This window comes from Oreochromis aureus, linkage group 3, assembly GCF_013358895.1.
Source record: "Oreochromis aureus strain Israel breed Guangdong linkage group 3, ZZ_aureus, whole genome shotgun sequence".
Classification (NCBI taxonomy): Eukaryota; Metazoa; Chordata; class Actinopteri; order Cichliformes; family Cichlidae; genus Oreochromis; species Oreochromis aureus.
The window spans coordinates 61,904,434-62,020,766 of NC_052944.1; the positions used below are offsets into that span (position 1 = coordinate 61,904,434).

The 116,333-nt window shown below is 40.2% G+C and overlaps 4 protein-coding genes and 1 long non-coding RNA gene across 7 annotated transcripts; 4 read left to right on the forward strand and 1 right to left on the reverse strand.

Annotated features, from left to right (window-relative positions):
* The first annotated feature begins 44,378 nt into the window (after positions 1-44,378).
* LOC116328672 (coxsackievirus and adenovirus receptor homolog) lies at positions 44,379-46,712 on the forward strand. The gene is made up of 3 exons (XM_031750513.2): positions 44,379-44,534; positions 45,483-45,836; positions 46,015-46,712. The coding sequence occupies exons 1-3, from the start codon at positions 44,465-44,467 to the stop codon at positions 46,215-46,217; spliced, it is 627 nt and encodes a 208-aa protein (XP_031606373.1). The 5' UTR covers positions 44,379-44,464; the 3' UTR covers positions 46,218-46,712.
* An 8,305-nt stretch (positions 46,713-55,017) lies between these two features.
* Positions 55,018-55,788, forward strand: LOC120438969. Its single transcript, XR_005612283.1, has 3 exons — positions 55,018-55,101; positions 55,322-55,459; positions 55,738-55,788. It is a non-coding gene; the product is annotated as an uncharacterized LOC120438969 (long non-coding RNA).
* Positions 55,789-59,658: 3,870 nt separating this feature from the next.
* LOC120438968 lies at positions 59,659-61,238 on the forward strand. Its single transcript, XM_039609582.1, has 2 exons — positions 59,659-60,099; positions 60,214-61,238. The coding sequence occupies exons 1-2, from the start codon at positions 59,760-59,762 to the stop codon at positions 60,687-60,689; spliced, it is 816 nt and encodes a 271-aa protein (XP_039465516.1). The 5' UTR covers positions 59,659-59,759; the 3' UTR covers positions 60,690-61,238.
* Positions 61,239-74,573: 13,335 nt separating this feature from the next.
* Positions 74,574-85,116, reverse strand: LOC120436216. 3 transcript variants are annotated; one of them, XM_039606797.1, is made up of 7 exons: positions 84,974-85,116; positions 83,857-84,159; positions 81,157-81,255; positions 80,214-80,312; positions 77,602-77,691; positions 75,179-75,202; positions 74,574-75,019 (listed from the first exon to the last, which is right to left on the reverse strand). In XM_039606797.1, the coding sequence occupies exons 1-6, from the start codon at positions 85,002-85,004 to the stop codon at positions 75,192-75,194; spliced, it is 633 nt and encodes a 210-aa protein (XP_039462731.1). In that variant the 5' UTR covers positions 85,005-85,116; the 3' UTR covers positions 74,574-75,019; positions 75,179-75,191. The 3 variants fall into 3 exon arrangements, with proteins under 3 accessions (XP_039462731.1, XP_039462727.1, XP_039462720.1); XM_039606793.1 differs by lacking the exon at positions 75,179-75,202 and having other exon boundaries at positions 83,857-84,123; XM_039606786.1 differs by lacking the exon at positions 75,179-75,202.
* A 1,775-nt stretch (positions 85,117-86,891) lies between these two features.
* On the forward strand, positions 86,892-91,937 carry LOC120436223 (hepatitis A virus cellular receptor 2 homolog). Its single transcript, XM_039606812.1, has 3 exons — positions 86,892-87,140; positions 88,526-88,882; positions 89,118-91,937. Exons 1-3 carry the CDS (start codon positions 87,074-87,076, stop codon positions 89,306-89,308), a joined length of 615 nt encoding a protein of 204 aa, XP_039462746.1. The 5' UTR covers positions 86,892-87,073; the 3' UTR covers positions 89,309-91,937.
* Positions 91,938-116,333: the final 24,396 nt, after the last annotated feature.

Consider the following 116,333-nt stretch of genomic DNA (forward strand, 5'->3'; position numbering starts at 1 on the left):
TTCTGCTATTTCTGCAAATTCCAGCTATATCTTTTGGTGTTTATTACTATTATACTTTTTAAAATATTACACTTTTTTCCTTTAATTTGTCCCATTGAAATGAATGGAAAACTTCAGAAATTCTGCTAAAACTTGCTTGTTTTTGAAACTTAACTACATCCTCATACTTTCACGTAGAAACTCCATTCAAACTTTAAAATGTTCTCAAAGTATTGGGCTATTCCTGTATGATTCAGCTTTTTCAGACCTTCTACCGTTTTAATCTTATCTCTCTTTAAGTTTTCAGTTGCAAAATTGTGATTTTTCAGAAAATACATGCATTGCTATGGTTGCTATGCAATTAACTCACAGTGAGCGCTGGTCTGTTCTGAATTTTCTCTTCATGTCTAAACAACTTCTTGCTACTCGCTCAATTTCCACTCAACCCCCACAAATTATACATCAAAACGTAGGTATTTTTGCTGGCTTTCAGACAATGTCACTATCTTTATTGTGAGATTTACCATTTTTTCGCAATTTGCCTCGAAGTAACACAAGGTCTGACAACTCCCCATTCAAAGTCTATGGGGAGGTTTTGAAATTCAGAGCTGAAATTCTGTAACGGGAGGCATTTTCAAATCGCCATATCTCTTGAACAAAGTAAAGTTAGGACATGAGGCTTGTGCCAATATATCTTCAGACACTGCTGACACTCACAGTGGAAGCAGTTTTTACAATTATCTTACCGTTGAGCAATGAATTACGTTTGTTTGAGGGGTGGAAATCTGTCCTCCTCTCAGATTTCAAACTCCGAAAATGAAGCCGTTTCTTCTCTCGTCATATCTCCGCGACAGAGGTACAAAGAGCTATGAAAATCGCAGTCAAAATATACCAAAGTCCGCTGATTCACCCAGTACAAGAATTATGCTGCTAGCCCTCCTAGTTTTTGAGTTACATGACATTTTGTAACTCCAAAAAACGGCGTTTTTCGCCTCTCACCGCGATCTATTTTTTGACTGGTCATGCCTGTGTTTTTCAGCCGCCTGCCCCCTTACCAGGTGGCGCAATCAGTAATGACACGGGTCTGCAGCTCAAAGGTCCTGGGTTCAATCCCACCTTGTTCAACTTTTTTTTTTCACTACAAATGTATACACTATCACAGACCTGTAATTTATTTTGCTAATTTATTAGAATTCTGCAAAGTTTTATGATTTTTGCAGCTTTTCTAATATGGACCTCAGATTCCTGTAACATGGCAGAAATACATACAAGTACACAGCCTGATGAAGCAGACAGAGGCAGTACCTCTGATTGGTGAATTTGAGCAGAACCAGGTTGTTCTGCCTCTTTTCAGCAGAAATTCTGCTGATTCATCTCTTTTCAGCGCAACGTTCTGCTTCTTTGCCTCTTTTCTGCAAAGATTCTGCTGATTCACCTCTTTTCTGCAAAATTTTCAGCCTTTTCACCTCTTATCAGCACAATTCTCAGCAGCTTCTGTTAATTTCAGCAGAATTGTCAGTCTGTCCACCTCTTCTTTGTGAGAATGAGTTTGGGTCAGTGAGATGAGTAACTGCCTTGAGACCAGGAGGGCCAGGTTCAAATCCTGCTCACAGCAAAATTACTTTTCAGCAAAAATTTCTCCGTCTTTACCCCTTTTCAGTAGAATTTTTGGCTTTTCACCACTATTCAGCAAAGATTTGTGCTTCTTCACCTGTTTTCAGCAGAATTTTCAGTTCTTCATCTCCATACAATTATTTGCAACGTTTCATTTTTTTCAGCTATTTTCAGCAGACAGCTTCAGCGTTAAGGCATCCACACAGCATTTTCGCAGGAAATGCAAATTTTTTTCTAGTTGTTTGCTGTTTTCGCAATCACGTCGCTCATGAGGATATCACCAGGTAACCTCGCGACATTTTTAAACATTTTGTTGTTCAACGGCATCAAGAGTGACGGAGTGTGTTTGAGATAACCTCACAAGTGTCACAGATGATACATTTGGCGTTTTTTTTTACTAGTTTGTCGGTACCAGCTCCTGAAACGCAAGACTGCCACACATCTGTTCGACCAACGCCAGTTGATCTAAACGCCAGTTGATCTGGAACACCGGACTTCAGCTAGAATGAAAAAAAAGACAAAGCTGGAGTTATTCTGTTGCTACGCTGCACAGCTGCCTCTTCTTCTCTCATTCTGTCCCCCTCCCTCTTCTGTTGCTACTTAAATCATGAAACTGATCAATGATCAGCTGATCGGCTTTTCTCTCTTGTTTATCGCTCACTTTGCGCTAGAAAGAGGAAACCAGCGGTCACGCTAAACAACAGCAGCACCTTTAAGCTTGATCAGCTGTTGTTAGAATTTATTTAATATTAAATTCTAGTATCAGCTGATGTTTGCTGGAGCCACAGTTGTAAAAGCTGCTGGTCATGATGTCGGTTTGGATATGTGGTGAGAGGGAAACATGAAGGTGAAACCAGGAGATGTCCTTACTGAATCATCAGAGCTGAACAGGTGATGGAGAAACAGGTTTACCTTTTAGGTGACATGGATGAGTTGAAGGGAAGTGATTAAATGTTTCTGAGAGACAAATAACACCAGGATCATTTGTAGCTGACAGCTGGTAACTGTGCAGGGGCGGGTCTAGCAAAGTTTTGCCAAGGGGCCAGGTAGGGCATTAACAGGGAAAGGGGGGCACAAAGAAATACTTTTCTTACTTATTCTCATTTAAAATATCTCGCTTTTATTAAATAATTATTTGAATCTTGCGAACAAAGTTTTTATCTGACGTAAAATGTATAGAAATCATACATATACCAAAAAGACAGTGTACATCACTGTCACAACAGTGTTTGTTCTCATTCAAAGGCTTTATGGCTTTAATACCTGGTGGGCCGGTCTCTGGTCAAAATGCCCGATTTTTTGTCCCAGTACAGCCCCGCAGGTTAATACTGGCAGTGTCACCATGCCAGTTGACTGTATTTCATCATCAGCCAGTGTTGTTCTTTATACATCAATATTACCAAAGTTTACCATAAGGCAGCATAGAAAGTATTTACTTGCTTTCAGGTTTTATTCAAATGTTAGTCTTTTCATTTGTTTCCCCATTTTTTCTGTTTCAAAATCAAACACCAGTTTGTGAGAAGATGATCTTTTTTTAATAGGCAGATAAAGTTTTGCATTGGCTTATTTGCCAGTTGTATGTTAAAAATGTTCGTATTTTAATATTCAAAAATGTTTTTGCCCAAAACATATGTGCACTATATGTCAGTAAAAATACTATGCAAATATTGCTGTCCTTGAATGCTGAGTAAACACTGACATAGCACTGATTGTATCTCTTGTACTTCATCAACGCAGTATCTAAAAACTTTGCACCGTAGTGGTTAAAACCTCATTCTAATAAGAGTCAAAAGCTAATTCAGTTATTAGGTTTATAGGGCTATTGAATGATGGTTAACGGTTGGTAGAATTTTTTTTAACATTATCTGCCAATTACATCTGCCACCCTTCTCCAAATCTGTGCCCCTACCTGGCCCCCCCAACAAAAATTTTCTAGACACGCCACTGTCAGAGCGTAAACACCTAAGTCTGATATCAGGTTGTTCTTCTGCATGATTGCCTGTTCATGATTAATATATGACAGCTAAGATCTGTTTCTGTGATCTCTGCTCATATTTTTCTGTTCATGGAGAATATGCGATGCACGTTAGTGTTCAGGATGAGTTCATACTCATCTTGCATGTGTGTGTGCATCAAGATTGATTAATGTTTCCGTGTTTCTCTTTACTCCTCACAATATTCACATATTCCTCATGTGCACTTTTTTCTGCATATGCAACAGAGTAAAACCTGCAGCAAAGCTCATGATATTCCATCTGAGAAATTGCACAATGAGTTATATTTCATTCAAATGTTTTTTGGATTAAAATCAGAGAGTAAATGTTGGAAACTTTCCACGTGACCGACGGCTGCTGCAGGCTGTGGGTGGAGCCCAACCCTCCCCCTCTCTCATTTCTTGTAAAACAAAACTTACTGCATTACTTTCATTTTCTCTGTGAAATCTTATTTTTTTTATTTTCAGATTTATAGTGAATTATAAATAAACTATAAAATCCCATGAACTGCAAAAAGCTTCAGTAGAATTTTCTTTTTTTAATTTGCTCTGAGTTTACCTTGGCAATGAAGTACCACACAACACAAAGAAGAGACTAAATATGACATGAGCACAAAATTTGCATCAAATTTGAAATTCAAATCATTCATGTTTTACTAAGATAGGTGGTACTGATTTACCTGACTTATCCCTGACCTGACTCTTCTGTACTCTCCCATTTTTAGTCTCTGAGTAGTTGTAGTCATAATATTACTTTGACTTAAGTTCCTTTAACGGCAAAAGCAGAATAAACATTTGTGTTTTCTATTCAGTTTTATTTATATGCAGCTGTTTTCTCTTTAGTTTTTGATGCTCTTTAATACTTCCTATTTAAAAGTTGAGGAAATGATGAGCAAAAGAAAATCTCAAATATAACAACACCCAAACTGAGGACAGACTGTGTTACCAAACTACACCCACCATTTTATCTCAGTTCATTGTACTTGTTAAACCACATTTAACTGAGTTGCCCTTTGAGTAACAAACTGCTCACTGTTTAAAACATATCAGGATATTATCAAGATCTGCTGTAAGAGCCATTATGACTGCAGCAATCATTTACATGATGATATGTCAATCATCAGTCATGCTGACTATCTGGTTCGATGGTAAGATGGTTTCTTGTTGCCTCTTCTTTCAAGATGCTCCAGTGTCACCTCAGCTCTAATTACAGAACTTTTTGTAGAAACGTTCCTAAGCAAAACTAAATATTTGATCTCGATTCTGTGTTTAATTTTTTTGAAGGAAAACCCATTGACTGTGACTTATACCATTACCCATGGTGTTGAGCGTCCACCTTTCCAGCTGCTCCCTCTGTGGTCTGAGCCCCTCAGAGTCTGTTTTTAAGGTGACAACTCCAGTTCATCCTTCTGACAGATTAACGCACACTCACATCCCACGAAGTAGCAACATCTACTCCTAATTATACACAGTTCATATTAAAACCATTGTTGAAAAACTCTTCTAATAAGTCATATATATCACCTTAGTTTGTTTTGTGTCTTTTTTTCCATGGTGTCTTCTGTACCTCGTTTTGGTGAGCCAAGCAGGATGAATGATGCTTGAGTGGACACTCACAAAAACACAGAGGTGCCCCTGTGATAGCCCTGCATAACAACAACAGATTGTGAATGCAGTGAATCAGAGGTCTGCAGAAGAGTGCATCTCTGCAGCTTCCGTGTTGGCTGATTTCTCACAAACACAGTCCAACATAGGTCTCACATTAATAATTTGCACTGATGAGGAACAGGAGGTCAGACAGCTTCTTACATAATTCTGCACTTTACTAATTCATGGTCTCTCCTTATTGAACTATTTCTTATCTTCAGAGTTGCTTAAAATAATGCTTAACATGGTTTAAATTCTGCTTATGTACACGACTCAGAGCAAACATCAAGACTTTCATCATGAGCCCATGATAAAAGGGCATGATGAAAGATAAAACAAACATACGCAGACAGTCATCATGGTTGCGTGCTTTCTCAGAGCGAGTTCCACCCTACAGGGAAATGTGATACTGGACTTTCCATGTGAGTCAAATGACAGTTATTAGAAACATTGTGTGCCGCTCAGTCCTTTTTTTTGGTTTGGTATGAGTGAAATAAAACTATTTCCTTTATGGAAGTAAAAAGGGGCTGTTTAAGGCTCTAATCTTTAGGGCCCTACATGATCAAGCTCCCCAATATTTATCTGACCTGCTGAAACCACATCCATCTTCTCGAGCTTTAAGGTCATTAGATCAGCGACTGCTGGTCAATGTTCCCTCTAAGCTGCGCATGTGCGCAATTGCGCACTGCTAACACGGTCTCTGCACGCAGAAAATCTGTGTTGCGCACACACAAAAAAAAATCTAACCTGATTTGAAATTAAAATAAATACGTTAACAATTCTGTTTTGCAGTGTTAGTCAGTAAGTGCCTGGCTGCTCCAGTATGGGATTAGAACGATGCCACCTTATCCCATAGTCCAGCCAATAATGCGTATATACGTAGCCAATCAACGTGGTTGACAGGCTATGACAGCGTCCTTATGTGCCAACACCGGTGTTTTAGCTAGCAAAGCGACGTGGCTGATGTGGAGTGAAGCCACGTTAATGACAATGTGTACAACCAATGGAGATGTGAGCAGGACAGATGGAACAACCGACGGAAAAAGTGTGGACTTTGTGTGTGGACCAGTTTTTAAATTGTATTGATAGGCCACATAAAACCAGAGTTATGATACAAACGTTCGCAATGTTTGTTTTTTTCCTGAACACTATCGTTGTTTATATTTACTTTAAGAAACGGTAAAAACTGTGTTTTATAAGGAAAACCCTCGAAAGCACTCTCCACCTGTGAGCAACCCCCCACCCCCACAGCCTTGGTGGAAAAATGTACAATGTCGACCAATCAAAAATTAATATGGCAACATGGCATTTAGTATTTAGGAAGGGGGGAAGTTTTAGGAGTGACAGTGGTGTTTTGAGATGTAAGAGATTTGCGACGTTTAGCGCAAATCTTGTGTAGTTAGTGTGTAGTGTAGTCAATAGTTTTGTTGTGTGTGTCAGAACAATGAGGCGACTGCTGAATGTTACAGGTGTTACAGGAGTGATACATCTCCTGTTGTCAGGCCTGCAGGTATCAGGCTGTTGTTCTCCTTTATCTCATAGTGGACAGAAATAATTTTTTGGAGTGGCACAAATAATTTGTGTGGCATCAAATTTGATGCAGAACAGCTGATTGTTCTGTAAATATTTTGAAATGTTTATTTAAAAAAACGCCTTGGCTGCATTTTTAGATAAAGAGATGCAAAAAACTTTGTTGTTTGCATAACCCTTTTTTGAAGAAGTAACTATATAATTTATTGCCCAACACTGGTCATTATATACTCACACTCATAATACAAGTCAGAGCCAAAAAAAGAAGAAAGTTGTGTTTTCAAAATTGGAATTCAAGTTATTTTTTACTTCCAATAGTGTTAACATACTGCACAGGTCATGGACAAGATTTTTTTTTTTTTTTTTCATTGTAAGTGGGCTAAAGCAGTTAAATAAAAGTAGTCTGACATTAATGGAAATGCTTTGATTATTATTATAATAAACCATGTATCTTGGATGGATTAGATGCTGGCGTGACCACAGTGTACATGTCTGCTTTTGCTCACAGTGGTCCAAGGGATCGCTCAGGGAGTTTGTGTGTTCGCTCAGACACATGAAAAATTAGAGGGAACATTGCTGCTGGTAGTACTGCGCACTTTCAGGCAGTGTCACCACAGTTGTGGAATTCTCTTCCACTGTATGGACTCCATTGATTCTTTTGAAAAACAGCTCAAGACATTTTTATTTAGAAAAACATTTGATTAATTTCCTCTTATGTTGTTTTTATTGTTTTACATTGCTGTTTTATTTACTCTTTCATTGTTTTAGATTTCCATTTCGTGTGTTGTAAAGCACTTTGTGAGTTTTTATCTGTGAAAAGCGCTATATAAATAAATTGTACTTACTACTTACATGTAGACCATCAGAACCACTTTAAGCAATGATGGCTCAGTGCTTAAAGTGGCTCTGGAAATGTTGTGTGGGCCAGAATTTATGAGGTGGGTCTAAAATGAGTGCCTTGTGGCTTAAATATCACAACACACCTGACTTGCATGAGGCACCCATGCTCACTCTAATGCTGTCAGTGAATGCCAGGTTATCAACAAATTACACATAGACAGCCTACTGAGGAAATACAATAAATTATTAAAACAGCATGTAAATGAAACTTTAACTCACAGCTCTTCCACCACATTCTATGGTTTTAACCATATTATCTTAACCATCATTTGAGACATACTTGACATTTAAAGCACATTTCAGTTGAAGTTATTCATCAGCAGTTTATTTTGGCCACATGATGACTTTAAGAGGAAGAATCTGCTTCTTGTAAAACACAAAGTCAATCTACAGGAAAAGAAACAAGGTTCAAGCTGACAATGCACCACTGATTAAGCTGATCCAATCACATTTTGTGTCTCTGGGACAGGATCAGCAGGTTTCCAAAATCAACACTGTTCAATGACACACCAGTAGAAAGAATCCATGCATTAATTCTTTTAAAATTAAGAAATACAACACAACAAAACAGAAACATGAAAATTAAGTCAACATTGTTGTACTTTAATTGTATTTTTGTGTGTTTTTTATTCATGACTTTATGTAAAATTTGCAAATAAATGCAACATTTCCTGGAAAGATCATCAGCATGTGATTCACAGAAACTGATCACAGGAGAGAGACTCATTCTACTGGGTAAAATGATACCCTCAGATGTAGATTATGTGTTACTAAAGAGGAAGCTCTCTGTTCTCTTTTGAAACTTCAGACTGAAAAAAAGCTTTGATTCTCAGTCCTGGATCCAACTTTTTCAAAAATCTTCCATTTACAACTCCCCCACCCTGTAATAAAAGCTTAATTTTGTAGTCTGTAATTACAGGAACAGGCTCAGACCTGTCTGTAAAAGCCCAAGCATGACCCAGATTAGAGTTCACTGTCAGATATACTTTCTTTCCTTGCTGTTCAAATGTCAACATATACAGACAGGTAATGGCTGTTTTTCCACCTGTTGTTGCCTGAAGCAAAGATCAAGAGGATGTGCTGTGTGTACTTTGGCTCTGGTTCAGCAGGATATCAAAGAGCTCAGACACATAATAACATGATCAGCAAACAGCTTTTATTTTCACTTTTGTCAAACAGAAATTCAGCCATGGCTTTACTGTTTTCCACAGTGAAAAATCATTTTTATCAAGCCAATTCTGAATAGAAATGACCAAAATGCTGCAATCTGGAAACAATAAAAATATAATCTACAAATTTTACATGTAAACTATTTTAATACTATAAAAAGGACAATTTGTTAAATTCAGGTACATATACAGTCATATATTGTACTTAATAAGGTAAATCTGAGGGATTTACAGCAAAAAGAGGGAAACATAAGCACTCGGTAATAGTGCAGGCAGGACTCCTGTATATATGCACAGACCAACAATGTGGAGCAGTTAAAACAGAGGAGCTCCTTGAGCCTAAACAGCAAAAATCAAACCAGAGTTTTTATATTTTCAACATATTGCAAAGGGATTGTGGTCCACAACCTGGTCCACATCTGCTAACATGTGATTATAATTATTATTTTGTTTTTAGATATTATCACAATTTTATTTTATCAATGGTTTAAATTGCTCTTAGTCTGGCTCATCACCTGGGACCTGTTTGTCATGGGAGACCCTACCAGGAGTTGAACGCTCCAGACAACTCAGCTCACAAACCCCTCCACCAGGATAAGGTGGCAATTCAAGGAGGGGGTCACATGTTTTATTGCAAATTGGACCAGACCCAGTTCATGTCGTGAACTCTGTGCAATACCCAGTGTTACGTCCCCACTTAAAAACCAAGTGTTGACCGGGGTGGGGGGTAACACAAAGAGAAAAAGAAAACATGAACTACTGGAAAATTAAAGTCATTAAACACGATTTATTGCCCAAAACTACTAAAAACACAGGGAAGCTCTCCTCGTCGGGGTCTCCAAGGCCAAAACAACAAACAAAACACCCCCTTTAGCTAAAAATCAAACCAAGAATTCTCTAACCAAAACAAAATACAATGACTGAGCTCCCTGTCTAACCAAAACAGGAGAAAACAGTTAAAACAAAAATGGCAGAGAACCCCTACCTGCTTCCACAACGATGAACTAATTAACACAGGGCACACCTATGCTTACAATAAAAGAAAGAAAAACAAAGTTTCACAGAGTTTTAAGTTCTCTCTCTCTCTCTCTCTCTCTCTCTCTCTCTCTCACACACACACACACACACACACACACACACACACACACACACACACACACACACACACACACACACACTAAGGCCTGCTGCCCAAAACACTATGGCTCACAGCTCTGGCAAAATGGGGGAAATGGCAGGGGTGTGGCAGTTTAGGATGGCAGACTATATGCCGTGGCTGACGAGCTGAAACACCCCTCAGCTGTGGCTCATGAGGCACACCTGCAACACAAGAAAAGGAAAAAAAACTCTCTCCCCGAGGGAGAGCCACCAGAGGTCAGCGACCGTAACACCCCCCCACATAAAATATCACATACAGTGAAGCAGACACACTTTTAACAACTGTCACCAAGTCCGTTATTGAGGTTAACACTGGGTCCTGGACAGTGCATCAGCCACCACGTTGTCGATACCTCTCTGGTGTCGGATGTCTATGTTGTACTCCTGAGCAAGCAACGCCCATCTCATCAGTCTTTGGTTGTGATTGTACATGTTTTAGGAATACTGGAGGGTTATGGTCAGTATAAACCATAACAGGAGTGGTGGTTGCCCCCACGTACACATCGAAATGCTGCAGAGCAAGCAACATGGCCAGGGTTTCCTTCTCATTGGTGGAATAGTTGAGTTGATGAGGCTTGAACTTAGCTGAGAAGTAGGAAACCGGGTGACTGATGCCATCAACTCCATCCTGTAGCAGTACTGCCCCAGCACCAGTAGCGCTTGTGTCCACTTCCAGCTTGAAGGCCTTGCTGAAGTCCGGAGCAGCCAGTACAGGGGCACTGCAAAGGAGAGACTTGGCACAGTCAAATGCATGTTGACACTCAGCAGTCCATACGAAGGGTTCCTTTGGACTGCACAGATGAGTCAGGGGAGCCACTACTGTCGAAAAGTTCCGGCAGAAACATCTGTAGTAGCCCACTAGACCCAAGAAGCGCCTGAGCTCCCGTCTTGTGGTGGGCACCGGGTAGCTCAGTACGGCCTCCACTTTTGCATTCACGGGACGCACCTGGCCGTGTCCTACTTGTTTTCCGAGGTATGTCACTACCGCCTTGGCAAATTCACACTTTGCCAGGTTCAGAGTTAGGGAAGCCTGGGTTAAACGAGCAAAAACATCCCTCAGAGTACTCACATGATCAGTCCAGCAAGAAGAATATACCACAATGTCATCCAAATACACATTACAATTGTTAATGTCCGCTAACACAAAGTTCATAAGTCGTTGGAAAGTGGCTGGTGCATTCCGCATGCCAAACACCATCACTGTGTACTGCAAGAAATGGTCTGGAGTAACAAATGCTGAAATATCAGACGCTCTGCTAGTTAGAGGAACATGCCAGTACCCTTTTAACAGATCTAGCTTTGTTATGTAGGTGGCAGCTCCAATACTGTCTATGCAGTCTTCCATGCGAGGCAACGGGTATGAGTCAGGGACTGTGACTGCATTTACCCTCCTAAAATCAGTGCAAAAACGAGGAGAACCATCTGACTTTGGTGTCAGCAGACATGGAGAGCTCCAAGAGCTATGGCTAGGTATCGCCAAACCATTTTCGAGCAGGTACTGTACCTCTTTTTTCATTAATTCCCTCTTGAGTGGGGGGCACCGGTATGCGTGTTGCTTAGTAGGGCACGCATCACCCACGTCAATGTCGTGCTGTAACACCAGGGTTCTAGATGGTACATCCCCAAACAGACTAGGGTGCGCTTGGATCAGATTTTTCACGTCATCTTTCTCGTCATGAGGAAGATAGGAGAGGTACGTGTCCAAGGCACCAAGAACCTCTGAGTTTGCGAGCCTACCGCTCTGCTGACCTTCACTACCCTTCACCAAACCATCATCATGGTTTATGGGCACAGAAATGAGTGAGATGGAGCCCTCGCGATCGTCTTCCTTAGAGTGAAACAGTTTCAGCATATTTATATGGCAGAGCCGTGTTTTGCGCCTTCTATCCGGAGTGCGAACAATGTAGTCTGTGTCATTGACTTTGCTCTCTACCACATATGGTCCTGCAAATTGGGCTGACAGAGATGGACCAGATGTGGGCACCAACATGAGTACCTGATCACCAGGTTTAAAAGAACGCTGCACTGCCTTCCTGTCATACTGCCGCTTCATTTTCCCTTGGGCTGCTGACAGAGACTTTTTAGCCATTGCACAAGCATGGTACAAACGTTCCCGACACTGCGTGACAAACTCAAGCACATTCGATTGCGGCTGCACATCAGATAAAAACTGTTCTTTTAGAGCTTTTAGTGGCCCTCTCACACTATGCCCAAAAACTAGTTCAGCAGGGCTGAAACCAAGGGACTCCTGTTTTGCTTCACGAGCTGCAAACAGTAGAAATGGCAGTCCCTCATCCCAGTTCTTGTCAGTCACCAGACAATATTTTCGCATCATCAACTTTATGGTCTGGTGCCATCTTTCTAGTGCACCTTGTGACTGGGGATGGTAAGGGCTGGAAGGGATGTGTTTGATACCAAGTGATTGTAAAGTCTGCTTGAACAGTTTTGACTGAAAATTGCTGCCTTGGTCGGTTTGAACAACTCTAGGCAGACCAAATGTTGAAAAGAATTTGAGTAGAGCCTTAATTACTGTGGGAGCGGTGATTTTTCGAAGTGGTATGGCTTCAGGAAAACGGGTTGTGGCACACATGATTGTCAAGAGGAACTGATTACCCGCTTTTGTTCTGGGTAGGGGACCCACAGAGTCCACTAAAACACGCTCAAAAGGCTCCCCAACTACCGGGATGGGTTTAAGAGGAGCAGGTGGCACCGTCTGATTAGGTTTACCCACAATTTGGCAAACCTGGCATGTTTTGCAGAACTTGGCAACGTCTGTCTTCAGACCTGGCCAGAAAAAGTGCTGAAGAACGCGGTCATAGGTTTTAGTGATTCCTAAATGACCTGACCATGGGTGTTCATGCGCAAGCTGCAATATGCCACCCCGGTAATTCCTAGGAATGACTATTTGGCGTACCACCCCCCAACCCTCATCACCTCCTTCCTGCTGTAATGCAGGTCTTGAGACCCATTTCCTTAGCAGTAACCCATCCTCAAGATAAAACCTGTGTGCCTTTTTATTGTTTGTTACCTCGCTTACCTCCTTAAAACACTTAGCGAGTGACTCATCCTTTCCCTGAGCATGGCTCAAACACTCACGTGAGATTGGCAAAGGAAGAACCTCAGACAGAGTAGTCAGACCCTGTTCGTCAAGTGCTGGTTTAGAAGGGCTAGCAGCCGGCTCTCTGTCCCCAGTTAGAACAGGTCCAAGAACAGTCTCACTCAGGTTCACTTCCTCCAGCTTACGAGCTTGCGACCTGGTAAGAACACTGACAGAAAACACATCAGGGTGGGATTTCAACAGCTCATCCTCTTCTGGGATACAGCTAGGTTTATCCACCACTTTAGGAACAGGGAGTACCTTGTCCCCAGCAATATCATTTCCCATTATAAACTCAACACCCTGAACAGGAAATGAGTTTCTCACCACAACCTTGAAGAAACCAGAGGCTAACTTCGACTGCACATGAACACAATGTAATGGTGCAGGTATGTAGGCCATCCCAATGCCTTGCACTATTGTACTCGCGTTACAAGATGACCCATCACTGACTGGCAAAACATCGGCCAATAGAAATGATTGTGAGCCACCTGTGTCCCTCAGTATTCTCACGGGCTTCTGATCCCCAGGAAACCCTATTAAGGAGACAAAGCCATCAAAAATGAAGGGTTTAAAACACTTATCAGGTTCACTCGTGGTCACATGAAAGGGGCAGTTTAGCGACTTGACCAGGCCAACCCCTTTCGCTTGTTTTGATTGCTGGGGCACCTGTTTATGTTTAAGAGCCAAACACTCAGAAACTATATGCCCCACTTTGTGACAGTAAAAACATTGTCTATCAGACTTGGAACCCGAGTAACCCCTAGGTTGTTGAGGGTACAGCTTTGTGTCCTTTTTCATCTGTTCATGATAGGGTGATTCAGACTTTCCCACAAACACGCTTTTGTGCGTCAAAGCAAATTCTTCTGCCAGGACAGCTGCCTCTTGCAAAGTGGCAACTTTTTGTTCATTCAGGTACAGCACTGTACGCTCAGGAACACAGTTTTTGAATTCCTCCAGCAATACCAGTTCACGCAATGCGTTAAACTCTGAAACTTTGCTTGCTTGACACCACCTATCAAATAGTATCCCTTTTTCCCTTGCAAACTCAAGGAATGTTTGAGCAGTGGATTTCCTCAGGGTCCTGAAACGCTGCCTGTAAGCTTCAGGTACCAACTCATAGGCTCTGAGTATAGCACTTTTGACGTTGTCGTACACAAGACTGTCCTCAATAGTGAGAGCTGCGCATACTTCCTGTGCTTTACCACTTAATTTGCACTGAAGCAAAAGGGACCAAACCTCCTTGGGCCAATGTAAAGCCACAGCAATGTGCTCAAATGCATTAAAATAGGCCTCCACCTCCGTCTCCCTGAATGGTGGAACCAGGGCAATATTTTTGCCTACATCAAATGTCGGAGGTGCAGGAGCAGGGGGAGAATTATCTGAAGGATTACTAATGTTATCTTCATCCTTCACTGAAGGTGGAGCAGAAGGCTCGGGAGACAATTTGCTAGCTTGCAACTCCAGCTGACGCAACCTAATAGATGTCTCAGCTTCTAGCTGCCGACACTTTAGCTTGAACTCAAGCTCATCCTTACGTTCCCTTTCTTTGGCTTCAAGTTCAAGACGAGCCAAACGTATCTTTAAGCGTGCACTAACACTGGGATTACTGGATTCGACAGAGAAGGGCTCAAACCATGGAAGAGAGGGTGGTGGCTTTCCCCCACCTGGTTTGACCACAGTGGGTGTCCCCGCCCCCTCCTCAGCACAAACCTCAGGCTGATCAGAGGTTTCGAGGACTGACGCGGCATCCCCCGAGTCCACGTCTAAAGGGAACACACCTTTCCCAACCAACCCACTGACAACAAGAGACTTCAACTCGCTCTTCTTCATGGACCTGGCCACAGGGATTTCATAATGTGCAGCAACAGCACATAAATCCTCCTTCCTATATGCATCAAGCTGGTCTAACGCAGGCTTAGCTATAAAATCACCCAGGCTAAACTGTGCCATATCAAAAATTCATCCCGGACGAGCCCCCACTTATGTTACGCCCCCACTTAAAAACCAAGTGTTGACTGGGGTGGGGGGTAACACAAAGAGAAAAAGAAAACATGAACTACTGGAAAATTAAAGTCATTAAACACGATTTATTGCCCAAAACTACTAAAAACACAGGGAAGCTCTCCTCGTCGGGGTCTCCAAGGCCAAAACAACAAACAAAACACCCCCTTTAGCTAAAAATCAAACCAAGAATTCTCTAACCAAAACAAAATACAATGACTGAGCTCCCTGTCTAACCAAAACAGGAGAAAACAGTTAAAACAAAAATGGCAGAGAACCCCTACCTGCTTCCACAACGATGAACTAATTAACACAGGGCACACCTATGCTTACAATAAAAGAAAGAAAAACAAAGTTTCACAGAGTTTTAAGCTCTCTCTCTCTCTCGCTCGCTCACTCACACACACACACACACACACACACACACACACACACACACACACACACACTAAGGCCTGCTGCCCAAAACACTATGGCTCACAGCTCTGGCAAAATGGGGGAAATGGCAGGGGTGTGGCAGTTTAGGATGGCAGACTATATGCCGTTGCTGACGAGCTGAAACACCCCTCAGCTGTGGCTCATGAGGCACACCTGCAACACAAGAAAAGGAAAAGAAACTCTCTCCCCGAGGGAGAGCCACCAGAGGTCAGCGACCGTAACACCCAGTTGAAGAGTTTTTGACATATTTTTTTCTTCCTTTCCAGAATTTCTGAAAAATGTTGTTTTGGCTACAAAACATCTTCATCTTAACAATTGATAATGATGCAGAACATTACGGTTTGTCTGCAACCACAAACATATTACCAAATGCTTTGTTTCAGGCCAGCTGCTGTTCAGCCTCTTTATCAAGAGCAGGAGAGGATCAGGAATTCTTCTTTTTTAGTATTTTGGAGATCCAAACTACAGAACAGATTGCACCAGTGATCACAAACAGACTAACTACCAGTACAGTATATGTATTGACTCCATACCCATTCTCTCCAACCTCTTTATTTACATCATCCTTCCTTCCATCCTCCTTCCCTCCATCCTCTGTGTCTCCTCCTGGTTGACCTGCAGGTGAGAAACAGGTGTGAGGTGTCAGCTGTCAGGTAGGTGATGAGTGAAGAACAGAACAGAATCCATTTCCTCTTCAAACTGCTGTCAGACATTATCTACTGCACTCTGATCACATCACTCAGACCAGCTGCTTTCTACAAAGTCTCATCAACAACATCTTTAGAAACAAACATCAACAACCAGGAAGCAGCTTCACCTCTGATCACACACACACTCAACTCTACTCACTCACCTGGAGGAACATTTTAGCTGATGGTGGTGATGGGCTTAGTCTTCAGATTTGCTCCTCTCACGACAACACGACACTCATATGTTCCAGTGTCATTAATCGTCACATCCTTCAGAATCAGAGACATGTCTCCATCCTTCATCTGTTTGTCCTGCAGATCCACCCGGTTCTTAAAAGATGGATGCTGGTTATCTGGAAAAAAATGCCCACGGCGGTACATAAAGACATATTCTGACTCCAGGTCAATTCTGCTCCACTCTACAACTATGATGTTGTTGTTGTTTGGAGCTCGACATTTCAGAGAGATGTTCTGTCCAGGCTCAGTTGTGACATCCCTGTCTGAAAGAGGAAACAACACAGCAGAAAGGTTAAAGGGGTCAGGGTATAACTGTTCACTGCAACCACAGCCAATTAGAGGAAAGAAAGAACTGTGATGTGTGCTTGTTGAATACCTCTACCAGAAATACTGAAATGATCAGTGTTGTGGTCATTACATATAACTATATTACTTTTGCATAAAATGATCTGAAATCTATTGTTTTATAATTATGAGTTATTATGAATTATGAGTTAACAATATAAACCTCCACACACTAACACAAATCCCTTTTCTAATGGAAAAAAAGAAAAAAAACATGTGTTTTTTTTTCTTTATATCTGTCCATCATGTAATAACTGCAAAAGAGCCTTTGTAATGCAAGTAATGAAAGAACTGTAACTGCAATGTAATTACTCAATTTAGTACAGAAACAGATTACATTATTTCCTTAGCCTTCTGAAAAATATAACTGGAATAATGTTATGTGTTACTTCGGAACACGTGCTTTACATAAGGTTAGCTCCCGTTCCCTAATCTAAAACAATTTCTACTCTCAAAATCTTGAAACCAAGACATAGCCCGGGTGTTTTTTTAGTTAGGTATTTTATCTAAAGGGATGCATATTAAGAAAATCTAAAATTTCTAGTTAAAAACATATATATTTAAAGTTATATTAAATGACTTGAGTATTAAAATGCATACAGAGAATGCTTTATACGAGAAGTTTTGTTTGCTAAAGTAAAATTAAGTTATCTTGATGCATTCTCAATCATCCAGGAAAGTAAATCTCCAAAAGTTGAATCTGTTCATCTGGACGTGGCGTTTTGTGGGAGAAACGTTTCGTCACTTGGATGAGTGACGAAACGTTTCTCCCACAAAACGCTACGTCCAGATGAACAGATTCAACTTTTGGAGATAAAATTAAGTTACATCTCTCAACAAATTATTCCCACAGACAAGAAACAATCACCATGGTTCAAGTGTTCTACATGACTTTGAGGTGACTCTTGTGGAACCTTAAACATCCATTATGTAAAAGCCAGAAGAGAAAAAGAGTGTTTAAGCACAATTTAAGCTATCATGTTTCTATATTATGTTAATAAAATATGTTAACCATGAAGTGAAATTTGTTTTCAATTTGTAAATATCTCTGAATATCTTATTTAACAGTGTGTACACTATCTATTCATAAAATATTCAGACCCTTTTATGCATCGTATGCGACATCGTGCTGGAGTTTATACATTTTAAATGAATCTCCCTTATCCGTTTAGACTTTATAACCTACAATGTTAAAACAAAAACGTAAATTTTTTTAGTTTAAAAAATCAAAACTGCGAATACACACCCAACTCATCTTTAGAGGCAGCTGAACATAGAACCGAGACAGACAGCCAAATCCAACAAAGTGACAACGATATTAAAGTAGCCATTTGCGCTCTGGGTTGAACTTTGCTGATTTCACACAAGGCAGCAACGAAATATTGTGGCGAGCACAGACAAGGAGGAGACAGAGGTATCGTACGGTCTTGCTTCCCGCAGAGTTAGCCAGGGAGCACAGCTGTTTATTAGCATCAACAGGAAAACACCGCTGCTAACCCAGCTGCTCGGCGCAGCTCTAGCATAACAACAACAACAACAACAGCAACAAAAAAAGGCGCTCTCTCTCACCAGAAAAACACACAGTCGCAGGGAAAGTGCGTCACATGGTAACCATGGCAACATATCGCTGCCACCTGAAACAACAGAACACAGCTGTCCAACAAAACCCAAACAGCCCTGACCCGCTACATAGCCCCCACCTAAGGGGTCAATTGTCCCTGACAACCCCATTACCTAACACAAAGTCCTGCAAATGTCCAGGTGTCTTCTTTCGGCGCACCGGCCGATCTTGACCGGTGGGGGAAGAGTCACTCGGATCAGAACATGGGGTGCCACCAGCATCCCCTGCCCCGGTGGCTGCTGGGGCGAGCAATTGGTACGGTGAGTGTCTATCCTGGTGCAACACCATGCGGATCTGGTACACCACTTCTGTTAGCCGCTCCACGACCTCCGCCGGCCCTTGCCAGTGACTGGAGAGCTAGGGGGACACTCCTCTCTTGCGAACCGGGCAGTACACCCAAACCTTGTCGCCAGGCACGAAAGCTCCCCCTCAGTACCTGGTGTCGTAGGCTCTTTTCTGCCGTACTCCGGCACTGGCCTGGGCCTGGCGGGTGTAGTCATGAACCACCTGCAGCCACTCCCTCAGCCTCCTGTAGTAGTCCATCTGTGGCCTACCATCAATCTCTGGCTCGGGGGGGGGGACCCGAACGCCAAATCCACGGGCGTCCGGAGCTTCCATCCAAACATCAAGGCAGCAGGTGTGCTGATGAGGAGTACTTTGGGAATGCTAGTTGTTTTAGGTTCAGCAGCTAACAAGATAGTGTATCGGTCAGAATAAAGGAAGGAGGAGGACAAGAGGCTTCCACTGGATTGTCACCGCCAGCTGTTTTATTGCCACTTAGATGCTCAGTGTTGCCAGCAGTCTGTAGTAACAAACAAGTTGCCATGAGTATATAAATATATACAGCAACAGCTTCACTAAGATAAACATAAAGTATTAAATGAAATAAACCAACACACCCATTTGAATATACACATAACACAACATATATGATTTGAACTATGCCAATCTTACATCTCTTGCTCCAACACAGAAAGGACACAATTAAACACAGTGAGAATGCCATACCCGAAACATCCACTCTAACTGTGAACAAAGGGACTTTGGCGCCAATGTGTGGCCGAATAAAATGAGATGAAAAAAAGTGCGCTGCTACAATGCGGTAGAACGTAACTAAAGCCGCGGCAAACATCAGGATCGGAAAATAAACATATTTAAGGAAACTTACTTCCAGTCATGAACTTAACACTCGGAGCATCACCGTGAAGGATGGCAACCAGGAACACAGCTTACGTGATGAGGTTAAACAGAACTAACACGGAAAACAATCTCCCCTTCTGGATTATCAGCGCGGTACCCTTAACTTCTGCCTACGTCATTTCCTACGACTCCACCCCACACATTATTGCAGAACATAGACATAAAATCCCAGAGCCTTTTATACAGGCGCCCCCAAATGTCGTTACACATTTGCTCCCCAAAAAAGGCTCGCTAATCAGCTCCGGGAAGCAACTTGCTATTCTTCTCAGTATCTCCGTCTTCCGATGGCACGGCAGGTAAAACCACCAACCGAGCAACTGATCTGGTGTAAACACATCCATCAACGTTCACATCAGCAGATCTGACAAGTCCATCATCACTATGATGAATCTTGATCACATGGCCTATTGGCCACAAGGCTAGAGGCAGCTGCAGATCTGCAACCATAACAACTGCCTTTTCCAGACGTTCAGGAGAAGTTGACTGCCACTTCTGCCTCGCCTGTAAGCCAGGTAAGTATTCCTTGATGAATCTTGCCCAGAACTGATCAGCAAGAATCTACTGATCAGCAAGAATCTGTGAGTGCCTCCAATGTCGTCGACTGAGGTTCTCCTTCTCTGGGTAGACCACCTGGGGTAGTGATCCATCAGGCCGCCCCATGAGGAGACTATTAGGTGTCACAGGGTCCACATCGGCCACATCGGTGGAAACGTAGCCTAAGGGCTTTGCGTTAAGGATCAATTCCACTTCCAGCAGAAGTGGAATTGTTCCCAACCTCCATGAAGAGGGTTGAACTGGAATCTGATCTTCTGACGGGCGAGCTTCCTTTGCAATGTCTCCAACATGTTGACAAAGGCTTCTCTGAGTTTTCATTCTCCCCCTTTGAAATTGGTCCCACAGTCAGACCATAACTCTACCCATGTCCCTCTTCTGGCTATGAATCGCCTCAGGGCCATGAGGAACGCATCCGCATCTAAGCTACTTAGGAGATCCAGCTGTACCGCCCTCGTTGTCATACACTTGAAAATGAATCCCCAGCGTTTCTTGTGCCGTCTTCCTACCTTCACAAACATAGGCCCGAAACAGTCAACACCGGTTGAGTAAAAGGCTGGTCTGTACAGTCTAAGCCGAGCAGCTGGAAGGTCAGCCAACTTGGGAACAGAGGGTTGTGCCGTCCAACGCTGGCACTCAGGACAGGTTGGCTGGTGCTTGCGAATTGCCTCTCTTACACGCAGTATTCAATAAGGCCTCCGCAGCTCCGCGAAGACCCGTTCGGGGCCTGGATGATGCAGATCAACGTCGTATTTCTGGATAAGCAGACGTGTGAAAGGGTGTGAAGGATCCAGGACAATCGGATGCAATATAGGTCCGTCAAGGCCTTCTAGACGTCACAAACGACCCCCTACTCTGATGAGGCCCGCTGAGGTATCCAGTTCAGGTGCCAGGGTTAGTAAGCGGCTTCTGGATGAGACAGGGTTCCTTTCTGAAAGCAATCTGCACTCCTCGGGAAATGACTCCTGTTGAGCCTGCTGAAGGATGGCCTGTTCAGCATTCTGATAGTCCTCGGCACTAGGTGGCGCAGTCGAGATTCCCTGACCGCAAAGCTCTTTAACAGTAACATCCAGGAGCTCCTGACAAGTCTTGCACGTCATTCCATCCTGACAGGTAGGTGTGGAGGTGATAGAGGTTCCACAGAAGACTGTCTTCCGGAGCTCAAGTTTGTCATTACTGGGCTCAGAGCTTGGGTTGTCTGGCCATGTATCAGGACTGTTGAGCAGAAAGGGGGGTCCATTAGACCACCGATTAGGCACTTTGAGCTCGGCCAGAGCCTTCCCTCTCATCAGGTCATCTGCTGGATTACTCTCTGAGTCTATGTAGCGCCAGGTACAGTGTTCCATCAACTCCTGTATCTCAGCTACCCTGGCTCCTACAAAAACCTTGTAGCGGCAGGACTGTGAGCTCAACCAGGTGAGAACAGTGGTCGAATCAGACCACAGGACTGTTCTTTCAATCGCTGAGGTGAGTTCCCTATTCAGGGTACTGGCCAGCTGCGCTGCCAGCAAAGCTCCACAGAGCTCTAGGCGGGGAATAGAGAGAGCTTGTTTGGGGGCTACACGAGAGCGAGCTAGGATGAAAGTGAGGTGAACTTGCCCATCCTGTTCTACAGTCCTCATATAAGACACTGCTCCGTAAGCTTTCTCAGAAGCATCCGCAAAAATGTGCACCTCACGGATGCCCCCCCTTTGAGTTAGCACTGGCAGGAACATAGTCACATGGGAATGTAAGGTGAGGCAAAAACTGAAGCTCCGCCTCCCAGTCAGACCGAAGGGGAGATTCGAGTCGTCCCAACAATGCTTCTTATCCCATAGCTGCCTGAGGAGGAGCTTGGCCCGAGTGGTGAAGGGTAAGAGATAGCCCAAAGGGTCGTACTGTGAGGCTAGGACTCTATAGATGTTTCTGAGGGTTGGCATCTCACAGGATACGGGCCTGTGCTTATAACCCAAAGAGTCAGTATTCCAGTCCCAGCTGAGCCCGAGCGTGGTCTCGAGCGGGTTGGATTTGTCCTCGGCTAACCACAGATCCAGACTCTGTGATCTAGCTTCTGGAGGCAAATGGCTCAGGACACTTGGATCATTAGAAGCCCACTGACGTAGTTCAAAACCAGCCGATTTCAGCAACTCTCTTAGCCGATCCACCAGATCTCTAGCTTCTTCTGGTGAGCCAACACTCTGTAGGCAGTTGTCTACGTAGAAACACCTCTCGATGGAGAATCTCATGCTGTCGTCAGGCTGTGTACGCTCTGTCACAAGACGCTGCAGGGCGAATGTGGCGCAGCAGGGGCTTGAAGTTGTCCCAAATGGCGGGACCTGCCACTCGAAGATTTTAGGGGGTTCGTTCACCTTTAAGTCCTGCCAAAGGAACTTCAACAGGGGCCGGTCTTCAGGGAGGAGCAGTACCTGATGGAACATCCCCTTGATGTCTACACTCACAGCTATGGGGTGTTCACGAAACCTGACCAGCACCCCCAGCAGGGAAGCTTCAAATGCGATCCTCCTTTTCCCCAGATTACCCTTTCTGGGTCACCAAATAAACTTTTAAGATATTTTCAGGCGAGAACGTAGCTGTGCAAAGCTCAAATAACTACTTAATTTAACAAAATATCACATATTTGCAAAAGTGCTTTGACGTTTTTGGAGAGCTCTGTTATCCACCAGCGCGATAGCTGACCGGGAGGACAAGGCTCAATAGAGCGGGCGAGCACAGCTAACTCCTGGCATGTCGTTTTCAACCCCCCTGCGGTCTTTTGCTACTTAGGTTAAACATGATATATATATATAGTTAGTTATAGTTATCTCACTTTTTTATTTCAAACAATCAACAGAAAATTTCACAGACATATTTTTATAAGATTTTTAAGGCTGTGGTGTTAATTTTTAAATAACATGAGCCCAGCGGCAGCAGGCTAACACTAACTAGCTAGCAAGATTATAAACCTGGTGCTAAACTAAGAGAAGCCACAAAATCAGTTTGAATAACAGTAAACATTTACTCACCAAGTCAGTGTATCAGGTAAAGATCCACAGCAATGACAATAATCTCTTGAGCTGAAGCTTCTCCAGGTTTGCTCAACATATTCCAGAAAAAATGCTGGCGCCATGAACATGCGGACTGATCCGTGCTAGGGAGGAGGACTGTAGTGACGTGGCATTTTCAAACCACATCGTTTCATCCTTCCACACTGAGAAGCAACATTTCCAGCTTACTTAGCTTTTCTAAGTAAAGAAAACTCAAATAAATTGAGTTGATCAGCATTTTTGCATAAAAAGTACTGGTAAGTTACTTAAATTAAGTTCTAATAACAAATTGATAATTGAGTTCTGCCTACTTAATATTTTTCATTAAACACAATATTACATTTTACAGTGTATATCACTTTGTTCTCTCAATGCCACGGTTTAAGAGACACTTTTAAGCAAAAAGCTTTGTTTTTGTTTGCAAATCAACAGAATACTGACTTTGTTTTTTTTTTTCTTCAAGAATCACACTCTGTTATTAAGGATACTGCTTTTTGGAAAACACAGTGGGGCAAGGACCTATGGTTCTCACATGGATCAGAAAGATCGGCAGGAGTTATTACTCTGAAGAACAAATTTAATGGGAACGTTATGCACTCTGAAATGGACTCAGAAGGACACTATGTGTTAATGATTGTCAACATTGATGGTACACTTCTTCTTTTTGCCAACATGTATGGTTTTAATTCTAAGTCTGATAATGACTTCTTATTGGATGCCCTTGAAACACGCTTTTTGTTCTGGTTATCCAAATACCCTAATCTCCTGTTATTAGTTGGAGGCGATTTTAACATCCAGATCCTTCACTAGACAAATGGCCACCTAGCTCAAATAACTCTCTGTCCTGTTGTTTAAATACATTTATGCAAAACTTTCATTTAATAGACATTTGGAGAATAAAACCCCTAAAGACAGACTATTTACATGGAGTAACAAATCCAACTCTTCTAAATCCCCTGTTGACTTCTTGTTAATCTGTGATTGCTTAAATAGGAATAATGTGATAGTCAATATAATGCCAACTCCACTCACGGACCACAAAGCGATATCACTTCAAGTCTTTTTCAATACTAATGCTGCCCAAACTTGTAGGACCTGCTACTGGAAACTTAATAATTCCCTTCTAAAACATGAAAAAGTGATTGAAAATATTTTGTCATTAATCAAACGTTTCTGGGACAAAGCCCTAAAAAGTCATCTCTACTGTCAAAATTGGGAACTCTTCAAATTTGGAACTGCTAAATATTTAAGAGAGTATGGCTCATCTGCAGCAAAACAAAGAAAAGATGAAGAAATTAATGTAACTACTAGGATATCTGCTCTCACTCAGATCCCACCAGAGAACCTAGCTGAAGAAGATAAAACTGACTTAGCTTTGCAACAGAGTAAGTTAAATGATATCTATAGACTGAAAGCAGAGGGAGCTTTTGTGAGATCAAGGAGAAGATGGTTAGAAGAAGGTGAACAACACTCATCCTATTTTTTTAAATTAGAGAAATCTCGTTCTAAATTTAGTTCTATTTGGAGACTTAATATTGACGTTATCATAACTGATGACCCCCGAAAGGTCTCCACCTATTGCTCCAATTTTTAGAAAGATGTATACAAGTCAGAGTTTGATGAGAGTGCTGCTCTGAACTTTATGGAACAAATCCCTGATGTGCGAACAGTAAAGGAAGATCAGATGAGTTTCTGTGATAGGCCGATATCTATTGGTGAAGTGCTACCTGCTATTCGACGTCTTAAACTTAATAAATCCCCAGGAACTGATGTTTTAACCTCTGAATTTTACATTACTTTTGCAGATCAACTGGCTCCATTTCTTCTTAATGTATACTTTGAAAGTCTTATAAATCAGTCTCTTCCCTCCACTCTATCACAAGGTCTGTTAACCCTAATCCCAAAGCCAAAGAAAGATCCCACTTACATTGACAATTGGAGGCCAATTTGCCTCCTTAATAATGATTATAAGATCCTAGCTCAGATCTTTGCCAAAAGACTGAAAGCTGTTTTGAATGATATTATTGATGAAACTCAGTCTGGCTTTATGGCTAACAGACACATATCCAACAACATTAGACTTGTTTTGACCTAATTGATTATGCAGATTTGTGTAGGTGTACAGTTTTTACTAAGCTAACTACCTTTAATTTAGCAAACTCCCACCGTAAGGGTGTGTTTTAACTGATGAAACTGTGTCGTACTCAGGCTCGGACATCTGATTGCTGCCTTTTATAAGCTTTATTGCACAAGCACAAGCTAACACCAGTACAGTAACCGTGCCTTTACAGAAGCCAGGTAATCAACTGAAAGACACAAAATAAACAACCATACAACATTAACAAAGCAACCCTATTAATGACAGCACAGTTTGGTAACAGTCATATTTATAGCTTTAACATGTTATTTAGTTAACACAGAAACTCACCAGCTCGGCTTCATCAGTCATAACAGCAATATCAATGAAAAGAAGATCCGGCAGGTAGGAACTATGAGCGGCTGTTAACACGTACCATCCCAGCCTTACATAAATCACTCCGTCTTAAATAAACTTGTCATTTAAAGCAAACATGGGTCTGGCTGAAAATAAAACACAACAAAGCAAATTGGCATGTTAGAAATACAGGAAAAAAACCACACAGTAGGGATGATAGCTTTATCTTGTCTGTGAAGGTTCTCAGTCATCCAGGTCATCGTAGTCAAAGGAGCTTGCAAAGAAAAGCATCTGGACTTCTTTAAGTTGCTTGAAGACGTTTCACTTCTCACCCGAGAAGCTTCTTCAAGCAACTTAAAGAACTCCAGACGCTTTTCTTTGCATAGCTTTATCTTATTTGTAGATTTCTGCAAAGCGTTTGATACGATTGAACATGGTTTTATTTTTTAGGCTTTGGAGAAATTTGGCTTTGGTCCTTACTTTCAGGAAGCAATTAAAACAATGTACAAAAATGTAAATTGCTCCATCAAACTACAAACAGGTACATCACCTAGGTTTAACTTGAACCGCAGTATCAGGCAAAGCTGCCCCATCTCCCCATACTTATTTCTCATCTGTGATCAACTCCTCTCTGATTATATTAGACGCATGCCACTCTCTTTTTAAAAAATGCTTCACAGGTGCCGAAAAAACAAAAAAAACAAAAAAAACAAACAGAAAACAAGGAGCAAAAGAGTCCAAACCAGTCCAAAAACACAGGAAAACAGATCAAAACACAAAACCAAACTATAGCCCAACAAGAGTCCATGGAAAGTTCAGGGGGTCGACCCGGAGGCCGACAACACAGGAGCCAAAATAGTTCAGGGGGCCGGGAGGGAGTGGCGGGAGGAAGGCCACGACGGCGACCCAGGCGAAGGAGGTCCGGAGGCCGGCCGTGAGGAAGGCCACGGCGGCGATGTGGAAGCAGTTCAGGGGGCCGACCGTGCGGAAGGCAACGGTGGCGACTCAGGCGAAGGGAGTCCGGGGGCCACCCACGAAGGCGATGGCGCCTGGCCAGTGGCTTGGAAAGTGGCCGGTTAGCTGAAGGTGGAGACACGGAGGCTGGGCCAGGCAGCGTGGGTGATGAGGCTGCAGGCGACAGCGTGGGTGATGAGGCTGCAGGCGACGGCGTGGGTGATGAGGCTGCAGGCGACGGAGTGGAAGGCGGAGACGTAGGCGCTGCAGGCGACGGCGTGGAAGGCGGAGACGGAGGCGCTGCAGGCGACGGCGTGGAAGCCGGAGACGGAGGCGCTGCAGGCTGGACGGGTCCCTTGGATCCTCCAGCGAAGACTGAAGACGAAGGCCGGAGCGGTCTCTTGGACCCTCCAGCAGAGACTAGAGACGAAGGCTGGACGGGCCCCTTGGACCCTCCAGCAGAAGCCATCACAAAGCCAGCAGGCATGGAGTCCTCTGGCAGACACGAAGGCAATGGGTGCTGTGCTGAGCACTGGCTCTGCTCAGACAGTGGTGACATGGAGTTGTTCTCTGAGGGCTGCTTAATCTCCAGGGGTCCAGAAACAGCTGGGAACTGAAACCTAGCTTCTGGGGAGGCCCTGGAGTGCATAACGGTGCCTGAAGCAGCTAAAGTGCGAGAAACTCCCTGACTGGAACTTAGATCTTCTCCCTGCATGGAGTGAATGAGTGAAAATGGTGACCGAACCAATGACGGGGCTAGCGTCAAAGGAGCCAGAGACACAGGAGGCACTGGAGCCTGGGCTGAGAGTGACACTGGAGCCTGGGCTGAGAGTGACACTGGAGCCTGGGCTGAGAGTGACACTGGAGCCTGGGCTGAGAGTGACACTGGAGCCTGGGCTGAGAGTGACACTGGAGCCTGGGCTGAGAGTGACACAGGAGCCTGAGCTGCTAACTGAGCAGAGAGTGACACAGGAGCCTGAGCTGCTAACTGAGCAGAGAGTGACACAGGAGCCTGAGCTGCTAACTGAGCAGAGAGTGACACAGGAGCCTGAGCTGCTAACTGAGCAGGGAGAGGCACTGGAGACTGGGCGGCTAACTGAGCAGAGAGTGGCTGATGGGCAGCTAACTGAGCAGACGGTGGCTTCTGGGCAGCTAGCTAGGCTTGAGGCCGCTGAGCGGGCGAATCGCTGTTCACTTTAGTATCAGACACACAAAACACAGCCCCAGAATAAATAGTCCCATAGTTCGAAAAAGAGTCCTCACTCACCACAGCCGGCGATTTAAAAGTCCGAACGTCCGGCTGTGGGGTGGCGCGCCGGCGGCGCGATCGTCGTTTTTTCCCCGCAGACGGCTCCGACGGACCGGGCAAAACCACATCCGGCGGGTCGGGCAGCGAGGTAGTAGTGGCGGAGAGAAGGTGTAGTGTGAGGTGGAGAAAGGCCTGCATGGTCGGGGGAAGCGACTCCAATAGCCAGGGCAGGCCGGAAAAGAGCCGTTGTAGCCGGCTTTCCACTGCGCGGCGAAGCTCCTCCGGGGGGTGTTCTAACCACAGCCCGAGGAGAATCTCCACATTGTAGACAATGTCGTCCCAGAGCTCCTCGGACGGGTTGACTGCTGCTGGGTCCATGGTGGCTGCTTCGTTCTGTCACGTCCGGTGTGGCAGACGTGTGGAGTAGTAGGGAGGACCCAAGATGCGGCAGCTCTGGTGCAGGTGAGTTTATTTAACAGAAGAAAATACAAACAGCGGTGGCGAGGGAGAACTTGAGACTAAGAAAACCTAAACTGGAAAAACTAACAGAAACTAACCGGAAACAGATATGCAGGGAGGCACAGGAAAATCCATAGGAAGACGGAGAGACGTAGGGAGACTGAGGGGAACAACACAGACGAAGCAGCAACTACAAAGACAGAAGACGCGACTAAAATACACACAGAGAAACACAGGGAGATTACACACAGGTGGTGGACACAGCTGGGAGTAATTAACAAGACGAGACAAGAGGTAAAACCAAACACATACACATGAGACGCAGACCCGACACTGAGAGACACATGGAACTAAACCCACACAAAACATGAGGACATAAAACCTGCGAACAAAACCCCTAAACCAGAATCACAGTAATAATATATCACAAATCATCAAAACCCCAGACAACCCCAACACACTCAAACATGCCAAATAAACCAAAACATAAGGAACTCAAAATACTGCAACGGACCCAGAACCATGACATCATATCAGCAAATTCAAGCTGTGTACCCAGCGACGGTTTTAGAGAAACCTGACCAGTGGTCCCCATTATTGGTGAATCAAGTGAATGCAGAGAGTGAGCAAATCCCTGACACCTCATGGGACCCACCAATTGACCTTACCCACCTGAGTGAATCCGAAAGAGAGGTGGTGCAAAAGATGCTCCGTGAGGAATGCTCTTCCTTTTCCAAATCAGATGATGATATTGGTTGTATCGACAAGTTGAAACTGAAGATATCATTGAAGGATATGGATCCTGTAGCATGCACTTACCTGTCAGTACCAAAGCCGCTATACAAAGAGATGAAAGAGTATCTGCACAACCTTATTGCACAAGGATGGGTCAAGAAATCCAACTCATCTTATGCCTCGCCCGTTGTCTGTGTGAGAAAGAAGGACGGCAGCTTACGTCTTTGAATAGATTACAGAGAACTAAACAAAAAGACTCATCCAGACAGACAACCAATCCCTCGAGTGCAGGACATTCTCGACAGTCTTGGAGGCAACTCATGGTTTTCGTTGTTAGACCAAGGCAAGGCCTACCATCAGGGCTTTATGGATGAAGGCAGCCGACCTTTAACTGCTTTTGTGACACCATGGGGCCTGTACGAATGGATAAGGATTCCATTCGGGCTGATGAATGCACCCACAGCCTTCCAACGCTGCATGGAAGAGTGTCTGGAAGAGGTGCGAGACAACATCTGTGTACCCTACCTTGATGACACCCTAGTGTACAGTCATTCATTTGATGATCATGTCAGTCATGTCAGAAAAGTGCTCCAGCTACTGAGGAAGTATGGGATCAAGCTTAAACCCAGTAAATGTGAATTATTCAAACACGAGGTTCGCTATCTAGGGAGAATTGTTTCAGCTGAAGGTAGCAAAATTGATCCAGCTGACACCAATGCAGTAAGAGCCTTGAAGGACAGGAGACCAAGCAATGTGGGAGAGCTGCGAACTGTCTTGGGCTTGTTAAGTTACTATAGGCAGTATATACGGGACTTCTCCCGTATTGCGGGTCCACTGTATAGCTTGCTAAAAGGCACAACAGAAGATAACAATGTACCCCAAAACCAGACAAACGCAAAACAAGTCACAAGAAACCGTAAAGGGGTTCCATCACACAAGTCAATTGTGTGGACTGAAGAACATCAGTACGGTGGCCCCTAGAGACAAAGCACGCACAAACTCCAAAACACATGCAAACTCCAAAACACATGCAAAATACAAAACACGTACAAAATACAAAACACATGCAAAATACAAAACACGTACAAAATCCAAAACACATGCAAACTCCAAAACACATGCAAACTCCAAAACACATGCAAAATACAAAACACGTACAAAATACAAAACACATGCAAAATACAAAACACGTACAAACTCCAAAACACATGCAAACTCCAAAACACGTACAAAATCCAAAACACATGCAAAATACAAAACACGTACAAACTCCAAAACACATGCAAACTCCAAAACACGTACAAAATCCAAAACACATGCAAAATACAAAACACGTACAAAATACAAAACACATGCAAAATACAAAACACATGCAAACTCCAAAACACATGCAAAATACAAAACACATGCAAAATACAAAACACATGCAAACTCCAAAACACATGCAAAATACAAAACACATGCAAACTCCAAAGCACAACGGAAGTGCTCCAGGACGCTAGGGGCAGTGTTGAGCTTTTGTTACCTAGTAACTACACAAGCCAGGACGTACCAATGACCGGATTTGGGCTGTATCCCAATTCAGGGTCTGCAGCCTTTTTTTCCCTCACTTTATTTATCTCATTTTAGACATACAGTCAAGGGGTCTGCAGCCTTAAAGGCCGCATTTTAAGGCCAAAGGCTGTCCCAATTCAAAGGCTGCTCGAAATGCGGCCCTCAAATGCGTCCTTCATTTCCCTGAATTTTAAGGATGGGTCAGTGTAGCCTTCATGGCCCAACATATCCCAGACTTCATAACGCGGCGGTGGTGTGGATAATTTTGCCGAAAAAAACCGTGGAAGCGAAGCGGCCGAAGAGTACTTTCAAAAGTAAGTACTGAGTATTATGTCATTTATTTATGTGCAAATGTTTAATAATGAGCAACATTAAAACATTACTGTTGGCCACATGTCGGGAAAGTTATGTGCCATTAGCGATGTTTGTACTAACTTGGTTTTAAAGCCTTTACTTCAAAATATACGCCGTTCAATAGTTGACTTTAATCTTACAGAGAATGTGATGATTTTATGGATAATTAAAGTCAGTCATATATCCACAAACACAACAAGCTGAAAGTCAGTGATGCTGCTCGGTTTGCAGTCCTAAATATGACGGCACAAGCAGGATTCACTGCACTGTTAATGTTAGCTATGTTATATTGCTGCCTCTGTTCGGTGGTGTCGAGCCAAACGGACTTTAACGTGTGTTTGAACGAGCTGACGGTTCACTCGTTAAGCTGAAAGAAAGATGCTTTAATCACAGGAGTCACTCGTGTCCACTGTACCATCTGGAACTCTTCTTGTTTAGCACTCGTAATAACACAAACACTAAATCCTCCTTCTCTTGTGCTGTTTTGTAGCAGTGTATACACCTGAGACTGTCACCTGTCTGTCTGTCCTGCACTCTCTCTCTTTTTCTTTCTCTCTGATTGTGTAATAAAAGTATGAACATGTATTTATAAGTTACACTTGTGTTTGAATCCTGCAGCTTATCACACATTTGATTTCCATGTGTGACGACTGCAAGTGTCCAGAGTGAGGACAGACTGAGGGACCCACTGCTGCACATCATCTGTGAGGCTTTGCACCCCTGATGATCCACCAGGACAAACTCAGCAGTGTGTGAGGAAGAGGAGGAGGAAGAGCCAGCAGCAGCTGACAGATGGAGAGAATAGACAGACTGTTCCCTGTTTGTGAAGGACTGCTAGGAAAGTTTAACATAACTAATTGTCTGGCCTGAATCAGTCTTATTAGGTAATGTTCAAATAATGTTATCATTCCAGTGTTTTCAGTGTGGGAGAAAGTACTCAGGGCCTTCAAGTTACACACTATGAAAGGCAGCAACAAGTTTAATATTCAGAAACCTAAAGTATGTATCAGCAGCAGAATGGAGCTAAAAATAAATGTTTGTTTCAGTTCTATGAAGCTTTGAGTATTTTGGATTAGTAGTACTGCTGTGTTTGTTGCATCATATTACTGTAATTGTTTATATGCTTTATATATTCTGAGGTAAGTTGATCTATAGTGTTACATCATATTCTATAAGGATGTTATGTGTTTGTATACTTTCTCCCAGTTTGACCCATTTAGCAGAAGTCAGCCTGTTTAAGGCTCTGATATCTATTCTGTGTGACTTAAAGCAGTTATGACATGGTCTTATTTTCTCACCCAATAAAGGAATATTTAATATATCAGTCTACTCTTCATTTTATCAGAAACAGTTATCACAGCTTGTACATTTTCCTTTTAGAAATATATGTAAGCAATGAGCCAAATTTAGTAATGCCAACATACTGAAGGAACAACATTTGTCTCTTATGTATGATACACCTATATATGGACTGTCAAAGATACTTGTCTTTGAGTGAAGATTTAAGGTGACAGACTAAGGAGCTTGGAAAGAAAAGGTGAAAAGACATAAATAACTGCAACTAGAATCTGTACTGAAGCTCAGTATTTGACACAGAGTTCATGTTCACTGCTGTAATAGCTAATAATGATTAATATAATAACTATAATATTGGCCATATTATATTTACATTACCAAAGTGATATGACTTTAGTCTCATGAAAACATTAATTAATTGTTATTTACTAGCTAATCTTAAAATGACTGTTCAGTGCAGAAATGAAGCCCAAAAGTCATGTTTTACAGTCCTGTGGTCTCAGCCTCAGATACTTATCAAATCACACAAAGCTCTTGTAGAAACAAACAAACAAATTAACAAAATATGTTCTCCTTCATTTCTGTCAAACTAAGTTGTATGACACGTTTCCAGCGGTTAGTATAATGGTTGCTAGGCAACCTGGGCAGCGCGACGGAGACTAGACCGTCCCATACAGCCCAAACTTGCCGTTTACTTTGCAAATCGAGCTCAACACTGCCCCTAGCGTCCTGGAGCACTTCCGTTGTGTTTTGGAGTTTGCATGTGTTTTGGAGTTTGTGTCACGGTCTGGCTGGCAGACCGTGGGGATGTGGGGAAATTGGACCCAAACGCCGGACTCTTCAGTGCAACAGTGTTTATTTACAAGGTGGTGAAGTAAACAACAATAAATCCCCTAGTGTCCCTGACTCCCGTGTTGTGTCTTCTTCCCAAAAGTCCCCGTGCAGTGCTCTCTGCTCCAGTGTCTCTGCACTCCCCGTGCTCACTGCCCTCTCTCGTTCCACACTCCTCCTGAGGGAAAACAATAGAGGCAGCCGTTAACACACTATATCCTAGCAGGCATACACTCACACTTTCCTACAAGCTAGAAGACTGACGTGAAGTCAACCGCAATAATCCAGCGTCGGTGGAAGCTCCATCACTCCTCTAAATAGTTCCACCGACGAGCCCTGATGAGGAGCAGGTGTGTGGCAAGGGCTTCGGGTGTAGCCCGTCCTCGCGCTAGGCCACGCCCCTCAGGCCTGAAGATGCCTGTAACTTGGCCACATAAACAGCAACACACAAACACACACAAACCTGCCTACATACAGATGAGGACAGATCAGAGGCAGTGCAGACAACACACCAAAATAATAATAATAAAGACAATCCTAATAATGATAATGCTAATAATAATAAAGGTCCACACTGTTCACGGACCCCGAGTCCCCGGAACCGGGTCCGTGACAGTTTGCATGTGTTTTGGAGTTTGCATGTGTTTTGTATTTTGCATGTGTTTTGGAGTTTGTACGTGTTTTGTATTTTGCATGTGTTTTGGATTTTGTACGTGTTTTGTATTTTGCATGTGTTTTGTATTTTGTACGTGTTTTGTATTTTGCATGTGTTTTGTATTTTGTACGTGTTTTGGATTTTGTACGTGTTTTGTATTTTGCATGTGTTTTGTATTTTGTACGTGTTTTGTATTTTGCATGTGTTTTGTATTTTGCATGTGTTTTGGAGTTTGCATGTGTTTTGGAGTTTGTACATGTTTTGTATTTTGTACGTGTTTTGTATTTTGTACGTGTTTTGTATTTTGTACGTGTTTTGTATTTTGCATGTGTTTTGGAGTTTGCATGTGTTTTGGAGTTTGTGCGTGCTATTTGGAATTTGTAAGTGTTTTGGAGTTTGTACATGCTTTGTCTCTAGGGGCCACCGTACATCAGCGCATATTGGAACGACTAATAGACTGCCTAGTTGAGCCACCAGTCCTTGGGTTTCCAGATTTTTCTAAACCATTTATCCTCCATACCGACGCTTCAGCCCAAGGCCTCGGAGCAGTTCTATACCAACTACAAGATAATAAACTCCGTGTGATTGCTTATGGCTCCCGGACATTGACTGCAGCTGAACGAAACTATCATCTCCACTCAGGAAAACTGGAGTTTCTCGCACTGAAGTGGGCCGTCACAGAGAAATTCAGAGATTATCTTTATTATGCGCCTACTTTCACTGTGTTCACTGACAATAACCCCCTCACCTACATCCTGTCAAGTGCCAAGCTAAATGCAACTGGATGTAGATGGGTGGCAGAGCTTGCAGACTTCCATTTCACCATCTGATATCGCCCAGGTAGAGAGAATGTGGATGCTGACAGTCTTTCAAGAATGCCTGTTGAGATAGAGGAAATGATGGAACAGTGTACAGAGGAAGTGGGTTCAGATTGTGTGGCAGCAATAACCAGTGTTGGGAAGGTTACTTTTAAAATGTATTCCATTACAGAATACTGAATACATGCCCCAAAATGTATTCTGTAACGTATTCCGTTACGTTACTCAATGAGAGTAACGTATTCTGAATACTTTGGATTACTTAATATATTATCATGCTGTTTACAACTACGTGAATGTACTATTGCTGTGATTTATTACTGTTACTGAAGGTCCGCAGCTCCGAACCGTAGTAAAGGGACCTGGGCTAATACGGTGGGTTCCGTGTCGGGCTAGTAGCCGAAAACTAGCTTTACTTTGTTGTCTGGGTCAACTTTGCTTGCCAGAGACAGAGAGAGGCGTTGAAAGGCTGCTCCAACGGAACTTGTTTTTTCCGGAGGAAAACACGAACACAGTGTACAGTTGAGTCTTAATAGCTTACTTACAAATGGGCTCGTCAGGCACTCTTCTTGGCTGCAGTGGTTATTATTATATTTACATGCTTCCAGCTCCCGTTTTTGCTCCGTGACAGCTCGGACTTTTCCTTTCTCTCCCTCCCTCGCTCACAGACACATAACGTGTATGGTAGTCCATTCTCGTTGCAGCACGGACTACACTGCCCATGAGGCTACATTCTTTAGGGCCATGCCTGTAACATTCTGCCTTTTAGCTTAGCACAACAACAACAACAAAAAAGCGCTCTCTCACCCAGGAAACACGCAGAAAGAGAGCGCGTCACCCTGTAACCATGGCAACCGTAACGCTGCCGCCTGGAACAACAGAACAGCTGTCAAACAAACCCAAACAGTCCTGACCCGCGACAATATGAAACAGGAAAGTACCGCCGTGTAATCCATTTATTTCAACAAAGTAACTGTATTCTGAATACCACCTTTTTAAACGGTAACTGTAACGGAATACAGTTACTCACATTTTGTATTCTAAATACGTAACGGCGGTACATGTATTCCGTTACTCCCCAACACTGGCAATAACCCAAGTTGTGGAGACTCCAGATTTCAACTCACCAATGGTTTGCCCCATACTCACCCGTCTCCAGTGTACATCAGAACCACAGAAACAATTTTCGGTTACAGAGATCAAACAAGCACAGCAAGACGATGAAAATATTGGCCCAATAATGCAGTGCAAAGTGAGGAATGATAAGCCAACAAGGCATGAATTTAATACACTAAGTGCCCAAAGCAAGTGTCTCCTGCGTGAATGGGAAAGACTTCATATTGATGAAGATGGTATTCTTCGCAGAAAAACCACAACCAAGAGACAGCTTGTGTTGCCTGAAAAGTACAAAGAAACTGTACTGAGAGAATTGCATGATGGTCATTGCATGGTCATCAGGGCACTGATCGAACAACGTCATTGATCAGAGATCGATTCTTTTGGCCTTACATGCAACGAGACATTGAACATTATGTGACAAAGACCTGCACTTGCCTGAAACAAAAGATACCATGTAAAGAAGCAAGGGCACCACTCGCCAGTATTGTTACCACACAGCCATTTGAACTGGTGTCAATAGATTTTCTCCACTTGGACAAGTGTAAGGGTGGTTACGAGTATATTTTGGTGATTGTTGACCACTTTACTCGTTTTGCACAGGCTTATGCCACCACCTCCAAGTCTGGCAAAATGGTTGCTGATCGCATCTTTAATGACTACGCCTTGAAGTTTGGACTGCCAGCACGGATACACCATGACCAAGGTGGTGAATTTGAGAACCAGTTCTTTGCCCAGCTGAAAAAGAACTGTGGCATATTGGGATCCCGAACTACCCCATATCACCCACAAGGGAATGGACAAGTTGAACGGTTCAACCGGACGTTACTACAAATGTTGAGGACACTTACTGATAGGCAGAAGACAAGTTGGAAAGAGTCCTTGAACAAGCTTATCTACGCCTATAACTGTACAAGAAGTGAGGTAACTGGGTTTTCTCCTTTCTACCTTCTCTTTGGAAGGTTCCCAAGGTTACCTATTGATCTGCTGTTTGATCTCACCTCTGAGACAGGGAAAACAGACCACCGAACCTACATGGAGAAATGGACACGAGAAATGCAAGAGGCATATGACATAGTACGGGAGAATGCAAAGAAGTCAGCAGACAGGGGTAAAAAACATTATGATGGGAAAGTGAGAAGCTCTGTGTTATATCCTGGCGATCGTGTTCTTGTCCGAAATCTGACCCCTAGAGGAGAAACGGGGAAGCTTCGTAATCACTGGGAACAGGACATCAATGTTGTCATCCGTCAAGTTGCAGAAGGCCTCCCCGTGTATGACGTGAAACCAGAGCAAGGGAGGGGAAGGTCAAGAATCATGCACCGCAACCTGCTGCTGCCATGTGATTACTTACCCCTGGAAAGGCCACCAGAAGTATCACCAAAGCAAAAGAAAAGAAGGGTGAGGGAAAAAGACGCAGAACAGGTGAACCAGGAAGTGGAAGATGATGAGGAGGAATGGGGGTACTATTATGGGCCCGCAACACAGCCTCAAGTGCCCAGTAACAGAGAGGGTCACAGAGAATGGTGATGGCCAGGAGAAACCAGAGGTCGGTGGTAATGGACCACTGGGTGAAGAAAGGCTCATGTCGTACACAGAGGAGCCTGAGACACAGGATGAAAACAGGCCACAGGAAGAAGACCATCGAGAGGAAGATGGACAAGTAGTTGGAGAGGCAATGGATGACACTCTAGCATCTCCACGCCCATGCTTGCCTGAAAGCAACAGAGAAGGGACCTATAGTTTGCCAAGGAGGGAGAGACGAGCCCCTAAGGTTTTCACCTATGATCAGCTGGGTACTCCAACATGCTACAGTACAGTGTGTACAAACGAAATGCCCTACCAGTATCAGCCCATACAACACAGAGACATTCAACCAATAACCATGTGGCCTAATTCCTTCCAAATTTGTCAGCCACTGTTCATGCAAGGATACTGAACATAGAACAGACTTAAGACTCAGTACAAAAGAGGGAACTAAGATTAAAAATGACTGGATTTTGTGACATTTTGTTAACTTTTCGTTCATAAGAGTTGTGATGTCGGGACGACATCTAATTTTGTGGGGGAGTGTGTAATAGATTGATCATTTGGTAAAGTTCATAATGGAGTAAACAGTTGTTAAATTGAGTTGTTAAAAGTTACTCAATTTATTATTCAATTTGTTTCAAATATGTAAATGTATAAACAAGGGTAAAAGAAGTCCCATCAAAGAGATGTAATGTAACACAAAACAGTTAAAAGAGTTCATGACTTTGTTCAACCGGATAACAATCCTTAATGTGACTATAACCTGTGTAAAATTCAATCTGTGATCTACTTGTCGAGCCTGGGGAATAATCCATGTGATTTAGTGATCATGATTGATTTGTTATGTCTGCCGTTGCCGGAAGGGGGAGCTCTGGCCACGATGCCTCATTCGTAGTGAAGCTGCTGAAAGAGAAGCATCGTGTCTGAGCGTCATCATTGACTTATCCCCTTTTCAGGGTGTAACAAGTACGTCACCGCCACGCGACGACGGCTGTCCCAATTCAAAGTGTACTTCAAATGCATACTTTTTTTTTTTTATTGTACAAGTTAACAAATACAGCGCATATCTTACAACTCAAAAAGAAATGTACAAGTATAAGTGGTTAAGAACAAAGCAGCCATCGAACAGAGAACAAAAGAAAGGAACAGTATAGGTCAGAGATAATATAAAGCAGCATACAATTACATTAAATGACCTTCCTTATAAAGTGAGATACAAAATAAAAAAAAAATAAAAAAAGTAATAATAATAAAAAAAAGAAAAGTACGCACATACAATCTAGCTACATTAGTTGAAAAGCAGCATCAAAAATTCAAGTAAGTTGTGAGCTTTATTTAAATTACACTTGTCTAATGAAGCCTTCAATAAAAAGACTTCATTTTTAAAAGCAGCAAAGATCGGAGTAATTTTCAAGAAGCGACATTTATGAATGAAAAATTTTGCAACTATAAATAAGTTGTTAATCCCAAATTCTATTTTCTTATTTTCTGTTTGTAGGCCAAATCTAATTACTTGAAAGGTTAGAGAAGGGCAGTCAATATTTTTAGAGGTTAACCAGTACTGAAAATCATCCCAAAAAGATCTGGAGCTTTCACATGAATAAAAAAGGTGCTCTGTAGTCTCAATATCAGTGTTGCAAAATGTGCATGTGTTCGTATCTATATTGAATTTCTTGTGAAGATAGTCCTTGGACGGGTATATGGCATTTAAAACTTTAAAGTGAATTTCTTTTGCTTTTGGTGGAATTGGAAAAGAAAGATACTTAGTCAAAAACCTAGAATTATAATCTTTAAACAAATATTTTCTTTTTAATTGAGAAGGAAAAAGTTGTTTGGTTAAAACTGTCCTTAAAAATTTATTATTGCACGTCTTTCCTTTAAATTGACGATCATCAATAATTAAGGACGGTTCACGAATTATAGAGGGAGAATAGGTTAAACTGGCTTTAGCCATCTGAATCATTGCAGGGGGAATGGCTTTCACAACTTTAATGAATTTACTTTGAGTACATGATAAGCCATAATTATCAATGAATTTATTATACGATAATACATTGCCGTCATTGTCTAAAAGGTGTAAAACCGTCCAAATTCCATGATTCATCCAATCCTTATAAAAGATGGATTTTCTTTTTATCAATATACATCTGTTGTTCCAAATTGAATTTGTATGTGGAGAAAAATTGTGCTTGTAAATCATTTTCCAGTACTGGAGAACCTGTTTATGAAAATTAGATAATTTAATTGGTAATTTAGAAATTTCAAAGTCACACTTTAAGAGAAATTCAATGCCACCAAGCTTCTCGAAAATTACTTTAGGGAAATAAAACCAAATATTGTTTGAGTTATTTATGAAAGACTGCAACCATTTGAGTTTGATGGAACCATCCATTGCTTCAAAATCAATCACATTCAAACCTCCTTCTTCAAATGACTTCACTACATCATTCTTCCTAATATAATGTTGCTTGTTTCTCCAAATGTAATTAAAGTTAATTTGATTTATATTATTGATTAGTCTATTGGAAACATATAAACATTGTGATGGATAAATCAGTCGAGAGATACCTTCTGTTTTGGTAAGTAAGACGCGTCCAAAGATGGAAAGGTCTCTTTGTAACCAGCTGATTAGGATCTTTTTAGATTTTTGGGTAATATGCTCAAAATTTAGATTTTCTCTATTATTTGTATTCTTTGAGATTATAATACCCAAATATTTAATTGACGTTTTAACAGCTATGTTAAGAGAGATACTGGGTTTACAATCATGAATAGTTAATAATTCACATTTTCTAATATTCAGGTACAAACCAGAGGCCTTTGAAAATAGTGAAATTTCATTTAGTGCGAGAGGAACCTGTGACGTGTTCTTTAAAAATAGTGTAGTATCATCTGCTAATTGACTTATGATCAATGGGGCTCCCATCAAGTTCAGTGGTTGAATATTTGGATTGTGTTTCATGAAAATAGCTAAAAGTTCTGTTACAATAATGAAAAGTAAAGGAGAAGCTGGACACCCCTGACGGATTCCTCGACTAATGTTAAATCGTTTAGACGTTCCAAAAGGTAAAGAAATAGAACTATTGATATCAGAGTATAACAAAGAAATTAAATCTATGAATTTTTTACCAAAACCAAAATACTGTAAAGCTTTTAAAATGAAAGGATGTTCGACCGTATCAAATGCTTTATAAAAGTCTAAAAAAAGAATCACACCATCATCTTCAATTAAGTGATTATAATCCAGTAGATCTAAAACTAATCTAATATTATTGTGGATAGAATGATTCTTAAGGAACCCAGATTGTGTTTCAGTAATAATCTGATCTGAGCCGTCCTTTAATCTGTTTGCAATGACATGAGCAAGAATTTTATAATCTGTATTCAATAGAGTAATTGGTTGTAGATTATCGATTAATCTTTTTATCTCTATCAGGTTTGGGAATAAGGGAGATAAGACCCTGTTTCATTGTCGTTGCTAATGTTTCATTACTAATGATTTCCCTAATAGTTTTGAAGAAAAATTCTTTTATTTCTTTCCAGAAGAATTTATAAAAGATGGCAGTCAAGCCGTCCTGACCAGGAGTTTTGTCCATTTTCAGTTTGTTTAAGGCTTGATCTAAGTCATCCAGTGCTATATCAGAGTCACAAATTTCTCTGAATACAGAATCGATTTTTGGAATATAAAGTTCAATCTGATCAAAAAAGGTAATTGAATCAGTAGTTAAATATTTAGATGAGTATAAATTTGAATAAAACTTATATATTTCTTCTGCTATAGTCTTATGATTTGTGCATTCTTCCCCATTTACAATTAAGGTATTAATAGATTTCTTCTCTTGCCTCCGTTTCTCCAGATTGTAGAAGTATGAAGTACTTTTTTCACCTTCTTCTATCCATTTTGCATGAGCTCTAATGTATGCTCCATGAGCCTTTTTCTTGTAGAGATCATCTAACTGAGCCTGTAAAGACAAAAGAGATTTCTTATCAGCCTCTGACATAAACTGTCTATTACAATAGTTATTTATATTGTAAAGTAATTTACTTTCAAACTCCTTTTGTTGTCTACTTTTCATTTTACTAAACGTAATTGAAAATTCTCTAACTTTAAATTTAAAAAATTCCCATCTGTGTGTGTAAGTACCAATTGTTCCATCATTGTAAATTTTATGGATGAGATCTTTAACCATCTTAACATACCCATCATCAATTAACAGATCTGCATTAAATTTCCAGTAATCTTTTTTAAATTGTGTTTTATTTTCAGGGTTAAGTTTAAGTGTAATAATACTGTGATCTGTCAGCAGGGCTGCTGAGATGGAAACATGTGAAACATATCTATATAGTACAGACGAGCCCAACCACAGATCTAATCTGGACATATTATTACCATTTGGTTTAATCCAAGAGAATTGAGTAACTCCAGGGTTTTTCTCTCTCCACATGTCACTTAAATTGTTTGAATCAATGAACTTTGTTAGAGTTGGATTCCACTGATTAATACCGTATCTGGGAACTTCAAATGCATACTCCAAATGCGCCGTCGATTTCCCCAAATATCAAGCGTGGTCCGGTGCACGCTTCGTGGCCCCATATATCCCACAATCCATAGCGCGGCGGTGGGTGTGGATAATTTTGCCGCAAAATACGGCAGAAGGGAGCGGCTGAAGAGTGAACTGTCAAAAGTAAGTACTGAATATGATGTCACTTATTTATGTGCGAATGTTTAAGAACATTAAAACATTACTGTTGGTCACATGTCGGCAAAGTTAGGTGACATTAGTGATGTTTGTACTTTCAGCGGTAACTTGATTTTAAAGCCTTTACTTTAAAATATATATATAGTTGACCTTAATCTTACAGAGAATGTGATGATTTTATGGATAATTAAAGTCAGTCATATATCCACAAACACAACAAGCTGAAAGTCAGTGATGCTGCTCGGTTTGCAGTCCTGAATATGACGGCACAAGCAGGATTCACTGCACTGTTAATGTTAGCTATGTTATATTGCTGCCTCTGTTCGGTGGTGTCGAGCCAAACGGACTTTAACGTGTGTTTGAATGAGCTGACGGTTCACTCGTTAAGCTGAAAGAAAGATGCTTTAATCACAGGAGTCACACATGTGTCCACTGGACCATCTGGGAACTCTTCTTGTTTAGCACTCGTAATAACACAAACACTAAATCCTCCTTCTCTTGTGCTGTTTTGTAGCAGTGTGTACACCTGAGACTGTCACCTGTCTGTCTGTCCTGCACTCTCTCTCTGTTTCTTTCTCTCTGATTGTGGAATAAAAGTATGAACATGTATTTATAAGTTACACTTGTGTTTGAATCCTGCAGCTTATCACACATTTGATTTCCATGTGTGACAACTGCAAGTGTCCAGAGTGAGGACAGACTGAGGGACCCACTGCTGCACATCATCTGTGAGGCTTTGCACCCTGATGATCCACCAGGACAAACTCAGCAGTGTGTGAGGAAGAGGAGGAGGAAGAGGCAGCAGCAGCTGACAGATGGAGAGAATAGACAGACTGTTCCCTGTTTGTGAAGGACTGCTAGGAAAGTTTAACATAACTAATTGTCTGGCCTGAATCAGTCTTATTAGGTAATGTTCAAATAATGTTATCATTCCAGTGTTTTCAGTGTGGGAGAAAGTACTCAGGGCCTTCAAGTTACACACTATGAAAGGCAGCAACAAGTTTAATATTCAGAAACCTAAAGTATGTATCAGCAGCAGAATGGAGCTAAAAATAAATGTTTGTTTCAGTTCTATGAAGCTTTGAGTATTTTGGATTAGTAACACTGCTGTGTTTGTTGCATCATATTGCTGTAATTGTTTATATGCTTTATATATTCTGAGGTAAGTTGATCTATAGTGTTACATCATATTCTATAAGGATGTTATGTGTTTGTAGACTTTCTGCCCAGTTTGACCCATTTAGCAGAAGTCAGCCTGTTTAAGGCTCTGATATCTATTCTGTATGACTTAAAGCAGTTATGACATGGTCTGATTTTCTCACCCAATAAAGGAATATTTAATATATCAGTCTGATCTTCATTCTATCAGAAACAGTTATCACAGCTCGTACATTTTCTTTTTACACATATATGTAAGCATTGAGCCAAATTTAGTAATGCCAACATATTGAAAGAACAATGTTTGTCTCTTATATATAATACATCTGTATATACACTGTCAGAGATACTTGTCTTTGAGTGAAGATTTAAGGTGATAGGAAATATAAATAACTGCAACTTGCATCTTTGACCCAGAGTTCAAGCTCATATATATATATATATATATATAATCTGACAATGCATATAATATTGTCCATATTATATTAACATTACCAAAGTCAGATGACTTTAGTCTCATGAATAACATTAGCTAATTATTATTTACTAACTAATCTTGAAATGACTGTTCAGTACAGAAATGAAGCCCAACTATCATGTTTTACAGTCCTGTGGTCTCAACTAATCAAAGTGATGTCATGACAAAAATGAATGACCAACAAAACCTTTTTTCTCCTTCATTTCTGTCACACAAAGCTGTATGAAACATTTCTCGCAGTTAGTATCATGGTTGCTAGGCAACCTGAACAGCGCGACGAAGGCTAGACCGTCCCATTTCACAAGCCTCTCACTTCCGCACTTCCCGTACTTGTAGTACGCACCGTACGTAGTACGCGTAGTGTGCGTACTTCAACCGTGCATACCCTGAATTGGGACACAGCCAGGAAGTGAGCTGCTGTGAACAGCCCCCTTCTTTTCTCCATAAAAACTTTATTGAACAAACTGTTTATCTTTGGTCACGTGATATTCTGGAAAACGATCTTCTTATGGATACGCCCCCTTTTACAGGCTTCGGGGCCTTAGTGTCACAGTAACGTCACTAATTCTAATAGTAAGCTGCAAAGTAAGTACGTTTAAACTGTATTAAATATATTATTAAACCGCATGGGTTGCCACATAATTCATTGAAAAAGAAAAAAAAACAGACGAAGTAATCTAGTTTGAAGTTTGATCAATACAAACTATTATCAGTTGTAATGTTCTTTCAAAGTTATTTCAGCTGTTATAAGGGGCCATTTGAAGTTTATTTCTTTATATCTGTCAGATATAAACATCTTCAACGGTATTAAGCAAACGTAAGGAATAACATTGGTTCGGTTTCTGGCACGTGATCCCAGGTGACGTCACAGCTGAGGTATAAAAATGTTGTAGTCGAGTTTGCAAGGGAGCGATCATGTAACATCACAGCCCTGTCCTCGCGGTGTCATGGATTTAAAGCATTTCCTGTGCTTTGCTTTTACCACATGTGCTTTGGGATTTTCTTCTGCTCCCGATGGTAAGCTGAACATCACAAATATACGAAAACAATAATAAAAAAAATATATAGAACAAGATCTTTCACCGAAATCCTATTCTTCTTGTCAAGCTTTACTTTCTGTATTATACCGACTGTAGCTCGCATATATAAAATAAGCTTTTCTCAAATAACCTTTTCTCTAATGTCTTCAAACAATTCATTATAAGCCACTGATCTTAGTAATGAATTATGATCAGTCAGCGCAAATGACGAAGTGCACGGGAAAAGTCTTCGAATAAGCCATTTGTGCTTCTTTTCTCTCTCTCTGTATTTTTTCATTAATGACATTGTTGTGAAACGGTTTCTTTACGGTTTATTTTATTCATTATAATCATTGATAAATTATTATTATTATTATATTTTGTCTGCTTATTTTTGTCATGGTTTTCTGTCTCTACTGTTTTCGACTTCTACTCCTGCTTTGACAGAAATAACAAGTGTTTCCCAGTAGCGTTCCACCTACATTAACAAGAAACTCCTCCTCTTTCTTAGTAGAAGCTAATTAAAACCAAGCAAGCAATTTGATTGGCGCTTCTGAAAAAAGTAGATGTTGCAACTGATATGATAATGTCGTCCTATTAACTGATTTTGAACAAACAGTCATTCCATTTCATTTGTAGATAAACATAAAAATGTTGTATTCATAACAATGTTAACACAGCCTATATTATTATAGATAGTGTAGATTATTATAATATTGGTTCTTGGTAGGATGGATATATAAGCTGAAACAAAAACAAAAACATGCAAATGAATACACAAAGCACATTCTAAAATGGGGAGTATCATGGAAGTTGACACTAAGGAAATGTGATTGAAGTTCAGATTTTTGAAGGTTGAACAGCATAGTTCCACCTTCAAATAATTAAAGAAATATATATAAACTCCTGACAATATGATTTTTTTTTTCTTTTCTCTTTGGCTTAGACCAAAAAGAAGTAGTAGAGGCTGGAAAGACTGCAGTACTGAAGTGTAACGATTCCAGTATTGGCAAAGTGGACAAGGTCACATGGATCAGGAAAGATCTGGGAACAAATCTGTATGTTTTCTTCTACCGAGAAAATCGCCCATATGAAAACATCCAGCATCCATCCTTTCGTGGCCGAGTGGAGCTGAGTGATCCACAAATTAAACATGGAAATGTGTCCCTCACTCTCTACAACACCAACACTAATGACACGGGAACGTATGAGTGTCATGTCGTAGGCCGTCATGCAGGACGCAGTAAAAGAGCAGTTTCTGAAGTCCAGCATGTGGTACAGCTGACTGTCAAACCTTCAAGTAAGTTGATAGAGCTCTCAGTCGCTTTGATTCTCTTTCTCGAAGGCATTTTAAGTGTAAGTTGAAATCTATGAATTAAATCTACACAATGAACACAATTTAACTAGCACCCTGGAGAACACCAACAAGATTGAACTACCTTAGAGCTTCTTATTTACTCATCAACTTTCACCTGCAGGTCAGTCAGGAGGACAAGAGAAGGATGGAGCTGCTGAACCAATTCCCGGTCTGTCAGTTCTTGTTGTTGTGACTGTTGTGCTTGTGCTTGTGTCTGTGGCTGCTGTTGTTGGTTTGTTGATTAAGAAACGGCTCAAAAAAGGGTCATACATGTCTGATTCTGAGGCACTTAACGTAGATGTTTTAAATAAACTAACTAACTAAACTGTGTCTCCTGTTGCAATATCCATGTCTCTGTGCAGCAGTGTCTGCAAAGGTCAAACACAATCTTGCATTTGTTTTTCCCTGTCTTTCTGGAGGTTAATTTGATTTGAAAATCACAATACTTAAATACATGATTTCTGTTTTTAAGTTATCATATTAGTGTCATAAAACAAAGTTGAAGCTAATGTGTACTAATGTTCTTGCAGACCACTGAGAGGAAAAAGCACATCATAATGGTCTCAGTTATCACCAACAGTACTTAGTGATAAAATAATAAGTTTCTCCCTTTAACTGTAATTTTTCCCTTTCCCTTTGACTTTCATTTCTTACATGGGATTATTAATATTGTTATTATTATTATTATTATTTTATTATTGAAATCTATTGATTTTTAACAATGTTTAAGTAAGGTTATCTTGTAACCTTTTCATTTTTATGACTTTCTTATTATCAGTGAAATGGAAAAAGAAAATAAAAACGCCGTACAACAAGCTATTTTATCTGGATGTGTTTTTATTTTTTATAGCTATGAAAGATAATCATACGAATATCAAGCAAAAATCTAATTCTGACCTCTTGTTTTTATACCTGATTTAAAGACATAAATCAGTCCTTGTTAGTTAACTACTGAACAAAGTCCTGCCTTCAAAACAAAGAATGATAACCTGATAATAAACCTATAGTACAAGGTCAGGACCAACAAAAAAACTAAAACTGACTGGCTGACTGTGTCCAAATGCAGTAAAGAACATTTTTCATTTGACAGCCAACAATCAATGTTACTCACGTCTGGTTTTATTACTTAAAAATAGAAACTCAGCTGCAGTATTTCTGTTGTAAATATACAAATAAGTGAGGAAAAAAATGGGCTCAAGCTATGTTGTCTTTGACAAGGAACGATCCAGTACTCAAAGAGGCCAGTAAGTTGTTTAACAAAGACTTGAAAAAAATGAGAGAAGAGACTTGGGGCCAAATAATTAGTTAAATCTCCACAACACACCTCTGTGAACAAAACAGGCTGTGTATCACTGACTGATTGGAATTTCAAATGCATATAAAAACATTTCTGCTCTGATTTCTTTACCATCTCCTTTTATTTACTCAGTGCTTTAGGAGTCTTAATGTGTGCAAATTTAAACTCAGATAAATATTCCAACAAATGTTTATCCTTGGTTATTGTTAACAAGTTAACATGAATTAAAAGAAGAAGAAATCTCCAACTTCAAATGGATGACATTTTTGACATTTACTCTGCTCTTACCTTGTGTTTGATGAGCCAAAATGTTGATTGACAGGAGCAGTGACAGGAAATGTTGGCAAGTGTAAAGAAAAACACACAAGCATTCATTAGTTCTGAAAGATACACATGCACACACCTGACTATGACTGGAACTCAGTTTGTCTCCCAGGTCTCTGGGAATGGTTTCTTTGACGTTAGTCAAAGTAAAGTCTCTTTTTTTGTCTCTATGTACTGCAATGGGGATACAGAGGGAGTCCAGATGAGTGCAGAGCTGCTCAGATTTATCTGGACTGTAAAAAACTTTATAGAAATTACACTGAAAAAGAAAACACTTTACTTTGCTTAACCTGTAAAACATGTGCCAAGTCGCATCAATCCGTCTTTGATGTTTTTATAGAAGAGGTAAAATTGTCAGCACTTCTCATTTATGCCCCTTTGTTTGAATGATTTGTGGTGCTCAGGCTTAAAATGTAATGTGTAGGTGTGAGGTGTGCTCCTATTCTCTGTCACTGGGCCAGTAAATATCAGCTGTTACATATATATATATATATATATATATATTAGCAGTAAATTAACACAGAGATTCATATATTTCATATATTACTATCATGGGGGTCACAGGATCACAGGGAATAAAGCCTATCCCAGCTCTATCCGGTTGTTCAGTCTGACGTCACTGGCCGTGTCTGGGCCTAAACTCCGCTGCAGGTCCATATATCAAACGATCACTGTGGCATTACTGAGAGTTGGAAAACTGTCTAAAGTCTTTCATCTTTAATAAAATGATCAGTGTTCTGCTCTACCAGGTGTAACAATTGAGTTTAACACCCAGGCTTCCATGAAAATGGAATTTATGACATTTAACGGCGTTAGAAGTTAGCAGGAATTTAGCTTGCTAGCTTCTATCTAAATACAGTATAGCATGTCCTGACTGCGGGGTTTTGGAAACAAATTCAAACGTACAGCTCTGCTATCACTTCCAACATAAATGAAGACAGAAAACTAAACAGCAGTGACGTTTGTAGGGTTACTGAAGTTTGGCTAGCTGGTATATAATGATGTGCTACGTGACCGCTAGCGACATAGCTATGTTAGCATAATATAAACAAGCTAACTTTTTTTCCACTCGATAAAAGTTAACGTGAGTGTTCTCGGTGGTCAGGAACAAATGTAATCGCATGGCAGGATGCTGTAAAAGGACTAAACTTCAGCGAGGAGAACAAGTGAGATAATCCATCCACAATACGAGGTTAGTCATTCATATACTGCTGCATGGGCTGTGCTGTAGTTACATCGTCAGTTTTTAAGGTTTTAAAAACTGAGGGAGCCGAGGGAGGTCAACAGTGATCACTGACTGTTTTTAGGAGCTTTTTGAGATTAAATAGAAGAAAATACAAAACATTAAACATGTTAACAACACAAAAGCCATATTAAACGCAGAATACTTTAGGCCCGGAAGTAGGATTCGTCACGTCATCACTGAACAACCGGATAAACTAAACAGGTCCCCCATTCCAAATGTCTCTTTGAATTGTGAAAAGAGTCAAAAGAACACTCAGCCAATCAGGAGATTCAAAACAAGAACCTGTGGAAGTTGGAAGTAGAAGGTAGAAAGTGAGATCTGCAACACAGAACAGGATTGGGGCTTGGGAGAAGGTTATGTTCAAGATAATTACATGTGCATGAGCATTTGGTTTGTAGTACAGTTTATCCACTTAGATTGTGAACTGTTGGAGATATCATCTTCAGTATAATGAAACTAAATGTCATCATATAGTAGCACATGCAGCAGAGGAAAAGTGCATTTGATTTGGAAGTAACTGTCCCTCTAAACTGGTGTCTTTATCCTGTTTTCCTTCTTTCACCCCAACCGGTCGCAGCAGATGGCCCCGCCCCTCCCTGAGCCTGGTTCTGCCGGAGGTTTCTTCCTGTTAAAAGGGAGTTTTTCCTTCCCACTCTCGCCAAAGTGCTTGCTCATAGGGGGTCATATGATTGTTGGGTTTTTCTCTGTACCTATGAAGCGCCTTGAGGCAAGTTTTGTTGTGATTTGGCGCTATATAAATAAAATTTTATTGAATTGAACTGATATAAAGTCTTATAATAATATAATATATTAATAGTAAAGACTTCCGATACCTCCTACTATCCACACACTGGTCTGAGGGATCTTCCAGTAATGGTGATACTATTTGCCACAGACTTGGCAGTAAGAAGTGATGTCACACCTCATTTCATATCTACCTATCTATCTATCTATCTCTAATCTAAAACCCAACCTGCTATAAAAAGGTTAGGTCCTAGATTAACAAAGAACACCAGGAAAAACTGAACCACCTTTACGGTAAAGAGAACCCAGGTTGAGCACTGACCACTGGATAAGACAAAATTCTTCTGCCCCCATTTTTTCATCTTATTCAGAGATTACAAAATGGGGGCACACACACACACACACACACACACACACACACACACACACACACACACACAGTGTTTGTGGTTAAAGCTGTTGAACTGTAGTTTTGAGCTTCGAATTTCGAATTTTGAATCAGGAAGCTGCTTCATGCACCAGACAAAGAAAGAATGCCTCATCATCTTTGCCTCAAAACAAAAAGCCAAGATGAAGAAAAATTGGAATGAAATCACTAGATTAGGAACGTCGCAATACAATGTGTGTCAAATCATCAATCTGAACAATGTCTTCAGTTCATCTCAAACTGAAAGTAGAGAGGAAATGATCCAATGTTGACCGTGAGCCAGTTATTAAATTATGAAATGATTCTCTGTTCTACATTAAGGTCCTATTTGAAAAAAGCAGGTCTCATTATTAGTTGCAGTTAATCGTACTATATATTTTTCTGCCTCTAGATTATTGTTACAGATGGTCATAATAATACAGTATAAACTGTAACAAATAATCATGTTTTGTGTGTGTGTGTGAAAAACATTTGTTTAGAAAAAGATTTGTTTAGAAAAAGATTTGTTTAGAAAAAGATTTTACATGGACCTTTGGCAGATAATAATAGCTTTATTAAGAGCTGCTGTAGCCTCAACATTTCATACGCCTTTTGGAAAGGAATTAAATAGTAGAAATCATCATAGTTTCTGCTTTTTCAAGTTTGGGTTTTTCCCTTTAAAGTAAATGTGAAAAAGTTGGCATTATTCATGTTCACGCAGGCATAATCTCACTGAAAACCACCTGAAAGCTCATGAGGTGAGAATGACAGAGTGAGAAACTGTAGTACAAGAGGTGAATTTCTTTTTTTTCACAAGGCACATTTGAGTCTAAAACATTTCTTTATACCTTTATGCGTAGCTGTAAATATTATATCAGTTATAAATTGAACAAAGTTCTCTCTGTAGAACACACAATAATTATACTCAATAAAAGCTGCTAATAAACTAACAGCATAGACTTTCTGTAACTACACTATGTAGCATAAAAAAAATTAGAACTAAACCCAAATTCAGCCACAGCTCCTAATGAGCCTGTGACTGCAAGAGCTGTATTAAAACTTTGATGTTTTATGACGTTTTAATACATACTCAAAAATATATGAACTATGAAAACAATTGTTCTGCTTCTGTATTGTATTGTGATGCATTTCTCTTTTTAAAAAGGATTTATGCTTGTTTTCCTTTTTGTTGACGTGTATTTGTTCAGTGCTGCGAGCGGTCGTGTTCATGCAGGTCTAGTTTTACTAAAAACTTGCTGATCCAGTTCCAGAGAGACAAACACACCTCTTAAGATCAGCTTCAGGCATTTCAGGTGAAAAACACTCAGAGAGCAGCTGCAGCACTGAATAATTAAACATATTTGTTTGGTATTTCTTTATGCAGGGGTTGATACTAAACCCGATCATTTACCTACTTTAACTACAGTATGCAACAAAGAAACTGAAGTTAAAATGTAACCTGCACAGCTCCTAACGAGCCTGTGACTGTAAACAGAGCTCAAAATGGCCACGTGTGGTTTGCAGTTCAGCCTCACCTCCCCCACTGTGGGGGAGGTGAGGAAGAGGAAGTGTTTTTTACAGAGAACAGAAACCATCTGAGCTTTCACGAAAATATGAAAATTTGTCCAGGATCTTTTTCTTCTTTAATGATTCAAATCTTTCAGAGCATAAGGAATGTCTAACTGCCTGAGTACAAACTCTGGATGTTAAAGATGTGATCAGATCAGTTTAATCAGTGCTGTGTTGTCAGCTTGAACCTGTATTTTTGTTGTTGTTTCTTTCTTTTCCTGTAGGTTTGCTCTTGGTGCTTTAAGCGAAGCAGACAGTCCCTCATAAAATCATCATGTGGTCAAGATAAAACTGCTGATGAAAGACTGAAATGTGCTTTAAAAAAAGATGCCCGAAAAACCCAAAGGAGAGATCAGCAGAGGAAGTTAAAGCTGGAGGTCATGTGACACTGTGATATTTGTGGAACTCAGTAACTTGATAAGATGATTTAAAATGTCAAATATGGACATGAAGCTGCAGGGGAGCATTTTCTTTAAATGCTCTTTTTAATCAATAGGCTAGCTGTGCAAGTTGTGCAAGTCAGACTGTCTCAACCCAGCCACAGCTTCACCTCTTCTAGGTCAGATGTACGGTGTATTCTGACATTTCTGCCACATCTGACCCACAAAGCACTCATTTTAGACCCACCTCGTCACTTTTGTCACTTTTAGCTCACACATTTCCAGAGCTATGTGGGCCAGGTTTGGCCCACATGTGCCTGCTGCCTGGCACATGTGGCCAAACCTGGTTTGTATGGTTAGTCACTCTGTGACTCAGAAGGATAAAACAGAAATGTCGCTGTGGGAAAAATCACTTTTAAAAAAGTTCTAATTGAACGTCAGTAATTTCATTGGAAAATACAAATAGTAAAATCCGTTTTCAATGTGGAGTATTCAAAAGTGACACGTTTGTCTCTATATCTCTCTATATGGGTCTGTCCCTGAGAGACAGCAGAGATGACAAAATGGGGGCAAACACACACACACACACACACACACACACACACACACACACACACACACACACAGTGTTTGTGGTTAAAACTGTTGCCCTGTAGTTTTGAGCTTTGAATTTTCAATCAGGAAGTTGCTTCATGCACCAGACAAAGAGCTAATTTCTCACAGACTTTAGGCTTTAAACAGCTACAAGAGTTAAGCAAAATTTTTTTACATTTTAACTCATAATTCATTAAACTGGGTTAGAGAGACACAGTTTTACTATGTTTCACTGTTATGTAGTATTAGTCACTATACAAGTTTAGCCTTCCCACATGACATGTCAACATTTTTTTGCTTCTCTAAAGGAAATATTTTATTCATCTCAAACAAAGTGAAACCCACATAATGGAGAGAGGGCCACAGATTCAGAGAGCCTTTTGTTTAGGCTGACTTACATAAAAAGTCCAGGGTGTCACATTTCCTCCTTCAAACATGTCACACTCTGTGGCAAATCCCACGCTGTGTGGCCATAGCTCACATGAAGAGTATTTATATACAGTTGTGTAATAGTCTTTACTTTTGTTCTGAGTCACAGGGTGGGGTTTAATGACGCATTGTCATGAGAGAGGAGTGACAGATGACTGTTGATGTTTGAAGTGCACAGAGCAGAGGCTGATTGGCTCACTGAAGGAGTTCATGAAATGATTGGACCAGACTGATGACAACAGAAATGAGTTTTATAGCGCGGGAAAGCAGAAGAGATGCAAACAATAGACCAGTCGCCCAGACATGAATACAGGTGTGCCTTATGAACCTATTCATAGGTTCAACTCAAGACAATATCAGGATCCTGTGGTCAGGGTGATGTTATAAACAGTTTCCTGTTCCTGTTTCCTGCTGTGAGGTTCATGTGATTTCTCCAAATACTCTGCTCTATTGACAAAAACAAATAAAAATATTTGATAGAGAGAGCTGAGGTTGCACTTGTTTCACATCGCTGATGATTATTAATGTGGAACTTGTGTTGGACTGTGTTGTAGGATTGTGAAGTCCTCTAAGACAGTGCACACACATCCTTTCCTTAAATCAAAGTCTGTCTGTTAAAAGAGTCTCGGCTCATACATCGCTACTCTTTCTGTTTGGCCCATTGACACATTAAGATGAGATTTATTATTTAATTTATAACAATGTTTTTAATATTAAATGGTGTATAATTAGGAGCATAAGGTGCGGCTTGGTAGAATGTGAGGGTGTGTTAATACCTCAGAGGGACGAAGTGTAGTTTAACCCTGACTGTGTATGTGTACAAAATACAGACTCTGATACTAATGCTTTTCCTATGACCTTTATTAGCAGACTGAACACTGGAGCATCCTTCATGAAGTGAGGACAGAAAGAAAACCTCACATCATTCCTTCACCTCGTAATGTTTTCCTTCAAATTCAAGTAAACATAATGAGCTGGAGATAGAGGAGGAAGTTTATCATACTGTAAGTTTAAACCATTTGTTCCTGTCATTCAGCAGAACAGGGAAGTAGAAGTTTCTGTAATCAATAAAGGGGAAATCTGCTGTTGCTGTTAAAGGAACTTCAGTCATATCAGCGCTATAACAGCAGCTACTCAGAGACTAAAACCGGACACCAGAGCTGACTCAGCACCACAGATCTCTGATAAAAAAGGTTCTGTACTGTGGCCTGATTTGAATGTCATGCAAATGTGGATGCAAAGTTTCTGCTCTCATGTTGTCTGTGTACTCTCTTCTCTGTGTAATGGCTCTGTGAAGTCTGACCAAAACCACCAAATGAGTTTAACTGAAGGTGTTTGGGAATCAGGGGATTTCACTGGGTATTGTCAGTTACTATGAGTTATTACAAAATAAAATTCCAAGATAGGGAAAAAGAAAGTTACGCTGTAAGTTTTGTTTCACAAGAAACAAAAATGAGAGCAAGAGCAAGAGAAGGCCACGCCCACCAGCCGTTTGTCAGTGGAAAGTTTCCAAAATGTATTCTGGTATTTTACTCATTTGAGACATTTTAATGACATAAAGATCATTGTGCATGACTCAGATAGATCAACAGAAGCTTCACTGCACGTTTTTCTCTGTTTAATTTGCAGATATAAGTGAATCACTTAAAACAAATGACCTCATTACAGATGAGCCAGCTGGAGCTTTGGAGGGCAGATTTATACACTGAGGCTGCTCTTATGAACAGGACACGTATTTATTCGTGGATTTCTGATATTTATGTTAGAAATGCTCTTCAATCATATTTATAAACCCAGAGTTTTGACTGACAGGTGGCGTGTCTGAATGTATGTATTGTTAGGAACTATCAGGAAGCATTCATCATCACTGACACGCACACACCCTATAACCCTGTCTTATCATGACTGGAAAGCAGTTCAGCCCTTCCTCAGAAATTTCTTAGAGCTCATGTTTCAAAACAAAACATGTTGGCATTGGTTGACTTTCAGTCTGAGCGTCCTGTTTAGATCATGTTTCTCTTTTGACTGCCTCCTTCCTCCTCTGTATATAAATGTATAACCTTCATTTGTATGTTTGTCTCTCACAGTCAGAGCAGATATAGAAAAACTTTAAACATGTTCCTGGATTCATTTACAGCTGAAGCTGGCTGATCTGTTACTGTGGGAGCATTTAGGTGAAATTCAAAGAACTGAGAAACTCTTACCTTCACATGTTACTGGTAATCTGGATTATTATTTTTATATAATTTGTGAGACTGTTTAGAACATTTAGTGTCTGATGGATTTTTGTAGAGGGCACAGCAGAAGAAGCTCATTTTCTGTTTAATATTCACTGATTGTTTTACTTCTGTTTATTGATCTACTGTAACGTAGATTTTTTGCTCTCTATCAGCTCATATTTACAATTTTCCTCATTTTCTTTTTTCCCTGTCATTAAAGGTCAGAGGTCACAGTGAACACCTTCATATGTTGTTGGTCTGACTAAATCTCCTGTGCTGCCACCTGCTGGTGAAGAACTGTCAGAACGCTTCCTACACCAGTCACATTAAGCACCTTTTGAATTATTACTTTGATGATGTAAACTACACACACACACACACACACACACAAACAAAACAGAAAAACAAACACACATGAATATGAAGGAGTCTGAAAGATGTCACAGACAGTAATCCCCAAATTTATCTTAATTAATTTCATTTTTAATGGATGGAAAATCATTACTGCTGATGTCATGTGGGCAGAATCTGAAACTCAGTGATGTATTTTGTTCATGTTTGACCTGTTTGTGTATTATAAGTATTTCTGTTTCGCTCGCTATTTCAACTTCATGCATTTTTCTCCTCCTATAATAGAATCAGACAAGTTACTGAAAAGCTGTTGTACTCTAAAAGCCAACAAGGGGACAGGTGTGTCTTTTTTTTTTCCTCAACAATTGGTCTTCTATGACCTTCTATGATGTATTCGTCATGTAATTTCTCTCTGTGATACTGCAGGCTGACAGCATCAGTTTCAGAGGTGACGTGAACTCATACCTCTGATGTCACACATATTTCCTTCAGGTGATGTTGACTCAGTAACTCAGTAGACTCAACATATCCAAGATGAACAAGATAAGTTCATCTTGGATGTGGCCAAAAGGGTCTGATAAATAAGTTTATCAGAACAAGGTTATGAGCAGAGATCTCGCTGAAACAGACCTCAGGTGTCCAGTCCAGCAAGGAGATAGAAATCCACTGATGCTTACAATCTGTATCCAAAAAACAATACAAACCCCCCCCCCCCCCCTACACTCTTTCACACCAGTTCCCTCACCTGTACCCTACTACCCTCCAACACTCTCTTCAGATTAAATTCCCCAATTCCCCGCTCCTTCAATCTATTCTGCAGAACTTTCCTCTCCACACCATAACCCTTGCACCGCAGTATTACATGCTCTGCCGTCTCCTCCTCCTCCTGGCACACTCCACAAAGCCCCGTCTCATGTTCTCCTATCATCTGTAGTGTTTTATTTAATGCACAATGTCCCAGTCTAAGCCTGGTAATGACCACCTCTTCTCTCCTATTACCCCTATACAACCTACACCCTGCCACCACAAACTTTGTCCAAAAACCTCTCATGTTTAACTGTTTTCCACTTTTTCTTTGGTCATTTTAGCCTTTTTGGCTAGGGTGAAGGGAGTATCTGCCATCAAACAAGAAGACAGCCGCATGTAACTACGACGGTGTTTGCTAGTTCACCGTACATGCATTAATGTAATAATGTGGTTAACGTACTCAACGTAAATTACACACAAACAACATTAAGCTACTCACGCAGAGGAGAACGGCTGCTGCTGCCATCATCATCCGTCATCATTTCTGCTACACTGGCAGGGCTAGGGGCCAGGACTCTACTCTTCGGGTTTTTGGGGGATGTTGCTAACTCCGGGTCCGATAACAGGCACCACACCCGCAGTAGATGTGCACGGTGTGAGGTCTCGCAGCAAGCTATCAAACACCGCGCATTTCTCGGCTTTAAAAAAAACCCGCTATGCGTCGCCAGGTGTTTCATCAGATTTGAGGTGTTACCTCCTTTGACAGTATCACAGTATCAGCTTAAAGCACTTGTTGCAGGCTGCTGAGTTTGCATCTTTGCTGTGAAGTACAGCCAGACTTTTGATCGCTTTCGCCTTGGGCATTTTAATCTGTAGCTCTGCTCTAAAAGAACGTACGTACCTGGCCCCGCCTACTATCCTCGGAAACGTAAAATGATTGGCTAGAATTGGCTCAGGAAAAAAAAAGCACCGAAATAAAGCACCGAAATGTGCGCTGCTTTTCGGTCTGGCTACTACCGTTTATGTCAGAACCGGTGCCATCATGGCACCCATCCCTACTTCCGATTGCAGAACATCCAAACGTCTCAACACAGAAGGAGCTGCTGAACCATATGCCACACACCCATAATCGAAGACCAATCTAATTAATGCCTGGTAAAGTTTTTTCAAAGCAGAAGAGCTCGCTCCCCAACCCCTCCCAGCTACACACCTCATAACATTAATAACGTTTTTGCATTTGGTTTCAATCTGGTCAATATGCTCCCTCCATGTCAGTCTTGAATCAAACACAACACCTAAGTACTTAAAAGAGCTCACTTTCCCAATTACCTTGTCATACAGTTTCAATGTCAGTCTCACCCACTTTTCTTTTGGTAAAGAACATCAATTTTGTTTTTCTCACCGAAAACCTGAATCCCCAGTCAAATCCCCACTCAACCACCATATTTACAGCCTCCTGAACCTTGCCCACTTAGACTTAGATTTAGACTTAGATCCTCCCGTGCCGATCGGCGCATCGGGCGACAAGAGAGCGCCATTGAACTCGGTCCATCGCGTCAGTTGTTGCTTCATCCCATGACAGTTCGGTTGAGCGTAAATCTTCAAGGAAAGTCCTCCTCCATGTTATTTTGGGTCTTCCTCGCCGTCTCTTTTCATTCTTTGGGTTCCACAGAACCGCGACATGGCCAGGTCTCGGGTCCGGTAGCCGAAGGATGTGACTGGCAAGTCTGAACCGACGCTTGGTGACTTGGACATGGAGCAGCTCTACTCCCGCACAGCGATATACTTCCTCATTGGTAACGCGATCCCGATATGTGATCTTGAGCAGTCGTCGAAGACAACGTTGTTGGAAGACGTCGAGATGGCGGTTGATCTTTGCAGTCGATTTCCAAGTCTCCGCTGCGTACAGTGCCGTCGGTATAACGATGGTCTTCAGGAGCCGCAACTTGGTTGGTAAAGGCAGTGCGGTGGTCATCCATATAGGTCGTAGTCGTTGAAAGGCTGCCCATGCTTTCCCAATTCTGCACTTAACGTCATGCTCCACGTCCCCGTCACTGCTAAAAGTGCAACCCAGGTACATGAACCTGTCCACCTCTTCTAGCTGCTGCTGCTGATTCACAGTAACCGCTGTGTTTGATGGTGTAGCGTAACCAACTCGCATAATCTTCAACTTCTCACCGCTGATCCTGAGTCCTATCGGTGCTGCTTCGATTTCCAAAGATGAGGTTGTTTTCTGAAGAGCCCGGAGTGTTGGTGCGAGTAAGGCTATATACCTTGCCCACTAGGTGCTCAATATTTCTTCCTTTTTTCCATAACACACAATCATCAGCGAACAAAGACCTCCCAATTCCCTCAGGAACATCAGAAAAAACATCACTGATCATTATAACAAAAAGCAGGGGACTAATTGCACTGCCCTGTGGCATTCCATTCTCAACCGTGCACTGACTAGAAATTGTAGACCCAATTCGCACTTGGATCTTCCTACCAGATAAAAAGTCTTGGATCCAATTGAATGTCCTGCCACCAATACCCATAAAACAGTCTGTTAGTTTCCTGTTGTACTTTGTAGGTCTGTGTCTCGTTATGTCCATTAGTTTCAGCTGTGTCCACCCCTGCATATCATTTCCTCATTACCTGGTGTGTATTTACAGCGTGTGTTTGCCTCTGCTCGTTGTCGGTTCATCTGTGTTACTCCGTGTTAATCAGTGTTTCCCCGCGTCTCTCTGCCCTGCCTTCTTTGTGTCATCTCTGTGTATCTCCCACTGTCCTTATGTTTTCAGGTTTGTTTATTAGTTTTTCCCAGTTTAGGTTTATGTTCAGTTCTGCCCTCACCTTGGTTATTGTTCACTGTAAATAAAACTCACTCGCACCTCCGCCGCTGTCTGCTACTTGGATCCTCATTCACTCCACCACACGACCGCTGCCCCAGCCGTGACAATGTCAGACTTGAGATGCCATCTGTGGAAGTGTGGATGCTTCCTCTCTTTGCTCTTTAAGCAAAGTGTGCTCTTTAAATGCTTCACTTTTTTTCCGTATGAGCTTACCCGCGATAGGTTCTGGTTACTTATAGATCATTTGGACTAAAGTTTTCTTAACAGAAACAGCAACATTTTTATAGTTACTTTATCTTCAACGCTCCGTGTGTCTGTGTCCTACACACAGCTGAAGCCTGATTACAGCGTCTGGGCACCGAACAGCCTCAATAGCCTGGAAAGGTGCTAACCGCTAGGCTAACTAGCAACAAGATGCCTTCCCTCTCCACAGATGACTACCACAGCCTGCTGCAGAAGATTGCAGTACTGGAGACAAAAATTCATTGCTAAGAAGTAAACGTGGAGGTAAATGGTCTGTGTGGAAATGAAACAACCTTGCCTTTGATTCAAAACAATGGCGATGAGCAAGCTAGTACACAGCTAAGGAGCACAGATAACATGACCAAGAAAGTAGACTCTGTGCATTACAATAAATCCCCAAGCCATAATCCCCCCTTGGACTGTCTTGGTGCAAAGCCAAGACATAAATCATGTCTCCCGGAAGGGGGAGGACGTATCACAGGCATGGCACAGCGAGCTGAAATCTCTGAAACCAACTGGCCTTCACGTCCTATGAGACAGAGAAGCTCTTCTACCCCTGTATACGGGAGGAAACAGGACTGGACAACCGTGAATAGGAAGATTAACAACAAACCTCCAAAACAACTGAATGTGAAACTGCAGAACAGATTTGCTCCACTATCAAAGGACCCTGGATCTATATCGGACAACTATCCATCTATAAGTAGCGAAGTAAGGTCTGAAAATCTGTTGAAAAGTAAAAGGCCACAGGGAAAGCTAAAGGCTAGGCCTGAAACTCTGATTGTGGGTGACTCTGCCGTAAAGGATGTACAAAGGATGAGCGGTAAGAACACTAAAGTCCTCTGCTTTCCTAAGGATATGGTCAACAACCTGAAGGAGAGAATTCGTCAAATTGCAGATGAATATCCAACTGTGACAAACATTGTTTTGCATACAGGGTCAAACGATGTGTCCAAACAACAGTCGGAGGTTCTGAAACAGAACTTTACTGGATTATTAAATACTGTAAACTCTCTGAATGCAGCTGTATTCATCAGTGGACCTGTACCGCCCGTCAGAGGAGGAGATGAGAGATTCAGCAGGTTGTTTGCACTGAATAAATGGCTTATATCAGCATGTACTGACCACTCAGTGCATTTTATCAACTATTTTAATATTTTTTGGGAAAGCAGGCATCTGTTTGAAGCAAATGGATTTAATTTTAACAAGTCAGGGGTGAAACTGTTCACCTCCAACTTGTTTTATTCCATACGTCATCCATCTGTGCTTGGTGCCAAGGCTGAGATAAATGAGGAGTTATCTCATAAAGAGGAACAAACAGTACTCCAAGAACAGACAAAGCCCAGCAGAAACCTTGAGGAGGAGCTCCATCTGCCCCCAACCGGAAGAGCTTCAGAAAGGAGAGACATCTGAGGCAAGAACAGGGGTCCCTATTTGCCTCCAACTCTCTCAACAACACTAACAACCAGGACCAGGGAGCACGACCTTCCCCAGTCCCCCAAACCCCTGACAGGCCATACCCTCCTCCCCCTCCCTTTCTCCCTCCTCCTCACACCTGAAATTCACTGAGGAGATGATGGAGCGGGTCAGTGCTGGGCTCAGATCTACCCCCCGGCCCAATCCCTTTTTGTCCCCCATAAACCCCCCACCAGAGCAGCCAAAGGTTTGCCATCGAGTCCCGCCCTCAACAGAGCAATCGAAGTTACATTGCCCAGCCTCGACCCCCTTAGTTCCTCCTTACCACCTTCACACTCTGTCACCGCAGTCTGATGTGTGATGTGTGGAGGGTCCGGGCAGCGAGGATTATGGCAGTGGTGACTTTTCCCAGGAGAAGCTGGGACCCTTTTTACTAGAAGCTTTTAAAATTTCTGTACTTTTAGGTGACAGAAGGAGACATGTGGCCTGGTCAAAACACAGAGAGCTGCACTCTAAAAGATCTTTAAATATAGTAAACATACCGTGTGTGCCACAGACTGCTCCCAAACACGAGGGGGCAAATAATACCTCTAAAATACTTAAGTTGGCTTTATTAAACGTTAGATCTTTAGCTGGGAAAACTTTTTTAATTAATGATTTAATCACCGAGCACAGCCTTGATTTTATGTTTTTAACTGAAACTTGGTTGGACCAAAGTAACAGTGGAGCTGTTCTCATCGAGTCGACCCCTCCTAACTACAGTTTTATCAGTGAGGCCAGGGTGAGCAGGAGAGGAGGAGGGGTTGCTGTCTTATTTAATGAATCATTTCAATGTAAGCAGCTATCTCTTGGAAGTTTTCAGTCTTTTGAATATGTGGCTTTACAGCTGAAGGCCCCATCCAAAGTTATGTTTCTTAATGTTCACAGGCCTCCCAAATACTGCACAGACTTTTTTAATGATCTCAGTGAACTGCTGTCTGTGATCTGTGTTGATTTCGACTGTGTAATTATTGTTGGGGATTTTAATATCCATGTGGACAACCCTCAGGACAAAGGGACTAAAGACCTGAGTAACACTCTGGGCAACTTTGGGCTGACTCAGCATGTAACAGAGGCCACACATAATAGAGGACACACTCTTGACCTACTGATCTCCAAGGGCCTGAGCATTTCAAACGTTACTGTGTCTGATGTGGGCCTGTCTGATCATTACTCTGTTTTCTTTGAAAGTAAAATCTCAGCCCACACAAATATACCAACAGCAGTGATCAAAAAACGGTGTATAACCAAATACAGTAGTGAGATCTTTAACCAGGTCTTCCCATTAACACCTAACCTGTCCAGAGGTTCAGTCAGTGAGCTCGTCAATAGCTTCAATGCTAAAATGTTAAATGTAATGGACACTATTGCTCCCATTAAGGTGAAGGTTATCTCTGGAAGGAAAAAGTCTCCATGGAGAAACTCCACACTGGTGAAAAATCAAAAAAGAGAGTGTAGGAAAGCTGAGCGCAGATGGAGAAAAACAAACCTCAAGGTTCTATGACATCTATGAAGAGAAACTTCACAATTATAATTTACAACTGAGGAGTGCAAGGAGGTCCTACTTCTCTGACATCATCACCAAAAACAGTCATAATGCTCGGGTCTTATTTTCTACAGTTGACAGGCTAACAAACCCTCCTGTGTCAGTGGCAGCTGAACTTCATTCGGCCTGCAATGACTTTGCCAAATTCTTCACAGAAAAAATCGAGAAGATTAGACAAGCAATTAGTACATCAACAGCAGATTCAGGACATGTACTGTGTCCACCGAAAAACTGTTTAAACACCATCAAACAGTTTCAACCTATAAACAGCAAAGACCTGGAGGACATCTTAGGTCAACTGAACTCGTCCTCTTGCTGTTTAGATGTCCTGCCAACATTTTCAAAAAGGTCTCAAAGACTTTGGAGTCAGACCTGTTACAGATCGTCAACTTTTCTTTAATGTCAGGTGTGTTTCCAGAATCACTAAAAACTGCTGTAATTAAACCTATACTGAAAAAGGACAATCTTAACAAGACACAAATGAACAACTACAGGCTGATCTCAAATCTCCCATTTTTAAGTAAGATCATTGAAAAAGCAGTTTCTCAACAGCTCAATTACTTCTTAAAACAGCATAACTGCTATGATGCCTTCCAGTCAGGTTTTAGACAGAACCACAGCACTGAAACCGCTCTGACCAAAGTGTTTAATGACATATGTCTGAATACAGACAGTGGAAAAATGTCAGTCTTAGTTTTACTGGATCTCAGTGCAGCATTTGATACAGTTGACCACAACATATTACTCAAACGACTGGAGAACTGGGCAGGTCTTTCAGGAACTATATTAAACTGGTTCAAAACATACTTAGAAAACAGGAAATACTTTGTATTAATAGGTAACTTCACATCTGAGCAGACAAGTATCACATGTGGAGTTCCCCAAGGTTCCATCTTGGGACCCCTTCTGTTTAACATTTACATGCTCCCACTGGCACAGATTATAAAGAACAACAAAATAAACTATCATAGCTACGCAGATGACACACAAATATATATCACAATGTCACCAGGAGACCGAGGCCTATGGGCAGAAATCTGTGCCATCAGAAACTGAATTTGAATAAGTTAAATTTGAATTTGAATTACTCGGATTGAATCTGAATTGTAACTTGAATGAAAGCTTTTGAAAACTGAATTTGAATTAGTCTAATTTGAAATTGAATTTATGGTTTGAAAATGAATTGATTTGCTTTGAAACTGCATTTTATCCTTTAAAAATTCAGCTCTCGAATAATTTCAGATTCACTTCTCACCATTCAGTTTCAGTTCTACAATTCAATTTCAGTTCCAAAATTCAGTTTTTGGGACTTACATCCGGTTCGGTTCAAGCGCAGATTAATAGAACTACAGACTGATAGCGTTACTTGACGGAATCTACAGCGTCTTGAGCTGAATTAAGACTTCAGAAGTCATCCGTCATGTCGAATGACCAGCGGATAAACTCTCAGGTTGGTAATAAATGTATTACATGTATAAGAACAAGTGTCATGTTAACAATTGATAGCATCTTCCTTGGGGGGCTCAACCCGGGATAACGGTCATGGCCAATTAGGGGCTCTGTTGGCTCTTAGGTGACGGTTTCCTCGTGGCTGCGTGCAGCAGGGCTAGGGGAGGGTCTGTGCTGACGGACGTGGGTTACTGACCTGGTAGCCTGGCTGCCCCTGGGTGGGTCCGGGATGGGCGTGAGGTTCTGGGGCACTCCGTCTCTGGGCTGGGGCCCTGGCCAAGCCTCAGGGGCTTGGGTCCTGGTTGGTGTGTTGCCGGGGGGTGGGCGGGTGGGTGTATGGGGGCCCAGTCCTGGCGCAGGGTGCCGCCTGTGCATCGAACCACCTGGGGGGCTCTTCAACTGGTGGGGGAGGTTGTCAAATCCTGCAGGAGATTTCCTCTCTTCAGGAACTCTCTCTGCAGGAGGGGGAGATACAGGAGAGGTGGAGGAAGATCTCAGCCTGGGCGCCTATTGTCTTGTGTAGTCTGGAAGATGAGTGGATGATGGGGTGGGTGCAGTTTTCTGTGGTGGGGTCGGGTGGACTGTCCCGGGCTCTGTGGGGCTGGGCGGCGTTGCTGCACTGGGCCCCGGTCCGGATGGGCCTGGGCCCCCCTTTCCTGGTGGGTTGCAGAGTATGGGGTGCCTACTGGGGTCAGCTGGGAGCTGGCCCCAGGAGGGGTCACTGCCCTCCCTTCCTTCCCTCCCCATCTCCAGCTGCCTCCCTCTTCCCGCTCCACCACAATCACCCACACATGCAGGGCCTTGGGGTAGGGGTGTGTCACCAGGGTGCAGAGGAGACATCCCCCTCTGTCCCCTTCTGGCTGCCTCTGCCTCAATTTTATCCCACAACTTAGACATTCACATTACTCACACTCTCATTACACATACATATAGGATCTTGGGGTGGGCACGCTACACGGATTCCAAATTACCATCAGGGTGTACACCTCACCCCTGGCGTCGTTGCCCACCTCTCAATTTTAAATACACGTAGACATTGAGGGCTAGCAGGAGGGGCTATACGCTTACCTGCTGCTCTGGCAGGTAGCTCCATGCCCTCCTGGGTTTTAAATGCACCTTAGAACACACATACATCAACACTACATAAGAGCGGGTGGAGGGAGGTTTGAGTCTTCCCACACCCCCGTTCTCTCTGCCTGCTGGAGCGGGGGGGCTAGGAGGAGGAGTTGGCCGTCCGACTGGGGTCTGGAATGTGGGGCCTCCCTGCTGCTGCGGAGTCGGGGCAGTCTGCTTCTCCCCACCGCAGGGAAAAGGGTAACATCACCTGGGTCTGGGCGCAGTTTCCCCCTCCAGGGGCAAGGGTACCTAGACCCGGGCTTAGAGTACGCTTTGGGGAGTGTGATTGTGTGTACAGCGTCTCTTTATGTCCGTCTCCACGTTGGGTGAGTGTTGAGTAATTGTATATGAGAGCATGAGGGTGGGAATAGATGTTTGTATCTGTGTGTGCCTGTTTGTCTGTGTCTTTATGTCAGGTTGGGTATCAGACGCCACCTCTCTGGGGACATCTCAGGCCCTCCAAGGTTTGAGGCCCATCTCCCCCACCACTTCCCCTGCCGGTGGCAGACGCCCTCAGACATCGGTGCGTTGGTGGTTCTTTGTGTCCGGGTGGGCGCCCAGGTACCCACCGCTCACTCCTTGGCGGCTGCTTATCGGGGCCTGGAGCCTGGGGCTCGCTCGGGCCACTGGGATGGGGTGCCCTCGGCCTCTCAGCCCGGGGCTCGGTCACTCAGGCACAGCTGGCTGCCGGCGGAGCTCACGGGCACGTCACTGCAACCCCCGGCTTCTGCTCGCGGCTGCTGAGTGACCCCTCATCTGGGACTCTCCTCAGCTCTTTCTGGGATAGTGGCACGGCTGCCCCTCTGTTGGTCTTCCTTGGTCTCTTGTGTTCTGGGGGCCTCTGGATGTCTGGAGTTTTGATCTCCTCCATACCTGCTTCATGCCCTGGAGGACGGGGCAGTGGCCCCCACACCCTCTAGCAGATCATTACATGAAGGAACCTTTTTAAAACAAGCGCGTTCATGCTCACAGGTGCACACACGGGTGATCACACACACAAACTACACCCTTTTGGCTCCTACCTCAAAGCACACTGTGCGCTGTCGATCCTACGTGCTGCACAATAATGTTTAATATTTAGTATTTACTGTCATATTCCATAGATCATTGTGATGTTGTTTATTACTCTCGTTTTCTTCTGCTTGCTTTCTTTTTTTTCTTTCTCAACAGGTGATCCAGGTGATCGATATATGTATTTTTTTGTCTGCTTATTCTGTTGGTTTTGGTTTTTGCCCTTCTCCCCGTCCCTCTTCTCAGCTGTTTTCTTTCCTCTTTCTTTCTCCCTTTCTTTCCACCAGTCAAGTCTGTCCCGTATTCAGCAAGTCAAAATAAAATAAACAATAAAGGTGAATCAAATGGACCATTACGGCAAGGCTGGGATGGTCCATTTGGTAAAGTAAATCCGTTGGGCATCTTTCTTCGCCTTTAGACAATAATTCTGATGGCAAAAGAACCAAACGGGACAGGTTTAAAAAAAAAAAAAAAAAAAAAAAAAAAAAAAAAAAAAAAAACAATTGATAGCCGTACAGTAACCTTTATGCTTATTGTAGCTGCTAGCTAAAAACGCTAATTTAGCGTAGTTTGCCCTGGATTAAGCTTTGACAAACAAATATGATCGACTGTTTCTAGTAGAATTCCAAAGTTGTCATCTTGTACCCTGTCAGAGCCCTGTATGCTTGCAGAGACCCCTACAGTAAGGAAACATGCAAAACGCTGTCCAAACCTTTGTATTTTAGCTTTATTTATAGCATCCCAACTCGTTAGCGAACTTAATAACTTTAGCTAAAGTGAATAGTTAGTCTAATTCATTAGTGCAGCATTACTGGATCACCTCTGTTTGAAGTAATATAATATGATATACAACTATCACTGTGTTTAACTACCATGATAATTATTAGGGTACTGAGTGCATGCTTAATTAGATTTTTTTTTTTTTAAACATACTGCTCCATTGCTATGTTTGACAGGCTGAAGTTGTCGGGTCACCTCCTAAATCAACCGTCTTTTACAGGTGTTTTGTGCCAGAAATGGAGTGTCCACTGAAGACTGAAGATACTGAATCTCTACGCCGTGCCATTGATCCCTCCTGTGCCTTCATCTAGACAAGAGACATTAACTTAACCACTCTCACATGCTCTGTACCTACATCACCTTCCCTGACAGTCGTAGCTTGGCTCATCTGAGGGTGAAATTATAAGAATGTGTTATTTTGCAAAGTGCTCTCTTGGGTTCCTAAATAAAATATGGCATTGAGGTCATTTCTTTTGAATTAATCCCTTCTTCTGAAATATAAGAACTGGTTTAAATGGCACTTTCTGTTCCTTACTTCCTGTTCCACTCCCAACCCCAAATAGATGCTGACAAGCTGACACAGTAATATGGAAGAGGGAGAGAAGCTGGAAAGGACTACTACAAATAAACCCAATGCCTAACAATGAAAAATGTAAAATAAGAACAATAATAATAATAAAGATAAAAGATGAAGTAACAAGTTTTTTGTTTATTCCAAATGATCATCCAGATGTCTGTGACATGTGATGACAAACACCGTAATGGAAGGCCTTTGTCATCACATGCTTAAACTCATCATATATTTTGCATATGCTGAACAGGCAGTCAGACATGCTGTAACTGGGGTAGAAAACTGCATGAACACCATACAGCAGGGGTCTCAAACTCCAGTCCTCGAGGGCATGGAAAAGTTGCATGACACCGGCCCTCGAGGACTGGAGTTTGAGACCCTGTCATATTCCATATGACAGGTGTGGTTGAACTTCATGGAGACTCTGAAGTTTCTCTTCTCTTCTGGCAGGACAGGAATGTAGCCTTGTCCTGTGAGCCACCGTAAGGATGTACTTAGAGTAGAACTGGACTGTCACCGCCTCAGGCTCTTCACCTTTTCAAAGACAAAGCAGTCATTTAGATAAAATATTAGATATTGTTTACCTGTAAATGCACAAAGAGAATTTAGAAATGTAATTATTGTCAAGAGTGAACAAGCACTGATAGTGTAATTTACAGCTGTGGCCAAACGTTTAGAGAATGAGAAGTGTTGTTTGTTTATTTACAAAGTTTGCTGTTTCAGTGATAGTTGTATATCATATTATATCACTTCAAACAGAGGTGATCCAGTAATGCTGCACTAATGAATTAGACTAACTATTCACTTTAGCTAAAGTTATTAAGTTAGCTAAAGAGTTGGGATGCTGTGTAAGACATAAATAAAGCTCAAATACAAAGGTTTGGACAGCGTTTTGCATGTTTCCCTACTGTAGGGGTCTCTGCAAGCATACAGGGCTCTGACAGGGTACAAGATGACAACTTTGGAATTCTACTAGAAACAGACGATCATATTTGTTTGTCAAAGCTGAATCCAGGGCAAACTACGCTAAATTAGCGTTTTTAGCTAGCAGCTACAATAAGCATAAAGGTTACTGTACGGCTATCATTTGTTAACATGACGCTTGTTCTTATACATGTAATACATTTATTACCAACCTGAGAGTTTATCCGCTGGTCATTCGACATGACGAATGACTTCTGAAGTCTTAATTCAGCTCAAGACGCTGTAGATTCCGTCAGTAACGCTATCAGTCTGTAGTTCTATTAATCTGCGCTTGAACCGGAACCGGATGTAAGTCCCAAAAAACTGAATTTTGGAACTGAAATTGAATTGTAGAACTGAAACTGAATGGTGAGAAGTGAATCTGAAATTATTCGAGAGCTGAATTTTTAAAGGATAAAATGCAGTTTCAAAGCAAATCAATTCATTTTCAAACCATAAATTCAATTTCAAATTAGACTAATTCAAATTCAGTTTTCAAAAGCTTTCATTCAAGTTACAATTCAGATTCAATCCGAGTAATTCAAATTCAAATTTAACTTATTCAAATTCAGTTTCTGATGGCACAGATTTCTGCCCATAGAGGCCCTGTACAGGCTCTTGGTAAATGCACTGAGGAAATTAATGACTGGTTGTGCCACAATTTTCTCCAGCTAAACAAAAATAAAACTGAGGTAATAGTCTTTGGTGCCAAAGAAAAGTGATTACAGGTCACCAGAGAACTTCAATCTATACACCTGAAAACCACAAACCAGGGGAGGAATTTGGGTGTAGTGATGGATGCAGACCTAAACTTAGAAAAACACATTAAGACAATAACAAAATCAGCTTACTATCACCTCAAGAATATTTCAAGGATAAAAGATCTGATGTCTCAACAGGACGTGGAAAAACTAGTGCATGCATTCATCTTTAGTAGGCTTGATTACTGTAACAGCATCTTTACAGGTCTACCTAAAAAATCAGTCAGACAACTACAGCTCATTCAGAACTCTGCTGCTCGAGTCCTCACTAAGACCAAAAAAGTGGACCACATCAGTCCAGCTCTGAGGTCTTTACACTGGCTGCCTGTCCGTCAGAGGATAGACTTTAAAGTTCTGATGCTGGTCTATAAAGCTCTGAATGGTATGAACCTTCCAGATCCCTCAGGTCATCTGGATCCGTTTTTTTATCAGTTCCCAGAGTCAGAACCAAACACGGAGAAGCTGCATTCAGCTTTTATGCTCCATATATCTGGAACAAACTCCCAGAAAGCCTCAGATCAGCTGAAACACTCAGTTTATTTAAATCCAGGTTGAAGACTCACCTATTCTCAACTGCATTTGAATAAAACACCAAATCCACACTTTTAAGCTTAAATTTCAAAACTTACATTTTAACTACTGATTTTATCTACTGTTCTGATTTTATCTACCGTTTATTATTATTATTATTATTATTATTATTATCAATTTTAAATCATGCTTTTTATTTGTTTTTGTTTTTAAGCACTTTGACTCACCTTGTTATTGAATTGTGCTATATAAATGAACTTGCCTTGCCTTACTCTCTGACTCTGCGCTCTGGACTCAGACTAACACAACAAGACTACATCATGTCTAGATGTGTGTTGACTCATCAGGAATAATAATATACCAGAAAACTGAAGAATACCTGAGGGCCTCATTGTAGCTCACCTGGTACCTTTACCAGAATAACATCCCCCAAAAACGGATATAAAATTATAAGATTGTGTGTCCCTCACAATGCTCAAACACAGCACCTTCTTTCATGAACAAGGTTCTTATACTTTGCAAAGAAGCTGCACAGAAGTGACATTTGATTTTTTTCTAAAAATGATCATTGATTGAGTAGGAACTAATGTCACATGAATTATTACTACTGAGATTGAATGTCATAGGCTTCATATTTTCATATATTGTTGTATGTCGATTCATCTTAAAGAGTGTGAAGACGACACTGAGATGAACAGCAAATATAAAGTTTTATAAAAGCACTTAAAACTGAAATAAATATTTACCTTCAATTTTCATTGCGTGCAGTTTTCACTTTCTGTGAGCTGCTTTTTAAGGAAAGAATACTGTGGTGTTGTGTGTTCTTTGTGTGCAGTTTCTTTTCATCATCCTCACTGTGACAAAGTTATCACAACAAAACAGTTCTGATCCTGCAAGATCTCTGAAAGAGATTAAACATTTGTTTCTTTTCAGAGATAAGACCTGCAGGCACAGACAGGTACGCTGATTCTGCATCAGGAAAAAAAAATCACCTCATTTGAATCTGAACGCAGGACTCTGACAGGCTTAAGTTCCATGGGTATGTGCGGTGATTAACTGGATATTTGTTAAATCAGAATTAGAATTAGAATCAGAAACAACCAAAATTGTATGCAAACCCTTTCAGTACATTTGAAAGAGGGTACTTTTAAGAGATAGAAGCATATATGTACAATAAATTTAAAATAAATAAATAAATAAATATAGTATATACAAGACTGTATATAAGAATGAACAAGTGAGGATACAAACAAGTGAGGATACGGTTGGAGCACTGTGATTTAATCCTTAGAATGTTGCACAGTTGAATGTTGTGTTTTTTCGCAGCGATGAATCCCCCGATTGCATTTTTTAATGCAACAGCCCTGGCATATGTGCTGTTTCTCAGTCTGTTTGTTTTGGCTTTAATGGTCCTGTACCACCTTCCTGATGGTAACAGCTGTGACAGGTGATGGGTGGGATGTGTCTTTCAGGATGCTGCAGGCTTTCCTGTGGCAGCAGGACCCCTACAGCACCTCCAGGGACAGAAGAGCATGGCCAAGGATTCTCTGTGCTGAAGATGTTTTTAAGACTACAGACCTGTCTCAGGTTGTCCTTCATATCATATCAAATCTTCATCCATGAACAAAGTCTTCTTATTTTGCCAAGAAACAGCAAAATAAATACCTTTTTCCTAAAAAATGAATGACCAATATCAATATTGATCAATAAGTATTTTAGTCATACTCATGACATCACAAAAATATTGAGCTTGATTGTGATTTTCTCTTCCATCGTTCCCTCCTGGACTGTCTCACACTCCCCTGACAGATCACGCTTGATGACTCAATGAACAACTGAAATTTGTAAACACAGTCTAATTACTTCCCCATGGAGGTTAGCAGTTCTTTCCATTTATGCCAAAGGAAAACAAACTCTGCATAGAAACAGCTGCTGTGTGGAAAGACCTGCATGACTGATGACTTAGTCTCTGAATGATTCACATGAAAAGTTTCTGCATTATATTATAACCAGGATAACATTGAAACTAAGCACAGAGGAATCAACATGTATTTAGACATGCCTCATCATCCTCGCCTCAAAGCAAATAGCAGAGATGAGCAAGGACAAAATTAAACTATCAAACTAAAAGTTCCACAAATGTAATCGTAATTAAAAAAATAATGAATATGAATAAAACTGTTAAATCATCAGTCTGAACCAATTCGTCTCTTGGATCAGGAACTCAAAATGCACTAGAGACAGACTCATCTGCTGTTGACAGTGAGACAGTTTTTAAATTATTATTATCAGTTATCATTATTATCAAGAGACAGGTCAAAGGTCAGATGAAAACCACCATTTGTTGAGCATTCTGAAGCTCCTCTGCTGCCACCTACTGGTTCCTATCATTTTATGACTGATGTCTTTCTACACAGTGCATACACTCATTGGAAACATTTTTAGGTACACTTTGTTTGTCCTGGATTGAACCGTCTTTTGCTTTCAGAGATGACATAATCCCTCATGGCATGGACTCACCAAGGTGCTGGAAATATTACTCAGAGGTCCATATAGAGATGATAGCATCACACAGCTTCTGCACATTTGATGATGTGAATCCCACACATCACTAAAGTGCTGCACTGGATTTTCAAGGTTAGGTACAAATGTTAGACATGTGTTTATGATACAGGACAAATAGTTAAAGCAAAAATAAGGCTTTTCACCCCCACAATGTTCTTTTTGTTGAAAGTAACTGTAATAGCTTTATATTCGAATACTTGTTTACTGTTTACTCTTCTGTCAGAGTCCAACTGAGATCTGCAGACTCATTTAGTTGTCAGCACTTGTCTTCAGTTATCGAAGCACTTCAGTGTCACTACATTGGCAGCACGAGACCATGTTTTGGTGAGTAGTTGGTAATTTTTTTTGTCTGTTGATGTTATAGTGATTTTTACAATAATACAAATGTTGCACAAGAACACAAAGTATTTAATTACAAAGGTTTTGAATAGTTCCTGCCATCGTGATCGCGGAGTTTAAACAATGCTTTTCTCAAACCCTAAAAGACCTTAAAATACACTGAAGTCAGTGTAAACAGTGACTGACACCTTAAATCCAACAGAAGAAACAAGCTTCACAAACACTCAGGTTAAAATTCACTCAGACTGAGTACTGAGGAGTCCACAAAGCATGAGAAGAAGCTGCTACATGTCTAAATACATTGACTTGCTGCCATGTGATTGGCTGATTCAATATTTCTAGTAACATGCATTTGAAAGGGTGTACCCAATAAAGTGGCCAGTAAGTGTGACCTAAATGTACATCACTGCAAATCTGAAACCAATCCTGACCTGGTAGAGCAGAGTCAACTGCTAATCGTGGAGGTTGGTGGCTCGATTCCAGTCTGTATGGCAAATATGCCAAAGCCAAAAGGGGCTTTGAGTGCTCAGTAGGAGCAGAAACGCAATATATATAAGAATCAGTATTTATATTTAGCTCTGATCATCACATGAAACATAGATGAAGAATTTTCTGCAGCATCGACATGCATGCATGTCTATATGTTCCCTAAGATGAGTGGGCTGGTCTTAAAGAAACTTTGCATAAACATTACATAGGACACTGTGAGTGGCAGCATCTATATAACTTATACAAATACTGTATACATCTGTGCATTTCACAGTCTAATTGAGCAAAGAATGAAATGTCAGATTAAAATGATGAGTCACAATATAATGCCCATACCATCATATTATAATGATTGTAGTATAGATGTGTCTGTCTGTGTTCAGTGTGTACTATAGGTTTTTTTTTTTTTATCATAAAAAGAAGTCAAAATTACATGAAGCAGTTAAATTGACTCAGAATGATTTCATTTGAGTGACTCAAATGAAGTGTTGGAGCGCTTCAGTGTCACTAGATGGCAGCACCAGACCGTGCTTTAATCTGTTGTTAGTGCTTTTTACTGTCTGTGGATGCTGCTGCAATCAGCTACATACAGTTAGCTGTGAACTGACCAGTTATTGATTGTATATAATTAAAGTGGCTGGAAAGACCATGGCGACAGTTTAGGCACCAAACTGACTTGATCACATTTACAGACAGATAATTATTTGTGTTTGAACAGATGATATTCATCCTCACACCTATAATGATAAACATGTAGAGCTCAAACCTCTTCCTACCTCTCTGAGAACAAAGTTAAATTCATGTTTTTACTGAGGAGCGTGTAAGCATGGATTGAAGGAAACCAGAGAGACACTGTATAAAAATCACTCTAACACAAACTCGAGGCGCTGCTTTGAAAAATGAAGCAAACAAAAAATCAACAACAACCGATGCAACAAGCTTCCACACAGACTGCTGCTAGATGCAAGTCTCACTTTTCCACCTGAACCAGTGTCTAATCTTAGATTTTCTCTCCTGATTCATTCCAGATTATTCTAAATTATGAATGAATGGTTTACTTCACCTTTTTGATAATAAAAACGTGTCATATGATTGGTCCCAGTGGTATTTGATATTGCAGAAATTCAAAATAAATTAAAATGAAATCAAATAAATGCACTGCAGCACTGATTGTTTTTACAACACATGTCACCTTGATGAACGCTAATTCATTTCTTTCATAATTTTATCAGTAGAAGTTTTTCTCTTTCAGAAACATATGATTCATGTTAGAGTGCATTTGTTATGTCCACATAATCTGACCCCGATTTTGACTGAATTGAAACCGAGATCATCATCATCAGACTGAATGAGGACAGATGTCCTCACTATGTGTCCTGTGCAAGCACAACCACAGATATCAACAACACAGTAACTAAGATGCATCTGAACAATATCTGTTGATACAGACATATTTATTTTATCAGCATCTAAAGTCTCACATATTTCATTTCCTTCAATCTAAACTTACTGTACACAGACACATACGAGCTTCTCAAGCTTCTGTGTGAAGTTTCCAGCCACTGAGTGATGTTAGTGCTGCTCTCAGTCTGAGGTTGTGGTTTTATTGATATTTGTTGTTTTCTATCTGCTCTGTGGAGACATGTGCATGGGTTAGCCACAGCAACTCATGTTTTCCATCAGAGAGCTTCATGAAACCCACAGAACCACACGAGAAGAACAACAAGTCTGACCAAAGTTTATTGATCCTGCACAAAAAAACAGATTTCTGCTGTGGAGACGACAGCAGGGTTCCACAAGTTACTGATTATTTTAAATGCATTGTATTATGTTTATTTATTAGTTATAGATTATATAATATATGGTATATAAATACATGTTTCTGTTTTGGCCTTAGAGACACAGTGAGACATTGGGACAAAAATACATTTTTAACTTTCTTTTTTTTAATTTTGGAGTTTCTTTACAAAAATGTCTCATCTCCTTCCATTTTTTTTTGTCTCGCTGTAGTTTTGTGAGTGTATTTAATGAAAAGATCAAACACAATATACTTTTATACTGACAGCCCTCTGCTCTGAGGGCCTGTGTGGACCTGCAGCTGGTTGTTAGGTTGGACTAGCAGATTTCTTCAGTGAGGAGTAGACAACATTTGAATTTGATGGAAGCTCTGAAAAAACAAACACACACATTTCAAACAATTTGAGAGCAGTCACAGTTAAAATAACTCACTAATTTATTTTAAAAAAAATCCACATCAGTGGTGCCACAATTTTCACATTAATAGTCTTAGAGCCAAACTGTCACAAATAATGTGAAATAGACCAACCAGGAAGTGCGAGTCAGAGCCTCCCTGTTTCAAAAAAAAAACATACTGATGAGCGCCACGAAAATTTAAGCTGGAGGATCCAAATCGGAAACATATTCACATATATAGGTAATCTTTTTATTAGGTGTACAATCCAAACTCAAAGAAAGACAAAATCTGAAAATGCTTCCAGCAGGGCAGTTCAAATACGTGAATCCTGTGGATAACAACAAAAAAGCTGCAAGTGACCAAAGAGTGCAAAACAACCAGGCAGTGGTTTCCTCCCTGACTGCCTGAACTTTCACCTCCCTTAAATTCAAACTCTTCACTAAGTTCAAACCACATCCTGTGCTCACACTGAACGTTAACATGGGACTCATAAATCATTAAATATGAGCATAAATCTAAACTTCAACATTATCCTTTGGCAAAGTAATTTGCCCATGACCCACAGCAAGGGATTTAATCACTTTAATAAACTGTATCATTTGTAGTATTATACACTGATTCCTGGGGCCAAATTCTTTCATCTGTTTGCCCGGGTGTTACAAGAAAGTTCAGCACCCAGACGTCCATGATATAGATCATGTAATGAAGTTTAACTGAGTAAGAAAAAGGACGCACCCATTATATTTGGTCATTTGTGATTAACACTAGAAGAAGAACACACATTTTACCGCGAAACGCCAAACAGACTAAACTTTGTCACAAAATATATACACTGTGGTGTAAAATATCTAATAAGTATCACACATCAGTTCAGTGGAAACAACAAGTAGATTAAGAGGCTGCTGTGGTTTTAAGAGCAGAGTCTTAAACATGTATAACTTTTAATCTTGGTCAGGGAGACTTTCACATGCCGAAAACACACAAGGTCCATTTACCTTAAAGATGGTTTAATTCAGAGGTCTAATGTTAACTATTTAATTGACAAAGAGCTATTAAAGATTTCTATTGTTCTTTCAGAACTGGCCACAAGTAAGAATGTGAGTGTGAATGAGGGTTTGTCATGGAGGTTCATTACCCAGAGCTGGGTAAGCAGATGGTTATGCATGAAGGCCGGATACGCTAAACCAGCAGTCCCCAACCTTTTTTGCCCCATGAACTGGTTTAGGACTGACAATATTTTCACGGACCAGCCTTTAGGGTGTCGCGGATAAATACAAGAAAATAAAACCAGTACCAGTACCAAAAATCTTTTAGATTTATTCATAACACATGGGAAAAGACCCATGGAAACCGAGTCAATGATAAAAACAATTTAAAAAATAATAATACCAACCCTAAAAAACCCATCAATTTCACACCCGAGTCTCAACTCTCGCAGCCAGGTACCAAACGACTGGTACCGGGCCAGTCGTTTGGTACTGGTACCGGTTGGGGACAACTGCGCAAAACAGTCATTCAGCATGTTTGAACAGACATGGACCCATTCCCCTACTCAAAGTTGCAGAGAAGCAACCTTGTTGTCCACTAGTGAGAACCCTGGCGTGCAGCAATCAAACAAGGGGTTAAAAATATATTCACCCATTTCCTAATTGCGCTTTGAGATCAGCTAGCATCTGTCAGCCCCAAGAAATACTCAGGCTCCTTCCCCATCATAGAGGTGACTTTCCATGTACCTTAATTAATTGATGATGAATCACCTTATTTACTGCAGTTGAGTCCAACTTAATTCTGTTGAGTTGATCCAACCCATACAAATTATGTTAGTCCAAAAGTACTTATAGAAAGCCATTTATTAATGTGGAAATCCTTTCAATGATTATTAGAACTTTATTTTGGCAACTTAGAATCATTAACCTAACCACACTAACTTGCATGTACCCATGGAGACACAAACACAGTGAGCACGTGCAAACTCCACACAGAAATGTTGGATAGTGTATTTGAACTTAGGAACTTCTTGCTTTGAGGCAACAGTGCTAACCCACCACTGAGTAGGTCAGGCCATACTTTGAAAAAAAAGGAGAAAAGCTACCATTTCAAAGTTTGATACAGAATTTTCTTTACGTTTTTGTCCTTGAGAGGTTAAGCCACGATAAATAGCAACAGCATACACATGGTAAAAGTAGATCCACTGGAAGCTTGTCTAGCATGATAATCTTCTCCCAAAGACTAGAGGCTTATCCACAACATGCACACAATCAGTAAAGCAGCTGACATCTTACCTCCAGCCACTGTTAACAGTAAATGGACACGCCTGTGAAATGGACATGCTACAGTCTCTATGGGAGGCAAACTTGCTTCCAACAACAATCAATTGTTGATAGCATAAGATGGCATTAATGTAAAGGATGGATGCAAATACATGAGAAGCTTGATGATCTAATGCTTTCTGAGCTGAGAGCAGAGAGATCACGTTAACTTTAGTTTTTATTGATAGTTTTTTAATTGACTAGACCTTCCATATTGTGACAGACACACAGCACACAAAACAATACCTCTGCGGCGGTTGGTTGGCTGCTGGTGGTGATGTAATATTTTGAGGTCACTGTATGTGATGTCATCACCTCCAGATTTTACTCCATCAGCTGAAATAAACAAACATAAAAAAATATACATATATATATATAGATGACTGGATAATACATTTCACTGGAAACTTAAGAATGCTGGCCTTTCTTGTTTTTCTTGTCTAAAGATGTAGACAAGCTGTGTGTATAAGTATGTGTGTGTACACAGACAAATAGAGAAAACAAGGAGAAAACAAAACTTTAAAAAATACTTTTGCTTTGATTCTTTTATGTGTAAACACATTAGTGGCTCATTCCTTAAGTTAAGTGCATTTCTTGTATTTCAGTGATTTACAGGTTGGGGTTATGTGGCTTAACAAACAAACAAAAAGAGAAATGTCCCTCTGAAAATGGAAACTAGAAGGACTGGGATGAAAATGAGTGAAAAAAATAAGCCAATGTCCAAAACAAAACTTCAGGAAGCCTGGAGAAATATTACTCAAGACCACTTTAATGTATTACAAGAAAATAATTTCTTATTTTGCATCTCCTTGGATACAAAATGTTAAAAAAAGAGGGGTGGCTCAAGACTTTGCTCAATACTGTAATTGTATATGTGAAGTGTATAAGAAACATCATTTTAAAATTTTGGTGTTTTGGTTCTTCAGGCTCTACAATTTCTTTAACGTTGTGAATTGGGTTTTATTTTGTTGCATGTTATATTAAAAACACTTGTTAAGATTATAACATACACAATCAGCCCATTCCAAGCTCCTTCAGTTCCCAGTTAAAAACAGTCAGAATTCTTTCAGCCTCAAGAAAACCATCTCTGTATCTGTTGTTCGGAAAGAATGTGACTGGACTTCATCACGTTTCTTGACATCACACCTTTCAACTAAGAATCTTCTTCAGTTCTGACACCAAATGCCTCATCACAGGTAAAGTCTCACAATGGTTTTACTCTAAACCTCTGCTGATAATGACTTACAACCTGATGAGAGATAAGTATTTCTCAGTAAACGCTCAAGGTGCTGGACCGAGATGGGCACAAATGAGATATAGAGCACCATGTGACCAGATAAAAATAAATAATAATGTCCAGGTTGAAAGTTGACCCAAGACTCATTCTTAAACATGTGAGAAACTTAGAGCTAGAAACATTCAGGTCATTGTGATGTCACTTTAAACGTGATTAAAATGTGCCCATACGAACAAGAGTTGTGAAGAAATTCTTCTTTTAAAAAAGTTCTGCTATAAAAGTTAACTCAAGTTCTAAGAGTTTATCTGTAGCCTCGTGAAGGGCTTTAACACTGATTGTAGGCGACAAGACTTTAGAAGTTGGCTGTGGTCTCCTCATGGCTCCACATAAGGGTCAATAATCTATTAATGCTATTACCTCTGCTTTATAGTCACTATATTAGTTGTTGCATGCACTAACAACAAATTAAAAGGTTTTTGAGGCTTTTTGAGGAACAATGTCTGAAAAGACATCAATGCAAGTAGTGAAACTTAAAGTGCTGTCAGTATACAGGATGTGTGTTAAAAGCAGAGTTATTATTTCCCAGTCAGCATCATGAGCAGATTTCTTAGAAACTGTCAGCAGGTTTCAGAACCCCTGTGGTCATCTTTCCTGTTTCAGAAAAACACCCACCCGTTATTTATAGTCATTCATGATGAACATGAAAAGAAATGCATTTTACCATAAAGTACTGTGTAGATCAACACTTTGTCAGACTATATATAGCCTACATGATCATCAGCACTGTGAATTGAAATCACTCTTTATCTACACATGAATTCAGTGTGCAGATAAAGACAGGAGGAAGTAGCTTGTATGGTTTCAAATACAGAGCTTAAAACATTAAAAACTATTAATGTTGTTAAAGGACACTTTGAGATGCAGAAAATACACATTGTCCATTTATATTTTACTCATCTGATTTTCATGAGTTTTGCTGCAATCTTGTCTGTTAATAAGACTCAGAATTTTCTGGGGTAAAAAAAACCTGTAATGTGCTAGGTCCTGTCAATGCCCTAGAGTATAAAGAGCTGTATGTCCGAACCATGAATCTGGTTTGGGGCAGCACTGCCTGTCAGGCTCAGATCACAGTTCAAAAAGCGCTTCAGAAAGAAGAGGTTATAGATATGTTATTGTGAGTCACCTTAGAGCCATTGAATATATTTAATCCTGACTTTTTAACACAATAACATATAAGACAAATATGATTTAAAGCATCTTTGTGATGAAATTACGTGAATTTAAACATTTGAACTAAGCCAGTATTTGTTTAATTAAGTGTCAGGACTTAATTTTGTTGTGTTAAAAGCAGGATTACTTATTGTGTTATGGCATGTTCATAACACAACTAAAATCACTGACTGCACTTCACAGCGTCCTGTATGAATAATGGATCTCTTGTTTGAACTCTCACCATCATCACACTCATGGAGAACTCATGCTGCAAAATATATGCAAACAGCTAACAGTAACCACTACAGATTGTCAAATAGCATCTCAATATTTACAACAAATACCATCTATATGAAGGACAAAAACACTTGTTCTGAACCATGATGGAGACAAAGAAGAGCAGCTGTACCTCTGCTCTTTGATCTGTTTTTCTTCTCTTTGATGGTGATTTGATCATAACTGACATCTCCAGTTCGCACTGATGAGTAGACTGCAGCTGGTTCACACTCTGAACAATAAAACACACAAGGAAGACATCAGTGCAGTAGTACGATCATACTGGTACTTAGCATTACATTAAGTACAACACATAAACAATTTTGATTATTTACACGTCTTTTTTATATTGTACAAATAGGAAACACACACACGTGTGTAATGCTGCTGCAGAAAGCATCAAATAAAAATGTTAAATAGTTGACAGAAACCGTTAACATTTATAGGTATATTACAAATTGATTTGACTCTTTTACTGTCCTGAAAACATGCTAAAATCACGGGATGTGTGTACATGACACAAAATGCAAAATTTCTAACTATGCTGTGCTTTTTTTTTTGCAGATATTTCTATGCCTTATAGGTTTTGATGCAAACCTATAATCACTGTCATGTGATTAAAGATAGGAGTCAAGACTTCTGCCACAACTTCACATGATGCACAGAAATGATGAACAAAGTATGGGGGTCTTACAAGCCTAAACAGACAATAAACTTGGTGTCTGTGCTTCAACTGTTGCTGGACCTTTCACGTCTATAGATAAGAGCGGAAATCACACTTTTTGCATGTGTGAAGTTAATTAAAGCTGAGGCATGCATACACACAGCTTTGTGAATCTGATGAAGGGAATGTGTCTGCATCAGTTTTTACCAGGGAGAGAAAACTGTAATGATCTCACTCTTAAATGCAAGTCCCTGTTAATCGATTCATGACTTCAGCCCTGTTTAAATAAAGATGCTTTGCTCAACAGTAATTAGTAAACAGTGTCACACTGATTCAGACAGAAATCTCAACACCTGCTGGACTATTTTTCTCATTTTTTATCCATGATGAAGACAAAGAAGCACAGCTTTACCTCTTTTCTTTGATTTTCTTTGCTTCTCTTTGATGGTGATTTGCCCATAATTGACGTCTTCAGGTCTCACTGCTGAGTAGACTGCAGCTGGATCAGTCTCTGCACAATAAAACACACATGGAGAAAATCACTGCAGGCAGTACAGTCTTATAGGAACTAATGTTAATATCTAAATTATATTGCAAAATTATTCTTTTGTGTCCAGTATTCAAATTTAAATTGGACATAATGAAAAAATGAATGAAAACATTTCTTCCATCAGCAACTAGCAGTGAAACAGCTGCTTTGTGCAGATGTTGCAGGCACCTTATCCCAGGTACAAGTAAGACAGATGATAGGTATGAAAACAAGAACTGGAGAGTTTCGTTTTTTCTTACATAAATTTACTATTTTGAAAATGAAAACAGATCTGATACTCACTCTGACCCAGATCAGAGTGTTTATAGAGGATGGAGAGATGCTGATAATGGTGGGAATGCACCAACTGGTGAAGATGTTAAGATGTCATACAACTTCAAAAATAATTAACTTCATAAAATTAAGATCGCAAATGTAACCACCAGTAACTTTTTTAATATTAATTGTGCCTACACAGAGTTAAAAAACAAACAAAACTATTTTACTGCCCTGCAGTAAATCCTGAGCCGTTGAGGTGTTACATCAGAAACAGGAAAGTGGACAACCACAGAGCTGCTGGCTTATGTTAACAGACTAACCACAGGCTGAAACACATGCAGTCCAGCATGCTGAAAACAACCGTGTAATCTGTTGACATTCAACGTTTGAACACTGTGAACATTTATAGGAGGAGTTTTGAATGCATCCCTAAAACACATTTTATCTAAGATAAATACAGTTAATTATTTAAGATCCACATTAATTGAAATTGAATAACATAAAGGATTAAGAATAGGCAGTTTGTGTGGCAGATATATCCAAAAAATGATGCCAACAGATTATCTGAATTTACTCAATAACCTGATTTTTCAATTAATAGATGTTTGTTTGTTTTTCGTCTTTCTCTAATGGAATGACCAAGATGACAAAACCAAAATAACAGTAAATGGAGGTGGACAGTCTTTAACTCTAAAAAAGATGTACTTTTAAGCCTATGAAACTCACAAAATGTTCTATGTCTATACTTCTATACTCTATATGCCTTATTCATAGTGTAACAGAGAAAATAATACATTTTCTAAATGAGGGTTTATAAGATTTTCAAATGATTGCATTATGCTTCTATATATATTTTAAAAGGCTTAAAAATGCAGTTTTACCTCAAACCTCACTCATGTCACTAATCCTAAGACTTTGACAAATATGGATACAAGGTTTGAAATATTACAGGAACTGGCTCTGTAAATGTTGCTTGAGAAAACCTCGATTGAAGCTGAACACAAAAAGTGAATTTTGGCGAGAAACTAATTGTTTTAATGGAAGACTCCACAGAGCTTCTTTTCAACTGTCTTATCAAAACTTGCTCAGAATGGTTTTTTTCAGAATTGTAATTACATGTCACACCATTGATAATTCAATTGCACTGCCTCCCTATTAGCTTCAGAGACACATATAAGATACTGGTTTTGATTTTTAGAGCTCTGCATGGAGACAGTGGCTCATAGACTCTGGAGCTCTCTCCCACAGAGATCTGTGAACTCAGTGGCATTTGTTAAAAGCAGCTAAAACCTCAGCTTTTTAAACTTACTTTGTGGTCCATTTCTGTTTCAGAAACAGGTCACTCTGCTCTAAGACACTGTGATATTTATCTTGAAAATATCTATATAAATCACATTTCACTTTATCTTCTTTACTTTAACTATTAAATCAAACACATACAAAGGACATAATACAGTACCTCTGCTCCCCCTTATTAGCTTCTGTTGACGATTTGAGATTTTAATATCACTATATGTGATATCCTCTGTGATGTCATTTTCTTCAAGTTCTGATGAAGAACCACAATGAACAGCAATATAATTTACTTTGTACGTGTCTTATTGGGGACTTCATTTATTGCCAAGAAGAATAACAGATGATGTTTGGAACCAAATGCATGTATATAAAACTTGACAACTGGATAGACGAAAAGCCCAAAATCATCACCTTTAAATTTTTGGTGAACAAGTCGTTTCACCAGAAGAACCAGTAACACCAGCAAAACCACAAAACAGACTGCTCCAACAGATGACAACACAGAGACAACAGCAGGAGACAGCAATAGAGGAAGAGTGATGGAGGTGGAACCAGGTGGGGGTGTGGATGTAGGTGGAGGTGTGGTGGTGGGTTTCTCTAAAATAAAGCAAACACAGTCATTAAGTTGTCGTCACATTGTGAATGTTGAAAGCTACAGAAACACAGACAGGTGAGTGTGTCACCTGTGACAGTGATCCAGCTGGATGGAGACTCTCCATGACCGCTGATGTCACACTTGTAGAGGCCTTCATCAGACCTGGAAACATTCTGGATGGTCATGTGACCTGTAGGCTGCTTCCTGATGAGGGAGCCATCTTTATAGAAAGCAGCTGGGAGGTTGGAGGGAGTGGTCTTTGTTTTACAGAGCAGAGTGACGTCATCTCCCTCCATCACAGGGAGGACAGGACTCTGCAGGATCACTGATCCACCTCAACACAGAGACAAACTACAGCATTTCATCCATTTACACACAGCTTCATCAACACTAACTCCACACACTCAGCTTACCAGTGACTGTCAGGTTAACCACGTTACTGATGGGACCCTCTCTGGACTCACACCAGTAAACTCCAGTCTCCCATTTGTAGATGTGACTGATGTTACAGGAAGAGCCAGCTGGTTTTCCCCACCCATCTCTTCCACACTGAGTCCTCTGTTGTTTGCTTGTGTTTCTCCTCAGAGTCCATCCAGCAGAGCTGTCGTCCTCCTCACAGCTCAGAGTCACAAAGTCTTCTTCAAAGAACTGAGAGCTGCTGGGACTCACAGTCAGACGAGCTTGATTTGTTGTGCAACACAGCAGAGTGATCAGAACTACAAGAAATTACACTTACAGTCAGTTGTTTTACTGTCAAAAAAAGAAAGTATATCCACTTTCAATTCTAAGGTTTTACATGTAATCAATTCATAAAAAAGTCATTTGCTATTCAGACGAACTGTGAAAGTTTAAATCCTTATTGATTGTTGTTAAAGTAAACAATGCCATAATATAAAGAAAAGAGGAGGTGAGAGTAGTGGTTGTAACAAAGCTGAGCAATACTTTAGTTAAATCCCTAAATTAAAACATTGAATTGAAATAAGTTTTGATTACAAATTAGTCGTTTTTTACTAAAAAAAAAAATCTATTATGGTGGTATGAATGGGGAAAATAAAAAAAAATAAATAAAAAGCATCTTTTTGTGCAGGAAATCGTGGCTCTGACTACATGTATGTTGGTTGACTTGAGAATAACGCAAAACATTTTTACACTGTTTTCAACTTCCAGGTACTTTTCCTTTGAATCATAAAAATCATAAAAAATCAGCTCATACAAAAATTTACAATCTGAACTTTCAAAACAAATTTTTAGGTCCTTTATGTCTTTTGTGAATGTGATCACAGAAATTGATGTAAATAAAACTACTCTGCAAAATGCAAACTGTATATCTGAGAATTTTCAGTTTGGGCTTCACTTCTCACCTTAGTTCTGAAACAAAAGAACCAACAGGACCAACCCCAGTAGATAAGCAGAATTAAAACTAAGTATAATTTTCATCTTCGTTTTGCTATTCTTGTTGTCATCATCCTATTTCTTTTGATCAGAACAGACAGTACAGTAAAAAGGCATTAAAACACATTTTTTACTTACAGAGCAGGCATTGCACAAATGTGTTCTTCATTTTCCTTTTCAGTAATCAGATTTTTTTTTCTGTGATATCAGCTAAACCCGTCCGTCCCCACTGTTTGCTTCCTTCTTCACTCATTTTTTAACAGAGTATGTCCCTCTCTCACTCTCAGACTAAGCAGTGTTATTAGTCTTAACAATGTTTCAAAACAATCTAGCATCTATCACCACAGCAACACCCAATGGACAGTTTTTGTAATGTCACATTTTAATAAGGCGATAACATGAAACAACACAGGAAAGACTTGCATAATTCTAAACAAAGCTGTACAATATATCAGACTATCATTAATTTCACTAATACTATTTTCACCATGTTGCCTGTTTGTTCAGATGCTCAATCTGAATGTTGATTACTTTAGTGTAGGCTGCAGTGAGCTTTAGTTACTTAGTTAACGGTGGACTGCAGTGTGAATTAATGTTTTTACAAATTACCTTCCCACCCTTAAAGAAAAAGAAACATTCACTTGGCATGCTTGATGTGGGTACGCATGGACTTTTTTTGCATTAACAACCTCCTCCTTTTTGTCAATTTTCCATTCACATTGGCTAAATTTTATTATGAAAGCAGCACTTTTCCAGTTTAGGTGGAAGTATTTAAAGTGGTCCGTATTCAGTTGAATTCCATTTTATTTATATAGTGCCAAATCACAACAACAGTCACCTCGAGATATTTCATATTGTAATATAAAAATCTTACCATAATGCAGGAAAAACCTTAACAATCAGATGAACCTTTGTAAACAAAAACTTGGCAACAGTGGGAAGAAAAAACTCCCTTTTAACATTAAGAAGGCTCAGGGAGAGGCGGCCATCTGCCATGACTAGTTGAGGGTAAGGGGATAAAAACAGGTCAAAAGACACACTGTCAAAGAGAGCAAGAGGTTAATAATGTCACAATTTGCAGGGGCAAATCGTGCAGAGAGAGAGGAGTGGACTCAAACGCAGACATGGATGCAGGAGAATGATTTAACAGAAAACAGGCCTTTATTTTGACTGATAAAATACACTACAAATGCGTGGAACACAAAACTAACCTGAACCCACTGACACACAGAGACACGGAGGGAATGACACACGAGAGAGATGCTGAAGAAACGTAGCTGGGAGAAATCAGAGCTAGTGAGACAAGGGGACGAAAAACCAGACACACACAAAAAAATTCCTGCATATTTTTTAACTGAAGGACATAACCTGGTTAAAAACGATTTCCTCATAGTATTACTGGAGGTTAGGGCAATGGCATCCATATCAAGAATCTGGTTAGATACTGTATTTCCAAGATATTTGGCTACAGCTTATCTATTTAGTGATATAGTATTTGGAAGGTTCAAATAAATACAGGTCCCCCTTTTTATTTACATTCTGGTCCAGTGTGATCTACGTATAAAAATTTCACAAATGACTAAACAGAAAAGTTTCTCGGTTTCCCAGCTGGCCGCCCTATTCTGTATGAGTCACTAGAGGGCAGCAAAATACCAGGGGAAGAAAAACGTATGGGCTCCTGTGCTATTGTTACTTTAAAACCTGTGATGTAGCTTAAAAGCACACTATGCTGCCTTTAGAGGTTTTAAACATGTTGACAGGTTAAAGATGGTTAATAAAATTTTACTTTGACATATTCTACGTAGCAGTGTTGGTGCAGACCATACACACCCACCGCAGAACAAACAGCAGTTCCTGTTATGTAAGCGAATACATTTACTATCAACAACAGACATGTCTGTGTAACATTAGGCTACTGGTTGGTCATTAAATAACATGTAAAACTAAATCCAGTGATCTGCGAGTAAGAAAAACTATCATCGAAATGAAGTAGAGAAACAGAAGTAGCAAAACATTTGAACGCAATGTGATCACGTGATCTACCGGAATGGGTGCAGCTCAGCGACTCTCGAGTCTCGAAATAGCACACACACACACAGAGAGAGACGCCCAGTCGCAGGATCTACAGTTCAGTCGCTTTTCGGTGGCTTACAACTGAAGTTTAATCAAACTTATTATTAAACTTCAGTTGTTTGCTGTGATTGTCGTTATCACACTCACTGAGCTGAACAACACGAAATGAGAGCGAACATGGTGCCCTTCCTGGCTTTGCTGTTTCTCTGTCAACGGATTTCTGCCACCGAAGGTACGGAAGTGTTAAGTTAATGTATGTTATGTGTGCCGTCGAGTTCCACGCACTGTTGTTTATTGTAGCGTAAACCGAGTCTCTAATCCGCGTGTTTTTGTTCTGTAAATGAAAAGATGGAAAAAGTTTTTGTCTGGAGGATATAAACTATAAGTATGTCAACATTAAGATATTTTCACTAAAGCTTTCAGAATTAACGTTCTTGATATACGTGTAGTCATCCACCTATTATTTATCAGGTTCTCGAGGAGTTGGTTCCCAAACTTATTTTGCTAGGCCCCCCTTTGTTTTACAAAAAATGCCCCCCCTCCCCCCGAGGAATACAGAATTCGTCACGCAACGTCAAAGGTATGTGCTTTTTTTCACGTCACGCTGTGCGCCACGTGATTGTTTACATGAGGGCCGTTTCTCAATTCTCAAGTACGCGAGTACGTACTGGCCGAGAAGGCACGGGAGTAGTACCCGCCGAGAACGCGAGCACGGACTCGCGATTTGTACACCAGCGTACGTGATGATGTCACAGGTCCGGAGTTTTTACTGCCGTCCCCTCTTAATTTAACTGTGAGTAACATGTTATGAAGCTTAACTTTAATCACAGCCAAACCGGTTTACTCAGGAACAAATAAAACACTGAAATAAACCAAACATTAACATTTAGAAGTGATCTAAGTGACTTATATATCATTTTTAACCTCAGTAGTGAAACCTCTATTAATAAAAATAGTGTACATGTACATACGTGTACATACCTTAATAAAAACAAGCAGGTGAGATGTTAGAACGCTTTTATTTCTATTCTAGTGGACACTCAATACTATAGACAGCTGCTGGGGTTTCTTTAACCTGAGTAGTGAGAAGACCGCGAGCGGGGGGGGTTGAAAACGATGTGCCGGGAGTCCGCTGTTGAGTTTTGGACGAAATGCATTCTGGGATATTTAGCTGTACCAAGTCCACACCGATGCATGCTCGATAAAACGGGCGGAGCGAGAACACATCCGGGACTTTTTCGCGTTCTCGGCTTGATGCATACTTCGAATTGGAACAGTACTTGGTCTCCGACTGATGACGTATCACGAGTACACGAGAACGCAAGTACGCACAAGTACGCATATTGAGAAACGCCCGAGATGAATTGCAGAATGTAAGAATCATGTGCCTAAGCTTGCCTCTTCCAAGCACCAGTTAAGTCTCCTATAGTTTGTTTATTTAGAGAATGTGGCGTTATTCAGTGCTCCTCCCAAAGACTGTTGTGCTTTTGAGACTGTTGTGTCACTCCACAGAGCTTAGTGGTTCCTCTTTCAAGCAGGTAGCTCTGATTGGCTGCTGTTGAAATAATAGTTGTACTTAAACGCCTTTAACCTCTTCTGGGTTGTTTCCGCTTTCAGATCTGAAAATTATTACAGCTGAGTCTGGACAAAAGAAGGTCACTCTGACATGTCGAGCTCCAAACAACAACAAGAACCTGATAGGTGTGGAGTGGAGTAGAGCTGACCTGAAAGAAGAATATGTCCTCTTGTATCGGGATGAGCAGTTTGTCCCAGATTACCAGCATCCATCTTTTAAGAACCGTGTGGATCTGAATGACACACAGATGAAGGATGGAGACGTGTCTTTGATTCTGAAGGATGTGATTACTGATGATGATGGAATATACGTGTGTCGTGTCCTCATCCCAGGAACAAAGCGCGGAAAGAGAGCTGCTGAAACTGTCAGGAGCATCAGACTGATTGTTGATCCTCCAGGTGAGTGAGTAGAGTTGAGTGTGTGTGTGATCAGAGGTGAAGCTGCTTCCTGGTTTCTAAAGATTTCTAAAGATGTTGTTGATGAGACTTTGTAGAAAGCAGCTGGTCTGAGTGATGTGATCAGAGTGCAGTAGATAATGTCTGACAGCAGTTTGAAGAGGAAATGGATTCTGTTCTGTTCTTCACTCATCACCTACCTGACAGCTGACACCTCACACCTGTTTCTCACCTGCAGGTCAGACAGGAGGAGACACAGAGGATGGAGGGAAGGAGGATGGAGGGAAGGAGGATGGATCTGTTGGACTAATAGTTGGTCTGTCAGTTGCTGCTGTCCTCATTGTTGCCACTGTTGCTGGTTTTTTGATTTACAGAAAAAAAAAGAGTCAGAGTCCATACCAGCTTCCAGCTGAGCTGGAGTCTATTTGAAATGTTTCAAAGCTTTTTTCCATCTTAACTGTGAGTCCTCTGTTGCTGTTCCAAAGCTTCAGTGGAGACATGGAAATATGATCTAGCTCCCGAATCTGGGCCCTGCACTCTGAAGAGAGTTCAATTAACACAAGGGTACCTTTTCGTCATCTGCATTAATTTACGCTAACATTGGCAATGAGGATGACCAGGTTCACATGAAAGGAGTAGCATGGGCGATATCTCACCATCGCATTGATCATTGTAGCTGATTGGCTGATTTCAATATTTTTTTGTTTTGTTTTCTAAACTATTAGAAAAATATGAAGAGGTAACACATAAAACAGAAAAGTAGCACAGCTGCTGCAAACAAGACAGTAGAAGGAGTTGAAAAGCAGTGCATTTCATTAGATTTCATATTTAATATTAAAAGCACTTTGTATGTGTAAGCTTTAACAGTATTGGTCAGTAAGACTGACCCTTAAAGGCAGGAACAAAAGACAGGAAAATGGTGAGTGTGTGTGAGCAAGTGGGATTCAAATGTAGTTTTAGTCTACTAGCAGGCATTGGAAAGCCCAGAAGCACAAAATGTTTGCAGCCAGAAGGTTAGAATAATTTTTTATGATTACATTTACAAAAAAAAAAAAAAAAAAAAAAAAAAAAAGCTGCATCGAAGAATCTGTATATATTGCTGATGCTCATTGCGGAAACACAGACTTGTGAAACCTCCACTTGCACAGGTCAGAGGGATCCTCCAGGAATGATGATGGTAATTTCTGAAGACTTATTAATCAGAAGCCAGTGATTTCATCCCTGCTGATATCTGGATCTTAACCTGATCCGCAGGTATGAAATCACTGCTTTCTGAGCAATCAATTCTCTATGAAATAACATCACCGTTTCTGGAGGACCCCTCTAATCTCTGCACAGGGACTAGGAGAAATTTATCTAGTGTTTGTTTTTCTGATGAGCATCAGTAATAAATACACATTTTTAGATGCAGCTATTCATTTTTCCCCCCCAGATTAATGATGTACCAGTAAGACGTGAACCACTTTTTTAGTATAGAAAAAAACAGGTTTAATCATAAAGTTACCTGGATAGCACAAAATTCTGCTTCTGCTATGTAGAATAAAGCCGTTATAAAGTGCGCTTCATGAAATTTTACCAACTACCTAATCGTCCTGATCTGAAAACAAACAGCAGAGGTGATAAAAAATGAAAATGAATTGGATTTTGGATCCATGGATCTAAGCATTTCCATACTACTGGTGCAATAAAGTGTGTGTTAGGCAAAAAATGAAATGAAAAATAAATAAATATAATAAAAACTTACACAAATTAGATATAAATTAAAAAAATAAACAGTAAAATATATCAACATAATCATGCATCAGCCTGAACGATGCAATTCATCACTTTGTGTGAGGAGCTGAAAATCCACTAGAGATCCACGGATGTGATGTTTGAATCAGAGAGTTGTCTGATAATGACCCAGAAACCTGGATCTGTGACACTGAGTCAATTAGAATACAATAGCCCTTTGTTGTCATTGTACAATTAAATTGTAAGTGTTCCACGCCAACTGGGAATAAAATATAAATGCTAATAGGAAGGAATAAATTACAAACAAGAGAAATATACATAAAACAATTATTTTCTTTTAAATATAAATGCCATGTTTGAAGCTAAAGCAGGTTTCTCAGCTAAACATACTATACAACGTTCTGACTCTTTGACATTCTGGACATTATTTAGCAGTGGCTCACAGTTATTCATAACTTTCACTGGGTTATCCCCCTCTGTCTCAAAAGTTTACACATACCACCTATGCTTATGCTTATGCTATGCTTAAAAACCATAAAAATAATAAATATTATTTAAAAAGTAACATGTATTGAAATTAAAACTAAAATAAATTAAAAACAATAACCCAAAGTACTGAGATCCCTTTGAGATATGGGATAGGCTCCACGTGCTCTTTCTTTCTTTTTTTTATGGTTGTTCATATATTTCATGTTCATTGGCTGTCTTTGTAGATGTTATCTTGGATAATGGAGAAGATTAGCAAAAGTGCATCCTGATTTTAAAAAAAAAATCCAATATCCATCTTCCTTCTTCCACTTGTCCAAGTCAGTGATGCTCAGGGGTTGGAGTTTTTTTTAGGTACTATGCTTGTACCTATATTTTGGTTCATTGGCTGTCTCTGTAGATGTTATCATAAATAATGGAGGAGATTAGCAATCTTTTTTTTCTTTTCTTTTTTAAAATCAGTCTTCTTCCAACCCTCCCTCAGGGTTGTGAGAGAAGGGGCGTGGAGCCTATCCCAGCTGTCATAGGGCAGGAGGCTCAAATGCACATTGTTTCAGTAACAGTGCACCACTTTGCTGGCTGATTAAAGAAAATAACATTGGCTTAAACCAAATAAGGATGAAGCAAGGACTTTTGGCAGACAATGAAAGATTTGTGAACATCTGCTACAGCCTGAAAATTTAATGTAGCTTGTTCCAGATTTGTTTAAAATATAAATTTCCCCCATTAAGACTGAATAGGATTAATGTAAAATGAATAAAGTATCCTGCTTATTTTTGACTTCTATCCTGCAAAAGAAAACCACAATAAATAAATAAATAAATAATAATATAACACAGTTTCTGATATTTGTTGTCTGTTTTCCTGCTTGGGTTCTTTACTTTAGAAGTGAATTTGACATGTTCAACATGTTCATGCAGGTCTGAGAGAGAGAAGCTGCAGCACTGAAGGTTCAAAGATGGTTGATCCCCCCCCCCGCCCCCAGACACATTTCAATCTAAAGCATCTGTTTATACCTGACATGAAAGCAGTCATAAAGGAAGCTTCCTATCAGTTATCGGGCCTTCATCAGGGTCCATGATGAAGGCCACAAGACAAAACGCATTGGCTTGGTAGAATGTGAGTGTGAGTTAATACCTCAGAACGACAAAGTGGAGTTTAACCTTGACTGTGTGTCTGTACAAAACACAGACTATGAGGGCTTCAGTCCACAGACGGAGACATTAGCAGCAGACCAGGTGGAGGCTCAGCAGCCTGTTTATGGTCACAGGTGATGTGATGTCCTTCACAGCAGGTAAACTGGTTTGCGGTGTGTCTATTTAAACCTTAAGGTCATTCCCAATTCTTCAGTTATTTTATGAACAATTGATATCAGTTCAGTTTGATTTATATAGCTCCAAATCACAAGAACAGTCACCTCAAAGTACTTTGCACTATAAAGCAGAAAGAAACCTTAGAATCAGACTCAGGGACGGGCAGCCATCTGCCGTGAGCTATCAAAGGTGAGCAGGAGGATAACAGGACAAGCACTGTGTATAAGGTGTCACCTGTTCCGCTCAGCTGCTTCTACTTCATGTCTTCGAGGTCAAAAACTCCGACAGTTTCACGTATGAGATAGTCTGCTGTTTTCTGTGTTGCTCTGAGAATTCCTCATTCACAAACTGCAACCATGAGGTACAAATACAACACAGATTAGTTGTAATCAGAGCTGGTTTGATTATTTAAATAGTAGAGAAACATCCACCAGTGTTCCCCTTATGACCTCTATTAGCACACTGAACACTGGACCATTTTTTTATGAAGGGAGGGCAGAAAGAAAACATCACATTATTCCCTCGCCTCGTGATGTTTTCCTTCAAGTTCAAATAAACATAAACCAAAGATAGAGGAGGGACATTTACCATACTGTAACTTTGAAACTATTTGTTCCTGTCATTCAGGGAAGTAAAAGTTTCTGTAATCAATAAAGGGGGAAATCTGCTGTTGCTGTTAAAGGAACTTTAGTCATATTAGTGCTATAACAGCAGCTACTCAGAGACTGAAACCTGAGAGCAGAGCAGGTGCAGCACACATATCCCTGATAAAACAGGCTCTACACTGTGACCATGAGAGTGGAAACTTTGAATGTCAAATGTGCATGCAAAGTTTCCGCTCTCATGTTTCCTCTGATGACTCTGTGAAGTCTGTGAGTAAAAACCACCAAATGAGTTTAAAGGAAGCTGTTTGAGAGTCAGGGGACTTCACTGGTTATTGTCAGTTATTATGAAATAAAACTCCAAGAGAGGGAAAAAGAAAGTTATGCAGTAAGTTTTGTTTCACAAGAATCGAGAGAGAGAGAAAGAGCGAGAGAGAAGACCACGCCCACCAGCAGTTTGTTTATCAGTGGAAAGTTTTCACAATTTGTCCTGGTATTTTACTTGTTCAAGGCATTTTAATGACATAAAGATCATTGTCCATGAATCAAATGGATAAACAGAAGGTTTTTCTCTGTTTAATATGCAAATAAAAGTGAATTACTTAAAACAAATGACCTCATTACAAATGAACCAGCTGGAGCTTTGGGGCCCTCTGGAGGTCTGCTTTACACACTGAGGCTGAACAGGACACGTATCTATTCATGGACTTCTAATATAAGACAAGTGGAGTGTCTGAACATGTGTATGAAATATCAAGAAGCATTCATCAGCGCTGACTCTCACACACACCCTGTAATCCTGCCTTATCATAACCTGAATTCAGTTCAGCCCTTTCTTGGAAAGGTATAACCTTCATTTGTATGTTTGTCCTCACAGAGCAGATATAGAAAAACAGCTTTGAACACGTTCCTGGATTCATCTGCAGCAGGAGCTGAAGCTGGCTGGGCTGTTACTGTGGGAGCTGGAATTCAAAGAACTGAGAAACACGTGTCCTGTACATGTTACTGTTAATCTGGATAATTTTCATTTATATAATTGGTGTGAGTGTTTATAATATTTAGTGTCTGCTGGCTCTTTGCAGAGGGCACAGCAGAAACAAGCTCATTTTCTGTTTAATAATCAGGGATTGTTTTACTTCTCTGATGTTTATTGATCCACTGTAATGTAGATGTTTTTGCTCTCTATCAGCTCATATTTACAATTTTTGTCATTTTCGTTTTTTTCCTCTCATTAAAGGTCAGAGGTCACAGTGAACACCTCCATGTGTTGTTGGTCTGACAGAATCTCCTGTGCTGCCACCTGCTGGTGATGAACCATCAGAGGGCTTCATACACCAATCACTATAAGCATGTTTTTCAATTATAACCTTAATGACGTAAACTACACAGACACACAAAACAGAAAAACAAAACAAAAAACAAAAAACCTACATGAATAAACAGGGTCTGAAAGATGTCAAGGACTTTTTACTGAATGGAAACTTATTACTATTCACATCGTGTGAACAGAATCTGAAGCTCGGTGATGTATTTTGTTCATGTTTAACCTGTTTGTGTATTATAAGTGTTTCAGTTTCACTCAATGTTTCAACGTCATGCATTTTTCTCCTCTAATAACAGGATCAGACGAGTTACTGAAAAGCTGTTGTACTCTAAAAGCCAACAATGGGACACAGATGTATCTTTCTTTTTCAACAGTGGGTTTCCTATGAGCTTCTATGACGTATTTGTCACGTATTTTGTCTCCGTGATACTGCAGGCTGACTCAGAGGTGACGTGAACTCATACGTTTGATGTCACACATATTTGCTTCAGGTGATGCTGCCTCAGTAACTAAGTAGACTCAATAACAGATCCAAGATGAACATGATTTCTTATCAGAAAAAGGATATGAGCAGAAACACACCTCAGGTGACCAGCAGAGGGAGAGTAATCCTCTGACCAGGTGAGCATGCATATTTAAAGAAACAAAAGAAATCTGATGTCAGACTGAGATGCCATCTGTTACTCTCTGACTCTGAGCTCTGGACTCAGACTAAAAAGACTGCATCATGTCTGGGTGTGTGCTGAATCATCAGGATTAATAACATGCCAGAAAACTGAAGAATACCTGAGGGCCTCATTGTAGCTCACCTGGTCCCTTTACCTGAATAGCATCCCCCATAAACTGATGTCAAATGGTAAGACTGGTGCATAAAGATTCAGTGTCTGACACTCTGCTGAATGGGTCCCTCACAATGCTCAAACACAGAGCCTCCTTTCATGAACAGGGTTCTTATTTTGAACCAAGCTGCACAGAAGTGACATTTGACTATTTTTTTCTCTAAAAACATGATCATTGATCGATTATTAATTACCTAAGTGTGAATGGGAGACATATCACATGACTTATTTATACTCAGTTTGTGTGATTGTTTTTGTTTACTGATGATTTGTAAAATTATTGAAATTACTTTTTAATGAAAGTATCAGTAACGACTGGTTGAAAGTAAGAAAGTCATATTCATATTGTCATATTTTTCTACTCCTGTATGTGGATTCATCGTAAAGAATTTGAGGACGACACTGAGATAAGCAGCAAATATAGGCTTCCTCACATCTCACAGGAGGATGAGGTGCATTTTGTTTTATGTATTTAATGTTCTAGTTTAGTTTAGTTTACAGTACACCTGTTTAACTTGCTGATGTAAAGCACATTACTCCATCTACAGTTCAGATGCTGTGTGGTTGTGCCAGCTCCAGGCTGAAATCTGAGACTTTTTTTTTATTGGATTTAGGTTTGGACATTTTTTTCATTTGTTAGGCAGTGAAGAAGGGGCAAAGGGCAATAATGTTCACCATGGACTGATATAAATCAGCACAAATTGTTACATAAAAATTCAGTTGGGCCCTCTGTTCAATGTGTCCGATACAACTGTAAAAACCAGCCTCTGTCCGTTAAACAGCTTCTCTTATTATCATGAAAAGTCTCTAAAACATGTTTTAGAGAAAACTCACTTTCTCTGCATGAACCTGGTTGTGTGTCACTGTCCACGTTGTGTGCATTACACATTCTTTGAACTTTTATTTTGTGGTAAAAAAACCCAAAACAAAATAGATGAATGCTGCACTTTGTGTGCAGTTTCTTTTTATCATTACTCCCTCTGAAACAGCAAACAGCTATGACCCTGTGAGACCGCTGAAGGTGATGCAACATCTGTCTATGTGCTAGAAAAACAACCCAGTATGTGTTGACTGGAGTAGACGGAGCTGGATAACATGCAGTGACTGTTTTCAAAGACAATCTCTGCAGGCATGGACGTGCACACTTAGGTCCGTTGAGATTGCCTTAGGGGAGAGTCTCTGATTGGCTGAAGCTGCATGAATGTTTGCAATGATTGGCCAACTGAAAAAAAAAAAAAACCCACACCCTCAACTGTACATTCAAGTCATTTATTTCAGTGCAGCTGTAATACTGCAAACACACACAACATGTAATTAAATAAATAACATATGCTGCACAGAGATGTGCAGGACTGTATTTAGCAGCCAGCCGTCATCTCTGGTCAGACTGGATCAGCTGTTTGGAAGACGTCGTTGACTTCAGTGCGGAGTAGATGACCCCTGGCTCTGGTGAAGGATCTGAACACAAACACACAGATTAAAGAAACTTTTAGATTTCAGGTGATAAAAACTTCTGGGACACATCAAACAACAAAGTGCACAAGTAACATTTTCCACAAAGAAAACATCCACTGACCCAAGTGTAACAGAGCCGGGACACTTTTAGTCTCTCTGTAAGATCACATAAATCCTCACAAAGATCAAGACAATGTTTGACAACTGTTCACTTTGAATTTGATACAGTCAATCATAATATTCCTTTAAAGAGACTCAGATTCGTTAGCTTTGACTCGAATAAACTGTTTTCACAGGCCCAGGATGCTGGGGGTTTCCCATGATGCACTGAGAGTGACTTATTCACTCACTATGTGTGTATAAACCTCTCTGCACTTAATTATCAGTTATTATTAATCTTTGACTTTCTTCCACAGCGTGTCTTTTTTCCTGTCTCCCTTTCCTGTCTGATTGTTGCTGTTTTCTCTGTGTTATCGCAGGTTTTTTACTTTGCAATATAAAACGTCTTGAGGCGACTGTTGTTGTGATTCAGCACTATATAAATAAAACTTAATTGAAATTTTATTATATAGCTCTGAGTTAAAGTCATTATAAGTCTAAGAATATAAAACTTTTACAGTGACTATTACACTCTGTGTCATGAATGCAGTTCTAACATCTGTACCAAATCAAACCCTTGAAAATTCAGTGGAGCACTTTAAGGACGTGTTGGATTCACATCATCAATGTACAGCAGCTGTGTGATGCTATCATCTCTATATGGATGAAAACCTCAGAGGAATGTTGTTGAGCACCATGCCGAGTCTATGCCATGAAGGATTAAGACAACAAGGCATACCTAATAAAGTGGCCAGTAAGTGCACTGCATAAAAATATAGGTGTCACATAATGATATGAGCCAGTAGGTGGCAGCAGAGGAACTTTAGTTTGCTTAACAAATGACTGTTTTTATCTGACCTTTGACCTTTATCCTGACACCAATAATGAGTCTGGCCCAAGCTCGGCCCCCTTCAGCAGGCTCATGTCAGAGATTTTTGGCTCCTCAGTCTTATTCATATCTATCTATTCACATCTTATTCTTATTTCAGATGCCAACAGACTTAGTAACTGATCCACAAGGCCAATAACGTTGTGGTGATGTGTTTATGTTTTCTGGGGGCTTTTGCCCCCTGGTTGTCATGATCCTGGGTCTTTGACTCAGGTTTCTAAGTTTATTAACTTGTTTATTTTTGTAATATACTGGGATTCTGGTGTGTCAGAGAGGCAGATGATGTCCAAGATAAGTAGAATGCTGGACGATACCTCCTGTAGAGGCTAAGCCTACGCTTGAAGCCACTGAGGTGGTCGTTAACGGGGGTGACGCGATGTCACTGGTATGTATGAATTAATTAAACAGTCCAATAACTCCAGCAGTACTTATCTTGTCCTTTTTTGGTCTTTATTCCAATATCATCTTAACATAACAGCGCAGCGGTCACAAACTGTTTGCCTTCTTACAATTAACGAGTCGCGACACACCTAACGCCGATTACGTGCATCTAACTTAAATACCTTTAGACAATTGCCTTCAGTTGACCCCAAAGATAAAAGTCTAAGGGGGTCAGATCGGGAGACCTTGGGGGCCATTCAACTGGCCCACGACGACCAATCCACTTTCCAGGAAACTGTTCATCTAGGAATGCTCGGACCTGGCACACATAATGTGGTGGTGCACCATCTTGCTGGAAAAACTCAGGGAATGTGCCAGCTTCAGTGCATAAAGAGGGAAACACATCATCATGTAGCAATTTCAAATATCCAGTGGCCTTGAGGTTTCCATTGATGAAGAATGGACCCACTATCGTTGTACCCCATATACCACACCAAACCATCACTTTTGTTGTTCCAACAGTCTTGGAGGGATCCATCCAATGTGGGTTAGTGTAAGACCAATAGCAGTGGTTTTGTTTGTTAACTTCACCATCCACATAAAAGTTTGCCTCATCACTGAACAAAATCTTCTGTGTGAACTGAGGGTCCTGTTCCAATTTTTGTTTTGCCCATTCTGCAAATTCTGTGCGCCGATCTGGGTCATCCTCGTTGAGATGCTGCAGTAGCTGCAGTTTGTAAGGGTGCCATTTGTGAGTAGCTAATATCCGCCGAAGGGATGTTCGACTAATGCCACTCTCCAGTGACATGCGGCCAGTGCTACGCTGTGGGCTCTTGCTGAATGAAGCTAGGACAGCCACTGATGTTGCTTCATTAGTGACAGTTTTCTTGCGTCCACATTTTGGCAAATCCAACACTGAACCAGTTTCACGAAACTTAGCAAGCAGTTTGCTAACTGTAGCATGGGAGATGGGTGGTCTCGTAGGGTGTCTTGCATTGAAATCTGCTGCAATGGCCTGGTTACTGCGTTCACCAGATATCAACACAATTTCGATCCGCTCCTCACGTGTTAACCTCTTCAACATGTCAATGGCTGTGAACAAAGAGAAACTTGTAAATAACTCATGAAAGAATAAAGTTACGTTGAAACCAAGCACGCCATTATTTTTCTTGTGACATTACCAATAAGTTTGATGTGTCAGATTGATCACTTAAGGGTGCCCCCCCTCAATTTTAACAGCACTCCAGTTTTGTTCGCATCATATTTTAGTATAGTTTCTGAGTTGAGGAGAATAAAAAGATATTTAACATTCGATGTAGCCTCATTGTTGAGTAGAAAGCACAGATTAAATAAAGACGTTTAAATTTAAGAATATCTGAGCAGATGGTGCAAACAGCAAACACCTGCTGCTGAAAACACTGTAGTCCACAGGTTGGAGGACCATGCTGGAACAGACAGCACTGATGCTTTTGTCTGTCACATGTCAGTCTCTTTGGATTTCACACCGCTGAGTTTAAGTACATGAAATGAGCCTCCACCCTTTGCTGCTCCCTGAGCTCAGCTCACATCTGTTATTAGGCCAGTGCAGCAGCTGACTGCATGTTTGAGGCTGAAAGGTTTTTTCCTGTTAGTGATTCCATATTCAGTCACATTCCTGCTCTGTGTGCATGTCTGTCTCTGTAACAGTGACATTCGTGTCCCTGCAGTGCTGATAAATCAGGATGTTTAAGGAGCTGAAGTCAGCGGCAGCAGAAACAGATGGAGCAGCTCAGTCTCACTGTTACAGTCACTTTATCACAATATTCAACTTTAAGGACACTTTCTGCAGACCTGAGGGAAATCCCAGAGATAACACTGTGTCAGGCTGCACACAAGCGAATGTGCATGAATAAGGCAGCTTTTTAAAAAGGCTTTTCTACAGTAAAGAACAGACGGTGACTCACACAGAGTCACCGTCTGTGTGAGTCACCGTCTGTCCAATCCTGACCAGTCTGTATGGCAAATATGCCAAAGCCAAAAGGGGCTTTGAATGATCAGTTGGAGCAGAAAAGCAGTATATATAAAAAAATCAGTATTTGTATTTAGCTCTGATCATCACATGAAACATAGATGAAGAATTTTCTGCAGCATCGACATGCATGCATGTCTGTATGTTCCCTAAGGTGAGTGGGCTGGTCTTAAAGAAACTTTGCATAGACATTACACAGGAAACTGAGAGTGGCAGCATCTATGACTTATACAAATATTTTATACAGATGCTGTATACATCTTTGCATTTCACAGTCTAGTTGAGCAAAGAATGAAATGTCAGATTATAATGATGAGTCACAATATAATGTCCATACCATCATATTATAATGATTGTAGTATAGATGTGTCTGTCTGTGTTCAGTGTGTACTATACGTTTTTTTAAACATAGATAAAAAGAAGTCAAAATTACACGAGGCAGTTAAAGTGACTCAGAATGATCCTAAAATCAGTGGTTGGAGCTCTTCAGAGTCACTAGATGGCAGCACCAGACCGTGCTTTAAGCTGTTGTTAGTGCTTTTTACTGTCTGTGGATGCTGCTGGAATCAGCTACTTACAGTTAGCTGTGAACTGACCAGTTATTGATTGTATATAATTAAAGTGGCTGGAAAGATCCTGGTGACAGTTTAGGATTTACTGACGTGATCACATCTACAGACAGATAATGATTTGGGTTTGAACAGATGATATTCATCCTCATACCTATAATGATAAACATGTAGAGCTCAAACCTCTTCCTACCTCTCTGAGAACCAAGTTAAATTCATGTTTTTACTGAGGAGCGTATAAGCAGGGATTGAAGGAAACCAGAGAGACACTGTATAAAAATCACTAACACAAACTTGAGGCGCTGCTTTGAAAACTGAAGCAAACAAAAAAGCAACAAGTGACGCAACAAGCTTTCACACAGACTGCTGCTAAATGCAAGTCTCACTTTTCCACCTGAACCAGTGTCTAATCTTAATTTATTCTAAATTATGAATGAATGGTTTACTTCACCTTTTTGATGATAAAAACGTATCATATGATGGGTCCCAGTGGTATTTGATATTGCAGAAATTCAAAATAAATTAAAATGAAATCAAATAAATGCACTGCAGCACTGATTGTTTTTACAACACATGTCACCTTGATGAACACTAATTAATTTCTTTGATAATTTTATCAGTAGAAGTTTTTCTCTTTCAGAAACATATTATTCATGTTAGAGTGCATTTGTTATGGCCGCACAATCTGACCCCAATTTTGACTGAATTGAAACCGAGATCATCATCATCACACTGAATGAGGACAGATGTCCTCACTATGTGTCCTGTGCAAGCACAACCACAGATATCAACAATGCAGTAAATAAGATGCATCTGAAAAATATCTGTTGATGGAGACATATTTATTTTAAACAGCATCTAAAGTCTCACATATTTCATTTCCTTCAATCTAAACTTACTGTACACAGACACATACAAGCTTCTCAAGCTTCTGTGTGAAGTTTCCAGCCACTGAGTGATGTTAGCGCATCTCTCAGTCTGAGGTTGTGGTTTTACTGATATTTGTTGTTTTCTATCTGCTCTGTGGAGACATGTGCATGGGTTAGCCACAGCAACTCATGTTTTCCATCAGAGAGCTTCATGAAACCCACAGAACCACACGAGAAGAACAACAAGTCTGACCAAAGTTTATTGATCCTGCACAAAAAAACAGATTTCTGCTGTGGAGACGACAGCAGGGTCCCACAACTTACTGATTATTTTAAATACATTGTATTATGTTTATTTATCAGTTATAGACTATATAATATATAGCATATACATGCAGTATAATGTTTCTGTTTTGGCCTTACAGACATAGAGAGGCAGTGTGACAAAAATACATTTACTTTTTTTTTAATTTTTGAGCTTCTTTACAAAAATGTCTCATCACCCATTCAGTTTTCTTTGTCTGTCTGCAGTTTTGTGAGTGCATTTGATGAAGAGATGAAACAAAATACATACACATCTGTTTTATACTGACAGCCCTCTGCTCTGAGGGCCTGTGTGGACCAGCAGCTGGTTGTTAGGTTGGACTAGCAGATTTCTTCAGTGAGGAGTAGACAACATTTGGATTTGATGGAAGCTCTGAAAACACAAGAACACACAGTTCAAACAATATGAATATGTCTTTTAAACTCACAGATATGGGCAACTTAGAATCATTAACCTAATCCCACTAACTTGCATGTACCCATGGAGACACAAACTCCACACAGAAATGGCCTTGCCTGATGATGGATTTGAACTTAGCAACTTCTTGCTTTGAGGCAACAGTGATAAACACTGCACCATCAAACTGTCAATCCAAACTAAAAAAAAAAGTAGGAAAGCTGATTGATATCAAATTTTCTTTACTTTTTTGTCCTTCACAGGTTAAGCCACAATAAATAGAGATAGCATACATGTGGTGTGTGTGGCTGTCTTGCTGTTCTGTCTTCTGTGTTTCAAATTGCATGTGATATTGTGATATCGCAAATCCAGGCAACTAAGCACTCTTGCTATACATGAATAAATTTAACTAGTTTTAAGTTGTTGAAAGCAGATCCTACATGATTTAATTATGTTCACCATAGAAACATAAAAGTTATTTTGTTCAAATTACATGTTTGTCTCTTGTAAATGTAACAACCACACAATGTCACTTTTAGTGTAGAAGGGAAATGTTTCCTTAAATATTTAAGTTCCTTCCCCTAAAAATGATCATTCTAGATATTAATGTTCCCCTTCAATTTTTCAAAAAAAAAAAATCCGTTAAAGTGATAAACATAGAAACTCCTCTCCTATTTGCTGATCCTAGCTGTGTTTCCACACAAAGCAAAACCTGTAGCTGATCTCAGGAGAAGTGAAAGTAGATCCAGTGGAAGCTTGTCTAGCATGATAATCTTCTATCAAAGACTAGAGGCTTATCCACAACGTGCAAACAATCAGTAAAAGCAGCTGACATCTTAGCTCCAGCCATTGTTAACAGTAAATTGTAAACAGTGGGCACGCCTGTGAAATGAACATGCTACAGTCTCTATGGGAGGCAAACTTGCTTCCAACAACAAGCAATTGCATAAGATGGCATTAATGTAAAGGATGGATGCAAATACATGAGAAGGTTGTCTGAGCTGAAAGCAGAGAGATCACTTTAACTTTAGTTTTTATTGATATTTTTTATTGACTAGACCTTCCTTATTCTGACAGACACACAGCACACAAAACAATACCTCTGCTCCGGTTGGTTGGCTGCAGGTGGTGATGTAATATTTTGAGGTCACTGTATGTGATGTCATCACCTCCAGATTTCCGTCCACTGGCTGAAATGAACCAAAATAAATTTATGGATATATCTAGATGACTACATAATAAATTTCATTGGGCATTTAAGAATGTTGGTCTTCCTTCTTTTTCTTGTCTGCAATTATATATAAGCTGTGTGTTTATGTGTGCATGTATGTATGCTTTTTGGTGCACACATACATATACAGACGAATAGAAAAAAAATAGTTTTGCTTTGGTTTCTTTTATGTGTAAACACAACACTGGTTCATTTCTTAAGTTAGGTGATTTTTTTTGTACTTTAATGATTGTTAAGTGGTTTAACAAAATAACAAAAATAGAAATTTACCTCTGAAAATGGAAACTAGAAGGACTGGGAATGTTGGGAACTCTTTAGGGATCCTGGAGAACTATTGCTCAAGACAACTTTAATGTATTACAAGAAAAGAATTTCTTATTTTGTATCTCTTTTAGGTGTTTTGATCCTTCAGGCCCTTAATTTTTTTTTTTAAGATTGTAATTCTGTTTTGTTCCATGTTATCTTAAAAACACGTATTAAAATTATAAAATACACAATTAGCCCATTCCAAGCTCCTTCAGTTCCCAGTTAATACAGTCCAAATTCTTACAGCTCAAAAAATCCATCTCTGTGGTTCTCTGTGTCTGTATAGGAGCTCGGAAAGAAAGTGACTGACTTCATCACATTTCTTGACCTCTCTTCTTCTTCAGTTCTAAAGCCAAATTGTGGAGAGTCCCAAGTATTTAATCACTAGTGGGAGTATTCCCACTGACCCACTATTGATCATGTGCCTCATCACAGGTAATGTCTCACAATGGTTTCACTCTAAACCTCTGCTGATACTGACCCACAGCCTGATGACAGATAAATATTTGTCAGTGAAAGCTCAAGTTGCGATTCCCTGATGGGCGCAAATGACCATCATATGACCAGATGAAGAATAAAAACAGACCAAACTTTAGCCCTCGGATTTCTAATTATGAAAAAGTCCTGGTGCTAAGCTTAATGTCCAGGCTGAAAGTTGACCCAAGACTCAAACCTAGAGCTAGAAACATTCACGTCATTGTGATGTCACTTTGAATGTGATTAAAATGTGTCCACGTGAAAACAACAGTTGGCAAGAAATTCTTCTTTTAAAAAAGTTCTGCTGGAAAAAAGTGAATGCATCTTGCTTCAGTTCTATCAGTTTATCTTTAGACTTTAGAATTTGTTGGCTGTGGTTGTCTCGTGGCTCCACCCGTGTGCATAAGGATCAATAATCTATTAACTCTACTTTATAGTCACCATATTAGTTGTTGCATGCACTAACGATGACGTTACCACAGGCCTGTCACTGTTTATACTGGTGCTTCAGGTGAGCCAGAAGAAAACAAAATAAATCTCTATAAAAACTAGTGCGACTCATGTCTTCAACCTGGGTGCATCTGCATGCTCCAGGTTACAAAAATTAAAAAGGTATATAATGTCAATGCTTAATGAGGAACAGTGTCTAACAGGACATGAGTGCTGGAAGTGAAACATATAAAGTGCTGTCAGTATACAGGATGTGTGTCAAAAGAAGTTATTTCCCAGTAAGCATCATGATCAGATTTCTTAGAAACTGTCAGCAGGTTTCAGAGGCCCTGTGGTCATCTTTCCTGTTTCATTTTACCAGAGAGTACCGTATAGACCAATACTTCATCACTACATATACACACTGTCATCGGGACTATGATGAGAAATCAAACTTTAAAACTTTTTAAACAAAACTGTACTGCAGCTCTGTGGTCATCCAGTTTCCTGTTTCTGATGAAACACTTTAACTGAGTTCACGGCTCAAAAAGCATTTCAGAAACAGGAGGCTATAAATATGTAAATATAGATGTTTAAAATTCAGGTGTTAATGCAAAATGTTTCTTTTATGAAGATTGTAACTGTAATAGTGTATAGTATAATGCTTAAGTTTACTCTCAGACATATAGACCAACCTTTTTTGTGATGCTCTGCTAAAAAAAAGAATAACTTCTAACTTTATCAGAATACATCACTCTTATTGCCTGTTTATGCCCTGTGCTTATCTTCAACGTCATGCTGCTCTGTTGTATCTTTCAAGTCTTTCTGATTCTGATTCTGATGGAGCTACAATTCAGGTTCAAGTTATCTGTTATTGTGAATCACCTAAGAGCCATCAAATATATTTAATGCTTTTTTATACAATAACACATACATGATAAATATAATTGATAGCATTTGTGTGAGAAATTATGGTCTTTTAAACATTTCATCTAAGACACCGTTTGATTTAGTGTCAGGACTTAATAATGTCATTTTTAAAGCAGGGTTGCTTTAAATATGATGATATGGACAATTCATAACAGTTCTTACATGTTAAGTGTTCCCTCTAAGCTGAGCGCGTGAGCAATCACACACTGCTGACACAGTCTCCACACAGAAAATCTGCACTGCGCACAAAAACCCTCCAGCCTGAATTGAAATGAAAGTAAACACATGTATTTATTTTAATTTCGCTGGTTGTGTCAGCAGTGTGCGATTGGTCACGCGCTCAGCTTAGAGGGAACTGTTACTTAGTTTTGCCACGTGGCCTCTGACATGCATGTTAAATTAGATCTTGATTTTAACTTGGTCATACATGAGAATCTGTGTTTGTCTTCCTGTGTTTGCCCTGCAATGAGCTCTCAAAACCTTCAACTTTTAAAACAGATGGATGGTCTGAGTCAATTATCAAACCCCATGAATGGTTGCAAGGATGTATCACACAAGCCTGGATGCATATGAGCAGAGGTGTTTCTGAGGTACTCATACAGCCTGCAGCTCATTCATCCCAACAAAAAATCCCTGACTGTGTTCATTTTGGTAAGATCTCCTCTAGTATCTCTAAAAGAAATTAGTAATGTCTATCCTGTATGTATAAAGAAGGATTTCTTGCTTGACCTCTCACCATCCTCCAACACAGGCTGCAACATGTTAGTAACAGCTGAGAGGATCCACTACAGATAATCAAATAGCATCTCAATATTTACAACAAATATCGTCCTTATGAAGGACAAAAACAGGAAGAGACTGAACAGGCTGATCCGAAGGGCCAGCTCTGTTCTAGGATGCCCTCTGGACCCAGTGGAGGTGGTGAGTGACAGGAGAATGGTGGCTAAGCTGTCATCCCTGTTGGACAACATCTCCCACCCCATGCATGAGACTGTGACAGCACTGAGCAGCTCCTTCAGTGGGAGACTGCGGCACCCACGGTGTGGGACGGAGAGATTTCGCAGGTCTTTCCTCCCCACTGCTGTCAGACTCCACAACAAAGACTTCAACTGATCAAACACACACATCCACAAATGTGCAATAACACTAATGTGCAATAATCTTTTCTGGCATCGTTGTATTTTTACTCAGTTGTATAAAGCATTTGTATTCTATTTTTATCGTATTGTATATTTTATTCTATTTTATTCTACTGTATATAGTATTTTATTTTATTCTATTCTGTACAGTTGTGTACTGTATTTATTCTTATTTTATTTTATTCTAATTTTTGCTTCATAACTTTTGCACTGTCCACTTCCTGCTGTGACAAAACAAATTTCCCATGTGTGGGACTAATAAAGGTTATCTTATCTTATCTTATCTTATCTTATCTTATCTTATCTTATCTTATCTTAAACACTTGTTCTGAACCATGATGGAGACAAAGAAGAGCAGCTGTACCTCTGTTCCTTGATCTGTTTTTCTTGTCTTTGATGGTGATTTGTCCATAACTGACGTCTCCAGTTCGCACTGATGAGTAGACTCCAGCTGGATCACACTCTGCACAATAAAACACACAAAGAAGACATCAGTGCAGTAGTCATAGTGGTACTTATCATTACATTAGAAACGACACAAAAAACTATTTAGATTATTTACTTTTTTTTCTGTAAATAGGAATAACACTGTCAAGAAAGAAGAAAACAGAAGTGATACTAAAGGCTATATTTAAAGCAGACGACTGATCACAGCGCTGTTTTAATGAAAACATGCTAAAATCAGGGCATGTGTGTACGTCACACTAACTGCAAAATTTCTGCTAACTACAAAAACTGTGCTGCGCTTCTTCTTTGCAGATATTTACAGGTTTTATAACTTTTGTTGCAAATAGTGATTTTCTATGCTTCTGCCATAACTTCACATTATGCATCATGACGCACAGAAGAGATTAAAAAGTATAAGGGGATGGCCTTACAAGGCTGAATAGACAATACATTTGGTGTCTGTGCTTCAAGTGTTGCTGGAGCTTTCTGTAGATGAGAGTGGAAATCACACTTGTGCATTTGTGTACAGTAACCACAAGTTACATAAAGCTGAAGCATGTGTGCACATAGCTTTGTGAAACTCATAAGGGATAAGTGTCAGCATCACTTGTTTCTGGGGGTGGAAAAACTGTGATGACCTCGCACTTTAATGCATTTCCCTGTTAATTATTTCATGACTTCAGCCCTGTTTAAATAAAGATGCTTAGCTTAAGAATAATTAGTAAACAGTGTCAGACTGATCCAGACAGGAGTCTCAACACCTGCTGGACTCTTCCTCGCATTCTTATCAATGATGAAGACAAAGAAGAGCAGCTGTACCTATTTTCTTTGACTTTCTTTGCTTCTCTTTGATGGTGATTTGCCCATAACTGACGTCTTCAGTTCTCACTGCTGAGTAGACTACAGCTGGATCAGTCTCTGCACAATAAAACACACACATGGAGGACATCACTGCAGACAGTGCAGTCATTTTTATACTACTTTTAATATTTTAAATATGATGCAAAACCAAAAAACTGCAGCGAAACCTGAGCAGTTGAAGTGTTTCATTAGAAACAGGAAACTGGACAACCACATAGCTGCTGTGTTATGTTAACAGACTAACCACAGGCTGAAAAACAGGCAGTCCAGCATGTAAAAAACAACCGTGTGAACAGTTCAGCAGGTGAGCAATGTGAACATTTATAGACTGACTAAGTTTTGGATTCATCACTTAAAAAAATCTAATCTAAGATAAATAATGTGAATTATTATTTGCATGCTAATGTGAAATTAAACCATTAGATATTAATTATAGTTAATTAATAATTATGTGTGTGGAAGGGTGCAGTTTTTGCAATCTATGGTCCACAACCATCAAAACAAGTCTGGTCCCTACAATAACCAGAACACTTTATGATGTTACACCTCTAGTAGTAGGCCTCTGCTATTACACAATATGTTGATCTGGTTTTGTAATAGCAGGTTCTGTCTCCTTATCTCTGCCTTCCTGTCTGTGACCTGAAAAACAATCAGTTTGTCATCTTCAAGTATGTCTCAATTCTTTAAAAGCATCTCAAAGAAAAAGAATGCTGCAGAATGAGCTACTGTTGATGTCACTGATGGCAAATACACAGCCAGCAGAAAAAAAGTCACCAAGTAGCAGTAAAATGAAGGTTTGGGTACAGAGATATTACATGCCCAAAAAACGAGGACAGCTGTCTATCTGAATGCACTGAATAATTCCAATTTTTCTATTAATAGATGCTTTTTTTTTGTTCATGCTACCCTTGTCTGATTTTTACTGCATTAAAAATGTCTTATAGTATGTTTAAAAACAACAAATAAAATAAAATAAATATATAAACACAATATAATACTATTCCCAAGTGAATAGTGCCTGGAGAGTGATGTGCCTTGGCGGAGTTTTGTCCTCTTATTACACAATATTTGGGGTTCAAGTTCTAAGAAACCACCACTGTGTTTATTGATGAAGATAACATCTACAGAGAGGAGCTTTGTTGTGTCCCCTCAATCAAAGACATTAAACCTAGAGGCATATGTCACAGAAATTAAAGACATTCACTAATAAGACTTTCAGAAACTAGTCTTCAACATTTGCCAAGGCTAAAGGTTTTTAATGTGTTTTTAAGATCAGGGTAACCTAGGATTTTACCACCACACACAAGCTTTCTTCCTATGTAATCTATAGAGAGCAGAGAGAGAGTCTTTTAATTACACAGGTCTGAAAAAAACAACAACAACAAATAAATAAATAATGGGATATTTGGGATATTTTTAGTAAATTATATGTTTGAGCTCCATTTCCCTCCATCACATACAGTTTTTTTTTTTTAAATATGACAAGTTTACATAAAAAAATAAGCACAACACCAATAAAAAAATCTATATTTTATATTTTATAACTATGCATATTTTTTTTCAGAAATTCCCTACCTTTCACTATTATTATTTCTTTTTAAATATATATTTCTAGTTAGAGAAATTTCAGAGATTTATCCCTCAAAACTGTAAATACAAAAAAGTTAGACAACATAGTTTCCAACCACTAGAAATTTTTGTGTCTTCATAGTTATATTTTTGAGATACACCATTTTTCTATATATTGCAGGAAAACCGAAAAAAAAAAAATATAATGCAAATTTGCAAAAAAACCTAAACAAAACATGTGTGTTCCGGCAGTGTAATTTGAGTTCTAAGCATCCCAGAAAAGACACAGAAAACCATCAAGTCAAAAATGACTTTTAAAAACACCAGTATAACAACCCTGAAGGTAAAAAACTACATTTTAACCATAAATTACGTCACTTCAGGTTTCGGGCAGATAATGGCGGACATGCGATAGTTCGTGCTGACGTCTATTCCAGTTATGAAGTGTTACAAACAGCTGATCAGATCAGCAAAGCGTGTTTCTGGAATATTATGTTTTTGTTCCTGCAAATACTTTTTACGAAATCTTTCCTATGTGGACAGAAACCGTGACTTCGGACAAGCTGATGGCATAAAATCTAAATACAACTCCTCCGGTTTCATGTGCAAAAATAAAATAAAATAAAAATGTTGCACTAGCTTATGTGGTTGCAGTGTGCCCGCTCTAACCGGTCACTGCACGTAAAATGTAAAAAATAAAATATAAAATACAAAAACCAACTATTTACATTTCAACTTTTAACTATTTAAATTTTCTAGCTTTTTTCTTTTAAACAAATTTATAGTGAAACAACACAAAACACTTCAAACCAGAACACAATAAAATATAAATAAAAATATGCAAAACAAAAAGAAGATGCATCTTCTCTGTCTTAAAAGGCCTGGGATGATTTTTTGGGAGAGTGTTTTCCTGCTTGGAATTGCATATATAGAATTCACTGCATGAGTAAACTTTCTGTATCCTATATCATCCGCAACTGAAAATAGTTGTGGATGATTACTATACCTTTCTAATGTGACGTTGTTGTCCCTGGCTCTCTCTCTCTCTCCTACCCGCTCTGTTCCTGTGCTGCTGGGAGTGTAACTACCGCCTCTCCGCCCTCTACTCAGCGCAAACACAAGACTCATGTGCGGCGTGAAGCAAAAAAAAAAAAAACAAGTGAGAGAGAGGGAGAGAGAAAGAAAAAAAGCACCACTCCTTTGTTCACTTCAAAGAGCCGACTCTAAGAATCGTTTCGTTTGCAACCGACACATCACTATTTGCTATGAACAAAATATACCAGAATAAACCAAGTACCCCCAATTTTCTAGTGCTCTCACTCTAAGCCTGAAATCTGTGGTCTCCTTTAAATGGCAGTTTAAAACTCATCTTTTTAAAAGTGCTCTTGGTTAATTTACTGTTTCAATGTTTTAGTATTTTTGCTCTGAAGCACTTATTTAGATATTTCCCTTGAAAAATGCAACATAAGATTATACTTTAGCCACTTTACATTAACCATCAAAACAAGTTTTCTCCTTCTTTTAAATGTTGTTATAAAATACACACACAGAGACACAGTCACACACTACCTTTACGCCGCCTCGTTGGCTGTTGATGAGGATTTGAGATTTTGATTTCACTGTATCTGATATCATCTCTGATGTCGTCTTCTTCAAGTTATGATGACATGAACCAAAATAAAAAAATAAACAACATGTAAATAACAAAATTACACACACACACACACACACACATATATATATATATATATATATATATATATATATGTATATATATATAAAAGAAATCTGCTCACCTTCAGGCTTTCTGTGAACAAATCGTCTCACTAGTAGAATTAGTAAAACCAGCATGACCATAACACAGACTGATCCAAATACTGACAAAACGCATACAACAGCAGGAGAAAGTGATGCAGGAGAAAGTGATGCAGGAAGAGTGACGGAGGTAGAACCAGGAAGAGTGGATGTAGGTGGAGGTGTGGTGGTGTGTTTCTCTATAATAAAGCAAAAACAGTCATTAAGTTGTCGTCACATTGTGAATGTTGAAAGCTGCAGAAACACAGACAGGTGAGTGTGTCACCTGTGACAGTGATCCAGCTGGATGGAGACTCTCCATGACCGCTGATGTCACACTTGTAGAGGCCTTCATCAGACCTGGAAACATGCTGGATGGTCATGTGACCTGTAGGCTGCTTCCTGATGAGGGAGCCATCTTTATAGAAAGCAGCTGGGAGGTTGGAGGGAGTGGTCTTTGTTTTACAGAGCAGAGTGACGTCATCTCCCTCCATCACAGGGAGGACAGGACTCTGCAGGATCACTGATCCACCTCAACACAGAGACAAACTACAGCATTTCATCCATTTACACACAGCTTCATCAACACTAACTCCACACACTCAGCTTACCAGTGACTGTCAGGTTAACCATGTTACTGATGGGACCCTCTCTGGACTCACACCAGTAAACTCCACTGTCCAGTAGATATGTGTTACTGATGTTACAGGAAGAACCAGCTGGTTTTCCCCACCCATCTCCACACTGAGTGGTGTTTCCTTTGCTTGTGTTTCTCCTCAGAGTCCATCCAGCAGAGCTGTCGTCCTCCTCACAGCTCAGAGACACAAAGTCTCCTTTAAAGAACTGAGATCTGCTGGGACTCACAGTCAGACGAACTGTGAGGGTTAAAATCCTCATTACTTGTTGATAAAGTAAATAATACCATGATACCAAGAAAGCAAAAGAGAGAGCAATGGAGAAATACTGGTGAACTGAGGGAGTAATGAAGGTGCCCAAAAGTTGATTCTGTTCATCTGGATGTAGCGGGGGTTTTATTGTTTGTTTTGGGGTTTTGGAAAACGCTACATCCAGATGAGCAGAATCAACTTTGGGGGATTCACTTACCTTATTGAGCAAGCATCAAGAAGTAATGAAAGTGGCACCAGAAGATTCCACCTCCACTACTCCTTCATTTTAAAACCTCTGTCTATAAATGTTGCTGTTATTCCTAAAAAGCTAATGCAATACTTTTCCTAAACCCATCAAATTAATGTCACAGTCTGGAACATGTTGTGCAGAGGCAAAATTTAAAAACAAATAATAATAATGATTAAAACGTTTATTTTTCAATCCCCCAAAATTGATTCTGTTCATCTGGACGTAGTGTTATCAGTGGGCGAAATCCCACGTTTATTTGTCAAAAACATTTATTTGTCAAATTAGAGCCATGACTGTAAATGCATTTGGTTGATTTAAGAATAATGCACAAACATTTTTAGATCATTCATGTCTTAAAGTTATTTTTGCTTTGAATCTTAAAACATCAGCATACAAAAATCCACAATCAAAATTTTCAAATTTCAAGCAATTTTAGGACATTTTAGGACCCTGTGCCTTTTGTTGAACACGATCACAGAGAAACTGGTGTCACTGAAACTGAATCGAAAACTAAACGTGATTTGAAGATTTCCAGGTTTGGCTTCAGTTCTTATGAAACAACATGGCCAACCGTCCAGTAGATCAACAGAATTAAAACAATTACCTAATAATCATAACTATTCCCCACCCACCCACACACGTGTGCGTGCTCTCTAACACTTACATTCAAATTCTTCTCTATAATTATTGTTCATGCTCCACTGTTTGTGTAAGGTTTTAGCTCATATTTGATGCCATTAATGTTCATTTTACACCTTCTTCCTTTGCTATGCTTGTGACATGGGATGCACATAATAAAGCCACAACTTCTAAATCAAAGTTAAGACTCTGTCATCTCTGTCATCATCTCAAACCCAGCCCTCAGTTACCAACCAAAGCATACAATCAGAGTACAAAGATGTATATATATTTTTTTACTTACTTGGCATGGTTGTGTTCTTTATTTCTCTTCTCGGTAATTAGATTTCTTTTTCTTATTTTTAAATGACACCAACTAAAGCCTGCCCCCTTCCCCTAACTATATGTAGGCCCTCCCCTGTGTTTGCTTCCTCTCTCTCTTATGCTCTCTCTCTCTCTGTCCTTCACTAATTTTTTCCCCTATCAGGTCTGCCAGATGGGAATAAATAATGATTGCTCTGTCATTAGGGACGGGAGAGTGCCTCTGTCCCCCAGACCAAACATTGTTATTCTATTGGTCAGTCAAGGTTTCAAAACCACCTGAACAGCGACACTCAAAGGCCACTTTTGCTATTGTCACACATTGTCACTGGTGTCTGAATATGTGCAAATGTGAGACAGAAAGCACTTGGACCTAGAAAAAGTGCTTGTAGTTTGTGTGTGTGTGTGTGTGTGTGTGTGTGTGTGTGTGTGTGTGTGTGTGTGTGTGCATGAGACAAGCTTTTGACTGCTCAAGAAGACCAGAAAAGCGCAATATAAGAACGAGTCCATTCACCATGACTCTAAAACTTTCTGGGAGTTTGTGGCATCATAAATATTTTTCAGTACTCTGGCAACCAAACCAGTGAGCAAGCCATGACTCAACATGCACCAAAACCTCAGCTACCCGTGGTCACCTGACATGGGTTTTTTTGAACCACACATCAATATTAAGCATGACATCCCTAGCATGTCCAATGTTTTTGAACGATTTCTTTTGCTTAATTTATTATATCTATAACACACTGGATGAACACAGTATTCACTCAGATGCATTCTGATGTTTACTGCGTTGAAACACTACACAACAAGCAGTCTTGTGTTATTGTCGGCTTCTCTTTTTGATACCATGTCCTGCAATATAACAGAGTTACTTTGCATCTGCCATTCCTGTGCCAGACACTACCAAGCCACAACTCCTATCCACTGGTGACATTGGATGCCACCTTATGAATACATCAAGTGAGTGCAAATAGGCTTTACATCCTGTACTGTCACACAAAGCTACACTATATTGCCAAAAGTATTGTTTTGTGTGCCCTCACACACATGTGAACTTGAGTGAAATTCCATTCTTAATTCATAGGGTTTAATATGATTTACAGCTATTGCAGTTTCATCTCTTCCGGGAACTCTTTCCACAAGGTTTAGGAGCATGTTTATAGGAATTTTTCTTCATTTTCCATTTGTAAGGTTAGACACTAATGTTTGTAGTCTCCGGTCTAATTCCTCCCAAAGGTGTTCTAATGAGTGGACGTCAGGACTCTGTGCTAGGCAGTCATGAGAGTGGAGTGCAGCATTGTGTTAACATAGATGAGCATGTACTTTATAGAGCTCTGCCTCAGGTTTCCCAGACTGGAAACACAGTATAAAGCTCCAGCATGATATCCTTCTGTCCACCTCCACAGGTGGGTAGTCACTGAGCAGAGTTACTTTAGCCTCAGGTGACGTCACCTGACAGGGGAGGACTGTAGGCCAGTTGCTCCTCAGCTGAATCACCTTGTAATACTCAGATGATGGAACAAACAGTTCTTGTGGATCTGGTCCGTACAGAGACCAGATATGGCAGATTTATGATGAGATTATTAGGATGAAAAAAGATTCATGTCAAGTCTGCAGTTCAGAGAAATGCAAGCCTAAGCATTAATAAAATGTATTAATCACACCTAGGAAGAAGACTAAGACTAACAGCTTTGCTGTATTCCTTCCTGCAGTCAGTGTCTTCACAGTACATTGGGTAGCATGTGTACTCCCCTGCGTCTGCACCAGAGGTGTTGACCAACGTCAGAACCCCATATCGCTCATACTAAACAAATCTGCACAGCCAAAGCAAAAAGGAACAAAAGAACACATTTACTTGCTTACTCAAGCTGATACTGCACTTTATGAGTAAAGATCTGTAGACATGAAAAGTTACCTGACCTTATGGACCTTGCTTTGTGCATTGGTGTGCAGTCATGTTGGAACAGACTATCACTGTCATTAATGGGTGTGTGTGTCTGTAACAACACTCAGCTGAGTAAAATATGTCAATTGTTTAAAACTCTGAAGCTGTATCAGAGCACCACACTGTGCTTTGTTACATTACACAGCTTGACTGTAATGGATAATTATGGATATCATGCTTAAAGAGTAAATGGTTAGACTGGTTAGTCAGTGTGGTATGCTAATGAGTTTATGGTCAGTCAGGTTAATGTGTACATTGTTGAAGAATATGTATATATTCTAAAGAGCTTGGAAAGAAAAGTGACTGGACTCCTTTAAGTTTCTTGAATATGTTTAACCTCTCATCTGAGAAGCTTCTTCAGTTCTTTTATATACATCAATGAATAAAGAAAGACCAAAGAATAATTATGTCTACTAATCTGTATTTGTTACTAATGTTCAATTTCAGTTTTTAATGAAATCAAAGAAAAGACATCCAGGTTATGGTGGATTTGCTTTGTAGTGCAGGACCAAAGTGGGTTGAGTTTGCAGGAATAATCCAAGAACATTCTACTGGCTAATAAGATTCAGAGACGAGTTTAACCATCTTTACAGCAAACAAAGAAACAGACAAGAAAGATTAGTACAAATAGATGTTTTGCTTAAAGAATTTGTAATAATATTTCTAGAACAATGAATCTTACTAATCATCAAATGGAAAAGCAAAGACACTGGAAAAAATAAAGAAAACTTTAGATCCTCCTACTGTCTGCACACAGATGTCTGAGGGATATTTGTTGAATGGTGAAGCCATTCAACAAACAACTATAACAAATTTCCCACGTGTGGGACTAATAAAGGTTATCTTATTATCTTATTCTATCTATAATCACAGCAACTTACCATGGTGATCTACACCAGTAAGAACTGAACTACCTTCATAGAAGGTGGTTTTACAATTGACCTGGATGACTGAGACTCTT

Excerpts from the sequence above, each read along its gene's own strand:
- LOC116328672 (XM_031750513.2), top strand. The coding sequence starts at position 44,465 with ATGGATTTAAAGCATTTCCTGTGCTTTGCTTTTACCACATGTGCTTTG. Across the intron at positions 44,535-45,482 it reads ATTTTCTTCTGCTCCCGATG|ACCAAAAAGAAGTAGTAGAG; the intron begins GTAAGCTGAACA and ends TCTTTGGCTTAG. Across the intron at positions 45,837-46,014 it reads GCTGACTGTCAAACCTTCAA|GTCAGTCAGGAGGACAAGAG; the intron begins GTAAGTTGATAG and ends TTTCACCTGCAG.
- LOC120438968 (XM_039609582.1), top strand. The coding sequence starts at position 59,760 with ATGGCACAGCGAGCTGAAATCTCTGAAACCAACTGGCCTTCACGTCCT. Across the intron at positions 60,100-60,213 it reads GGATGTACAAAGGATGAGCG|GGTCAAACGATGTGTCCAAA; the intron begins GTAAGAACACTA and ends TTTTGCATACAG.
- LOC120436216 (XM_039606786.1), bottom strand. The coding sequence starts at position 85,004 with ATGAAGAACACATTTGTGCAATGCCTGCTCT. Across the intron at positions 81,256-83,856 it reads GGTTAACCTGACAGTCACTG|AGACTGATCCAGCTGCAGTC; the intron begins GTAAGCTGAGTG and ends TTTATTGTGCAG. Across the intron at positions 77,692-80,213 it reads AAACAGATCAAAGAGCAGAG|CTGATGGAGTAAAATCTGGA; the intron begins GTACAGCTGCTC and ends TGTTTATTTCAG.
- LOC120436223 (XM_039606812.1), top strand. The coding sequence starts at position 87,074 with ATGAGAGCGAACATGGTGCCCTTCCTGGCTTTGCTGTTTCTCTGTCAA. Across the intron at positions 87,141-88,525 it reads ACGGATTTCTGCCACCGAAG|ATCTGAAAATTATTACAGCT; the intron begins GTACGGAAGTGT and ends TTCCGCTTTCAG. Across the intron at positions 88,883-89,117 it reads ACTGATTGTTGATCCTCCAG|GTCAGACAGGAGGAGACACA; the intron begins GTGAGTGAGTAG and ends TCTCACCTGCAG.